The sequence below is a fragment of the Dryobates pubescens genome, chromosome 12 (genome assembly GCF_014839835.1).
Source record: "Dryobates pubescens isolate bDryPub1 chromosome 12, bDryPub1.pri, whole genome shotgun sequence".
In the NCBI taxonomy this organism is placed as follows: domain Eukaryota; kingdom Metazoa; phylum Chordata; class Aves; order Piciformes; family Picidae; genus Dryobates; species Dryobates pubescens.
In genome coordinates this window covers 17,741,857-17,886,035 of record NC_071623.1, presented here as the reverse complement: position 1 = coordinate 17,886,035, position 144,179 = coordinate 17,741,857, and the positions used below count along the sequence as shown (strand labels likewise).

Sequence of the window (144,179 nt, the reverse complement as noted above, 5' to 3'; positions counted from 1 at the left end):
ACCTCCCACACCATAAAACATTTAAAAAAGGAAGTTCCTTATCAACAGCTAATGTTCTTTGTGGTTTGTATTTCACCTGTGCAGATATTTACATATTCCCTGTGTACTTGTGTTTTGTAAGGGCACATGTCATAAAGATCTTACCTCTGAAGCGTCTTCATTTCAGCAACTTCTGCCCCCATGCGCCTTATGTTACACACAAAGGGGCATACCCCACCCTCCACTCAGTCTAGTTGATGCACTGTGTGGGTGCCATTCACCTGCTGAAACCTGTTGATTGGAGAGACAGAGGGTGGAGAATGAGTAATAACTGTATGCATGGTTAATGTACCTCAGAGTACCCTAGTGATCTGTAGGCAACTACCCCTTTCTTGAGGAAGCATTTATGATTCGTTCATGATGTGGGTACAAGACTCCCTCTTTAATCCATCTGGAGAGAAGGAACACATCTCAAAGTCTTTAGTGAATGGCACTTGTGAGAACTTGCTATCAGATATTAAGTCATGTTGACATGGCTCTGAAATGGTGCACTACTGGGTAAAGTGAACTAAAAGTCTAAGCATCTGCGCCACACTTGCACATAGTTGCAAGCTTCTGCAAGGAGGCCACCAAAGTATCCTGACCTGCAATGCTGTTTATTAATCCATTTCAGTGCTTTGAAGTGAACTCTGTCGTCGAGTTTCATTGTCTGAATATAGAAAATAGTATCAGCATAGATGCAAACAGCCGTGAAGATCCTCAAGTGAGTTTCTGTTGAGTGACCAAGGGACAGAGTTCTTCTAACATCCAAAGCCTGCAGGGATGGCCCAGCTTTGGATGCCCAAAATGGTGAACTGTTTGGTTTGAATCTTGAAGAGGGTCTCATGGAAACCTTGTTTTGAAAGATGATTGTTAGAGGGATCTGCCATCAATATTTGGATTTTCCCAACTTTCCTCACTGGGGAAATGAATTCCAGAAATGCTGATTCATTAAGAGAAAAATATATTTTGAGAGTGGCTAAGAGCTCTCTGAAAGCTAGGATCAATCATATTTGAACCCACTTTGCCACCACCTTTGTGGAGACTGCTGAGAATGAACTTGATGTCAGACACTTCCATGATCAGTCTTCCTGCACAGAAGCAGAGCTCACAGACTGCCAGCTTTATTATGGTATCAGACATTGTGATCTGATAATGGGACTCTAATGGCTTGTCTCTATCCAGATCTGATCAGTTAGAAATTGGGGGGTCTTAAATGAAGTTTGTATGTCAGGCAACACCCTGCAAAGAATTCCTCTGTCCACTCTTAGTGTCTACAGGTTGCCTTTAGCATCATACCAGGACTAAAAGCCTCATCTTGTATAAAATCCTTGAGAGAGACAGATTCTAGGACATGCTGTAACACGATTTGTGTGTTGTCGGTCACTGAATGAAAGGTCCAGAAGTTGAATGCATTCAGTGGAATGGCAGGTTTCACACCATGGCTCTAGTACATACATCATAAGGAGCCAGTGCAGATATTTATTTTTTTTTCTCAAAACCAAACAGGATTTTCTTAATACAGGAACACAGGGTGACTCCTAAAGCTTCTCCAGTTCTGGTCACCTGACACATAGTAAGACTTTCTACCTACAGCTCTCCCCAAATTGCATTCCTATTGTAGAAGCAAATAAGCAGGATATATATATCCTCACATTGTTTAATCACTTAAATTTATTTGGCTTTTCTGGTTCCCTGAAGAAAGCTTAAGTGTTTCCAAGTGTTTGAAATTTCAACATACCAGATCTTCCCCCCTCATCGTACCAATTGCTCTCCTGCACTTGTTCACTTGAATGCTATCCTTGGAGAGATTTCTAGCCTCTAAGTAGTGGTATTCATAGTCTTCAGGAACTCTTGTGTAAGCACTTGTGGAGTCAGATATCTAACTACTTCTTTGTTCATAAAATCGGGTAAATGAAGCTTACAGAAACCCCCAAGGCAGGTGGATTATGAGATGTAGCCAAATTGTGTTTGTACAACATTCTGCACATCTCAAAGGGCAAGTGTTACAGAGATGAAACTTTTAAGGTCATGTTTCACAATCCTTAGGCATTGGAATCAAATGACTTTGCCAATGTCAGCACTTGGAGGACTTGGAGTATGCTCTGCTGATTGTTAATAGTTTAAACTATTTTAGTGTGATTTTATTTGCTAGTGTTCTTCAACACTCTTGTTATCCTTTGCATTCTGCACTTGAAATGTTTTTCTCACTTGACTCTGTATTGTCAAATCGTAATCCAGCAGCACCTGCTTGGTTGAAAACATGTGCTTATGGCCTTTCCACTGCACTTAAACACTCCAGCACCTTGCAGGGCTATGATTCCTCACCATCAGCAATGTGTTGCCATGTAGATTATCTAGATCCTTGAAGTGTCTAGGCTGTTATCAGTAAACTGGTACAGCTTTTCAAAGTCATAGCAGTAATAGCCAGCACTGGGCATTCAGTATTTCTGCTAGGCTAGCAGTGTTTCAAAAAGCCATGGAATGCTTAAATACCTGAGGGATTCAAGAGGAGGATTGTAGCCATGGCTAGATTCAAATGAACAATCAGAAGAAATGTTTCAGATATGGTGTCTGATGTTTGGTTTGCACTTTCTGAAGCTTATTTCCTTTGCAGGCCTCATATAAGAATTTGAAGATTTTTTTAATCATGATTTTTTGAAAGAATTGATGCCTTAGAGAAGGATCTTCAGCTAAATTTGCTTAGAATAAGTCCTCTTTGTTTTGGGGAATGTTCTTGCTAAATAAAGATGCCACTTCTTAGAGGTGTATTTTGAAAGATAAGAACAGAATCACAGAAACATCACAGAACTATCGAGGCTGGAATAGACCTCTGAGATAATCAAGTCCAGCCTATGACCTAACACCACCACATTGGCTAGGCCATGTCTAGCCACTTCCAATATTTCCTTAAACACCTCCAGGGATGGCTACTCTACCACCTCCAGATAAGGCTGGTGGAAGAGCAGGTCTCCAAAGTCAGAAGGTAGGCTAGAAATTTATTAAATTGTTTAAATTGTTATCCCTCTGGAGGAACTTAAAGGGAAGAAAGAAAAGAACATTGTGAAGACTGAGACACAAAAAAAGTAACAACAGGGGACAAATCTTAGTCATTGAACTCCTGCTGTAGGCTACAGAGGAAGATAATAATGAGGAGACAAAATCTTCCACTATATTCAATCCTGAAACTGAACAAAACAAGAATATAGGTCACATTGTCCTCCCATTATTTCTGGCAGTCCCCAGAAAAGTAATTTGCATTCCAACAAACCCCTTGCTTTTGCCATATGTGACTTGGAAAACGTCTCCTCACAAATAATATTGGAACCAGTATCAATAGCTGAAGCCTAGCTGTCCTTGCCTGGCAGTTACATTAACCTGGGAAGGAGTTTCACAGCTTTGAGTTGCCCCAGAACAACATCACAGGCAAATCAAAAGTCATTCCTTATGCTAAGTCATCCTGCACAAACTTATGCAGAGCACTGCAAAATTGGCTGTCCTTGCTGGGGTGGTAGCAAGCCAAGGTTCTTTAAGGTATGTGCGTCCTGTTCACAAATCTGACCAGCTTCTTGTTCCCACACCTGTATTGCACAGGGTCATTTTTTTGTGTATCTCTGGAGTACAAAAGGGGACTGTACTGCCATGCCAGCTATATTAAGGAGTCATTACAGGTAATTAATTTGTTTTTCAAAGTCCACAAAGCTTCGGATTATTTTTTCATAGGGAGTAGAAAAGCAGCTGGAAGCATTCAATAATCCACATGCTCATGGAATGAATGTAATTGACACTGACATTGCTTTGTGGTGTTGAGGTTAGGCACAGTGGTGAGAGATTCACATTGCATGTTTGTACAGATGCTGTGCACACTTTCAGGTGTGTGTTCTAATGCATATAATATTTATACATGCATAATTACGTGAATCACTTATCTCATTTTTGTGCATGATCAGTCCTTTGAGGATGTTAATTTTGTTGTTGTTTACCCAAACTCTGCCTTCATTTGCTTGCTATATATAGGGAGGAAAGAGCACAGATTTTCCTTGGAAAGATTCTAAGTAAAAGCTTTCTGCCTAGGAAAAAAAGGCTGTAGCTGTCTTGTTTCTAGTGGGGAAAAGTAATAAGTCTTTGTGAAAGAAAAATTAAATCAGTGAAAAAAGCTTAAACTAACAGCCTGTATGCTCCTCTGCTGACCAGAGAAAGACAGTGTCTCTATCACTGAATGTTTAGCAGGTAGCAGTTCTGCTGCCCTTGTGCTGTTTATGTAGGGTGATCCAACCCTGGCTCTAAGAACTCTGCTGAATTCCAAGGGTGTTTAAACAGGGAACACTTAGTTGCTACACACCACTGGTTAAGCCAAAGGTATAGTATGAACTCTTGGAAAGAAATACCTTATTTAACACAACAACTAGTTGCAGTTCACAATTTAGTCATTAATCAAAAGAGATCCCCACATACCCTTAGCATATGCTTTATTCATGATGGTCTCATCTTCTGATTCTGGTTCTGAGACCTTCTAGGTCTTGCACACGTTAGTGAGACAATGGAAAAGGCATGATGGGAACCTTGTCCCACAAAGATCAGAGAAAAGCTTCCACAAATGTCTTCTCTGAACAAAAAGAGATAACACGTTCCCACCCATGACATCTGTGCTTCTAAATAGAAGTGGGCCAGGGAAAGACTTGAGTCACTAAGCCTTTTATCTTTCACAGTAGTTGACTCTTACTTCACTGCCTTGTTCTCTCCAAAACAAACCTTTTTAGAGAATGAGCTAATTTGGGATTTCTAATTTTGAACCAGTTGCTATCTCTGGCTTTGGGACCCAAGTGCAGTCCATAGCTTCTACTTAGCAATATTTGTGTAGATGGTGATCTTTTAGGATAGAATTAACCAGGTTGGAAAAGACCTCTGAGATCATCAAGTCCAGCCTGTCAACCAACACCATGTAATCAACTAAACCTTTTGGCACCTCCTTTCCTTTTTCACTTCCCAAATCTAGAAAGACAGATTCCTTGTCTCAAAATATTCACCTTGTGCCCTTTGTGCACCCACATGAAGTCTTTAGGAAAAAGGCAGTGGAAGGCTGAAATCCTGTGCTGCTGTAGTATTCTCTGCATTGTTTTGTAGTTAATAGTAGTTAATAGTTTCTACTGTAGCTAATAGTTTCTACTGAAAAGTGTGTTGGTATGAAAAAGGGTAACCTAAGATGGAGCAAGGCTTTCTTCCATACATTGTGCTGCCATCCAATGAGATCTGGGCAGGCTAGAGAACTGGGCAAAGGGGAACCTCATGAATTTCTTTAAGGACAAGAAGAGTCCTGCGTCTGGGGAATAATAACACCAGGCATGAGTACAATCTAGGGGTTGTCCTGCTGGAAAGCAGCTCTCCTCCCCCTCTACTCTGCCCTGGTGAGACCACACCTGGAGTACTATGTACAGTTTTCGTTCAACAGGAACAGGAACCTGCTGGAGAGAGTCCAATGGAGAGCTATGAGGATGATTAAGGGACTTGGACATCTCTCCTATGAAGAAAAAACAAGAGACCTGGAGCTGTTTAGTCTTGGGCTGATTCGGGGAGAGGTTTTGGATGATGTTGGCCTAGTGAGGTCTTAGTAAAGCCCAGGTTGGAGGGAACTGGGCTGAGGCTGAATAGGAATTTGTGCATTTTTTATGATTTTGTACTGTTGTATATAGTTGTGATTAGTACTTCCATTTAAATTTCCAGTTCTTTCCAATCCTGTGTGGAGCAGGTTTATTTTACTCCCTTGGGGAGAGGTAAAAGAGCTTCTGTCCACTCAAACCTGTGATGGTTCTAAAGCCACCTTGGCTGGGGCTATCTCAGGGTTCTCTTTGTGGAGTGCTGCTGGGTGAGGCAGACGTTATCTGATGATTGTGTCATTTTGGTTTTGTGTCATGACCCAATGCAGAAGATAACTCACCTCTCCAAGAAACCATACCTCCTCTTCTGCACAGTAAGCTTCTTTCTATGTCCTGCTATTCTTATCTCCAAAATAGAGTGTTTTGACTAATCCCTAAGATGCCTGTTTGGAAGCTCCAGAGTTTCCAAGTCAGACTGTGAATGCTGGGTATTGCCTTGTTTCAGCTATATCTCTGACTCCTTATGTGTGCTGTTTGCTATTGTCATGGGATTTTTTACTTGATTTCTCTTCCATTTGCTCTTTCCAAGATAATATCACACAAGTCTGAGATGGAAAATTCCTCTGGTCTGATAACTAGCATAAAGTTAGTTAAATAAATTAACTCTCTTTTTGGCTTCCTCACTCTAGCAGATACTAGCTGGTAGCTTTTGCTTGGCTATTGCTGACCTTGGTGGCATTCTTCTTGTGGCTAAGTACAAACAAGCTACTCTCTGCTTTTCTCCTCTTTCTTTTTCTCTTGTCCAGGAGAGAGAGAGGGGGAAGCTGTTGGTAACCCCCTGGTTTCATCCAGGAGGGTTCTTATGTTGTTTATAACTTGCAAATACATGTAAATGTTGTATATTTTGTACATACTCATTGTATTTCATATTTCTAGATTGTAGTTTTGCTTGCAAACACAGCTTCATTTGCTTTCCAACTGAGCTGGTCTGGCAGCTCTATTTTGGGGGCAATTTCAACCCGCCACAAAAGTGAACTCATCTCTGCAGCTCTCTACTCAGCACCACAGCACATCAGCCATCCACAGAAGGAACTATGCTTTGCTAGCTTTAACCAGGAGTGGTTCTAGGAAACACATTTTCTTTCATCACAAGCCTGACACACCCTGTTTGATGTAATTTTTTTGTGTAAAGCCTCAAGCTCACGTAGAGACATAGGTCTTCATCATTCTTAGTGCTTCTGTCCTAAATTTTCAATTATAATGCAGCAAAAAGCAACTCAGCATGAGCTTCAAAGCTCTCCAAATCTAGGAGGCAAATAGAAGTACCTGAAGAGCCTCTTGCTCTTGTTTCCTTTTTCTTTTTTTCATTACTGTTTTCAAGACAAGCTACAATTTTTCTTAGCATTGGATAGTTAGGTGTGGAGAGATGGAAGTCAAAAGAATTCAAGGCTCCTGTGAACTGTTTCTCTGAATTAGGCAATATTTTTTTTGGGGGGTGATTCTAAGGTCAGAGAGCCCCAAAGGTGTTTTAGCCACCTGGGAGTGTCCTTCCCCTTCCCTCCCTCCATGTTGCACTGAGACCCAAATAGCCCAGATGTATTTTTTCAATGGGTCATTGCCTTCACAAAGCATAGCTCAGAACTGTCTCACCATTTATACAATATACAAATGGGCTGTGCAGAAAGCCCACTGTGATTCATTGTCAAAGAGCATTACCAGATCATTTCAGAAATGGCAGTATGGTTTATGGCCTAAGGGCTATTAAATTACTTCATTTTCTGGAGTTCCTCTACGCACTATCAGGCACAGGCATGTCTTTAGTGAAGTATAGGTAAGCCTTAGTGAATTCCTATTGTAAAGGTATCTGGAAGTCCGGTGTAGCACAAGGGATAAATTTCCTTCTTTCTTCTCAACTGGATTGTCTTGAGGGCCTGCCAGTTAGAACGTTTTTGTCATAGTCATTCTGTGATTAAATAAATGTCCCCAGCCCTCAGTTTATCTATATATAAGAGAGATCTCACAACCCATAATTCACATGGCATGCTACAAAGCAAATAGCTTCTCAGAGCTATCTGTGTACCTGAGTACCTATGTGCGTATCTATAGTGGGGGAGCTACATGAAATGTCCCCTGTACCCCAATTTCCTATTGGGGTGAGGGACAATAATATTCCTGTGCTTCCCTCAGATTGCTTTCTCATCAAATGCAAAAAGGCAAGGAGAAAATCCATCTTGTTTCAACCAAGTCTTCAGTTTGGATGATAGAGTAGGGAACCTGTTTGAGAGTGGTATGCTGTCTAGGTTCCTGGCCAAGATAGTATGTACTCTTTGAACACATAGTGCTAATACCACCTGATTTCTTTATACCAAACTAAATTTCAGTGCTGCTCAATGTTACTAGTTTTTCCCTCTGGAACTCCTTAAAATCTCACAACCAATAGGTTCTTAGTGCACAATTTAAACCCACACACTTTGAATGTGTTTGGACTTTGGCAACCAGTAGAAAATACACAGCATCTCTGTGCTGTTTGGGGTCACACCAAATTAGAAATGCATGAATCGGTTGCAAATAGGGGAGCCAACGAAAGAAAAAACACCCATGGTTGTGGGGTTAAATTTGCCTCCCCCAATAGTTGGAGATTCACCCCCAGGATAGACAGTTACCTCCAGTATAAATCACCAGACTAGCTCAGAAAGATTTGGAAGCAAAATGAAGTTATATTTACAGAAAGTGAATGAAATATAAAAATGTAAAAGACAATAAACATATAGTGGATATATTCACATATATTCACAATTCAACAACCATCAGACTTATACTCCCTTATCCAAATCCAGCTCTTTTCCCCTCCTCTCTCCCTGCAAAAGGAAGCTGTACCAAAGCCAGCTTGCTCTCCCTGGTACCTTCATAGACACAATATGAGTCAGTTGAGCCAGTAGAAGGTCAGAAGGGAGATAAGGGAGCAAAAAGCAAAGCAAAAGCCACAGAGAGAAAAAGGGGTGGTGGTGGAAGAAAATGTCTGTGAAACAAAGTATAAGCTATACCATACCAATGGAATGATATAAACTTATCAGTTATTATTATTCTGTGTCTGATGCCCAACTTCATTTACCTTTTACTCAAAGTCTCTGGAAAATTCTTACTCTAATTTTGCAATTAGGAACTGGGCTAAAGTACCAGCTCCAAACAACCCCACCCCACATCCTCTCTGACACTGGAATTCCACAATGAGAAGGTAGTTTTTTGGAAAGCACTTTTGAATAAGGAAGAAACTCATTTCTGTTCATGATTAATGAGAAAGCAAACATGAAATAAAAACTTAAGAGCCATTGCTGAGTTAATATCCAACAGGCTGATGCTGAAACAAACCTAGTGATTTCCACTGAATGATGCATTGTTCAGGCGGGATGAATTCTCTGAAATGAAGTTCACAAATTAAATAATTGAAGGGAAAATCCTGTGACAGGGCACTTCTTTCACAGGTGTAGCTGTAAATGACACAGAATGTCAGTGGTAAATGTCAGTGACCCACAGCTAGCAAGAAAAAAAACCCAATATTCACTCCCTCCAGCAAAAACCTCTGGAGTGACTATACAAAACAGGAGGGTTTGAATGTGTGAGATCCATTTTATGGCTGTACTTTGTGACAGTGCAGCTACATCCTGCTTCTAACTAAGGCTGTTTCATTTGCAGGTGTGATTGTATGGGAACAGGTTGATTAGAGTCTGCTTTTTGTGATACTCTAAGAAGTTGGTGGAACAGATTTTGATTTTTAACAGTCACAGTGTTGTGGCCGCACAGACATTCTTAAACATGTAGAAAGTGCAGTTCTACCTAAACCCCCCTTTTTGTTTCACTTCCAACATCCATGAAGCAATACACATCCTCACTGACAGTACTGACTTGGTTTTGGAGGTTCTTGGATACGTTAGTTTGGTGCTGCAACATGATTAAAGACGTCAAAAAAAGAACATTCTCCTCTTGCCCTGAATTCCCCAACAAATTCCATCTCTGACTAATAAATGGGCAAAGGAGAGTCTGGAAGTCTTTGATGATAGCTGGCAGAAGGCTGCATTAGAAAACCAAATACCTCAAAATGTTTGTCTTTCAGCTACGAAGTAACTAGCATTTCTCCTCAAAGAGCTTGTGATCCAAGTTGACTGAGATGCTTAGATGTCCACAAGAGTTTTGTTTTTCTCCCAGTTATATCCTCTGACTTCATAAAAGATACTGCCTTTGACAATTCATCTGTTCTCTGTTATTTCCTTGTGTATCTTCACCTCCCACCTCTTACTGTAATCTGAGCTTCCTTGCAAGCTTTAAAAAAATATATGTAAGAAGTAGGTAGTCAGCCAAGTCTGGAATTTATAAGATGCTGAGATGAGCCAAAAGGCATTTAAAAAATTTGAGAAGAGTCATCTATTTCATACTGAGAACTCTAATACTTGAAGGTATGTGATAAAACTTGTTCTGCTTTTGCCAGAAAACAACTGCTATTGTAAAATATATGGCAAACTGAATTAGAAGGTAGTTTGCTTTCGGGGCATAAATTGCAACAGGTATAAAAAGAGAAACTGGAATTGAGAGTGCTTGAGAAGCTCACCTGGACTTCATCTCTGACAACAGGCTGTCATGACACAACCAGTCACAGTGCTGTATCTTTTCCCTTGAAAAAGAGAGAAGTCATCTGCTGTATGTTAATAAAAATAGGCTTTATACTACTAAATCTGAGCTTGGGCTGTTCTTTTGGTTCATAAAGAATTTCTCCTTTTGTACAAGTGTCATTTCTCCTTTTGTACAAGTGTCATTATACACTAAAAAACCAATGATGCTTTTCCTAAGGTTAGTTGCAAACTGGACTTCACCAGATTTGCAGCTATTTTTCTATTTCTGTCATTTCATAGAAGATGATCCTGGTTATGAAAGGTAGAGGGTGGCATATTCTGATCTTATCTTGATAGGAGCAGAAGCTCTAGTTTGTAAGAGTGTTGATGCTTTTGCATTGTTCACAGATGAGTAAGAACTGCTGACATCATGGGACTGGATTATAACCAAATACTACCCTCCTGTGTAGAATGGTACCACCAAAAGTGCCCAAGTTGAGCATGTATTAAAGACTGACATAAGACTAATGGGAGTCCAAGAGGACATTGGCCTCCTAAGTATAAGGAAATAGCTCATACGCATTCTTTAAACATTTCAGTTACAGCTGTAAGCAAATGATTGCTCAGAAAACATCTGACTGTGTCAGGAGTATCTACATCAAAAAAGGCACATCCCAGCAGAGAACAACAATACATTTTCCTAGGTTAATTTCAAGGGCTGTGTACCTTCATCTTTATTCTCTGTCAAAGTAAAACTGAAATGAAACCAGTTTTAGAGAACATAGCTGCTGGAGACAAAATCTAGAATTTAGGTAGTTAGAGGTATGCCAGGCCATGGTGTATCCATTAAAAACCTGAAGAAACTTCAGATAAAATAATGGTCCTCCTTCTTCAGGCCTCATTTTGATCTGCTTCACCCAACTCCACCTCACTCCACTCCAGGATTGCAGGAAATTTAGGCACATTCACTGCTTGTGCTGTGCCAGCACTGATAACTTCCCTCAGAGGGGCAAGTATCAACTCCTGATGTGCTGAAGAGTAAGAGAGAGCCCCTTCCCTTTGCAAACAACTGCAAGTCCTCTGTTTAGCAGCATACCTCTACACACAGTGTGGCTGAAAAAAAAAAAATCTCATTGAAAATGATATAATGAAGGCTTTCATCAGCATAAACCTGACACAGGAAATGGTATGAGAGATAAGATATAATGTAAATGTTCGGTTCGTTGATGGGCCCACAGGCACTTGGAGACCTGGGGCTTCTGTGATGCTTTGTCACTGAAGGAAGGCAGCTATGGTGTCTTTAGGGCAACGTTGTGACTCAAAGCAGGCAACCAGCAGTGACTCTTAGTATCAACTGCCTACAGTCAGGAGGATCTTGTTAAAAAAAAAAAAGGGGGGATAAACTCAGCTAAGAATGAGGGGCCTGGTTATCCAGTAGTTTCCACCTAGTTCAAAGAGGTGAAGTAGCAGAGATTTACAACCCCTCCAGTCCTTTATTGTAGTGGAGAACCAAAAGCTGATGTCTGTTTGGTGCATTGGCAGCAGTTTGCCATTCTAACACAAAGAAAACAGAAGATAGAATTGAATAGTTAAACATTTACTCCTAAATAATTAAAAATACAGGAAAATGTGAAGGAAAAAACTTGGACCTCTTATACAGAGCAATATTATTAGACTCAGGGTTCCTCAGCTCTGTATCTCAGTCATGCATTGCTCAGGCCCTAATGTCAAAATATTCTGAATAAAATAAGAGAATAATATTCTTAACATTGTTAACAACAAAATAAGAGAATATATCCAAGAATAGTATTCCTGAGGGGCAGGGGGAGGAGGAATAGATATTCAGGTGTGATACACTGGTCACTGAATTCTGCCTATCTTTTGACTCACTAGCCTTTGGGCCACATTCAGACTTTTCTTCATTAAAGAAAAGCAAACATACTTCAACAAAACCTTTGGATTTTATTACAGTACTAGCCAGGTGTGAGAATTTCATTACCTTGGCTGTGATCCCACTTGTGTGAGGGATTGGCTGAGGCAAAGACGTAATGACACAGTCCCACCCCTGTTTAAATGACTGGAGTCTTCACTTCTAAATGCCAGTTTCACAAATGGAAAGAGTACTGCAAGGAGGTGAAAACTCAACATGGGGACTTGGAATTACCTTTGGCATTACATTTTCTTGGTTTATCTCTGTAAGTTAAAATCTATTTGATTATTTACCATCAACATATATTTAGAGGATGTCCCTGAGTTAAGTTTGAAAGAATAACTGTGGGGGTGGAGGGGCTGGAAGGCTACAAATCAGCATAAAATTCAATAGCATGCAATTTTTGGAGTTGATTATTTAATTTTTATTTCTCTTGAAAGCATAGCATTTCAGCAAATACTTTAGTAGGGATGTAAAGCTGTGAGTAGATAAAAGAATGTGAGCAAGGCATTGGGAAAAATCTCATCTAAAAGATGAAATACGCAGTGTCTGATGAGGTTTTATTGCTTTTTTAGCCTCAAGCTTAGTTATGAGACCAATGAGTGATCTGTTTTGCCAGCTTTTCTCCCATGATTGATCTTTTAGGAAAAGACTGGTAAGAAAGCATGGACTAGATTGTGTTTTGCTGTATTCTCATTGTACTGCACAAGTTTTTTTGAAGAAAGATCTAGAAAGTCAGAGGGCCTGCATTATTTCATTCTTATTGCCAAGTTTCATGTAATTCAATGCAGATGAGTGGAAGTTTCTTGAGCTGCTGTTAATAATCCAAGGGATACACGCACAGGGGTCTTACATTCAGGCTGTGTTGGGATGAAGGAAATATATCAGTCTGTTGGAGGAATTCTGCAATGCAAAAGTATGTTTATATTGTAAATGTTTATGTATGCACCGAAAGATATGAAAATACTACTTTAGTGTTACAGGTGAGCAGAGTCAAAAGAAGTGACTGAGTGTGGTTCTTAAGAATTTGATAGAACTATTCCAGTATATCCTCTCTGACCTAAAATCAAAAACACAGACTAATAATGAAGTGTTGCTAAGGACTAGTATTAACATCCTGGGCTGCATCAAAAGAAGTGTGACCAGCAAATTGAGGGAGGTGATTCTGTCCCTCTACTCCACTCTTGTGAGACCCCAGCTGGAATACTGTGTCTAGTTCTCGAGCCCCTAACTTAAGAAATGCATGGACCTCCTCAAGTGGGTCCTGAGGAGGGCCATGGATAATCAGGGGATGGAGTACATGCCCTGTGAGGACAGGCTAAGAGAATTGGGTTTGTTCATGCTGGAGAAGAGGAGGCTTTGGAGAGACCTTATAGCGGACTTCGAGTACTTAAAGAGGGCCTGCAGGAAAGCTGAGGAAGGATTCTTTGTCATGGAGTATAGTGATTGAGCAAGGGACAATGATTTAGATTTAGATTAGATGTAAGGATAAAATTATTTACTGTGAGAGTGGTGAGACACTGGAACAGGCTGCACAGAGAGGGTGTAGGTGCTCTTCCCTGGTTGTGTTTAAAGCATGGTTGGATGGGGCTTTGAGCAACCTGGTCTAGTGGAAAGACCAGGAAAGTGGTTGTGCCCCTGTACTCAGCACTGGTAAGGTCACACCTCAAATACTGTGTTCAGTTTTAGCCTTCTCACTACAAGAAAGACCTTGAGGTGATGCAGTGTGTCCAGAAACCAACAAAGCTGGTGAAGGGTCTAGAGAACAGGTGTTCTGAGAAGCAGCTGGGGGTACTAGAGGTGTATAACCTGGAGAACATGAGGCTGAGGAGAGACCTTATTGCTCTACTACAACCTGAAAGGAGGCTGTAGAAAGGTGAAGGTTGGTCTGTTCTCCTATGTAAAAAGGGATAGGACAGGAAGAAGTTACTTCTAATAATTTCAGGGAGGGTTTAAATTAGCTGTTAGGAAATATTTCTTCACTAAAAGGTTTGTCAAACATTGGATCAGGCTGTCAGGGAAGTGGTTCAGTCACCTTCTCTGGAGGCATTTAAAAGATGTGTAGATGAGGTGCTTAGTGACATGGTTTAGTGGTGACTTCGCTGGGCTAGGATAATGGTTGGACAGAATGGTCTTTTCAAACCTAAATTATTCTACCAGTCTATGTTTATTATGATTTAAGATGATATCCTAAAGGAAAACTTTCTTTTCTGTCTGACAGCCAGTAAATAAGAAAGACATAATTGCTCTGCAAAATAAAGAAATGGAAATATTAAAATATACACAAACAGCTGAAGAGATTAGGCTGAAAAAAATTAATCATTAATTCATTAGACATTTTAGTTTACACACAGAATCACCAAGGTCGGAAGAGACCTCAAAGATCAAGTCCAACCTGTCACCACAGACCTCATGACTAAACCATGGCACCAAGAGCCATGTCCAATCCCCTCTTGAACACCTCCAGGGATGGTGACTCCACCACCTCCCTGGGCAGCCCATTCCAATGGCTAATGGCTCTCTCAGTGAAGAGCTTTATCCTCACCTCAAGCCTAAACTTCCCCTGGCACAGCTTGAGACTGTGTCCTCTTGTTCTGGTGTTGATTGCCTGGGATAAAAGACCAACCCCTTCCTGGCTACAACCACCTTTCAGGTAGTTGTAGACAGCAATAAGGTCTCCCCTGAGCCTCCTCTTCACCAGGCTAAACAACCCCAGCTCCCTCAGCCTCTCCTCATAGGGCTTGTGCTTGAGGCCTCTTCCCAGCCTTGCTGCCCTTCTCTGGGCACGTTCAAGTGTCTCAATGTCCTTCTTAAACTGAGGGTTTAGAGACGTAATAGAATCATGTAGATTGGAAAAGACCTTGGAGATCATTGGGTTCAACTGTAAACATAACACTGCTAATTGCACCAATGATCCATGTCCCTAAGTGTAAAAGAAACCATATTTAGAGGGAGAAAAATATAATAAAAATTGAAGACTATGTGAATGAGTAACAGCAAAGCAGATAATAAGGTGATATAATCTCTAAAATAACACAGAAGAAAATTATTATCAAGAAAAGAGTACAGTTGGGAGCTCCTTAATTCTACACAACTGCAAAAGGAAACAGCACAGAAATATTGAGGTAATACAGCAAAGAAAGTATGTAACTGAATATGAGGAAGATAAGGGGGAAAAATGAATGGAAAAAATGAACTGAAAACTTCATACATGAGCAAAATTATACTTAGTAGAGCATTAAAGAACTTCACATAATTATGGGGCAAATATTCACAACCCACATTTCTAAAATGCTAACAGGTGCAGAGGCTACAACAACACTAGGAGAAGGAACAAGCGAAACACCTACCACTGCTCGAACCATTACAAAAGGTCCTAACAGCACAGCGTCAGACAGCAGCAGCGGCACCACGGAGGCAAGCTCAGATGCCACATCCCACTCATTTGTGTCACATTCCTGGACTCCTGGCATTACAAGCATTGGGTCAGGTGCCATGGAAGCACAGACCATGACATCCAGCCCTGCTCCCACCATCACCAGCCCCAAGCCATGGAAATCTGCTGCTAGCACATCCCCTGACTCAGATACCACATCCAACCCAGCTCCCACCATCACCAGCCCCAAGCCATGGAATTCTGCTGCTAGCACGTCCCCTGACTCAGATACCACATCCAACCCAGCTCCCACCATCACCAGCCCCAAGCCATGGAATTCTGCTGCTAGCATGTCCCCTGACTCAGATACCACATCCAACCCAGCTCCCACCATCACCAGCCCCAAGCCATGGAATTCTGCTGCCACCACATCCCCTGACTCAGATACCACATCCAACCCAGCTCCCACCATCACCAGCCCCAAGCCATGGAATTCTGCTGCCAGCATGTCCCCTGACTCAGATACCACATCCAGCCCTGCTCCCACCATCACCAGCCCCAAGCCATGGAATTCTGCTGCTAGCACATCCGCTGACTCAGATACCACATCCAGCCCTGCTCCCACCATCACCAGCCCCAAGCCATGGAATTCTGCTGCTAGCATGTCCCCTGACTCAGACACCACATCCAACCCAGCTCCCACCATCACCAGCCCCAAGCCATGGAATTCTGCTGCTAGCACATCCCCTGACTCAGATACCACATCCAGCCCTGCTCCCACCATCACCAGCCCCAAGCCATGGAATTCTGCTGCTAGCACATCCCCTGACTCAGATACCACATCCAGCCCTGCTCCCACCATCACCAGCCCCAAGCCATGGAATTCTGCTGCTAGCATGTCCCCTGACTCAGACACCACATCCAACCCAGCTCCCACCATCACCAGCCCCAAGCCATGGAATTCTGCTGCTAGCATGTCCCCTGACTCAGATACCACATCCAACCCAGCTCCCACCATCACCAGCCCCAAGCCATGGAATTCTGCTGCCAGCATGTCCCCTGACTCAGATACCACACAGACCAGCCTTGTGTCCACGATGGTTGTGAGTGTGACAACTCCAGCACTGCTACTCACCTCCAGACCGCTCACACAGGGACAGACCACAGGGGAGGTGGCAGCCACTTCATCTTCCACAGGCAATCCCTTGACTGCTGCATCCATGGCCTCTTCAGCAAGCCATGCCACAACTCCTTCAACTGATGACAAAAGTCCCATCACAAACCAGGGGACTGGCATGACAACTGAGCCCAATGCAAAGACATCCCTTTCCACCCCTGACACATCATTGATTCCCTCCACAACGAGGACAGCAGATGGACAAGGAAGGACAGAGACCATGGCCACAACACCAGCTCTGGAACACAGCTCACTTGGGGTGTCAGCCAGGAGTGAGGCAACAAGCCTCACCTTGTCACCGACAAGGTTCAACACCACTGCCACAGCAAGTGGCAGTGCTGCCTCTGTGTCTCTCAGTACTGGCTTGCCAGTGACTACTCATGCCTCCTCAACTCCAGCAGGATCCTCGTTTGCCACTCACAGCTCACAGGGCAGTACCAGTGACATCACTGAAGCAGGCTTGGACGCCACATCCCACACATCCACATCAGTTGCTTCCTCTACTACTTCTTTGACTCCTGGCATTACAAGCATTGGGTCAGGTGCTGTGACAGCAGAGATGTTCAGCCCAGCTCCCAGTTCACACAGCATAAAGCCATCAGTCAGCACTACAGAGACACAGCCAGCGCTGCTCACCTCCAGACCCTTTACACAGGGGCAGGTCACAGTGGAGGCAGGGAACATTTCATCTTCCACAGGGATCCCCTTGCCTGCTGTGTCCACAGCCTCTGCAGCAAGCCATGCAACAACTCATCCTGATGAAGGCAAAAGTGCCATCACAGACCAGGGAAGCAGCACAGCTGCAGAGCCCAAGGCCAGTACTTCCCTTTCCTTGGCTGCCACATCACTGGTGACTGAATTTATGACAAATTTTACGGAATCAACATCTGCTAATCCTTCTTTAACTTGTTGTGAGCATTTTGATACATGATACTAAGTGTTTTGGTTTTTTTTTTACAGTTGGAAAAATGCAGTATAATTTGCTTCTATTCCTGTTATTTTCAGTTGGAATTTTAGCTTTTTAGAGTGTATATTTTAAGGAGGCAAATTAATCCCCATGTGTGAATCAGTGCACAACATAAATTCCTCAAAATCTGCAAATGTATTTGAAATGGCAAACTGTGTGGTTATACAAAGAGGTAAAATGCTCTCCACTTACATTGTATAGGCAAACTTACATTAGTCAGTGCCATGGTTTGAACTCCGCTGGCAGCCAAATTCCACACAGACACTCACACTCCCCCTGCTCTGGGCAGGTGGAGGGGAGTGAACCAGAGAGGCAGAGGAAGGAGACTCATAGGTTGCAATAACACCAGTTTAAGAATTGAAATAAAAATTTTAAAATCATGATAATAGTAATAACAATAGAATATACAAATGAGTGATGCACAGAGCAATTGCTTACTATCTCCTGAACAATGCCCAGCCCTTCCCTGGCTAACAATCCTGGAGCAGAGAAAATCCTAAAACCACACTCCCAGAAGGGTCCAGGTTCCTGGCCCTCCTCATCTCTGCTCTGATTATGTTCCCTCCCAGCTTCTTGCATGCCTACACACTAGCAACACATGGTACCTTGGTTTTAGAGCAGACAGAAGCTATTTTAACCCCTTCCCAAAGGAGTAAAATAAAACCACTCCACACAGGATTGGAATAAATTGGAAATTTAAACTGAAGTACTATTCACAACTATATATAACAGTGCAAAGACATACGAAATGCACAAATTCATATTCAGCCTTGGCCCAACCTGGGCTTTACCAACACCTCACTAGGCTATCATCATAGTATCATAGTATCATAGTGTCAGTCAGGGTTGGAAGGGACCACAAGGATCATCTAATACCTCCCCCCCATCCAGGCCAAATACCCAGGCCTCAATGCCCCTTCTCCCTCCCCCCATACCTCCCAACTCAGGCCCAAATGACGCAGTAAAAATTAGCCAGGCTGCTCAAGGCCAAAAGCCTCAACTCCCCCAAGAAAGATGCCAGAGTGATAACAGCTCAGTGCACTGGGCAAAGAGAGAGAGGAAAAGGGCAGAATAGCCTGTGATGCCCATTTATAGGGTAGATGCAGAAATGATGGGAGGAAATAACAAGATTACACTTTCCAGTGTCCACCTCCCTGGATTATCTGGTCCTTGGAGGACTTCCAACTCCCTGATTAGGACATCGTTTTTAAACCCACAATACATGGGAATTTAAAATGTCCTTGAATTCCAAGCCACAGCTAAAAACATCAGTATATTATCAACATTCTTTTCATCCAAATTGCCATACTTTATCCAAAACACAGGATTATTCCAACTACTAAGAAGATAAATTAGATGTATCCCAGGCTAAACCAGAACAATGGGAACTTCAGTTGTTGCTATTATTTATGTGATGTGATTCTTTTATGAAATATTAGAGGTAGTTCCTCCCTTGGGAGAATTCCATCGATTTTATTTGTGCTATCTTTGTTCTTTTTTGTCTCAGTTGTAATTCTCTCCTAGTGCATTTATATTTTTTTTTTGCCAAGTGGCCATCTGCTGACTTCAAAGAATATGCAATGATGAATCTTTCATCATTTTTTGATGGATAAAAAAAGTAAAGACAGAAGAGAGTGCAGCCTTTTTCTATTGTGCACCCAAAAAAAGCTCAAGCAACCCCAAAATCTGGGCATATGATTTCAATTTTTAGAACACAATAGTTTTCTTCTAGTTTGAATGTAAATCTTAGAGGTTAATCCTACCCTGATTTGGAGTCCTAGTGCTCTCATGGAATTCAATAGGGCATATGCTCATGCATGAGAAGGTATAACTTGGTCTTTCACAATGGCCCAGTGTCCAATGGAGACCAGTGACAAGTGGTATTCCTAAGGAGCCAATAGTGGGACTGGCACTATTTAACATCCTTGCCAGTGACATGGATGGTGGAATCAAGTGCACCCTCAGCAAGTTTGCCAAGAGTGCCAAGCTGTGTGGTGTGTTCAACAAGCTGGAGGGAAGGGATGCCATCCAGGATGACCTTGACAGGCTGGAGAGGAGGGCCTGTGCAAACCTCATGAAGTTCAACATGTCCAAGTACAAGGTCCTGCACATGAGTCGGGGCAATCAGCTGTGCAGTAATATCTCTGGGTATAATTTCAGAAAGGGTAGCTTGAAAAAAATAGTGAAAATATTTAATTGCACAAATATTAATCTAGGCAGTTTCTGTGTTAAAGCCCTCCTGGACCCAGTATGGTTCTAATAGGTAACTGCCTCCAGTGATAAACCACTGTGATAGGTTATTTTTTTCTTAATGTTATGGTGGAGCATATTTATTAAATTCCTACCTAATGTTCTGAACTTAGGGTTTCCTGGTGGCATTTTAGTAATCCACCCTCATGATGATATCAGCATGAGTCAAATAGCAGTACACTTCAGAAAGCTCATCAGAGCAGCTGCCTTTTCTGCTATGAGAAAGACTAGAAGCAAGCAGAAGGTCATTCATTTGTGCTCATCAGAGCAGCTGCCTTTTCTGCTATGAGAAAGACTAGAAGCAAGCAGAAGGTCATTCATTTGTGCTCATCAGAGCAGCTGCCTTTTCTGCTATGAGAAAGACCAGAAGCAAGCAAAAGGTCCTTCATATTTGGAGCCGTGAATTAAAAGTACAGTAATCTATGAGTTACATCTACAGAGGAAAAAGTTTAGTTCTGATGTTGTCAGGGAATGAGGTAGAAGGCTGAAATCACCCTAAGAAAACTCACAGGAAAATATATATTGTTTTCCTTTGCATTTTGTTGTTTCAATGTTACATGTGTAGTATTGCTGAAGTAAAACGAACTGCCTTCAACTGTACCAAACTTTTTTTGCTTTGCAGTGCCAGTGTCTATCGAAGTCCAGAATGTGACTGGCGAAGCTATACAACTGAGCTGGACTGGTGGTGGGAGAGACAGCCTCTACACCATCTCCCTCATGTATGGAAACCAGAAGATAAATGTAACACCAACACACGAGACAAAAATGATGTTTGAAAACTTACTTCCCGGTCGTGTATACAAAATATCAGTGGCAGCATCCTCTTGCGCTGAGAGTGCAGTTAGTGTCCGCACAGGTATTTCCTCAACCATCCTCTAGGTTCTTTTTAATGAATGTGCTGTCAGAATACCTTTTCACAATATGACCTGGGTTTGATTTCATAGAATATTATTCCTGTAATTTCTTTTAATGAATTTCTTTTTAATGAATGTACTCCCAGAATACCTTTTTACAATGTGATTTGGATTTGATTTCATGGAGTATTAATCCTATACGTCATCTTTATTTATTTTGACTCCTATCCCTTTACTTGGAGTACTTGGATTGAACAGCTTGCAAGAGTAAGTGCTTAATCTGTAAAATTCCTGATTGTGCTGTACTGTTGAACAAGATAATTCTGTACAAAAGTCAGGATATTTTGGTTGCAAATTCAACAGGAACTATTCTGGTAATGCAAAGTTTAGGCTGCACATGCCTTGTGTGAATGCAGACAGTCCTCAGCTGTCATTGTTACCTTTTAAATTTCATCCTAGGATACAGACACTAAAACAGACTGTTTAATTGTATCATTGTAAGCATAAAAAGCAGAACATATGCTATTTTAATTTTTTTTTCTCAGAATTCCAGATACATCTGGAAAATATCTTTTGGGAAGTAGGTAATCCTGGATGCCTCCTTCCTTTCTCTCACACAAATGCTTTTAACTAAAATTTTTACTACCATGTACAGGGCCTCCTCCCCCTTACCCCTTTCTTCTTCATAGAAAGAGTTACTGGACATTGGAATGGACCACCAAGGGAGGTGGTGGAGTCACTATCACTGGAGGTGTTTGGGAAGAGACTGGATGGGGTGCCTGGGGCCATGGTTTAGCTGATTAGTGTTGGATGATAGGTTGGACTTGATGATCTCAAAGGTCTTTTCCAACCTGGTTAATTCTGTTCTGTTCTATTCTATTCTATTCTATTCTATTCTATTCTATTCTATTCTATTCTATTCTATTCTATTCTCTTTTCCTTTCAAGCCATTTGGGGACTGTACATGTAACTTAGATGAAACATTTTAGCACCCAGAGCACACAGCAGGACCTTCTTAGTTGAAATGTCTGTGTGTGGATGGTCATCATGGCATGTGTACCTCTGCAATGTATGTTGCAGGCAGACAGAAACTTGATTTTCTTGCAAAAAAAAATTAAATCCTTTGCCCACACAAAAGCTGTGTAAAGCTTTTAAAGCAGTGATGAGCCTGAGATTCATACCTGCCTCTTAACAAGGTTTACAACAAGTGGTCTGTTAAGTATAGCTGTGTAGATATAAGGTAAAAACTATAGAGGGTTTTCATCAAGTCATTTATAAACCATCATGGGAGGCTTTAGCCATTTTCCCTCCACTATTCTAAATGAAAAGCAGTTCCAACATTGCACTGCTTGGATGTTCTGAAAGCAGTTATCAACTTGCCAGCCTAAAAGTATCCACAGCAAATAAATATTCATTTGCTTTTGTGCTACCACTGCCCTCCAGGTTAAACACTCTCTGTTCTCCCTTTTCTCATACAGTGCTCTCCCTCAGTAACAGAGTTCTAAAGTTTTCTACAGACAGTGCTCTCACCCATTGTTTGCTGGATTACACAACCCATTGTTTCCCAGTTTCCTTGCCTAAGATGAATTCTCTGCCTTGGAGATCTCCAACACTCTTCATTTCTTTGAAACAGAAGTCACCCTTCTTGAACGTGGGTAACTGTCAGTACAGAGAGTCCTCCAGTCAAGGCAGTACCAGTGTGCTTACTGTGTCATTAGTCTTCCCACTTCTGCCGGGAATGTATTAAATGATTCACCATAGGACAACACATGCTTGTTTTCATAGCTGCATCACAGCTGTGATCAGCTCAGGCTCAGTGTTTGTGCCACTAGGTTAGAGAAGATATTTTTAGTATTAAGCCCCAAACACACAACTTTCAGAGACTGTCATGTCAGTGACCTGACAGTGATTCTGCTTAATCCCTATTCTTAATCCAGTTCTTCCTGGAAGATATCACAAATTCTTCCCTGTGTTGATGGCACCTATGGGCTTTGTTTCATCAAAAAATTTTGTTATTGAACTCCTTCATTTCATGGCAAGACCTATACAGGAAATGCTGAACAAGTTCTACAGCCAGACTGGCTCTCAAGGAACACCACACGTAATATCCCTCTAAAGCAAAATTTCTTCTGTTAAAGATTATGCCTGGTTCTGTAAAGAGAACTAGGAACCATACCCTATGAACTACCCATACCAAGACTGCAGCACCACCCTTCACTGCTGTTTTGACCCATTAGAAACAATTCAGATCAGGCAGTCCAGGCAAGTATCCTGAGGTTCTGAGACTCCATGGGGCATATTGTTTCCAAATGAAATGGCAGGTGACTTACTTCTGAAAACTATCTAGCTTATGTGAGTTGTACAAGCATAGGACAACCTTTATCCTTAACTCTCACAAGAAGTTAGAGTTCTCAATGTTATTTCAGGAAAGTTCTCAAATGCCACCTACCCACCTACCACCTGCCTCGCTTTAGATTTGCTCCATTTTTATAACCTGCAGTTCTAAGTTCTCCCTGGGCAAAAGGTGCTCCCTGCTGCTTAGATGATTCCTTGGCCATGATTAAATGCTTTCATCTGTTTCATCATTTTCTTGGTAGCAACAGTCATGCATGCACAGAGCCAATTATCTTGATTTCAAAATTTATTTAACAGATTCAGCTTCCTGTTCCAGCAGAAATGAGATTTGCTCACCACAAAATACTGGCTGTGATGACTTAAAATCTCTTGTATGCTCAGGTAAGTTTAGTAGAATTTCAAAACTTGATTATTCATAGTTATGGGATATTATTCCACAACATAGTATCTTTCAGGAGTATTTTGCCATCTGCTCTATTATGTCAACTCACATAGCATCTGAAGTTCACACTTCTTTGGTAAGGAAGCTTCCTTCATCAAAGTTCAGTGTTAGCTTCCAGCTCTATTTTTAGTCTGGACTTTTCTATGTAAAGAATACTTATTTTGGCTTAGGGCTCATCCACCTACACAGGAAGATTTAAACATACTTAGTGCCTTGCAAAATCTATTAGACTGAGCTTGCTTCTGCTGAAATTAACGGGAGAATGGCTTTTGAATTAGGAAGTAGGAAGCATTCTGAATAATATAGGAATGACTAACAAGTTGTGAGGATTGTGATGACTGACAAATTTGAAGAGGAAGAGATTCAGCTCTGAAGGTTTAAAAAGCCAGTGCACGAGACACTTTCTTATTATTTGATATTATTTGTTTCTGGTTTTATCAATTACTATTATAAATACAGGACGTAACAGAGTTCAAAACTCAATTGTGTGGTCACCCCCTGGGATTCACCTAATTGTTTCACTTTCTTTTTTTTTTTCCTTTCCAGATTACCAAGCATTTGCCTGCAGTGTTGTGTTTAAAAACCAGACGTTTAATCATGCACTTTATAACTCTGAGAGCGACGATTTCAAAGCAATGTGTGAAATGATAAAAAAAGAAGTAAGTTGCTGCAATCTCCTTGGTTTAGATTCATTGTTAAATCGAGATTGTGTCAGGACAAAACAGTGTTCTTGGATAAAACAGGATATGAAATACAAGAACTGTCTTGAATGGAGGACAGAAAGCATCTTGTCCAAGGAAGAGGGTTATGTTCCCTAATTCATCTTCAAATGTAAGATATTTAGTGAAAGGCACCTCAAAATGTTCTTTTTATAAGCACAAATGAACATACAATTCCACAAAAATAAAATTCTATATATTTTTTTCTCCTACCTTACTAAACAAAAGCCTGGGGTGGTAGGAAAAAAAAAATAAGCAAAATTAACACATTTTTAACACATACTAAGAAAAATAGGACCTTCAGAAGTATGTAAATATATGACCTTTACTGCTAGGCCAGATCATTTTAAATTTGCTTTACAGTAGCAGTTAGTTGCAGAAGTCTCCCTATGAGGAGAGACTGAGGGAGCTGGGGTTGCTTAGCCTGGAGAGGAGGAGACTCAGGGGTGACCTTATTGCTCTCTACAACTACCTTAAGGGAGGTTATATACAGGCAGAGGTTGGTCTCTTCTCCCAGGCAACCAGTACCAGAACAAGAGGACACAGTCTCAAGCTGCACCAGGGGAGGTTTAGGCTGGAGGTTAGGAAGAAGTTCTACAGAGAGAGAGTGATTGCCCATTGGAATGGGCTGCCCAAGGAGGTGGTGGAGTCATCGTCATTGAAGGCGTTCAGGAGGAGACTTGCTAGGGTGCTTGGTTGCATGGTTTAGTTGATTAGGTGGTGTTGGATACGATGATCTTGAAGGTCTCTTCCAACCTGGGTTATGTTAGTCTATTCTATTCTATTCTATTCTATTCTATTCTATTCTATTCTATTCTATTCTATTCTATTCTATTCTATTCTATTCTATTCTAACTAGAGAAAGCATCAAGGGGTCCATATTAGGGAGAAGCTGAGTAGAGAAAGTGGAAGCTTAGAGACAGTGGTTGCAGAAGGAGCACTCTGCTGCTCAGCCATCTTCAGCACAATGTTAAAGGACTAAGAATTTCCACACCCCTCAGGAATCCTAATACGTATAAGCCTGTTGGAAAGGCAAAACTACTTTAAGATTTGGATAGAGCACTTGTAACTAACTAACATAAGAAATTATTTTTAGTGTAATTGTCATATCTTTTAGCTAATAATCTCCACAGATTTCATAGGTAGTAATTAATTTGTTCTCACAACGCCAACTCAGAGTTAACCTTGTTCTATGGCTGTTAGCATCTCTATCTCATGGACAGAAAATTTACTGTAGTGAATTTAAAAGGCTTCCTCCAACCTGACTTGAATGCAACAGGAGTCTCTTTACTGTCTTTTACAAAGATTTCACTCAGGCCTTATGCAACACAACAGGATGACTGTTACTATACTTGCCTTTAAAAAATAGCAAGGTGAAAGAGGTGCAGTAGTAACATGACTGAAAAGGTAACCAATTTCCATGCTGGATTTTTGTTTCTTTATTTTTATTTTTTAGCAATTTGAATATTGAACTATTTCTTTTAAATGCCACGGTACTGCCACAGTGTAGTCGGTGTTTTGAAATCGTACACTTGTGCCTGCATAGGCCAGGTTTCCTATCAAGACCGCTCATTGTGGTGAGCAAAACAAAAGCACTTTTGGAATCTCTGGCCAGAGAACTTGCTGCAAAGTTATTACTCTCTACAACTACCTGAAGGGAGGCTGTGGACAGATGGATGTTGGTCTCTTTTCCCAGGCAAGCAGTACCAGAACAAGAGGACACAGTCTCAGGCTGCACCAGGGGAGGTTCAGGCTGGATGTTAGAAAAAAGTTCTATACAGAAAGAGTGATTGCCCATTGGAACGGGCTGCCTGGAGAGGTGGTGGAGTCGCCATCACTGGAGGTTTTCAGGAGGAGACTTGATGGGATGCTTGGTGCCGTGGGTTAGTTGTTTGGGCGGTGTTGGATTGGTTGATGGGTTGGACGCAATGATCTTGAAGGTCTCTTCCAACCTGGTTTATTCTATGTATTCTATGTATTCTATGTAGTTTGGGGTGGGAGCTTATCTCACAGAGGAATACAGGTGTAGAGAGCTGAGTGGTGATTCAGAACAAGGCCTATTATCATCTATGAAAAACAGTAACCTTTCCATCTTTTGGGGTAAAAACATCATATTTATCCACAGCAAGAAGATGCCTTTTTCTTAGTGGGTTGAATCAAACACCTAATTTTCTGCAGGTATTAGCACTGACAGAAAAGTTTCAACCAATCTTACTTAGAGGGGAGGACTGCTTATTCTTGCCCTATATCTACACAAAAGCACTGGACAAGACTGCACTTCTGGAGACATCAGCGTAAAACTGAAATCGTTGCCATTAGCGTAATGGGTTTACACACAGTTTATGCCAGAATGATTGAGAGACAAACCAGACCCTTGCCTCTCTTTGCATAGCTATTCTGTAACATCTGATATGTAAATGATCTGATTTTGATAATCTGATGACAAAAACCCATTTAATCTGTTCTGAACCTCCAATGTCAAGCTCTGTGCTGGTGGTGTGTGCATGCCCATGCCTGAAATTTAGTTGCAAGTGTTAAAAAAGCCGAGGGACACTGAAGATAACTTTAGAAATGCTAGGTGCATTTTGTAGAGTCTAAATTTTGCACAGTTATGGACCCATATGGGTTTGTAGGCTGTGGAGGAGGACAACTAGTTTCAATGCATTATTCATTGATAGCTAGCTCAACAGATGATTGCTTTGGAAGTCAAACTTTGATTTCATATTTTCAAGCACAGATCATACAATTGTTTCAGAACCCTCCTTCGGTACAGTTTTTAGTGTCGTTAATAATTTATTTGTTATTCCAAAGCAATTACCCTGAAGGAGTAAAAGCAGAAGATAAATATTCTGGTGTGTGTACACTGATATGAGCATTCCCGCTCTGCCTCTGTTGGCTGCCACATGAAACAAGCATCAATTTCAATTCACAACAGGTTGTTGAGGAAATGCGCATGAAACTGCATGATGACCACTTTGATATCGTTGTGCTTGGATTCAAACCTGGGAGCGTGATTGCTGATTGTATTTCTGTGCTGCAAAACCAAGAGCTCGTGGATGTGAATGTTTTCCAAACACAATTAAATCAAGTGTTAAACAGCAAGTTTGGCGAGCAAGCTTATGTAACTGTACAATGTAAGTGATGCTGAGACGGCTTCTCTTGGGTGATGTGGGGATTAAAGGGTTGGTTCTTCAGCTCTTCACAAAAGCTGATAAATTAGCTTATTTCTTTTAAGAGATTCAAGTATTTCAGAAAACTTATTTAAACACAGAACACAGAGTCCGCATATCACATAGATTATGGATCTATTTTAAAGAGCCAGTACACCTACCTACTTTCAGACTCAAAGGATGATTTCTCTTTGCATAAAAGGAGGACTAGATGAGCTTCTTGCTACGGTGTTCATCCCCGTTGTATCTTCCCCACTGATCCTAAAAGATTGAATTTCAGTGGAGAAGAGGATGATCAGGTTGCTCAGAGCCACATCCAGCCTGGCCACAAAAAAATCTCCAGGGATGGGGATTCTACCACCTCTCTGGGCAACCTGCTCCAGTGTCTCACCACCCTCAGGGTGAAGAACTTCTTAACATCCAATCTGAATCAACCCATTTCTATTTTTTTCCATTCCAACATGACCTATCACTACCTGGCACCCTAAAAAGTTTCTCCCCAGCTTTTTTATAGGCCCCCTTCAGATACTGGAAGGCCACAAGAAGGTCCCCTCAGAGCCTTCTCTTCTCCAGACTGAACAGCCCCAACTTTCTCAGTCTGTCTCCATAGGAGAGGGGCTCCAGCCCTCTGACCATCCTCGTGGCTCTTCTTTGGACAAGTTCCAAATCTTTACCACAGCAACATATTAAATATTCTTCAAAAGTTCCAGTGCAGCCAAACAGTAAAATGCAGCTGTTGCTTAGGGCTCCAATATTTCTTTCAGCTACTTTTTACTGTTTCTAGCTAATATTTCTAAAATGTGTTTTAAATTTCCAGCTTTCTCTACTCAGTCACCAACTGAAACAAGTTCCTCCTGGAAAGTGGCAGTGATTGTCCTTGGAGTTTTACTTGGAGTTGCATTAGTATTGCTTCTTCTAGAAACATCTGTTTGCATCTATATGAAGAAGAGATCGGGTAAATATGTGGTTGACCACAAAGGGCTCCTAGGGAATTTTGCCTACAAGCACTTGTAATATGAGCCACCCATTGCGTTTGCATATTTTGGGTGAGGGCAAAATTTGATATAGTTCTCTTGAAAGTCTATGTTACTTTTTTTATGTTAAGATAACTCTTCCTAACTCGTCCATCACCAAATTCCTGAGCTCCTCACAACCCCTAATGAGTCATCCTGTTAATGCTGCTCTCAGTATAGGGTGGGGGAAATTTCCCTATTGTACATGTGGTAGGCTGTTCAAACTATCCACAACAGCGAATCATAGAATCATAGAATCAATAAGGTTGGAAAAGACCTCAAGGATCATCAAGTCCAACCTGTCACCCAACACCTCATGACTACTAAACCATGGCACCAAGTGCCACGTCCAATCCCCTCTTGAACACCTGCAGGGATGGGGACTCCACCACCTTCCTGGGCAGCACATTCTAATGGCCAACAACTCTCTCTGGGAAGAGCTTTCTCCTCACCTCCAGCCTAAACTTCCCCTGGCACAGCTCGAGACTGTGTCCTCCTGTTCTGGTGCCGGTTGCAATGGTTCCTAACCACTGACTATAAAGATAGACAGGATCCAAACTGCTCAATATTTGTTGCTGTTTAGATGACACAGCAATGGGAGTGACTGCTCTTATTACCTATGGCAAGTCAAAAATCATCCTGTAGGGCTTCATGCACTTGGCCAAGGGTGATTCAACTCACCTGATATTTTTAACACCACATGAAGATGACTCTTTCACTCCAGTGACTGTAGAATGAGCCTGGAGAAATTAAGTGTTATTAGCATATGCAGGTTGGTTAGGAGTCTGGTTGGTTAGGATAGAGCTGGGCTATATGGGCTTGATTGTAGCAGCCTCTGGTTGAGCAGGAGTTTGATCTGGAGGCTTCTGAATTCAAGGTTAGTTTCTTTCATTACTGGGATATTAAGAATCAGCTGCCAAAATGTATAGCATGTTACATACAGGTATGGTTTAATAGGAAATCACTAATTGCATAGCCTTGATATGTGACTAGATGGGGGAAGGGAGACATAAAGTTAATTTGGGCCAAAGTATTTTACTCTATTTTTGCCTGTCAAAAATGGTTGGTTGAGCAAGAACATGTCATTTAGTGTCATTCTATCTTGCTCTTCATAATCCCAAAAATAGAGTCTGCTAAAAGCAACCTGAAGGATTCTGTGGCTCTAGGACAGACCTTGTGCTCTAGAGTAACAAAAAGAAATAGTCCTTAACTGGTTTTGTCTGCTCTTAGCTGCAGCTCCAGTGAAGTAACAGTCTGTTTCTCCTGGGGTGTATTTTTTCTGCTTGGAACATGTTGTTGAACAAATGATAAAAGGCAATATATTGCTATACATATTTTCTGTAGGATTTATGTATTTCATCTCAAACCTGTTCTCCCTGTGTCTGTGTATTTTGTCTGTATGCCTATGCTTAGCATTCATGTTGATATATTGAATATCCTGGCTAATGCCCCTCAAACAGTTTAGGCCCTTTGTCTTGCAAATTATGTTATGGTCAGTTGGCACAGGTTACAGTAAGGGTGTCCAGATCTGTAACAAGTCGTGGGACATCAGCAGACAAAGGAACTCAGTAGAGTGGCAGTGCACAAGAAACTTTTTGTTTTCAATACCATCCTTCCTGTGCTACAATATGGCTCCTGGAAGAACCTTGCTGAGGACCCTGATTAAGCAGAAGGATAAAACCATCTTATGCCCTGGCCTTACTGCAGAAAGGCTGAATTGGTTCAGGCTGTATCCTTACCCTAACAACAGAAGCCACGTCCTGCCTTGCTCCTTTGTCCTTGGTTTAGCAGCAGTGTCACTGTGTGAGGCCAATGAGCTGTGCTGCGTGAGCAGGGAAGGTTGCATGATGAGTACCCCGAGTATCTTTGCACACAAGGTTGTATTCCTGTCTGGAATATTTATTTATTTTTGTTAGGCACCTGTGAAAGAGGGGTCTTGCATGATTTGCTGTCCTTTTCCTTCCATGCAGCATCAGCTTGGCTGTCCTGCTCAGGTGTGGGTTATGGAGTCACAGCCCGCCTCACTGGTGGAAAGTCAATGTGATTCATGTTTGCTAAACTTATTTTATGTGCATTTTAAACACAAATAGCTCTGGTGCTACATTCATTGACTAGTCACTTGACAAGGTATTCTGTCAGTAAATACAAGTTCTCCAGGAAGCTCTTTGAAAACACAAATGAGTACTCTTGTTTACATTGATACTGCTGTGAATAGAAAACTTGCATTGTTAGTAAACCTTTCTGATGTCCTTGCAAACAATGGTGAAACAAAGACTAAGTACAGCAGGCTTGTACTACGGGACCTTGAGACTTGTTCAAGCAAAATATATTTAAACTCTCTGACAAAAAGTGGTATTTTAAATTATTTTCTCAAAAATGCTTTACCAATAAAATCTCTATTTTTACAATTCTGCATTCTGAAGGCATCTGCTGTTCTTATTTTTCATGTCATTTGGAGTCTCTTCTACCTGCAAGAGGGGAGGGTAGCCAGTACTGTCAACAACAGAGCTGATCTTGGTCCAGTATACAATTACACAGAGGCACAATCTCTTTGAGCTAGATTGCACAAGAGACATTAGATCTGATCGATCTAGTCTTATTTGTTTTCCCCTCCAAGAAAAACTCCCTCTACCATCATACTGAGACTCTGAGAACTCTGAAAATGAGAGCAGGAGTAGCCAGATCTCCCCTTTCCAAAGGGGATCACTCCCTCCTTCCCAAAGCAGCACCTGTCAGGCTGCTGCATGTTGCCTACCCAGACTGATGCAGGCCCAGCAGATGGGACAGGAAAATAAATGGTTGATGGTAAGGTACTCAAAGTATCTAGGTAGCCGGTTCCTGTAGATATCAGCGGGATTTCAGTGGTCATGACATCTTTGTGGGTCAGGGTCTATATGACTAAGGAAAGGCACTTTGCCTGTTTCAGACTCATTTTTTTTTTCCCCTGGAACTGACTGACATTATTACCCAGAAGAACCTGAGCTGCTCTGGTTTCAAGAAATAGGGATGGGCTTGTGTCTGAACAGCAGAATTACACAAGCCCAGTTTTCTAGGGCCTAGCTTCCTGCATGCTCTATACTACTGGACTAGAAGATCTTTTGAGGTCCCTTCCAGCCTCTGCAATTCTGTGATTCTGTGAAGCACACTACAGTCTAGAAATATGGAACTCAGTGAATATGCACAAAATATTTACAATTTATAAACAACACAAGAATGCCCCTGGACAAAACCACAGGGTTACCGACAGCTTCTCCCTCCCTGCTCTCTTCCCCCACCCTATACAAAGTAAGAGATATAAAGAGAAGAGAAAAGAGCAGCTTGTTAGTACGTAGCCACAACAGAGAAACACAGCCAAGGTCAGCAAGCAACCAGGTAGCATCTGTAAGAGCAAAGAAGCTGAAAAGAGAAAGAGTTCGCTTATACAGCTAACTTTTTGTTAGATATTAGACCAATGGGATTATTTAGACCTTATCATTATTTTCCCTTTTACTTCCAATGGTAATTTATTTACATTCTACCACTTTTCTAATCAAACTGTGGAAAATTTTCCTAGCCACAGCCTAAAACTGCCACAGCCCTATTCTAAGCTCACTGTGATCCAGTGCTGGCATTAACATTACTGAAGGTTAAGCAGGATTATAAAAAATTCAGGATGCTTTTAGGAAGACACAGACCTGCTAAGGGTTCATGGTACTGTCTACATGACTACTCATGTCACTGAAGGCAAGTTCATCCTACTTTTCTGCAGTTCTGTGCCCCTTCACTTTGGTTCAAGTTGTTCCAGTGAAACAGTGCAGCTGTATGATCCCACAGCAATGTGCACAGTTAAGCAAAAAAACCCCAAACCAAACCCATGAGTTTAATTAGAAAACAGGGTGGGGGTGGACTTTAGTACTTAGCCACGATAGAGAAACACAGCCAAGGTCAGCAAGCAGGTAGCATCTGCTAGAGCAAAGAAGCCAGAAAGAGAAAGAGTTCTTTAGTGGAAATTATTCCCTCTCCTAAAGAAAGGCGTGGGGTTCTTTTTTAATCATTTTGAGACTGAATGACTATAACATTACACCTGAGCTTCCAAAATTTTTTTTAATGTCTTGATTAGTCGCGGTCAGAAAATCCATTCACGAAGATACGAGAGCAAGAAACTGCTGCACTGCGCAGTAGTGGCCACCAGAGGGTGCTCCCAGTACCTGCAGCAGCTGCTCGGGGATCTGTTTGCAGGAAAATCTTTACTAGTTCCTGAATTTTTGTCTCGGTCAGCGGCACAGGGCAACCTGGAAACTCATTTCACCTTCAGCGGCCTCTGCAATGTTTAAGTGCACTTCAGTCCTGTCTTAAAGCCATCCGATTGTCTTCTTTTCCAGCACATGGGATGTCCTAAGAGTTGAGAAATGGACAAATTCAAAGTGTCACGGAGCGAAGAGATTCTGGACAGGCAACAGGAGCACCTGTTGCCCTGCAGGTCTCCGTGGCTGTGCCCTGGCAGCACATTCTTCAGCCACGCTGTCTCAGGCACAAAAAGCCTTGCAGCTCCAGAAACACATGCAATTAAGCTTATGGGAGTATTACAGTCAAAAAGGGAAGGGATAAAGGTGTCTGTAGGAATAATCTCAGTGTGATCCTACCTGTCACTTTGGGCTCTTAATTACTAGCTCGAAGTATAGACCTGAACTCTGTGAAAACACCCAAGTAAAAATGTTTTGATTTGTTTCCTCCGCCCATTCCACTTTTGCTTATTTTTATTATGTTCTGGGTTGGTGCTAGACAAAGGGAGAACCGAGAGTGGCACATCAGCAATGCATGAAGCCAGCTCAGAGGTCAGGGAGAGCATGAAGCAGTCCCTTGCAGACTGAGTCAAGGGACTGATGTGTTTGTTGGACTTTGTCACTGCTCCTGTGGCAATGCAAATTACTCTCTCGTTACTGTGGCCCAGTAGGGACAGAGCTCCTAAATTTCATTCATCTCATTACAACAATAAAGATTCTATTCTTATGAACAAAAGGTTAATTGTACATCAAGTACATGCAAAATCTTAGTTTGCTTTCTCTTCTCACACCAAGAAGGCTTATGCAGCGTATAGACTCTAAATCTTTTCAGCTGTTCCTTGTGAAGATTTTTCACCTTGGATTCACTGAATCAGCAACATAAGTAAATTAACACTTAAAATAACTTGAGTAAATTAATATTAAAGAATATTCTTACCTTGGATTCACCGAATCAGCAACTTAAGTAAATTAATGTTAAAAACAGAGACATAATTCTACAAGCATGGCCAGATTACTTGTGAGAAACACTCTATGAATCAAGAATGTAATTAGCTCTCAGCTGATTAAAAAATGTGATATTCCAAATGCCATTTTCCTTAGCTATCTCTAAGGTCATTTCAGATGTCTAATCACTCCTCCTGTCTAAGGAAATAGAGAGATGCACAGTGCCAGCTATCAGTGAACTTGCTTGCTCTTGTTTGCTTGCTTGTTTGGTCTCTCATACAAGAGCCTGAATACTGCTCCATTAGTTTTTAACTCCTAATTAGTGTTTAAGGAAAAGATGCTTTTCTATCACTTCTCTTTGCTCCAAGTATAAATGAGATGGAGGTCTCACTAACAGGACTTTGACCTTGGAGGAAGACATGTGGGATAGGACATACATCCTGCGTATCCTTCCACCCCATATCCCTCTCACCATGCCTGTCAGAATGTATATTGACTCCAGCATGCTGCAGCAGCAGCAGTGCAATATTGCATGCGTCCTTGTCTCCATCACTGTGCTGCTGCCTTCCACCCTATGCAGCCTGCATGCACAGCTGCAGCCAAATCATATGTATCAGCAATGATTGATGTAGGAGGAGTGAGAAAGAAAGGGGGAAAAAATCAAACAAAAAACCCAAGGGTAAGTTGAAAATTCCTTAAATGCTAACTTGCCAGTGCATCCTGGTAGATCTAAGGAAACTAGTCAAGGAGAGTTGTGATTGCTTCACTCCATGACAGAGCGCCACCCAACCTTGCAAACTCATTGTGCCTACTGCATGGGGCCCTCAGAGCAGCAAGGAAGCAGGGATGTGTTGTTACTGTGCAAGCCAGGAAGGAGATGCCTGCTCTGATTCTTGCTGCTAGCAACCTGCACTCCTCAGACAGGAAAGCTAGCAGCAGCAGATTTCTCATCTGATAGCCTGATGGAAACCAGGTAAATCCCTCCGCCCCTTCTTTTATGTTCTGTGTGAGCCTTGTAGTTGGCCTGTCATCGAGTGTGCTCACACTGCTCTGTGAACAGCTCTGTGAACTGATGTGTACAAAAAGTGCTGAAAAACTTAGATGAGAGTTCATGCCATGCTTGAAAATTTCCTCTTCCTTGTGCTGTTCATTCTCCTGCTAGTGCCTGGTCCCTGCTTCCCTATAACATTTCTGAACTTGCTGGGTTGTCCTTAATGCCTTTTGCAGCAGGATGGTGCAAATGTGTACCAGGTATATTTGCAGTTCACTTACAGGAAAATATGGCCTAGGCCATCACTGCCAAAAAACAGTTTCTAGCAAAGGAAACTCTCGGGTCACTGTCAAAGGTGATCTGATTTAATTCTACTTGTGCAATGTCAGAAGTGATTGATATATTAAATATGAGGAAATGGAGTTTCCTGCTTTGTCCTACAGCTTGTATTGCAGTTGTCTCTGTCTTGTTCTCTTTTATAAAACAATCTCTCCATGGGTAGCTGGGAACAGTCTCCTTTCTCATTCTCTACATTGTGCAATGTAGTTTGCAATTATTTCATGATTAATGTAATTATTCTTTCATTAAGGTTACAAGCATCACATTTAGTGATTTGTTTGATTTTTCAGCCGACTACTCAGCTCTTAAGAGAGTTCAGTTTGTTGAGAGGCTTAAAAGAGAGTGAAATGGCTGCTCTGTTTTGGAATTACCTGGCATGGGCTCGGAATACACAACTAGCTGTCATTTTTTTTCAGAACAAAAGCATTACACAGGAAAACTGTCAAAGTGAAATGGCTTTGCAGGATCCTGCTTGTTTTGCTGTCAGCTTGCTCGGTCTCTGGCTGTGGAGGCTGCAGATGCTGACCTCCAATCCACCATGCCAAGTAGGCTGCCAGGGAGCTGAGCCTGAAGACTCCTTCTTTCTCTAACCCTCTTCTCCCCTTCCCCTTCCCTTCTCAACAAAGAGCTAGTAGGCTGCTACAAAACTGGAAGTATGTCTTGAATAAAATGATAGACATTTCCGCCCACTGTGGGGTTACATTGCCATGTCCTTCCAGTCTGAGCAGAGTTTGAGGAATTGCTGTGTTAGTTTTGGATGCCCAGCTGTGTGATCTCGCCCTTAACAACACAGCTTGCTGCATCCCTTATGCTATTAGCATATGCACGCACAATTGCAAGGAGCTTCTCACCAAGGGTGCTTGACATCTGGAGTTTCCAGATGTCCACACTATATGCACAGATGTCATGGAAAGTAGATCTGAATGGTTCAAAACAGAAAAAAAGGATCAGAGGGAAAATTCGCTGTCCACACACTACATAGATTCCATCTTGGTGGAAATAAAAGTAGAAAGATTTTAACATGGGAGATGTGCTGTGTTCTGCAGCTGTCAGTAGGGAAGCAATGCTGGAATTTTGGAAAGTACCAATCTGGCAGCACTTTGAAGCACTGTGTCCAACACAGGATAAGTAGGTGCTTTCTGTCTCACAAGACTGTAGGCCAGCGGTTGCTGAGGGACCACTTTTGTCAGTCTATCTGTTCGTAAGCAAGGCAACAAGAGCAGAGTTCCAGTGCTCTGTATATGGGACAGGCCCACTATGAACCTGACAGGACTCATAGCGCTGCAGAAAACAGCAGATTAATTTGACAAAATGTGTAAAAGAAGCTTCGTGGCATGAGTAAAATGTTGAAGGCAAATAAATGCTTTTCATGCTGTTAGGATTGAAACTTATGCTACAGGGCACTTGATGGCACTAAACTTGCAAAACTTTGTTCTTGAGAGTTTACAGTTGTGATTTCCAAACCATCCCTACCTTGAACACATCAAATAAAATGTGGAGTCCTGAGGAAGGGTCAATATTCCTAAAAAGGATGCACCAGAATTCAGAAAAGGCTGCAGCAATGACTGGATTGGATTAAACTGGAGTCTGTGACACCAGCCCAAGGCACAACAGAATAGCTTTAATGATAAATTATCATATCAAAGAGATGAATAATTGCATGCACTGAGAAGATTGTCCTTTCCTGAGTCTGCCCTAGTCAGGTCAGCCCTTTTCTATGGGTAGGTACAAGCCCAATTTAAGAAAATAAATGCATGTGCACATGTGATATAGTTACATTCTTGTGAGGTTTGACTTCATGTTCCATGGCAATCTGTCCAGTATCATACAACATCATAAAATAAACAGTTTAGCAACTGGTAAACTACCATACCTCAAGGCAGGTATCACTGTGGGGAAGCTTCTAATGGGCACATTATGATTAAGATTGCACTGAAGATAGTGTTAGGCCTGAAGTGATTAAGCATTTGCATGGGTGATTCAGAGGTAAATATAACTCCTCTGCTGATTAAAGTGTGTGCCTTATGCAGAATGGTACACAAAGAGGCTACAACTGTTGCATGCAACCATCTTGACTTCTTGATATTCTTGACCCACTCAAGTGAAATGTATTTAAGCACTGACTACAGAGATACACTTTCAGGAGCAAGGAAGGAAGGTCATGGCTATAAAATAGGATGCTGTATCCCATCAGGAATGGACTCAGAAAAGGATCTCACAGTTGAAGGATGTGCAAACCAGCATGGGCTCTCATGGTTATGCTGTGGCCAAAAAAGGTTGATGGGATGCCTGGATTGACAGTGCGTAAGCAGGGCAGAGTAAGATAACATTAACTCTGAACAAGGCATTAGTGGGATCCACACTGGAATGTAACATCAAGTTTTGGCATCAACTACTGTAAAGAGAGATTGAAAAGAGCCACAAATGATTAGATGACAGGAGGAACTGCCTTACAGAGAGCCCCAGACTGTTCAGAGAATTTAGGTTACCTAACAGATGATTGGATGCAACTGGACTATTGTGTCTAAGGGTCTGCCTTCTCGGGACCAGAGAAGGGAAAAGTGCCAAACTGTAAAGGGCTTGTCAACCTGGTTAATGATACAGGTAAACAGTTGGAAACTGGAGCAGATAGATAAATACTGTACAAATTATTTTACAGCAAATGACAAACTGGTGCAATAAACTGTAAAAGTTAACCTTGCCCTTCTTTCGTTTGGCACCTTCAAACAAAACCAGGATATCTGTCCAGAACAGAGCTATTACTGACTCCCAAACTGAGCATGACTGAAGGATTGGTGATGTACAAGGGACCAGACTAGCAGATATGGTTCTTACTCTGACATGTATCACTCTATTAAAGGCCAAATATGTATGAATTAGAAAAGGCTCATGGTGAAAGGCTTTAACATCAGGCCTATGGGCTGACTGAAGAAGGCAGGCACTACTGAATGCTATGGCTGTGAGGTTTGTGATGGCGCCAAATGATCTGCAGTGGCACAGGTGTGCAACTCTCACGCCTCTATTAGCTGTACTAGGAACCCCAGGGTGGTCACCTTTGCAAAATGACTGCCACTCTGATAACTATGACAAATTTGAGTGTGGTTCAGGGCCTGCAGTTTGGCTCCCTCATAGGTAATGACAGCTTTGTTTCCTTGGGGCACTTCTTGGTGACCAGAACCTTTTGCAGGGTGCATTATGCTAATTTCTTGTTTCTAGATGTAATATTGGACAAAAGCATTTCCAAGTAAACAAGCATGTATGAAGCTTAGCAGCTCCTCTATGTTTCTTTCTTCATGTAACCCTAGTAGCTGGCTGATACAAGTGTGTTGGTGCTTTGTTCCCCTGTCAGTCTCACGTGGAACAACTTTTCCAGTGCCTTGTTGGTAACTACACAGTTTTGACGGGTTTTGTACTTTCTTCCCCTGAGCTAAAAATCAGACAATGTAACTTCTCTCTGAGACAGAGACTCCAACAGACTGGTTTTGTTACCTGGGAATCATGGTCATTATCTCCCAGAGATTTCAGAGCTGCAGGAAATAAATGTATACAGCTGCAGGAAGCACCAAGGGAGGACCACATAGCTCATAACATTATCTTTGAGATGTGCTAGAATGCATGGCCATGCTGCATCTCGCATCTCCCAGAAAGAGTCTAAAATCCCAAATCTTCTGCTCTTCTGCTACAGGTAATGTACAAAACTACCTGAGGAGGGCTGGGAAAAGGACTGGATTTTCTTTTGATGTGGATGGTTAGAGCGCTTCTCTGGCAGGCAGCGTAACAGCTCTGCCTAACTTGGAGCAGGAGGTTTTATTCACAGTATTCTGTCATGTGCAGGAGCGCTGTATATCCTGGGGAAAATCCCTGAACTTCACAAAGTTGTTCCACTTCACACAGAAACAAAGGGGAGGGTGGCATTTATATCCCTTCCCCAACTGGTGTTCAGTTGCATTTTCAAAGGAAAACAACTGCAAGGGGCAGGGCACATAATGCTTTACCCACATAATCACTTAATTTCAGTGACTCAGACCCTGTCCTGCTCAAATAGGTCTGTTCAAAACCTTTCTTGAAACTGAACAGAGAGTGTATTTGGCATTTGCTTTACAGCACCAGGATGAATGCTCAGTGGTAGGCTACTGGATGCAATGGGAGAGGTACCATTTGCAGCTTTCTGGGAGAAAAACGTGAGCTGGTGTCATGGCTGAGAATCCCCTCTAGAAATAGCTTTCAGAGGGCTACTTAGGTACAGACACATGGACTACCATCTCTTGCAGAGCTGAGACAGTCCATTGAACCTCCTATTACTTTTCTTCAGTGTTACCTCCCTCCGTTTGCTTGACCCAAAACACTCAGACAAATAACCTCCTTCCATCAAAGTCAGGGCTACACCCTGCTGATTCCCACGAGTACAATAGAGAGTAGCCATAGAAATGAATTGTAGCTAAAAGTGGTCAGAAATAGGTTGATGTTCTGCCCTTGAATTTCTTACCTTTGGATCTCAGAAGAGGGATATTTGAGTACTGAGACACAAAACCACTGATAAAATCTCATGTGAAATAAACACATGAAACCTCTCGTGTTATTCCTGGAAACGATTGCTGAAGGCAAAGCAGTGTAAGAGCACAGTTTAAGTAGTACCCACCTCCATAACCCTCGCCATAGTTATTCCAAATTAGGTGTCTGGAGCCCTCCCCAGCTGATACAGAAGCCAAGATGGATCCAGAATCTGTCCCAAAGCAAGCTAAATATTTAAGAAGCGAAGAGTGAATTTTCTTTTGGGGATGCCCATTTCTCTCCACTGACTGAAAGAGAATCTGCATGACTAGCTGAGATACCAATTTTCTAGGCAGCTAAAATTAGAGATGAATCCTACCCATTATACATATTATACCCAACCTGAAAGGAAAGATTATGTTCTTCAATATTAAATAGATCTAAAGGCAGATCTCTTTAAACTGACTGATCACATTCTTCTCAAATAGCATTATATGAATATTTCCAGCATAGACAAGGAAGTATTAATGTCAGGTACAAAAAGACATGAAAAAATTGAGAGGGGTTTTAACTGTTGTGCCAATAAATAGGCAAGGGCAACAGCAGGAAGGGAGAAGGAAAATGTGCTCTAAGTCAGGAATTTATTGTGTTTTAGTAAGATGTTTCTTCAAATTATCAGGCCACTGCCAAAAATCACTGGAATAGATTTTTAGCTGGAGACTGGGTGCAAAAGATGCTTAGAGCTTCCTAATAGTTTGGTATGTTTGATATGTCACTGGTGGCTTGTTTGATGTATCATCTGGAAATATGCACAATGATGTCTTCCAAGTCCAAATATATGGAACATTAAACAGAGAACACCATCCCTTCAGTTAAAATAATAATCTTCCAGTAAGATACTGATTTTTCCCCAATATGCTTTATTTTCCTCTGTCCTTTGTTGTTGTTGGTTTGCTTTATTTTGTTTGTGGTTTTGTGTTGGGGTTTTTGGTTGTTGTTTGTTTGTTTATTAAAGCACAATGCAGACTCATGGCTACTAGCTGCCAAAAATCCAGGCTCTCATGATCAGGCAGTAAGCTTTTTTTCTAAACTTCATCTTTATGCTGTTCAAACTTACTGATATTCTTCCCACCCTTACATCATTAAACTTATGGAAATAATTGGGGCAGGGAATAAGAAGCAGCATACTTCAGAAACCATCCAAAACAGTGTGCATTTTCAAATGACAAAGTGACACTCTGCCTGGGATAAACTGCTGTTGTGTGTTTATTTAGGTCAATCATTGAGTGAGCATTTCACAGTGGAATATGTTTCTTTGTGCTCTTCATTCCTTTCACTTCTTAGGTAGATTTAAAAACACAAATCTGAAATGAAAACCCCAAATGTTTTTCTTTGATTTATTTTTTAATGCCATTTTTTTCTCAAAAGCTCTTTAAATATTTCCTATAGAATGCCTTAAACTTTGCCCAGACCAGCTTAAATTAACAGCCAGTTGAAAATAGTTAAAGCTGGGTCATTTTAAAAATGAAAACTCCATCTAAAATCTTTTGCCTTTTATAGTTAAGACTTTGTTTTTCTCATCTGCCTCTTCCACACTTCTTGGGTGAACTTTTTCTAAATGTATCTTAGCAGTTTAGTCCATTTCCCCAGGCTATACAGCTTCTATACGTGAACTAGTTCTTGTACAGAAACACCAGAGCTATCAGCACTGCATTAAACTGCCTCCCCTGGTTGTGCTGTAAATCTGCTCTCTCCTGCTGCTGGTGCATTTCCACTTTGCCCTGCCCTTCCCAGTGCACTTCTGATGTGTGATGTCCTTTTTTCCTTCCTGTGGGTTGCACCAGTCTACTGTCTACAATGCTTACCCTGCTGTAAAGCCTGGAAGCTACTACTATTTCCTCATCTATTTTAGGAGTCAGTTTTGTCCCTGTGTGCTCGTCCTCACCTTCATTTGTAGCTTCCCTTTGGGTTGTTGGGGTTTTTTTTGTCCTGGATTTTTTTCATGGTTTCATCTCTATTTCCACCCTCCCCCCTTATTTTTCTTTTTTCCCACAGAGTTGTGTTCTTGATCTGTTTTTTTTTGTCTGCAGGGACCAGGGGATCACCTGTAAAGTTAATGGAAGAGTTAATGAGGGAAAGTAGGAATGCAGGAGACTGCTATTTTTAGCATACTTCATCTTATGTAATCATTTTTTTCATGTGTGGTATCAAAATAGATACTAAATAGAAAGAACTTGGTTTCTGAGAAACCTGTTTTATGTCTCAGTGCTTTACAAGAAGCTCCCTCAGATACTGATACTGTAGCCACCATTAAAAAACAAAAGAAAGAAAAGAAAAAGAAAAAAAAATAAGATAAAAGAAGTTCAAAAGAAAAGAAGTCCTCAGGATCTGATGTACTTTTGCTCAGGAAAAACTCTGATGGAAACTGATGGCAGGGGTGCCTGAAGCTGCAGGGTCAAGCCATCATTTACCTTCATATCATGCCTAATGTGTGTACATTTGTGCCACTTCATACAGCAAAGGGTAGTTTTCATGCACACCATTAAAAGCAGTATGGCAAACATGCAGTTGAGCCCACACTGCTTCAGTCATGAGTCTGTGAGAGAAGCTATCACTTTATTGATCAGGGGCATTTAATGTTGCATGAATTTGGTTGAGTGCTCCTCCTTGCATGCTGCTGGCCTGTGAATGAGGGGCAGTAACACAACCTAGCTGGTGACATGGGTGAGCCCAGGTGGCAGCATGAGCAGTCCTGCAGCCAAACGGCAGCATACAACTTCCTGCAAAGGTCTGGTTCATGCAGTTCAGCCCTTAGTACTATAAGCTGCTTATAGAGGGAGATAAAACTTGTTTGTGCAGCATATTTCAGCACTGCACATTTAAACTTCATTACCTTCATTATTCCTGAGCCTTTAAGAAGTTACAACGGGAGATAGTAAACATCATGCTGGGGCTGTATCTTGTTCCATCTTACAGTTAAAACACATAATGTCTTAAGCAGTTTAGTTTAGCCTGTAAAGGTTTTAAACACATACAGCAGTGTTTCACAGCTTCTTTCAGTCCTGCAGGGAAATAATGAAGCTTTTTCAATGTTTTGAAGGGAAAATAAAGGAGGCAAGCAATGTCAGGTGCTCTAGACATATGTTCCATATCAACATAATTAAAATCCTCCCTGGAAGACTGCATCATAGTTTCTCTTTATTTCTAATAAAAGGAGATAATTGTATTTCAGATTTCTTCCCAAACATAGTTCAAGCTTTTGGTGAAGACTTCTGGATGGGCCCGTCCACGCTTGACCTGGTATTCCCCAGCAGGTAGGCATTTCTTACTCAATACTTGAGTTGTAAGTAAACCATTTTCCGCAATATCTATAGACTGAATCCAGTCTAGACTGAATCCAGGTCAAGCTCAGTGAGTCTCCACATTCTATTCCTTGGCAATAGAATGAAGAGGGTAGTAAAAGTTCATATGTTTCCAAGGGTAAGTCCCTCATGTAAGAGTTATTAGGGTTATTAGCACATTTAGGAGCAACAACTACATCTGGAAATCCTTGATCAAAAACCGCTGTAGGCTGAGGGAGAATCAGGGAAACATCTGATAGAAGCCAGCACTGTGCTTAAGCTCCTCTTCGAGCATCCACCTCCCAGCCACTGCCTGGAGGGAAGGGTACTGTGGGAGATGGGCCCCTGCCTACCTGGCATAGATATTTTGTGCACCAGTTTCCTCTGCACAGTGCTGTGCTACCTGTGGTAAACACCTCCACAGCTTATCAAGGATAAAACACTTACCTGCCTTCAAGGGGCTTTGTGAAGATTAGCTCCATATCTGTACAATGCTTCATAAGCACCAAATGTTATGGTACACTCCCTTCCTCACAGACTGTGAAGGTGTGATCGTAACTTTTGGTAGAAGCTTTGAATCCCTGAATCTTTTGAATCCCTTTGAATCTCAGAACCTGCCATAATTCATCCCCTCTTCCTGTTTCTTCTAGAGGCATAGGCTGGGAATTACCACCAAAACCAAGGATCAGTGGGTATGTAACTTGTGAGACACTTCAGAAAGTCGGTGGGTCTTACAGTATCTGGCTTCGTAGTGAACTGCTTGGGCAGAGCCTTTTACCACTGGGTAGCATGACTAAGGAATCTAACTCAACATCTAGTCACAGACCTAGACTCAAGTCAGCAATGTCAACACAACCCTAATGACTTATGAACACAACCCATTGCACTTCACGGGCAAGTGTGTGGCTCAGGCCCTGTCCTTGTAGGACCAGGAGGCCAGACACAAGTGGTGTTCTCCAGGGCTGTTTTGGGGCCAATTCCGTTTAATATCTTTATTGATGATTTGGAAAAGGGAGTGTTCTCTCAGTAAGTTTGTAGATGACACCAAACAGGGCAGTAGTGTTGATCTGCTCAAAGGTAGGAAGGCTCTGCAGAGGGACCTGGATGGGTTTGATTGATGCGTTTGATTGAAGTCAATTGTATGAGGATCAGCATGGCCAAGAGCCAGACGCCATACTTGGGTTGCAACAACCCTATGTAATGCTATGGGCTCGGGGAAGAGTAGCTAAAAAGCTGTCCAGCAGGGAAGGACCTGCGGGTGGTGGCTGACAGCTGGCTGAACATGAGCCAAGAAGGCCAAAAGTGTCCTGGCCTGGATCAGAAGTAGCATGGCCAGCAGGAAGTGATCATGCCTCTGTACTTGGCAGTGGTGAGGCCACACCACAAATACTGTGTTCAGTTTTGGGCCCCCCACTACAAGAAGGACATTGAGGTGCTAGAGCTTGTCCAGAGAAGGGTAATGAAACTGGAGAAGGGTCTGGAGAATAAACCTTATGAGGAATGGCTGGGGAAACTGGGATTGTTTAGTCTGGAGGAGGCAGAGGGGAGATTGCTCTCTGCAACCGCCTGAAAGGACCTTCTAGTAAAGTGGGGGGCAGCCTCTTCTCTCTAATATCAGGTGACACGATGAGAGGAAACAGCCTGAAATTGTACCAGGGTAGGTTTAGATTGGATATTGGGAAAAATTTCTTCACTGAAATAGGGGTCAAGCCCTGGAACTGGTTGCCCAGGGAAAGGGTGGAGTCACCATTCCTGGAGGTGTTCGAGAAACACGAAGACATGGCCCTTTGGGACATGGTTTAATGGCCATGGTGGTGTTGGGTTGATGGTTGGACTTGATGATATTAGTGATCTTTTCCAACACTAAGGATTCTATGAGTCTATGATTTGTGGTGTGGCTCACTTGGTAGCACATAAGACCTTTAATGGGGAAGGTTGTGAGTTCAAGCCTGCTAGTGGGCACTAGTGACCTCCCTACTCTAGTCATGAGGTCTGTGGTGACAGGTTGGACTCGATGATCTTTGAGGTCTCTTCCAACCTTAGTAATACTGAATATAAAATGAAGATTTTCAATTTGAGGAAAAAAATTACTTAAGATGGAAATGCTGTAGCAACTTTCCTTTCTCCATTTCTAAAGCAAGATGGATTACTCAGATTATTAATCAATGGCTTGTGAGCCCCAGGGCCCGTCTTCTCCTCATGGTGGTGGGATGGCACATGGAGCCATCAGATATTGCTTCGATTCCCCGTTTCCTCGGAGAATGGCATCGCGTATCCCCGCCGGGAGCTCATTAAGAAGCTATGCCGGGAGCTGTGCCGGTTTAGTTATGCAGGCAATGCTTGGCAGCCCTCCTCAGGGATGTCCCGGAGAGTGGTCTTCGCCCCCTGTCTCCTGGAAGAGTGCCTGCCGCATGTTTCAGCACGGCCACCCGCGGGACTCGCTGCTACCTGCAGCAAGCTCTCACTACCCACATCTCCTGCCGGCGGACGGGCGAGCCTGGGGTCCCCGGCGCCCCGATCCCGCCCCGCCGGCTATCCCCAGCCCCGTGCCGGGGGCCGCGGGGGCGGGCAGAGGCTGTCCCTGTCGCGGCGGGCCGGGGCGGAGGCGGCCCCAGCGCGGCGGGAGGCCGCTCCCTCCCTGCCCGCCTGCCTCCCGCAGCCACTCTGGGCTGAGAGGCGGCACTCGAGGGCTCCGCGCGGCGCCGGCGGAGCGGGAGCCGCCGCCAGCAGCCGGGCGGGCAGCGGGGCACATGGCATGTCTGATGGCGGCTTTCTCCTTGGGCACCGCTTTGGTAAGGCTTGCCCTGCCCTCCCTGCCTGCTTCCGCGGGGTGAAGGGGGATGCGCGGCTAGAGCGGGCGAGGTGCGAGGCTAGGGGGGACGGAGTGACAGCTCCGCAGGGCACCTTCCCACTCTCCCTGAGGGGAAAATCAGGGCTGCTCGGTGCGGGGACAAGTACGCTGTGGGGTGCCAGGTACGGTGTGCGGGGCGGCCCGGGATCGGCGGTAAGGTGCGTGAAGGGACGGCGACGCATGGCGAGGTTTGACCGCTAGTTACCTCTGGGGTGTAGCTGAAGCCGGGGGATTAGTGGCTGCTTCGAGCATGCTCCCTGCGCCGCTGCGCCCCGTCGTTTTCAAAACAGATTTGCGGAGGGACCGTAACCTTTGCATAACACCCGGGGCCAGCGGCGCACGGGCGGGAGCGGGGCGCGGGGAGCCGGGGAAGGAGCGGGCAGTGCCCGTGGGACTATCCTGCCGCGGTGAACAGGCGGGCGTTTGCTGCCGGGCCCGCTGGGCGCTGGCAAGCAGTCCGGCTCCTTAGGGGCGAAGTAAAGCTAGGTGAGGAAAAAAAAACTGTATGAAAGTAACAAAGATGTAGGCGCCCCCTTTGAGGAGATGCGCTTTTCATGTCTGGTGCGCAGAAGGGTTGAAATGGACACCGGTTTGAAATGCGCGGCTGTGCGTACATAGCGGTGTGTCAGTGGAGGGAGGAAGGGTTCGCTGGTGCCAGCGGTTACACGGAGGGAGTACAGGGGTGTTGGAGCAGTAGTTAAGCAGGGCTCGGCCAACTCTGTCTGCCGTCACCAAGGGAGCTGGCCACCTCTTTGCAAGCGAAGAGCCATTTCAGCCACCCCGGGTTCAGGGGAGGATGCTCGCCCGTGGCGGGTGGTCCTGGAGGAGGCAGGCGTGTGACTAGTGGATTTTGTCACTCTGCTGAAAACAGGCATTGCGGTCCACTGGGTTCTTGAAAGGGTTTGTTTAATGTCCCGAGAACAAAAGTCTCTGGCTTCATACTCCCAGATGATTAAGTAGGAAGACAGAAGGACCTTGTCCAAAGGATGTTTCTTTTTGAATTGATGTAAACTGGAGAAGCTGTGCTCAGCTACTGAATACTCAAGGTGACCTGCTCACTGAGTCTTAGTTTTTTGGATATTCCCTCTGATGTCTGAAGGTGCTCAGTGGTTTCTCTGAACCAAACAGCTTATGAGTGCCAAAGTAAGCCTTGAAAACATTGAGGAAAGAATACTGTTAACTCATCTCCTATTTTTCAGGGAAGAAGGAGGTTCCCCTACTTTAGTTGTTCAGTTCTAAGATGTTTCACATTACATTCAAATTGCATACCATTGCAGTCAACTACTTAAGAAATTGCGAGTAAGTGTTACTGGATACTTGACCTCTGAGTAAGTTGAGAGCATGATTAAAAATCTCTTTCTTGAGAAAATGTGGTAAGCAGAGCTGATTTTTATATCCAGAACCTGGGACTTGTTCATGGAATCATGGAATTGTTTTGGTTGGGAAGGATCTCTAAGATCATCAAGTCCAACCATCAACCTAACACCATTAAACCACATCACAAAGTGTCATGTCCACACATTTCTGAACACCTTCAGGGACACTGCGACCACGCTGGGCACCCTATTCCAATGCTTACCCCCTATTTCAGTAAAGAAGCTTTTCCTGATACCCAATCTAAACCTCCCCTGGTACAATTTCATGCTATTTCCTCTCATTGTGTCTCCTGATACTAGATAGAAGTGACAGACCCTCACCTCACAAAGTTGTGGAAAGCAATGAGGTCTCCCTTCAGCCTCCCCAGACTAAGCAATTCCAGTTCTCTTAGCTGCTCCTCATAAGATTTATTCTCCAGACCCTTCTCCAGATTCATTACACAATATTTGAGGTGTGGTCTCACCAGTGCCAAGTACAGAGGCATGATGGCTTCCTGCTGGCCACACTATTTCTGATCCAGGCCAGGATGCTGTTGGCCTTTTTAGCCACCTGTGCACACTGCTGGCTCATGTTCAGTCTGCTGTCAACCACCACCCAAAGTTTCTTTTCCACCAGGCAACTCTCCAGCTACTCTTCCCCAGGACTGTAGCATTGTTCACGAAGAACATGAAGATGCTAGCTATGTAGTGGTTATGTAGGACTGCTTTTTTAAATGTTTTTTAATCAGTGGTTATATAGTACTGGTTTTTTTAAATGCTTTTTATCAGTATTCATGACAAGTGACTGATCTGAGCAGCACTTTTACAACATGAATGGGAAGACCTGTAACCATGGCAGAGAAGGTGAAAATGGCTTCATGCAAAGGCAGCAGTATGATGTAGTGGCACTGGGGGACGACTAGGGGCTGCCATGGCATGAAGAGGTGGTCAGTGCTGGTGTGTTGAAAGGTGGTGCAGCACATACACTTTCCATGAGATACCTTTGGAGACATGCAGATTCTTGGGCAGATGTGACGGCATGGAAAGCCTAGCACATGAGCCATCTACAGAACTCTCCAGTACAGATCTGCGTGAAACATACTGAATTTTCTAATAGATAACTGTGCACGTGTTGGACCCTGCTTATGATGTACTCAAAACAACAGATGACAACAAACAGCCTCTGAACTGTTCAGAATTCTGTTTAGATGAAGAAAATCCATGATAGGTGTTTTTTTGACCTTATACACATCCTGTAGATACTGGTGCAAGGTGGCCATGCAGGTAAAAGGAATGAAAAAGATTTTGTGTAGTATAATAGAAGAGAAGAGGCTATTGTCATGGTCAGGATAGGACAGTCCAAAAAATGCCAAGTGGAACTGCACTGAGTAGTACTGTGCCATGGTTTAGTTGATTAAATGGTGTTGGATGATGGGTTGGACACGATGATCTCGAAGGTCTCTTCCAACCAGGTCTGGTCTGGTCTATTCTATTCTATTCTATTCGGTATGCCTGTAAGCATAAAGCATTGACCTCACAGTCTCAACAGTGTGAGTACTGGAGCAGGTTTTAATACGCTTAACTACCTGACAAGTTTTCCATTAGGGATTGCTGTCAAGCAAAGGAAAGCGTGCATGGATTTTTGGGTGCTTTCCTAACAGACCTCTAGGAAAGAAGTTACACGGTCCCAGGTTGCAGAGTCTCCAGAATGATCTGTGTAAGAACAAATAAGGAACAAAACAGTGCATTTTAAAAGGTGCAGAAGTACAGCTTGTGCGTTTTCACATTTATGGAAGTATATGCTGATCCAAAGGAGCGAGGGCTCTTTGATTTTTTGAGTGGCTGTCTTTTGAAATGTCTGCACAAATAATTGGCCAGCTCCCTTGCCCCTTCACCTTTGGCCCGATACAAGCCCTGGAATCAGTAATAAGTACCAAATTCTTCAAGTGCATGAGAAACCAAATACAGTAGGGAACTTATAAATGTATTAATCTAGTGCAAGAGGTAGTCTGTCCTGAAGATATTAATGTGCTGTGTATATACCCTTTGAGGTGAAACTGGTGCAGAAGGAATTGCCCTTTGTGTGCTGCAAGTGCAAGAGCTCCTTTGCCTCTTCTGTCAACACACTAGCAGAACAAACAAAAGACTTGTGTTTTTCACCCCTTTCACCTTTCAGGGCATTACTGTGCTGCATTGTTGTGTTAGTTAAATTACTCCTGTAAAGCAGAAAGTTTTGAAATGTATTCCTAAACGAAAGTCTGTGATCTTTGTCCATTCTCCCAACTTTTTCCCTCTAGAACGGCAGCAATTCTGCTTGCACCATGGCTGAGCCAAAGTCAGTGTGTGTTTCAGTGGATGAGGTGGTCTCAAATGGGACAGATAACCAAGACATCCGGCTGATGAATGGACATTTAAGAAAAGTGGACAATACTCTGACAGAGGCTCATCGTTTCTCCTACCTGCCCCGCAGACCGGCTGTGAATATTGAGTTTAAAGAACTGTCATACTCTATCCAAGAAGGGCCATGGTGGCGGAAGAAAGGTGAGGAAAACTTAATGTTTTGGCTGACATACAGGTGTTATTGCCCCTGTGGGTGATCATGATAGTTGGAATGAGTCTGTTGTGGACAGAGAAGCAAAGTGAGTAAAGGGACTGTTTTCACAGCTGGTTTTTTTTGACTGGTTTTCTTGATATAGCTGCTGTCCCTGGCTGGCAATAGGAAACTTTCACAGAGCCTGCTGTGGGGTGTACAGCCCTTTGCACTCCCAAGAATCTGTAGATGCAGTAGTTCATAAAACTGCTTATTTTTGCCTCCCAATTCTAAAGCATCTGAAGTAAATATAGTGTTGCTGTGCTGCCAAAGAGCCGTGATCTTGCATGTCACCAGTTTATTGTTGAGGGTGGGTAGAGTATGCAGTAGTTTAAAGATGGGGGTGAGGGGAAAGAGGGTGCTTTTTTCACTTTTGAGATTGGCTGTTTTGTGAAGTGGTTATTTTTTCAGTAATCTTTCAGAACAGCAAGCATCTCATAATTTCAGAAGGCATTTGAAAGCGGGATAAAAATTACTCTCTTACAATGCTGTGTTTGGAAAGAAATACTGTGAACGATAGGAATGTCAGCCCATCCATCTCAGGCCCATCCATGCCAGCCCAGATGTAGAACATCTCTCAGCGTCCTACAGTGGGTCTCTCTAAGCTTAGCATTTCTTTTAAATGATGAAATCACAGACTATTGCTAGGACTGAATCCTGAGCTTTAGTCAAGGATGCTCTTTTGCTACCTACTTTGCTGGGAATACACAGCAAAGGGTTCATAGCCTACAACACAGGTATATAGGTATTGGGTTCTTCTCAAGGAAGTGAAGTGTTACCACTTCTCTCTCACAATCCGGTTTTACTTACAGGTATCTCTGACACAATTTTCTGATGCTGATTTACTAATGGGAAAAAGGAGAGCATATTCAGCTCTCTTTATATCTTCTTGGTCTATTCTAGGTCTGAAAGGTGGATATAAGGTGTCTCTGTCCTTTTGTCATCTGCGTTTGTTCCTTTTATACTTTCGTTTGCTTTGTGTAGCCATGTGTTTCCTAGAGAGTTTTTGTTTTTCTGTGTATGTGACAACTAGGAAAACCAGGTCATGCAGTAAATTCTTGCTAGTGAGAAGAAGTAAGCCCAAGAGAAAATACTGAAATCTTCAGGAGAATTTTGTGTACTAAATGACATAATTGCTCTTCCTGGAGGAATTCTCTCTTAGTAAGGTAAATTGGTATGGTTGTGTGCTTTAGTTCTTTTTAAGAGATAAGCCTTTGCCAATGAACAGCTCACCTGAGCCATACTTGGTACTTGCACTTGCCCTGATTTTTTAAATCTGCTGGCTTAAAGGTTCCACTTGAAATTGTTTCCCACAGTACATTACTGCTGTCTGGAAATTGTGTCATGATCACAACACAAAGGCTTTAATAGTCTAAAAATATGTGGTATGAAAAACACTGGAGCTATGACTATGGAAGTACTACTGTGTGTGGACAGCCTATGCATACAATTAATTAATTTGTTGAAAGGTTTGCTGACTTAAGGCTTTGATGGGTTTTTCAGCGTTAAAACTGCATGTACACACACCTGCCTTCTTTTAGTTTATTAAAATAGCATGTAGCTGTACTGTCCATAGGAGAAAACTTGGTTTGGCAGCAACTTCTGCACATGCAGAATTACTTGTCTTATCAGAACAAACTCAAGTGTTGAGGATAGTGTTATGTGGTGGTTTGTTTTTCTCCCAAGAAATGGAATTATGCCAAAATGTCTCAATGTATGATTTAAAAACTTGAGGTTTCTAACTCAGTCTCTTCCTCATTGTTCAGAAATGATAGAGGGGTTCTGTACCAAAACCCTCTATCTACATTTGCTGACATGCCTGAGTGACTTGGCTTGAATGAAATGGAACATCCTGGCAAAATGTCCTGCTACTGAAAAGGATCTGTTGAGTTACTTAGCTCTAGGGCATAGCTATGACTGTGTCACTACACTTAGATTTGAAAGAGGTGATTAAACTTTTCTGGCTATCTGTTAGCAGGAGTTCATATTTTCCCCTCTTCATCTGGTCTTGCACCATATGTCTTTTCTTGGTCCACTAAGGAGACAAGCTCTGAATGTTTGAGAGGCATGCTGTCTGCCAGCAGGTCTTGGCACTCTTCTGCTAGCCAGGGATCTAAAACAGACCTGGGAGGTGTACAGTCCATGCCAAGCTGACTGAGCCAAGGTGTACTCTCACTGCAAGTAAGGTAAACCACATAATGTACTATCTTAAGAGGACATGGCCAGATGAAGCCAAGTTGTTTGTTATCCTTCTCAACTGAAATACTCTAACCAGTTTTGGTCTCTCCAGATCAGCAGAGATATTGGGAAGCTGGAAAGGGTTTTTCAGAGGGCTAAAAATATTGGTGAGTCTGAGAAAAGCTGAGCTAGTTCAGCTTAGTGAAGGGGAAACTGGGGAGTGATCTCATTCTGGTGCACAACTACCTAGAAAGCATCTGTCAGTAGTGCCAGATGATCTATTACAAGAGCCAATGACCACATATTGCAGTTTGGGTGGCTTTTGCTTGACATTGGGAGATGTCAATTCACCAGGAGGTTGGTGCAGCACTGGAACAGGTCACTGACAGATGATGCGCTTTCTCCATTCCAGGGGGGCTTAGGAGGCCTGGCTGGGCAGAGCCACAGCTGACCAGATCTAGTGTTGGTGATTGCCTTGCTTTGAGTAGAAAGCTGGACTAGGCAACCTCCAGAAGTCCCTTCCTTATATGTTACTGTGAATTGCTAGTCAGATTATAGAAACCTTCTAGACAAAAACTTTCTTCCCACCCACATTCCCTACTCCAGGGACTGACCCAATGTACTTATTTTAATAGAAAAGATTTTCCATTGGGTAAGTTGAAAACTGAATTGCCTAAATAGCCACAAATGAAGAACCAACTGTCAGATTTCTTGAATTAATTTAGTGGTTCTGCAAGGAGAATTTTTTGTGAGTAATTTGGGGTATCTCTGTTAAAAACAGATGGGCTTGTAGTTGAATGCATTACATGTAAAACTACTTTGAATGGTGCTTTCTTGTTTGTCCTCCAATGGAAAACTTGGATTTTTGCAGTGGATTTCAATGTCTCTGCTCAACAGAAGGGCAATATTGTGCCTCCAGACACTGGTGGTTGTTGCCCAGAGGTTGCCCAGAGCCCTGTCGAGCCTCATCTTGAATACCTTCAGGGATGGGGCTGCAACTACCTCCCTGAGCAACCTGTTCTACTGTTCCACCATCCTCATAGTGCAGAGCTGGTTCCTAACATCCAATCTAAATCTACTTTTCTGTAGTTTGAAACCGTTGCCCCTCATCCTATCACTACAGGCCTTTGTAAACAGTCTCTCTCCATCCTTGTAGGTCCCCTTCAGGTACTGGAAGGCTGCTATTAGGTCTCCCCAGAGCCTTCTCTTCTCCAGGCTGAACAACCCCAGCTCCCTCAACCTGTCTTAAGTAGGAACTCCAACCTCCTGATTCATCTTTTAATGAGAAGAGAAGCAAAAGATACCCTCTTTAAAGTCCAAAGTCTTAGTGTAGGAAGTCCAAATGATTTTTAAAAACCAGTGAACTTGTATGCAGAAGCTGAAAAAAAAAGAAGGAAATGTCTCTCCATTCACATTGTTCTTGGGTGATGGTTGTGGCAATACGCGATAAAGGATGCTGCTATGAAAATGTGCCTTTGAAATTAATGGTGTTTCTGTCCTGAAATGGAGCCTGGGGAAAATGCTGCCATGTCTGCATCATTCTCTTATGAATTAGTGAAATCCTTTCCTGAGTGTTGGATCACAAAGGGAGAAGCACAGCTTCTTCGCAAAGACAGTTTGTGCCAACATGAAGGAGAAGAATTCAGCGAAAGAACAACAACAAATAAATGTTACTGCTTTCAGTAAAGGCAATATTACAAAGTAATACAAGGTTAGGCTCTAAATTAACAAAAGGAGGAAGAATTAGTAGTGCTGTCATTGTGTTCTTCACTCAGCTCTATTGTTCAGACAATGAAACTCATGTAACACCATTTACTTTTGAACAAAAGCACAAAGAAATGTGAACTTGCATTGCTTGTCCACAGAAAAGAATCCAAATAAGCCACAGAAGACTTAAAATTAGACATTTTCATTGATTTGTGTTCCCACCTTAAAATGCTAGTTTATTTATTAAATCCCATTTTCTCTATGAAAATAAGGCAGGACATTTCCATTCTCAGATTTATATGACAAATACCACTCATTTTAATGACATTTTATCAAATTCATAGCAAAATTTGGCAATGACTCTGGACCTGATTCATTCATGGTATAAATACTCTTGAAGTCAGTGGTGTTAACATGGAAAGAATCTGGCAGATGAGTTCCTGGTGAAAGCAGCTGTATCTGACCCATTCTGTTCAGCAGAGTTCTTACCAATATGGACATTTGGAAAAGGTTATAGAGGTAAAAGTTTCAAAAGGTCTCAGATGATTTTGGCTTTTTCCCTATGAAGCTTTTAGGGAATTAGTTGAATGGTGGAATCAACTGTTTCTTCAGTTTTGAAGGAAACAGATTCATAAGAGACTTGTTCCAGATCTTGTGAGGTTAAGGATCTTCCAGAACCAAAAATGTATCTCAGTCTTTGAATCCATCCTACTTTCAGGCATGGCTCAGAGGCCTCCTGTGGATCTGCAAGGTTCATGAATTTACTTAAGAAAGCTGCAGAGCTCCTTGAGCAGAGACACTGTTGTAAAGTTACAAGAAACCAGTAAATCCAGGAAAAAGGAAACTTCTACGCACAAATAACAGGGTGGCTTAGTCCAAGACTTCCTTCTCCTTTCTTCTAGGATGAGGGAGCTGACTGGCTTGGAGGGGAAGAGAGGAGTCTTGATGTTAAATCCAGTGTGGACTCCTTAAATGTGGAAAAGCAAGAATTGCAGAACTTCAGAACAGACTGGGGCCAAAGTTTTCACTGTCTTGTCACCAAGCCATTTATAAATCTGGGGGTTGAGAAAGGGATCTGAAAGTGGATCTTAACATTGTTTTCTGAACTGCTGGTTTAAACTGCAGTTTGAAATCGTAATTACAAAAACATATATTCACTTTGTATCAGTTTATAGAAAAACTATACATGTGTAGGTTTTAATACCAGGACTGCCTGAAAATTGCTTGCAAGAAGATTTTGGAGGAAAGTTTCTGCCTTAGGTTTCTGCCATTTTTTGTTAAACTCACCATAAAGTAGTCTCAATAGAATGAGTGATTTGGGAATGAAATTGTGGATACTCCCAGATACAAAGAGGGCTTGAAAGTACTTTGGACCTTTCTGTCTTGGTCAAATTCATTCAGCTTTACTTTGAAAAGATACAATACATTTACAATGCAATACAATACATTTAGAGGACACAGTCTCAAGCTGCGCCAGGGGAGGTTTAGACTGGATGTTAGGAAGAAATTCTTCATAGAGAGAGTGGTTGCCCATTGGAATGGAGTGCCCAGGGAGGTGGTGGAGCCGCCATCATTGGAGGTGTTTAGGAGGAGACTTGATGGGGTGCTTGGTGCCATGGTTTAGTTGATTAGATGGTGTTGAATGATGGGTTGGATGCAATGATCTTGAAAGGTCTCTTCCAACCTGGTCTATTCTATTCTATTCTATTCTATTCTATTCTATTAATTCTATATATCCACCAAAGGGCATTTCTTCTGTTGTTTCTTGGTGGTTAAATTATAAGGTAGGATGGAAGTGGAAATACTGTTCCTGCATAACTTGAGCGAATCCAGGAAGAAAGTAGTAATGGTTTTCAAAACTCCACAACAGCTCAGGAATTACTATTTTTCCCCCTTCTTCATACTTGTCAGTATTCATGGTTAATTAGGCAACATTTTAATTGGAAATTTCTCCGTTGTTATTTTTAGGACCTTAATGACTCATTTGTGCTGCGTTCGAGCGTAAGTTCTGGTAGGATTTGGTCTTCAGTAACCTCTAAGGGAACGTGCTCCAGCCAGTCAGAATGCAGACGGGTATTTTTATGGAGAGGATTAGTAGCAATACAGAAATTTCATGCTCAGCAGAAAATAACGGCATTTCTGTTATTTTGAGATTGTTCTAATGGCTCAGACCCTGTAGAAACAATCAGCTGGAGAGGTGCTGTCTGTTCTCACAAGGTTGTTGCTTCACAGCTTTGAGACTCAGGGACATTAAGTGGAAGGAGAGGAATGAAGGACTGTGCTTATTCTGGATGGCTCCGTGGTGTCTGATGGGGATACACAGAGTCTTTGGCAGGTTGCTTGGTATTTATGAAATGCAAAAAGTGGCTGTCACAGTCCAAGATAGTGTCATCATAACAGCTAGATACCTACATTTCAGCTAGGACATCTGTGTATTATGTTAATACCCATCTCTGCTTAAGTTGGAAACTTAACCCACTGTCAAATCATCAGCAGAGATTTAAACAGGCTGGGTTTTACTGATTTGCTTTGGTGCTCTGTAGTGAATTAGTTCTGGTACGGGCGCTTGGACAGACCTGTTTCCTCTTCAGTTAGTTTTTTTGTTGTTGTTGTTTTGTTTTGCTACATACTTTCTCTGACTTCATTTAAAAGGTTTTACCCTCCCCCCAGAGATAGCCAGAGACCCAGATGAAAAAGTGGGGGGGGAGGGGGGAGGGAGGGGAGGATTTGCCCTAAATTATTTGCTAATCCTTGCTGGAGGAGTCGGAAAAAGCCAGTCCTCATCCCCAGCAGGTGCACTGCGGTAGAGGTGCCGCATGCACGGCCTGGGTCTGCCCGGCGCGGTTACTAGCGGGCAATGCACGGCAGTAACCCGGCAGCGAGATGCTCTCACTCACCGCCTGGGCCCTGGTTGGCTGCTCCAGGCGCTGTTGCTAAGACGGGAGGAAAAGATACAGAACAGTGAAGAGCAAAACCCACTTTGCGAGAGAGGGTTTGGGGTTTTGGTTTTTTATGCTGCCTTTCTCTGACAGATGGGTTGTATTGTTTTCATCCAATTTTTGCCTGCTTTGTCTGAGAGTGTGTTTTCTTCTTGGAGAGCAGGGTGTATGCAAATGAAGATCCATATGTTAGAAAGAATAAACAAGTTAAGCTTGTTGAAGTGAACTGCCGTGCTAGTAAAAAGCTCTATGCAAATATTTTGGGGACTCTTTTTTCAGTGACTTGAAATATTAGCAAAATTAATGAAAATGAAACGTGATTTTTAGCAGAGGATTTCTAAGTGCTTGTTTCAACCTTGATAAAATCCAGGCAGTTTTAATGCTTAAACTCTCCCAATATGAGAAAAATACACAGAGTAGTCACTGTTACAAGAACAGTTCACAGCATTTTATTGATGTTCTATAACGCTTCCTAGTGTCCTTTTCCATGGCTTGTATACAATAGAGGTTACTGGGGACAAGCCTTGATCAGCTCCTTTGATCCTCCTTCTGTTTCCTGGTATGATCTTACTTCAGCATTACTTTTCTCGATACAGAACAGATTGTTATTGTTTGGGGTTTGTGTTGAGGTGTCATTCTGTTTTCGTTTGGTTTTTGATACTTGATACTTTATGGCAATGTGTCTGAGTTGGGTTTTGGTTGCTGAGTGCAAACAGAACAGGGTTTTCTTCTTGCTCTTGCTGTATTGTTTATTAAATTAAAACTTTACAATGACCTGACTCTTTTTTCATACTAGCTAATGTTTTCATACAATAAATTTTTATTAGTTGCTGTTGCAAAAACTTTGTGGCTGAGGAAGGAAGTTTTAGAGAGATACCAGTCAAATTGTTTCAGAATTTCTATGCCAGGGAAGTGGTGACGCCACTGGTGATGATGAGTTGTTGGGAGTTTGAGCTGTGCTGTTTCCACCTCACAGTAAGCATGTGTTAGGGACTGGCTGTAACTCACCCTGACAACCCTCCACTACAATTTTCTTTACACTGAGTGGGATTTGATGGAGTGCTTTGATGTCTTCTGCCTATACTCAGTCTTGTCTTCCTTGAGGTGTTGAGGAGGTAGAAACAGCATGTGCCAGCATACGTGTGTAGTTTTTTCACATTTCAAAGTAGAATTTGGTTCATGGGCTGAAGATAAGTCTGAAGGACGATGAAGTAAGAGTCAGTTTGCCGTTGAAGGCTTCAGTCATCAGATGGTTGATCAGAATTCTTCATAGCCTCAGTGAAAGGAAGGAGAAATTGTGGAAGCAATCAAGAATAGAAGCTAGCTCAAAGGTGAAAATGCTATTAGAGCCCATTTTCACTTGTATCTTAATATGCCATTTTGGAGAGTGCCTTATGGAAGATCATGTGGTCTAAACTTACCTGCTTACCCTAGCAGATCTTTTGTTCTCAGGTGATTTAATATCTCAGAGTTCAGCTCTGTATTCTTTAAGAATTTAATCACTTCACACTTCCCTGTAGCATTGCTGTAGCATTGTTCTTGTAGGTAAACTGACTGGCTTTGGGAAGAGTTTGGGGAAAATGGTACTCCTCAAAATATGTCACACCCTCACAAGGAATATTCAACTGCAATATAATTCACAGCTGTACCCATTAAGCTGATGACTCTCTCTTCTGTGAGAAAAGTGTGTTTGGTTTTACTATTAAAAACAACATCTGAAGACTTGGATTTAAAATGAAAACATTGCAAACTGAAGGTTGGGTTTTCAGTCTCAAGATGAATGTCCTTGACGCAAAACCTGGAAAGGCTGTGCCTTGTCTCCACAACCTCTGCAGCTTGCACAGCCTTGAGGTGTGTAAAGATACATGCCTAACATAAGATTGAGGTTTTGACAAGAATAAGCTGGGAGTTTAGGTCACCTTGCCATTATATGAAGTCAGAGAAGGTCCACCTGGCCTGGTGCCCCTTTTCTGACAGCAGGTAGAGCCGAATGCTTAGGGTCCAGGTGCAGGCAGGTGTGCAGCAATGTTTACCTGGGTTCTTGCAGCTCAGAGGTTTCCTGAACTAGGTGTTAGTATCTTTGTGTTTACTAGCTCTGGATGGATTTTTCTTCTGTAAAACCATTCACTTGCTCTCTGAATCTAAGGGGGCTTTTGGTGTTCATGCAGTCACCTTGTTATTTGCCTCCTTTTTCAAACCATTCAGGAGTAAGGTGAACAGCACATAGCCTGACAAATATTCCCTGAGACTCAGGTAAGGTTTCTTCATTGTTTTCTTGTTTATTTGAGAACAGGCCATCTACCTTCTTTTCAGATTCATTTACTTAAGAACTCCAATAAAAAAAAACTTGTTGAAACATGACATCCATGTGAGATAACAAAATTATCCCCCCATTTTTTAGGAATTCTTTCCAAAAGACATCCCATGTAATTTATATTACCAAATCTTTTATCAGAGACTTCTGCTCAAGATCGCTCTTTTTTTCTCTGTCAAAAGAGGTAGGACAGTGACAAGTTAAGATATTAGTGGTTCAGATTGCCTGCATACTGTGCCAGTTTTGAATCTAGAACCTAGTAATTTTTGATTTAACACCATTGGTACAGAGGACAGCAAAGCCACTAGCCCTTACTTAGACTATACCATGTGGAAAATTTAGTGTGAAGGTGATTAACAAGCACAGCTTTAATGTGTAGAACTCAGAGTCCTCCTCAAGCCCAGGACTAAGCTATAACAGGCATCTTCTTAATATCAAAGCCTATGTTAATTAGGAAATGGAAAGAGTGAGGATCCCCAAATCTGTCCAAATGTTTCTGGTTTTCACCAATTTCCAGATCCATGAAGAAAAGTTTCATAAAGGTTTCATAAAATAGGTATGAAATATTTACTGCCTTTTTCAACCAATCCTTCAACTTGTGTTCATCCCCAAAATAACATGTTAACTATGATGGAATAGGATCACAGGATATAACACAGAAGTCAAGCAGTTTGGGTTTTGTTTTGTGTTTTTTTTTAGTAACTATTTGAATCTTAGTATTCATGTATTTCATTTGTTCCTGAAATAATTATCAGGAGACCTGTTGAAGTATCCCGCTGGTGATGATTTGGATATTTAAAAAGGGCCCCTGGTGAATTATGTGCTTTTGTGCAGACGTTTGAGTTTAATTTGGCCTTTGGATACTTTGTCTCTTGGAAAAGAAGATTTTTAGAATGAATATCTGATACAGAATCTAAGTGGTAGTATAAAATATTCAAGGACTAGTGCTGTATAAATGTCTCTGGAATGAGGATAAAATAATTCCATCTAGGAAATTATGTGGCTGGAGACACATGCTGCAATATGTCTTGATTCATGCTGCGGGATCCTGTGTAACTGCAATACTTGATTGTACTTTCACATAGCTCTTCAGCTTGTATTCTCATTTACAGTTCATTTAGACCTTGTTGATTTAAGGGGAGAAACAGATACACTCTGAGGACTTAATTCCCTTTAGAGAGGATAAAGAAGAAGCCGTCCAAATTCTTACCAGAGAGGAGTGCATGGAATTACGTAATAGTGAAACTGAGTTAACTGTGTGCTTGTTCGTTTTGGTTTGGTTTGTTGGTGTTTTTTATATTATGTATCTGTTCCAGAGAAAAATAAATGGCAGAGACATTGATTTTACAAGATAATTTGCCATCTGTCTCTCGTGTAGTATCTGCAGCCTACATCCTTTGTGTAAGAATCATACTTCTTCCCGCTTTGCATGTTTAGAATAATAACAAATGTTGTTTCTAATTGCAGTACATCTGCTGTAGGAGACAGGAGAAAATGAAACACACAGTGGTCAGGTTTCTGGATAAATGAGAATGAGACCTCTGCTCTGTCTCTGGCTGATCTTCAGAGAGTAGACTTTAATGTCAAGGAGTAAAGGAATTTTACATCATAGAATCATAGAACTGTTTTGGTTGAAAAAGACCTCTAAGATCACTGAGTGCAACTGTTGATTTGACACAACCATGTTGAACTATGTGCCAGTGTGCCATGTCTGAAGAGTTTTTGAACACCTTCAAGCATGGTGATTCCACCATGTCCCTGGGCAGCCTATTGTAGTCCCTGACCACTTTTTGCTTAAAGAAATCATTCCTAACATCCAATCTAAACCTCCCTTGATGCAATTTGAGACCATGTCCTCTCATTCTATCACTTGATGCCAGGGAAAACAGACTGACCCCCACCTCACTAGAACCTCCTTTCAGGTAGCTGTAGTGAGCAATGAGGTCTCCCCTAACCCTCCTCTTCTCCAGAGTAAACAACCCCAGTTCCCTCAGCCATTCCTCAGAAGACGTGTGCAGGCCTTTCACTAGCTTCATTGACCTTCTCTGGACACTCTCCAGCAACTCAGTGTCCTTGAAGTGATGCACCTAGTTAATTAGGTAATTTGAAATAAAAGAAAGCCCCAAACCTGAAGGGTTTAATACTCTTGTTAAGCAACAAAGTTAAATTCTGCCCTGTAGCATCTGTTTTGTGCTTCTGGAAGCAGTCAAATGGATGTGGCTGCACTGATAGAGCATGGGTAGTATAATTACTATAGTCATGATACAGTTATTACCTCCGGTGCTTCAGAAATTAAACACTGTAATAGCACCAGCATGACAGGGCTAGAACTGGTAAATGAATACACAGCTAAAGTGAAGGGAATTGAGGGTAAATGTTTGGTATTAGAAGAAAAATAGGGTGGGGTTTTTTTTTTCTGGCTCAAAAAGCCATGAATTTCAGCCAGCCTATTGAACATGACTACTGAGACCTGACTGTGTAAAATAACCATTCAAGGCTCATAAAGCTGAAGCCTGTGGGTGGCTGTTTGGGACTAAATTTCACTTACTTCTGCACTTGAAGAAGTGAAGGTCATATGCTGCCACCAGAGAGGTGTGAGAGTCAGAAAGAGAAGGAAAAATTTGAAGGGGGTACATCTGTACACAGATAGCCATGGAAAGTTACTCTCTTGGGTTTTGGTTTTGACCCTGAGTCTTGGAGAATTACATGAGAATTTGCATCAGAGGAGTAAATGGGCAGTAAATAACTACTGAGCATGCAGATGGTGGATCAGAGACCTTCCTGAAAACAGTTTGGTCAGATCTGTTCTGTAATCAAAACTTGCAAGCTCTTCACAAGAGGTTTGCAAGAGTTTCTAATTGTGGCAATTGTAAAACAAGACTTCTGTCAATAGCTGAATCTGGCAGTGCTTCAGGACCTGAGGAGATTGATTTCTCCTGCCCCAGCCGAATTGGTCCGTGGCAGCCTCAGTTCTGTATTTACAAGTCCAGTTTGTAATGAGGCAGGGCATGTATTCCCAGTTGGCATATGCACATGTCCATACATGCATTACAGTCATCCATACAGACCGGCACAACAACACAAGTGCCTTCACAGCACCCACCTAAATACAGATGTCACTTGTGTAAACTTCATCAGTACTGATGGTACACTGCTGTGCCCCCTGGTTAGCTGCTTCTGGGTTGCACATGCACACAAGGCAGGTCTCTCTGCTCTTGGCTTTTGGACACTGGTACTCTGATCACTGGCCCTGTCTTCTCCAGCCATCAGGTTTGCAACTGCTCACTCTAGCAATTGATACCTTTAATCCCCTTTTCTGTCTGTTTTCTTAAGTGTGTTCTTCCTCAGTTCTTGATCCATCCCTTTACCTTGCCTTTGTGGATTCCCCTAAACATCCTATGGTAAATGTTTTTCACTCTCCATAATTCCTGTAGCCATCCCATGACTGGTTTTATACCATCTCAAACTCCTCTTCCCCTGGCATAACATGTGAAGTCCTTTTCCCCAGCAGGCCATTGCACTCTGTTTGTATGGCATTCCAGGGAGGGACTGCCCCTGTTGATCCATCTTGGTCACCTTTCTTCCAGGACCAGTGGAGGTGAACTTTCCTCCAGCACTCACACCAGCACATTTTTGCCCTCGTGTGTAAGTTTCAGGAAAGTTGTGAGTAACTGCAAACAGGAAATAAAGTTGCTGCCACTTATGATTATAATAAATCAGGTTCTGCTGTCCTAAAAGCTGAGTTATTACTGTTTGTATGAGCTACTATATCAAAACCAGTCAGAGGAGTATGACAGACATTTATGAATAATTTCTTTTCCTGAAGAATTTGATTTCTTGTCTAGGAGAAGGCCGATGTAAAACTCAAGGAGAGATACATTTCCTGAAGTAGGCACAGTCCGTGAACCCTGGGATCACTGTAAGACTAGGTATTCATAGAGAATTATTGTGCCATGCCCAGTAATGATGTGATGCCTGGGGACAGCAAAAAAAAAAAAGATGAAACTTCAGAATATGTATAATGACTGTGTTGTCATCACAGAGATGTGGTGGGATGACTCACATGACTGGAGCACTGCAGTTGATGGCTACAGGCTCTTCAGGAGAGACAGGCCAGGGAGAAGGGGTGGAGGGGTGGCCCTGGACATCAGGAAGGCACTAGATGCCATGGAACTAGAGTTCAAGGATGACTGGGTTGAGTGCCTGTGGGTGAAAATTAGTGGGAAGACCAACAAGGCAGACATTCTGGTTGGAGTCTGTTATAGTCCACCCAACCAGGATGAAGAAGTTGATGAATTATTCTACAGGCAGCTAGAGGCTGTCTCAAGATTGCCAGACCTTGTTCTTATGGGCGATTTAAACTGCTGGATATCTTCTGGGAGCTTAGCACAGCAGAGAGGAGGCAGTCTAGGAGGTTTTTAGAGTGTATGGACGATAGCATCTTATCCCCGGTGCTGTGTGAGCCTACCAGGGGTAAGGCTATGCTTGACCTTCTTTTTACCAATAGAGAAGGGCTGGTGGGAGATGTGGTGGTTGGAGGCTGTCTAGGGTCCAGTGACCATGAAATAATTGAGTTTTCAATACACAGTCAAGCTAAGAGGGGCAGCAACAAAACCTCCACTCTGGACTTCTGGAGGGCGGACTTCAGGTTACTAAAGGAGCTAACTCAGAAGGTACCTTGGGAAACAGCCCTTAAAAACAAGAGGTCCAGGAGGGCTGGACCTACTTCAAGAAAGAGCTCTTGAAGGCACAGAAACAGGCTGTGCCAATGTGCCGGACGATGAGCCACTGGGACAGATGGCCAGCCTGGATGGGCAATGAACTTCTGGGCAAATTAAGGGAAAAAAAGAGGTTGTGTCATCTTTGGAAGAAAGGTGAGGTAACCCATGAAATGTTTAAGGATGTTGCTAGGTCACGCAGGAAAAAAATTAGAGAGGCAAAAGCACATTTAGAGCTCAGACTGGTCGCTGCTGTGAAGGACACAGTCTCAAGCTGGGCCAGGGGAGATTTAGGTTGGATGTTAGGAAGAAGTTCTTCATAGAAAGAGTGACTGGCCATTGGAATGGGCTGCCCAGGGAGGTGGTGGAGTCACCATCACTGGAGGTGTTTAGGAAGAGACTGGATGGGGTGCTTGGTGCCATGGTTTAGTTGATTAGAAGGTGTTGGGTGATAGGTTGGAGTTGATGATCTCAAAGGTCTTTTCCAATCTAGTTAATTCTATTCTATTCTAAACATATTTACTCTTTAGCTTCCAAACGCAGGTACCAGCAGCAGGCACCTGATTCACATATGCTCTGAGTATGCCATGTACACATTATAAACCCAAACAAATAAATAAAACTAAATCAGGGCCTGGCTGTGGAATTTTAACAGCATTTGATTCTTATTGACAGATAGTTAAAATAAACTTCCCAAGCAAAGTGAGTTGGAGCGAAAAGTGGCACACATTCTGGAATAAATAAAACTTAGAAGCCAACCTACAACTCACCTCAGATGCTCACACTATACCACTTTAAAAGTGCAGAACCAAATGAACCTTGAAATCACCACAATGACATAATGGATAGAATTTGCCCAAAGGACAGGTAATGGCTTTCTGAAAGGAGTATTGTTGTACAGTAGAACATTTTGGACCAAATTATCTCTGGTGTAAATTAAATGAATGAAGCTTGATGAAGGAAGGGTATGGGGTCATACCTAGAAGATGCATTCTCACTCATTAGTATGGTTTACTGCTAAAACTGTATTCTTAAAAGCATGTAAGTTAATTCATTTCCTGTGAAATGTCAGTGTTAAATGCCAACCAACACGCTGGTTGGGCCAAAGCAGACTCCTAACTACCAGGGTAATAAAGCAAAGGCCATCTCACTCACTTCTGTCAAACACAGTTTTAACATCAGAAAATTTCTCCTGATTTGAATTCCGACTCCTGTCCAGTTACTCAGTGTTACAAATGAGAGAATGAAAGGCATGTTTAAATGGTGGTGGTAATGGATCAACAGGCATCACTCAATATAGGCATGTCTGAAAGAGTCAGAGACCCTCCTTTCAGGGTGCAAAAATTATTATATTGCCCTTTAGCATGATTTATAAATTTTCTTTCTAGTAATGTGCAACTATATTGTATGTGCCTTGTCTTTAGAGCTTGTGTTGGAAACACAGTGGCCAGCAGGTGATACTGTGATCTCCTTGTACTCAGCATTGGTGAGGGCACACCTCAAGTACTGTGTTCAGTTCTGGGCCCCTCACTACAAGAGGGGCATTGAGGTGTGGGAATATGTTCAGAGAAGGCCAGTAAGGCTGGTGAAGGGCCTGGAGTACATGGCCTATGAGTACTGTCTGAGGGAGCTGGGGTTGTTCAGTCCAGAGGAGGCTGAGGGGGCACCTTATTGCTCTCTGCAACTACCCGAAGGGAGGTTGGAGTGAGGAGGGGGCAGCCTCTTCTCCTTGGTTTCAAGTGATAGGACTAGAGGAAATGATTACAAGCTGCACCAGGGGAGATTCAGGCTGAATATTAGGAAATATTTCTTCACAGGGAGGGTTCTCAAACATTGGAATGGTCTGCACAGGGCAATGGTGGAGTCACCATCCCTGGAGGTGTTTTAAGCAGTGTGTGGACCTGGTACTTAGGAACATGGTTTAGTGTTGACCCTTCAGTGGGTTGAGGGTTGGCCTGGATGATCTCTGAGGTCTCTTTGAACAGGGTGTTTTCTGTGATTCTGTGATAGATATGTCCAGTATGATGTATAAACAGAAGTGCATCTATTACAGAGATATATGTAAATGTGAGATACACAGATACTCACATATACATTCTTATTATCTCTATTTTCCTATATATGTGTGTGTGTATATGCACATATGCCCATGCACTTGGTTATGTTTATGTACAAAAACTGGCTGTGTATCACTATAACAAAAATTATGAAGACAGCATTTTTATAGAGGTGTATATTCCTCCTCCTTTGTAGTGACAAGATGATGAAACTGTAGAAAAGCAGTAACAACCTGATTTTTTTTTAAATGAAAAGATAGAAAGTGTTGGTTGCTTAGTAGTGGTTCAGGTCTGTAGCTACTGGATTAACAGCATAACAAGCTAAAATAGCAGGGGAAACAACTGTAAAATGGAAGTTGTTTTATCCCCCTGTATGCCAGGGGTGTAAAGAATGGCAGGAAAAAAATAACAGCATCTTGCTGATGCTTTTCAATAGGGACTTACTGCATTTCGCAAGTTGAGTAATTTTCTGCTTTCAGTCATTCCTATTGTAATCAGAGTGCTTGTACTTTGTTCTTGCTTGCTTTAGAACTTGTAAGAAAAGGAATGGGTTGCAGCTCTCTTGTTTGTCAACGGTGGGTCCAATTCATACGTTTGGGCAATTTTCCCTGCCAACCTCATTGTTGCATTTCCTTCTTCAGTTTAGCTGAGCATTACTGCAACTCACTTCCCTGCTGGGTGTAAAGGAGAGTATGCTTACATGCCAGATAAACGTGTGCTGCTTCTGTTTGTTTGAATAGTGCTTTGCTTGTGACGGAAAAATGGAAAGAGTGTGTATCTTGTGTGCAGAACAAGAATACTGAGGTTTTATGTTAAGTTAGTGGGAACCTGTGCCTTGATTTGCAAAAGCCACTGAGAGTGGTGCAAAGCCCAGGAATGTGGTAAAGATAGTCTTCTGACTGATTTTCTTAGGGTCTGGAGGAGAAAGCAGATATCAGCACCTGAGATCCACAATTGGAGGGCACTGCTCAGAAACAGCTCTGAATACTTTGTGGATGTTTACATTCCCCTGTGGATTCATTTGCCTTCCCTGAGCACCTCTGATGTGGGGAAGGGAAAGGGCTGGTGAGGATTTTGTCTTGTGGTCAGCCTTGAGAGGATCTATGTTGTGTACTTACACCTGACACATCTCAGAGGTGTGAGCAAGTGTGCTCCGTGGTGTCTTTTCCACAAGAATGAGGAGAGCAGAATAAGGGTAGCAAGAGCTGCATTGTTGTCGCTGTCTTTTTTGCTCAGCACGCTGACAGTAATACAGCTCATGATTTGTGTGAATTGCCCGATGCATTTTGAGAGGTTGTCTCCCCTATCTTCTCCAGCTCCCTTAATTATCCACACTTGCAGCCATTCTGTGCAAGCGCTGACACTAAAACATACAGGAAGAAGTAGCTCCAAGTGCTTCCAAGGTGTTTACAACTGCACACAAGGAAAGAAGATTGAACACAGAGTCAAGATTAACCTCTCCTTTTGTATTGCAGTATCATTATCTAATTAGATCAGAAGCAAAGCCCTGCAGCTTAGTCAGTATTAGAGCGTAGGCACCCATTTCAGGAGGAAGCCTTTGAGAAGAGCAATCTTCAGCCGTCCACCTACACCATTTTCTTTGTGGCTTTGCAAGATGAAAAAATGACAGATGTAAACCTCCCCAAAGGCAGTTGCATCTTCTTATATACATTGCCTTTGAAGAGAATTCTGTCCCCCTAAACTCCCTAAACTCGGGATGATCCTCACAGGTAACCCTTAGCTTGGCTGTCCCTGTGTTGCCAGAACAGGGAGAGAACAGCTCCACTGAAATTCAGTGAGGTGGATCCTGGGGAAAGAGTGCTGCTTTTGAACTACCCATGCTATTTTATTACAGCCATAAGTAGCCTTTATCAGGGAATTTGAATCACAGGGAACTGGGGTTGTTAAGCCTGGAGAAGAAGAGGCTCCAGGGAGACCTAATAGCAGCCTTCCAGTACCCGAAAGGGACCTGCAAGAAGGATGGAGAGAGTCTGTTTACAAAGGCCTGCAGTGACAGGACGAGGGGCAATGGCTTTAAGCTGGAGAAGAGCAGATTTAGATTGGATATTGGGAACATGTTCTTTACTATGAGGGTAGTGGAACACTGGAACAGGTTGCCCAGGGAGGTGACTGAGGCCCCTTCCCTGAAGATATTCAAGGTGAGGCTCAATGAGGCCTAGGGCAGCCTGATCTAATTGGAGATGTCCCTGCTGAATGCCAGGAGGTCGGATGACCTTTGGAGGTCTCTTCCAGCCTGGACCATTCTATGATTCTGTGATTCAGATAACCTGGGTATGAAGGGAATGGGAGGGAGTTCTTCCCAGTTGCCAGAAGAGGTCGTTTACCTGAACAAGGGCTGTTGTCACCCAGTAGTTGCTCTGCCTTATTGCAGAAAATGGCTAAACTATATGGAGATACTGCAGCTGGGTCTGCTCCTACAATTCATAGGTCCCATTCTTGGAGTTTATATACATTGGGAGTCATGCCTGATTTTTTGATTTTGGTTCTACATCAGTTCTGAAATGACTTAACCAGTTTAGGTTCAACAAGCATCTCTCTAGAAGAGAATGTCTTGTTCAGTTTCTCCAAGCATTTTTCTAATGCACCAGATGGTGGGATTTTTGTGGGCAAAGCCAAACTCTGGGTTTGATTAAGTTTTGTGTGACATTAATCCCAATGTGACCTTTGCTTAACTGAAATCTAAGGGTCTTAAAGCAGTGCTTTGTGTATCTGTAGGAAAACACAGTACAGCAAACCTATAAATGTATTGGGACAATTTATCATGTGCAAAGAAATGGAGAGTATGGGAGAGAAGAAGAGAGTAGGAAGATTCTGTCCTTATTCTACTATCTTGATCTTGGTATTTGGTGTCAGTTGACTAAGAGCATGGGACCACGAGCCTTACGAGGGCATGTGGAGGCTACTGTGCTAACAGTAATACCAACTGTGAAATACATGGAAGCTCTTAAAATATTGCAGTACAGAATTGGAAGCTCATCAGAGTTTAAAAGCAGTTTGTTGGGTTTCACTGGGGTCTGCATTGGAAGCGGAGCGGTGGTGACGCAGTTTTAGCATGCACATACAGACATTTTAAGAAATAGCGTTTGGAAAGTGTTGTGATCTGATGACAGAGCAACATTCTGTACCTGTGCCATTACCTGGTTTGTTAGAGCCTCTGCCAGCATAATGTAAGCTCACCTGTTGGCACAAAACCAATAAAGACACAGGTGGTGGCGCATGCAGCACTTGCACATAACTATCCGAAGCGTTTCTTTATCGCTGGAATGAAAACTAACAACATTACAGAGGTGCTTATTTTCCCATTTGCACACAGGCTGCAGCTGTCATAACTTTCTCTTGCTCTGTCACAGACATTTAGAAAAAGTGGCATGAAAACTTTTGAACTTGTGCATCTTCCATGCTCTGCTGCCTGTAGAGCTATCTGTAGCCTGGCAGACTGCAAGTGCTTTAGCACAGTGTGTAATGAAGCTGCTCATCTCACAATGAGATTTTAAATTATACTTAGGTCAGTCAGATATTTGTGAAAACATGAATTGCACGAGCAGTTATACCTAATAGATAGTAGACCACATATCATATTTGTAGACTATATATATATATATCACATCACACATCATATATCATAGAATGGTTTGGATTGGAGGTTTCTACTCTTCAGAGAGGTTGTGTCCAAGTTAGACAACAACTTAGGCTCACTTTATAGACAAAAGGTTTCACTCACGGTCAGTGGAGTGTAGCTTGCTAGTAATTTCATCCAAAATGAGCGAAACAAGTGACTCCTCACAATTGCTAGGAGAAACAGCTGTGATGGGGTGTCCCCAGGCAGCAGCTGAGCACCCACACTCCCTCAGTACACCCCACCAGAATTTTGAGAGGGAGGCAGAAGAGCAGAAGCTGCAAACTTGCAGATCAAGGTCAGGGCAGTGAAGCAAAGCTGTTTGCACAAGCAAAGTGAAATGATTATTTCATTCACTGCTGCTACCCATCATCGGGCAGATGTGCAGCCACTTTCTGAAGTGCAGGACATCAGCACATGGAAGGGTCACTTGGGAAGAGAGATGCTGTGACTTCAAATTGTCCCCCTTTCTGCTTTCCTCCCCACTTTTATTGTTGAGCATAGTGACATATGTTATGAGATACCCTTTGGCGAGCTGTCCCAGCTGTGTCCCTCTCAGTTTCTCCTGCACTGCAGCGCCCTCTGGAAAGAGAAAGCCTCGACTTCCTGCCAGCACCACCCAGCAATAGCCAAAACACAGTGTTACCGATACTGCTGTAGTCACAAATCCAAAACAGCACCACAGGAGCTGCTCTGAAGAAGATTTAAGTCCATTTCAGCCAGACCCTATAGAATAGCTGCCATGCAAATGTTTACATTGTTGTTTGCAGCTGGTTAAAAGAAATCCCATCTTGAGATTTTGAATTCCTGACATACCAGTATTCCTCTGTGGAAGGTTTCCACCTTTCAATGTTTGAATCTTTCAGTATTGCTATGTAGTGTTTGTCATGAATCTCTGTTTTTGATCCCTTAGCCTGCATCAGACACAAACTAGCCTAAGCTAGTATTGATTTTAGTGGTGCCGTGTTTTACAGGACATGAGTCTGGAGAGCAAACATGAGTCTGGATCCAAACATGAGTCTGAACCAAAGCATGTGTTTTGAATTGACTCAAATATTGTTCTGTCTCCATTATTTCCTTTAAAGTGACAGTATTTGTGAGGAAAACCGTAAACAGCCTGGACTCTTACATCTTCTTTTTTTTCCTGTGTGTACTGGTGTATTAATAGGTAGCATGGATAAATGTCTTATGGAAGTATGGTAAGCATACATCATTCATAGGATTGGTAGACCAATCATGTAGAAGTCATAGGGTAGGAGAATAAACAAATCTTGAGAGACAAGTCAAATGTAATTTTCTGGTAATGTATCCAACCAGCATGTATTAATACTTTTTAAAATGTCATTGTCAGTTTAGTTGTGGTCAGTGAAAAAGGAGAACATGCTGTCTTGGCTTTGGAAAACCAATGTGTTTTGCAATATAGTTTACAGGGACATGTAATTACTCTTTATGTGAGTCTCTCTTGATACTGATCTACATGAGTCTTCAGGTCATAAGCATAGCATATTTCTTCTTATGGACTTACAGTTTGTAGAGGAGGTAGCTGCTTTCACTACCAATTTTTTCTCAGCAGACCAATTGGATCAGCCAACATCAAGCTTAAGTTCTTGCCTTACTCCTTGCTTAAGTCCTATCTTACTCCTTGCCTTTTCATTGCACAGTTGGATAACCTAATTGTAAAAAAGGACAAAAAGTGTCAAAGGAAGTTGCAAGTGTTACTGGGAAGTGAACCAATCCAGAGATAAAGGTATAAGTGAAAGGGCTGTTAACACAGAGGGTCTCCTGATGATCCTATAAGGAAAATTCCTCTGGAAGTTTTCAGTATCCTCCTTCTGCAGGAAAATAGTAGCACATCAGAGTAGAAACATCTTGTTTAATCACTACATTTTTATGAGTGTATTTTCATGGAGATTTGTTAGGTCAAGGACTTTCTAATTAGACAGCTGATGACCAGGGCACTTAAAAATATAAGACCCAAGTTGGAGAACTTGCTTGATCTGACATAATGACTGAGACTTGGTTCACCCTCATCTGAGCATGTTCCACTGACCTCTGAAATGACTGGTTTGCAAGAAAAACAACCAAACAAAAAACTCACCACTAAAAGTCAAAGCTGAATTTTCTCTTTGCTTCAGAATAAGAACAAAATGGAAGCTTGAGGTGGAAACCATGCTTCTGTAAAATGAATTATTGCTTCCCATCTTGCTTTACTAATAATTTTTTAGGTAATTTAGAAGAGTGAGGATTTCCAAAACGCTGAATGATTCTGATGCCTTATTTTAATGTCCTGAAATTGAGAATTACAGTTCATTAGCTGCTTTTTTTTTTAAATGCAAATAATTTTACTATGTACATTTGAATTTTTTTTAAGTATGTGAAATAAAACTTAATATATTTAATGGTACTTATACTGCAGTCTAAGTGCATCTGGCAAATGATTGTTTCTATTTCATGTGTGAAGCATCAAAGAGCTTCCCTCTTGAAAACTCTCATCTTTACATGGGACATATTATTGACAGAACAGTTAATTGCTTAGGGTGTGTGGTTAGCAGCAAGAGTCAAGCTTTGTTCATGCTCCTCTAAGCTTCAGCTAATCCAGAATACTAAATATAGGTCAGCTGGAGCTTTTGAAAACAGATGGAATTTTTGTAGTTCATGGTAGTTCAATGGATGTATGTCCCTACAAGGCTGCCAACTTCTCCAGTTCCTAATTATTAAGGAAAGTAGAAATCAGGCTGCTGAAAGACACTTACTCTAACTCATTTTCATTCCAGAAGCAGCAATGCCCTGTGCAGTGGGTTTTGTTTGCAATATATTCAGCAATGACATGAAACAGAAGATGGTAATTAGTTCAATGGTGTTTAGAGGATTTTATATTTAGTTTGCTGACAACGAAAAGTGTTTTAATTTGGGCAACTTCATTAGTGTAAATATTCAAGAAGAGAGATAAAAACAGAGTTGTTCTAAGTGAAACGTGTTAACTGGAGGTGATTCTGTAATCCAGGATTTATTTACACACACACACTTCAGGTTTTCCTTTATATTTTGCATTCAGGAACATAGGTGTTATGTCTAGTACTAGATAAGTGCTAAAATAAAGTTTAATGTATTCTCCTGTGTTTCTATTTTCATGAAAGCCTTGGGAGTTGGGGAGAAATGGACAGAATTAGTATGGCCATTTCTGAAAATAAAAGTTTCCCAAGACACATGCTCCAGCTGTCCATATGGCTGGCCACAGGCATATCCTGCTGCTGTAGGAACTTCTTCAGCCTCAGCAGTTCTTTTAAGTGTGACTCCTCATTTACTGAATTCTTCCCATTATGAAGTCCAGTTGCTGAAGTTTCTGTCCATGTCTCTGCTCCTGAGAGTGGAGAGTTGAATTAAAGACTCAATGTATGAGTTTAAAATTTGTTTTTTAAAATTGCCTCTGATACTTGCTTCTGAGTCTTTTACAAAGGGCCCTCCTGGCTCCAAGCATTCCTCAGCCTGCTTGTGGAAGAGAATGGGATGGGAGCAGTGGCAATGTGAAGAGGTGGATGTGCTTCTTGAGATTTGCAGTGCAGAATTGTTTTGAGAGGGTGGAAAGAGGTGGGAGAAGGTTCGCAGGAGTAGTTCAGGAGGTCAGATGTCCAGGGTACTCACGAGTTGCCTGTTCTTCAGAGAAATTTGACTAAGACTACTCAGACCAACATAAAACTTCTATTTGTTTGATGTTGGATATAATATTTAGAGTTATTAAAGCTAATTTCTGAAGTGTTATTTTTGTAAAGGTCAAACACTGTGGCAGCTCTTAAATTGCAGTGACCAGGTTGAAAACATTTTTCAAAGTCTAAAGATGTGGCTCCTTGTCTGTGTGAGGGCTGTGGACAAAACGTTGTCTTAGGAGCGTGTAAGTCATGGCAGAAGTATGTGTTTTAAACAATGGTGCTTGTTTCTAATTGTCTGGGAAAAGCTGTGGGGTTTTCCTATGCAGTTTGCAGGGGCCAGTTCATCATATTCTGGTTTGTCCTAGAGATTGTGGTAAAGATGTATGCAGAGATATCAGGGAAAGCTTTTCTTTACACTTGAAGTTCTTCAAATTAGGTATTGCTGTCAGCCCAGCTTGAAGGAAAGAGGTGCCTCATATCTTGAGCTCCTTTTGCTGTAACTGTAGAAAGCCCCAAAGCCTTCCTCTCTAGACCTCAAACAAGTAGGTAGGAGAGAAGAGCCAGAGTTTTAGTTTTGCTTCTTTTCTCTTCCTACTTTCTTGCTCTGTTTAGAATAGAATACAATAGAATAGAATAGAATAGAATAGAATAGAATAGAATAGAATAGAATAGAATAGAATAGAATAGAATAGAATAGAATAATATAGACTAGACCAGACCAGGTTGGAAGAGACCTTCAAGATCATCGCATCCAACCTATCATCCAACCCACCTAATCAACTAAACCATGCAACCAAGCACCCTATCAAGTCTCCTCCTAAACACCTCCAGTGATGGTGACTCCACCACCTCCCTGGGCAGCACATTCCAATGGACAATCACTCTCTCTGTGTAGAATTTCTTCCTAACCTCCAGCCTAAACCTCCCCTGGCACAGCTTGAGACTGTGTCCTCTTGTTCTGGTGCTGGTTGCCTGGGAGAAGAGACCAACCAATTTGTTGATGTAAGTGGGGAAGGCTTGAAGGAAGAAAGGAGACACTAACAGTAATAAAATGTGGTGACTGAACAGCAAAGAGGAGATCCAACGTAGTATTCTGTAAAGGAGAAAGTGTTTCTTTTTCCCTAATTGCAGAGTGACCCAACTGAATCTGCACTTGGAAATAAAAGCAGATGGGGCAGTTCAGTTCGTAACAGCTGCTGGGCTATTTTGGAATATCTCCTACTTGAAGAATTTATTTTTTTTTCAAAAGGGAGGGGATATTGGGAAAGGTTCTGGTTTTATGTTTGTAAGACTGTGAATAATGCTGTTTGTACTTTGAGGTATAAAGGTTATGAGAAATTATGAGAAATTGCTTTATGCCTGACTGGCATACGTAAACAGCTTTCATCTCTAAATGTATGTATCAGGCTCGTGACTTCAGTTTGTCATTCAAGGCAATGCGTCAGCCTTTCATTTCAAATTGTGTTGGCTCTTCTTTTGTCAGGAAAGACCTTTCTTGTGTGCTTAAGTAACAGAAACAAAGGCAATTAAAAAAAAAGGCAGCAAAAAAGCAATTATCAAACAAAGATTAGGCTATGCATATCACTTTGAAAAGACGTTTCCACTAGATTCAGAAGAAAGATGAAGCAGTTTGTCATTCATACTTTTTTTGGTGTGTGTCCCCTTTCATGTTTCCTAGGGGTTGAAGATAAAATAGGGTAGCTATTTTCTGTGCAGGCAAAGTACAAGCTATGCCCCAGATCTCCAAATGCTTCAACATGTAAATACTGCTTCTGAAGCCATCAGGTCTTGCTGCAAGTACAGATTTATTTGCATTCACGTTGGAAGGTTACTTTCGTTCATTGACCCATTTAATTGTCATTCTCTATCCTCACTTGCAGGCATATGGCTTCATGTGCATGTTTATGGAAGATGAATAGCTTTAACTCTCAGGCAAAAACATTCAACAGAGAAACCAATAGAAATGAATCTTGCTGTGGACACAGCTAATTGAAGTAAATAGATGGGACCTATACATATATAATCAGAATAATTCTGTAACCTGCATAGAAGTCTGTTACCTTGCTCTAGGAACATATAAAGGGAACTATACAGAAGAAGTTGAGTACAAGGAAAGGCTCAGAGCAGCTGTCCAGTGGGACTCATATCACCCAATATATATCTTTAACAAGCAAGTTGTCTAGCAGTTATCTGGACCTGTTACTGGCTCAGGCTGCATTAATGGGTTACTTACACACTTCAGCTCTGCCTGATCATGGCTGTAAAGAATGTAGACTTAAAGGGGGCTTGCGCAGAACCCATTCATCTTGCAGCATGGTGGGGAGCTGCAATCAGTAATTGCAGGAGCAAGGAGGTGTGCCAGCATGCTGTTGACTCCTGTTCTTCTGTACTAGTGGAAGAATGCATATTTCAAGAAAGTTTGTAAATTCTGTGTCCACCCTCAAGCACTTTCGTGTCCTGTTACTTGGTGGTATGGACTCTGTGTATATAAACTCTTGTCTTCTTCATAGAGAAACATTGCCTGGCCAGCAGATGTAATATAGACAGAGAAGGTGAGTGAGGTCATACAGTCTATGAAACTTTCAAACTCAAATTGCAGGGTTGCAGAGCTTGCAGTCTAACAGGCTTTCATATCTAATTAGTTATTCTGAAGAAAAGCAGTATTCAGATGCTAAAATAATCTGATGAGCAGCCTGCATAATAGAGAAGGAGCATGGTGCACACACTTAGTTTGAAGTTTCAAAGACATAAAGTCATAGTCAGGGCTTTTTTTCTGTTTGACTGCACAACGTGGACTGTCAGTTCCAATTTTTGCATAAGTTAAATAGCTAGTCCAGGGATCTGAGACACCAGTGAAATTAAAGGGACTTTTCAAATTCTTCATAATCTACAGTTTAGTTTCAGATTCTCCCTCTGCTAGAACTGAGTTTCTCTTCTGGATTGCTGCAAGAGCTCGAGCCCACCCAGCCAGCAGTGAAGCACCAGCCTTTTGTTCACTTCTACCCCTATCCAGTGGGATGAGGAGAAGAAAATAACAACAGAAGACTTGAAGGTCAAGAAAAAGGCCAGGGAGGGCTCACTCAGCAGTTATGGTCATGGGCAAAAGACAGACTCGACTTGGGGAAACAAAATCAATTTAATTTAAACAAAATCAACACCAGTTGAGTCAGAGTAGGACAGTGATGAATATATCCAGATCTTTAATAAATATACCTTCCCCCCACCTCTCCCTTCTCCCTGGCCCAGCTCTGCTACCTTCTACCCCACAGCAGCACAGGGGGACAGAGAATGGGAGTTGTCAGTCCTAGTCCATTCCATGTTGTTTCTGCTGCTGCTTCTTCCTCAAGGGGAAAACTCCTCACAGTCCTTCCCTGCAGCAACATACTGTCCCTCCCACAGGACAGTCCTCCGTGGGTTTATCCAGCTAGCATGGGTCTCTTCTACTGGCTGTAATCCTCCCAGCAACAGATTGCTGCAATGTAAGCCTCTCAGAGTCATGGCCTTCCTTGGGATCAGTACCCCACTGTGGTGTGGGATCCTCCTTGGGCTGCAGGTAGGATTCTTTTCCACCACTGATCTCTGAGAGCTTCAAGGACTCAGTCTGACAGCCATCTCACCACAGGCCAAAGGGGAATGGCTGCTCTGGCATGCCTCCCTTGCACCTTCCTTACTGAACTTGGTACTCGTATAGGGTTTCTACCATGTAGCATTCCTTTCCAACTCTGAAGATTTTCAGTACTCAAGAGGGAGGCACTCAAGAAGGTTTTCTCTTCTTAAATATGTGATTGCCGAGGCGCTGGCTGGCTCAGCCTTGGCCAGAAGTAGGTCTGACTTGGGGTCAGTGGAGTTTCTTGAAGCATCTTACAGAAGCCATGCCATAGCCCTCACCTCCAATACCACCAACCCTCCCCCCCAGATACAAACCCAACACAACTGTCATCTTCTCATCAATGCATTCTTTTATTATGCAATATGGCCTACAGTGACTAGCATAAATCTTGGTGTGGAGGCTCATGATCTCTCTAGGCTCCAACCGATTGTGTATTTTACTGATTTGCCACCGAAGGAAGTTAGCTGATAAGTTTAGCACAAAGGAGGTATGCTGACAGAAGTCAAATCTTGGGCACCCACAAAAACAAAATTCCAAAACTGCTTTAAAGTTTGTTCTTAAGCATTTAGTTTTTGACTAACATCTAGTCTTCCAAAACATACTTGGACTTTTGAGACTTTGAGCTGTTCATTCTGGTTAAGTTTGAACCAAGTGCTACCACTGTGATGCTGTGTTCATGAGCTAGTAGATAGCTTGAAGCAAAAACTCAGGGAGCTTTGAAGGGTTCTCAGTTACCAGAGTGTGAAGCTAGTGCTGTATAGTAATGATAAGTAAAAGAACCAGTGCCTGATACATTTGTACATCCTGGCCATGGACAGGATGCTGGTTTTGATGTGTTCATAGGCTGTGGAGCCTCCTATGGAGACTTTCAAGACCCATCTGGATGCTTTCCTGTGTGACCTGTGCTAGATTCTATAGTCCTGCTCTGGCAGGGGGGTTGGACTTAATGATTGTCAGAGGTCTCTTACAACTCTTAACATCCTGTGATCCTGTGATCTTGTACATCTGGAATGCCAATCCAACTGAAGATTTCCAGAGTTCCATTTGTATGCTTAATTCTTGCAATCATGCAAGCAAAGGAGGGACCATGATCAAACTGACTGTGTTGATACTCATTTTATTTGTGACTGATACTGAAATCAGACATGATTTTGCTGGCAAAAAATGAGGTTTGTCACAATGTCTAAAGGTTTGGTTTCCAGTCTAAGTTAATTGTCCCAAACTCCCACTATAGTTTAGGGAAAGTGCACTTCCAGAGGATTATTTATTGCTTCCCAGAATAGGAATGTAAAACAGATAGAATTAATTACCTGTTGGGTGTGCCTGTTTCTATTGGTAATTTATGGCTCCTAAACAATGAATTTAGGTTAAGTATCAGAGTTTTAGACATACAAAATTAGCAGATTGCAAGCTACATGGCTCACTGTGAGCATGGGCTAAGCTCTCCATCTGAGTTAGGAATAATCCATCCCATGATCACTAAGTGGGAAATCTCCCATAGATCAAGAGCAATATGTTTAAGAAGACCTGGATGTGGTCTATATTAAGAAATGCACTTTAGTCCACCACAAAGGAAGAGCTTTGCTCTCAAGGAGGATTTCTTTTTCCTCTTCTCTTCTCTTCTCTTCTCTTCTCTTCTCTTCTCTTCTCTTCTCTTCTCTTCTCTTCTCTTCTCTTCTCTTCTCTTCTCTTCTCGTCTCGTCTCGTCTCGTCTCGTCTCGTCTCTTCTCTTCTCGTCTCTCTTCTCCTTTTCTCATATTTTTTCTCCCTTTTCTTCTCCCTCCTCCCCTCCCCGCTCCTCTTTGTTGTTATATTTGCCTTTTCCTTTTCTTTTCCTTTTCTTTGCTTTTCTCCTTTTCTTTTTTATTTCCTCTTTGCTTTTTGCTCTTTTTTTTCATCTTCCTTTCTTTTCCTTTTCTTTTTTCTTCTCTTTCTGTACAGCATGAAAAGTTCTACTTTTTTATGTTGAAAGGAATGGATTTCTCATTTCTGAATTGAAAAGCACTTTGAGGCAAGGAATTTGAATTTGTTACTTCAAGTACTCACTTAGCTTTTCTGCACTCTCTGTCCTTATGTTTTAGTGCCTGGCCTGCTGTTTTAGAGACATTTACATAAGGAAGGTCATTTCTCTGAGGCAAGGTACAAGAATACATTACAATTGTAAATTCTCTTAATTGTCCTAAAGCAGGGCTCAGAGTTTAGACAATGGAAAATCCTACTGGGGCCTGTGAGTAGCACAGAAATAGTTGTATGTGTGGATTCTAAATCTGAAGTGAAAAATGATTCAAAAAAAGGTTTCAACTTGTGTTACACAATTGCTGGTGGAAGCCATGAAACAATGATCTGTGAGTTTTCATATAGGTTTTATTTGGTAGACACTTAGCTTAAACTTGTTTGTTATTTCTTGTGTGACTTTGCACCCCCAGGCTTTATAGAGGTACAGTTCAGGCCAATATACAATGAGTCAAGTTCCTATTACTAAAAGCAATATAATTTTTCACTGTGTTTGCCAGGAAAGCTGTTTCTGTCCCATGGGTTTTCTGGAAGTTAAAAGATGCCTTTTTTGCATCTAGTCCACCCCCCCTGCCAGAGCAGGATCACCTTGAGTAAGTCACACAGGAACGCATCCAGACAGGTTTTGAATGTCTCTAAAGAAGGAGACTCCACAACCTCTCTGGGCAGCTTGTTCCAATGTTTTCATACTCTCGGTGAAAAAGCTTATCCCTATGTTCATATGGAACCTCCTGTGCTCCAGCTTGCACCCATTGCCCCTTGTCCTATCATTGGACATCACTAGGAGCCTGGCTGTGTTCTCCTGACACTCACCCTTCACTTACTTATAACATTAATGAGGTCAATCCCTCAGTCTCCTCCAAGCTAAGGAGACCCAGGTCCCTCAGCCTTTCCTTTTAAAGTAGATGTTCCACTCCCTTAATCGTCTTTGTGGCTCTGCACTGGACTCTTTCAAGCAGTTCCTTGTCCTTCTTGAATTAAGGGACACAGTATTCCAGATGTGGCCTCACAAGGGCAGAGTAGAGGGGAAAAAGAACCTCTCTTGAGCTACTAGTCACACCCCTTCTAATACGCCCCAGGATGCCATTGGCCTTCTTGGCCACAAGGGCATATTGCTGGCTCATGGTCATCCTTCTATCTACAAGGACCCCCAGGTCCCTCTGAGGACAGTCCTGGTTCATGGAGTTGCTCTTTCCCGGATGCAAGACACTGCACTCACCCTTGTTGTATTTTGTTCAATTTCTTCCCTGTAATTCGCGTAAGTTGAAGCCTATTTGAGCTCATGCTGTTGGGAAAAAAATGTCCATTTAAGTAATCCCCATCAAGAATTTATTTTTTAAATTCAAATTATTTAAATAATTGTCAATTGATACAGATAGTCTCTCTCATCAGAAAATATTCCAGCTCTTACTTAGCAAACCCTAACTGTAACACTGAGAGGAAAAGGAACTGCACTGACACAGTGAGTAGGGAACACAGTAACCTGTCTGGTTGATAGAAGAATTTGACATATATGGAAAACATCTCTCTAACAATATGTCAAATTAGAAAAACACCTTGGCTTTAAACTAACTTTGATTTAGGTGAAAAGCTCCAAGTATCTTCATCTTATCACTGGGAAGTGATTTCATTTTTGTTTTATACAAAAATAAAGCCAAACAAGCAGTCCAGTTGGAATGGCCCAGCATGAGTTGTGCATAATGAATCATTTCATTTAACTGTAAGTCCTATTTGTGTTTCAGAAAGGGAAAGGAAAAGTATCTCAAGAGATGGATTCCTGGGTGGCACAAACCACTGGAAGGGCTGTTGTGTCTCCCCCCCTGCAGCTTGTGAAACACATTGTCTTCTCCTGGCCTCGATGATCCAGCAGCCCATGCAGCTGCAAACAAGCCCTCTTTGTTCGTAGTTTTCCAGGAGCCGTTTCCAGGTGGTCAGGCTTGCTGTCCTCACTGCTTTTGTAGGTGCACTTGAAAGCCAGCTCAGGGAAAGTGATGAGAAGGTGGCCCAGGGAGAGAGGGCAGAATGACACTGCCCACTTCAGTAACATCATCTTCCATGGCTGTAAGCTGCTTCTGAAACTATGCTTTGAATAGCCCAGACCCACAAACTGGGCCATGATCTTGCAGTGTCTGATAGCCACCCTGCACATCTAGCATATGTAGGGCCGTCATATTTGCATGCTGTCTGACTGTTGAGTTGTAAAATGGAACTGCAGATCATCAAGGACTTGTCTACATGCACAATTATGTTAATGATGCACAAAGAAGAGGAACCTGCACCTCTAGTCACGTGCAGATAGACTGTGTGGTTATGACTGTGTGCTCAGAAATTATCAAAGTAAATACAAGATATTTACTGTCATTGCCTTCACAGCTCTGCAGCACCAGCCTGTTGGTCTTCTGTTAGTGCATATCTGCTTCTGGGGTTTAGAAAGGTGCTGACTCAGTGCAGGAGGGGACAGAAGAAGTAAAGCATGAGGGTACTAAGACAGACTCCATGGGACAGCTATATGGGGTAGCTTCCTTCAGGAACTTCACATAATCTCTGTGCTGCCATTCCTTGCTTAGCCCTGCCTGATGGGGTTTAAAACTCTGTTAGATGAAGCAGATTGATGTAGTCCTTGTAAACGTAGATGTTGTGCTATGACAGTGGCTTCTTCTCGGGAGTGAGAACAAGGGCTGAGGTGTAGAAAGTGCCTGATATGTTGTGGGCATATTTACATCTAGATGTAGGGACTTTTAACTGTTGTAAAAAGGAGAGCAAAACATGCTTCCTACCTAATGTTTGATTACGTCTACAAATGTTTCTAGTGTAAATCCGGCCTTGGGCTGTTACCTCTGTGTGTGTGTGTTTCTTAACTTGTTCTTCTCTGTAGAGTTTCTGCTAGCATGCCCCAGTGTTCTGATACAAATCTAGAGTCTACAAATAAAATGACTGCCAGATATCATGAGGATGTTTACTCTCTTCTGCAAGCTCTTCCTCTAATCCATAAATCACCAGCTTTCCCTTTAATATGCTATATGACCAGGTTAGTCTGGTTTTCCCTTATTTGTGTTGATGCACAGTAGGTAATCCAGGGAGAAGAGTCTTTGACCATCAGGGCATGATGGATCTCAGGGTTTGCTAGGAGCATTTTTCCGTAGCGGAAGGACTCCCTGCTCCTGCCTCAAAGGGAGAAGGATGAATGTGATGTCTTGATTCCACTTGCCCTTATTCAGGTTTTGTGTTGGAAAAGTCCCTTGGCTTTGGCATAACTCTTTTCATTGCAACAAGAGGAAATGAGAGTTAAGCCCATAAATTTTAAGAATAGGAAAATGTGAGGGAGTTTCTTTAATGGAACAGGGTCACAATACAGTGCCAAGAAACTGTTGTGGTTTCTTTTTGTGATTTAACAAACAATTTGGCTTATGGTTCTGTAAAAGAACAAATTTGTGTATTGAAACTTATATTGCTTTTTAAAAAGCACACTGATTGTTGGAGGTATTACAGTAAGGCAGGTATGGTAACATGGTACTTGCCTGAGGTGTCTTCTGTACTTTCAGATGGATGTTTCTGAGAAGAAATATAGCACATCACATCTGAAAACACACCACAAAAAGACATAGAAATATTGTCCTTGCATTGTGGGTTGTTGGGGTTTTTTTGGTTGGTTGTTTTTGGTGTTTTGTTTGTGGGTTTGTTTGTTTAATAAAGAAATGGTACACTTATACCTGGTTGCAGATAGGGAGTGTGGAAAGAGCAGGTTATGATGTCTTTGGTTTTAGCATTTAAGTGTCAAACACCGCTTATTTTGTGGCTTGGTTTTCAGTAATTTATAGCTTTGCCAAACTTGAGCTGCTTGAGTTGAAATGTCCTCTGTTACCTCTTTGCTATAGTGAATTTTCTGAGAAACCAATGAGCAATTCCAGGCCAGTAGTACTTGCTGGATACCAACAGCTATTTCCTACCTTCAGAAGAGCCTGTAATGAAAGAGAAACAGTTCAGATATGTTGGGAAGAGCAAATCCTGCTGTAGTTGCAGTAAGTAGGGAAAGCCTTCTGTGTTCACCCAGGACCCAAGACAAGACAGGCTCGTGATGCCTACTGGTGGATGCAGAATTAGGCTACAACACATAGAAACTTGTGTGGTAGACATTTCTCTGAGTAACAAACAAATATGTTACTGGCAATGAACTGGAAATGAACAAAGCATTTTAGTCCAAAACTTAGAGGTGGTATTTACTTGAGGGAATTTGCTGTAAGGGTAGGAGTGCAGTTTGGTTTCCTTTTTTCTTTGGTACTGATTCAGGCACTAAAGGCATGTGCTTTGAAGCATGTGCTTCTACTCTACATATGAGGAGAGGGTAGGTTGCTTCTTTTCAGATTAGTCATACATTTTGTTAGAGTGGTAAAGCCAACTATCCTCAGAAATCATGTAACATCCACAAGGAAGCAGACAAACCCATCAACCTGTTTCTCCCTTGCTGAGTCCTATAGTAAAAGTTTTGGTGGCTTGAGCAATGAGAGTTCCCTTATCATCTGGAGAGTGACTGGAGGTCACTCTATCAGTTCATTAAACAAGGAACTGCTTTGGTCTTTGTGCTGCAGCCAGGCAGTGAGGGAAATCCACCTCTTGAATGGGGGTCTGTTCAGGCCAGTCATGCGTTTCTGGCTGTGAATCTGGTTTAATATCTCCGTGCCTGGAGTTTGCTTTCTGTGGTAAATCCTAACATGGGAAAATGAAGCATGTTTTGCTTCTTCAGAGAATCAACTGAACTCTGGAATGTCATGTGAGGTGAAATTAAGACCCAAAAAATTTGCATCACTTGCATTTTCTGTTTCAGTTTTGTTTTCTTACTTCTTTCATTCATTTTTTTCAGTGGGTTGGATTGAGAAAGTTCCCAAGTGCTTTTTCTGGTTGCTGATGGTGTATTAATATTCTGTTGACAACTCTGTTTTAACTAGTTCTTGAAAACTGGTATTTGGATTCCCATAGACATCAGCCCTTGAGCGTATTTTTAAGGGTGAGATTGAAGTAACTCCAGGAGAGCACATGGAAAACTGAAAGGCTCCAAGATGTTTGCAATTGAAAATCAAGTTTTAAGACAAATAACTGAAAGTCATGATGCTACACTTGGTCTTGATGTAGACTAGACTAGACCAGACCAGGTTGGAAGAGACCTTCAAGATCATTGCATCCAACCCATCACCCAACACCATCTAATCAACTAAACCATGGCACCAAAGCACCCCATCAAGTCTCCTCCTAAACACTTCCAGTGATGGTGACTCCACCACCTCCCCAGGCAGCCCATTCCAATGGGCAATGAAAGTCCAGTCCGGTCACCGACATGGTGCTCAAACTAATATGCATCTTGGAGTCAGTTCACTTCTGAGATGAACCCTTTCATTAAACTCTGGGGTACCAAAACTTCTTGCTGCATCTGATGAGCCAGTGGCCTAAGGAAAATGAAGTAAGACAGGTAAATGGGGAGTGAAGGTCATCAAAAATTCCTGATACATGGCAGAGGGATCTGAAACTGTCCCTGTACTGTAAGAATGCAGTCCCCTCCAAATGCATAATCTGTTTCTCGTGAAAGACATGTGGCCCAATATAGAAGTTTTAGGTCAACTGATTCAGTTAAAGATTAGCCTCAATATTCTGAAAGGGGAGACTGTAGTTACTTATGGACTTTTAATTCCTTCTAAAGGATTATACTGGGCACCACACTACTGCTACAGTGGCAAATCTTTTTTGTGAGTTTGCTAAATTAACCTTTGTAATAGAAAGGCTTCTTAAGTGCTTGCAGTCAAAAGAAGAGATAGTTTTGAGTCTGGAGGAACTTTAAATGCCAGTGATTGGGATCCTTATCTAATGGGTTTTTTTCCTCTGTTTTTTCTTAAATCATGTTCTTACTGTTTTGCAAATGAGTTGCAGCAATGTGGCTTGCTCTGGTTTAACATTGTGTGCTGGGCACTTTTAATGGAAATCTCCATCAGAGGGGCAGAAATAAGTGCAGGTGAGGGGGAAGATACTGCAATTAGAGGTAAACTCATTATAGTTTGGAAAAGTGACTTTAATGGATGTGATGTAAATCTTACAACTATACATAGTGTGAGGAAAGGCTTCAGTTTTAGGTAACAGTAAAATGTTTTCATGTAGTAAGTGTGTGTTTTAGGCTGTATTCACAGCTGCACACATTCTTCAGTGAGGGGCAAGAAATGGTCTGTAACTGAAGCACAAAAGCAGAGACTTGTCAAATGATGACAGCAGACTCAAGGGGCCTCCAGGTAAAAATAGTGTAATGAGCATAATATCATATGATTAAACAGCTCCTGCTCCTGCTCCACCACCACCATTTGTGCACCCATCCCAGAGCCAGGAGCAAGACCCTCAGCAGCCAAGATACCACACAGAGGAGCTCAGCCCCAGTAAAGAGGCCCAGCCAGCTACTGTGGATGATACTGGAGGAGTCCTCAATCATTGCCCTACCTAGCCGGGGGGCCACCAGGCCCCCCGGCCTTTGTTGTCACCACCACCATCACCCAGTGTGCACCATAGGCACTCACCAGAGATGAGAGGAGGATCCTCAGCCCAGATGGGCTCAGCTTAGGGCTCCTGCCCTTCCTGGTGGCGATTAAATAGGGGAGTGGGAAGGAAGGGCAAAGTGGACACACCTGGGGTGGGAGGAGACTCCAATAGAGCCCAGGTGATCTGAGGTTTGAGTGGAAAAAGGGGGTAAATGGGGCAGGTGAGGGACTTTAAGGGTGTCAGGTAATGATAGGACTAGGGGGAATGGAAAAAAAAATTAGAACTGGGTAGATTCAGAATGGATGTTAGGAAGAAATTCTTCACCATGAGGGTGGCGAGACACTGGAATGGTTTGCCCAGGGAGGTGGAAGAAGGTAGGAGTTTTTAGGGACAGGCTGGATGTGGCTCTGGGCCACCTGATCTAGTGTGAGATGTCCCTGTTCTTGGCAGGGGGGTTGGAACTGGATGATTCTTGAGGTCCCCTCCAACCCCAACAATCCTAGGATTCTATGATTCTAAAACAATTTTGCAGTTTAGGCTGGATGTTAGGGAGAAATTCTTCACAGAAAGAGTAATTTGCCATTGGAATGTGCTGCCCAGGGAGGTGGTGGAGTCACCATCCCTGGAAGTGTTTAAAATAAGACTGGATGAAGCACTTAGTGCCATGGTTTAGTTGATTAGGTGGTGTTGGGTGATAGGTTGGACTTGATGATCTCGAAGGTCTTTTCCAACCTGGTTGATTCTGTGATTCATGCTCCCCTATAACTGTGAGCAATATTTAGTGCCCTGATCTTGAAACTCATGAGGAGCTGACAATTACAAAACTCTCACAAGAATAATTTACCCCAGAAATCTGGGTAAGAGCAAGCATATATAACAGAAATATAATGGAGTTATATGTCATGTTCTGTCATGTTGATCAGAGCAGACTGGAAATGGAGACACACCACATGTTGGACCTGGTGAAAGAAATTCTGTCCCAACTTGGCCAGCTTCTGATCAGTATGAGAAACAGTTCTTAGCTGTGTATAACCTCTGTGTGTGGTAGGTGCAAATAATTGGTGGTAAAACAATAATAGTGGCAAAATAAATGGTGGTTAAAAAACAAAACAACTCTAATGTTTGAAACCCATAGAAATTGAAAAGGCTTGCAAGGTGTGACTGGTTATGATTTTATTTAAGGGACAGTATGAAGGACTTTGTAGATCTCATTTAGTAAATATTGTCATATTTAAAGGTTCTGCTTTCTTTGTTGCACATTTCCTTTAAATGATGATTCAGATGGTGACGTTGGCATGAGGGGCAAGCTTGTGGACTCTCCGAGGTGCCACAGGTTTCTATCTTTGAAATAGCTGTTCCTTTTGATAGATTTCCTCTGCTCTCATTCTTAGGATTTGTGCTGTACAAGGGAAATGTGATGTATTGGTTTAAGCTGACTGGCCCCACTAGAAGGGAAGAGGGACTGGGGACAGGGGACGTGGCTATCCCCACTCTGCAATGGTGGTGCAAACTACATTGTTATTCTACACCATGCTCATTGCATGACAGGAAGGGGTTGGCCAGGGCTTGTGGGACTTGAAATATGTTCTATAGCTTGTAAAGTTTCATGTTCCAGGTTTTTTGTGGGTTTTGCCATGGCTTCCATGCAGAGGTGCTTCCCTTTTGATGGTCCTTTGGTTTTGCAGGTGCAAGCAAAAAACAAAAGGGAAGTTCATTCTGAAAATCCAGTCAGTGCTCTCTCCACCCTCCCCACCCAGTCCTTGTGCCTTAAAATGGGAATCACACAGGACAGGATGCATGCAACTGAGTCTGAACCTGGAATTCTTGTTGGGGTTCAGTTTGCTTACACCTAGAGTAACATGGAATTTGAGGTTTAAATTAAGATTTATTAACAAAGTTACTTAAGAATGAGATCATTGAGGTTGTTTCTGTGGTTATTCTAGAGCAGCTTTGACTGAGGGCATTATTATCTGAAGTGGATTAATCTAAATGAGAAAAAAAAAAAACCACCCTATGTGTTCCTAATCAGGAAAAAGTATTTCTCTAGGAATTCCTGTTCAGAGAGTATTGTGGTCAGTCAGCCTGCCTGGACAAGCCTTTAGATTTCTTACGATAAAAGGGTCTTTGTGGTAAGAGAATTAAGTCTTTTCCTGTGTGTCTGTATTTCTTTGTCATACCTCTTTCAGCAGGGAATGAACAAATGCACATGTCTTCACCCTTGAGGTCATGGCTGTTACTCTCCAGGAAGTTTTGGTGAGAGGGCAGGATTTTGGCATGGAAGCTGCTGTGATTGGAGGACAGTCAACAGAGTTATGTTAGCTGTGGAGTATTAGATATTTTAATGGACATGCCAGGATCCTAATAAAATACTCTGAGAAAACACTTAGAAGATGGCAGCAAGGCTTCTTAACCCTGTTGGAGTGAATCAAAAGGGTGTGATCCAGTAATCTTACCAAACTACTTGTTTTGCTGGAGGAGGCTGCTGCCCCCACTCAGAATTTGGCTTTTGATAGTTCCTGTAGTGTATTCAACTTACTATTATCCTCTCAGTAGGTACCTGCTAATTTGTCATCATTGTTTAATGGAGATATATTTTCATTGCCTCCCAGTATATGATTATGAAGGGTGCAGTGAACTTTTCATTCTTCTTTCAGGTTATAAGACCCTTTTGAAAGGAATTTCGGGGAAGTTCAGCAGTGGAGAACTTGTAGCCATTATGGGTCCTTCAGGAGCTGGGAAGTCAACGCTCATGAACATTCTGGCAGGTTACAGGTCAGTAAAAATAAAATTCCCAACTAAGACAAGATTGCTTAGCCTCATGGCTCCTTGCTGACAACAGCAGAAGAAATCTCACCCCAGTGTCTGGAGAAACCAAATATTTCACAAGTTTTGAGTTAGATTCTTACTGCTTATATTTTTTCTGTCTGTCCCTCTCTTTTCACTTGGGATTCTCCTCACAGCCAAGCTTAAGAACCGGCTGAAGGACAGAGCTCAGAGGGTTGTGGTCAGCGGGGAAGAGTCTAGTTAGAGTGCTGTGGCTAGTAGTGTTCCCCAGAGGTCAGTACTGCATCCAGTTGTATTCAACATACTCAGTAACGATCTGGATGAAGGAAGAGAGTGTGCACTCACCGAATTTGCTGATGATACTGGGAAGAGTGGCTCATGTGCCAGAATGCTGTGCTGACATTCAGGAAGACCTGGAGAGTTGCATGGAGAGTAACCTTATGAAATTCAGCAAGGACAAGTAAAGTGTCCTGCACCTGGGGAGGAATAACACCATGTACCAGTTCAGGTTGGGGACTGACCTGCTGGAGGGAAAGACCTGGAAGTCCTAGGGGACAGCAGGCTGACCACAAGCCAGCAATGTGCCCTCGTGGCCAAGAAGGCCAGTGGCATTCTGGGGTGCATCAAGAAGAGTGTGGCAAGCAGTTAAGGGAGGTTCTCGCCCTCCTCTCCTCACTCTGGTGAGGTCTTCTCTGGAGCACTGTGTTCAGTTGTGGGCTCCCAAGTTCAAGATGGAGAGAATTCAGTGCAGAGCCACTAAGATGATTAGAGGTAGGGAACACCTGCCTCATGAAGAAAGGCTGAGAAGCTGGGGTTGTTCAGCCTGGAGAAGAGGGGGGATCTCATTAGTATTTATAAATACCTGAAGGGTGAATGTCAGGAGGATGGAGCCAGACTCTTCATAGTGGTGTCCAGTGATAGGACAAGGGACAGTGGACACAAACTGAAACATGGGAGATTCCACATAAACATAAGGAAAAAACATCTAAAAGGCTTCACTTTGAGGGTGGCAGAGTGCACTGGAACAGGCTGCCCAGAGAGGTTGTGGAGGCATTGAAAACCTGCATAGACATGTTAAAATCCTGCCTGGATGTGTTCCTGTTTGAATTCTGCTTTAGCATGGGGGTTGGACTAGATGATCTTTGGAGGTCCTTCCAACCCCTACCATTCTGTGATATATCTGCTAACAAGTCTCATCCAAAAATAGGAAGCAATTTAAAGTCCAAAACACACACACAAAAAATCTCCTTTATAGTTGTGTAACAAATCTGACTCAGTGTCTTGTGTTTGTGATATTTTTTAAATCACATTTTGTAAACACCTGAGAAAAAAATGATCTTTTTTAGTCATCACTTCAGTAACGTCAATATCTTCTTGACCCAGCATCAATGTTTGAGATGACTGTGGTTCGCCTTCCTGAATCCCCTGCTGTATAAAGTATCTCTGTGATACTGTCATTAGGGCACAAGGAAGAGGATAGAGATTTTTTTTCAGACCTTCACATCAGACAGCACACATTTTGTATTAACTTTGGGTAATATTTTCAGCAGCCTTGCATGAAGCCTCTTAGGAAAGACAGTGTAATCGTGAAATTAATTTCTATCCAGTGCATCAGTTCTTTTCCACAGCAAGTGCTAACTACCTAAGATTTCCACACACTCAGGCCTGTGGCAGCACGAGAGAAGGCAGGATTCACTTCTGGTTGTTTTCTTGCTTTATTTCAGAGAGACGGGAATGAAAGGAGAAATCCTCATCAATGGACAGCCTCGTGACCTGCGCTCCTTTCGCAAAGTCTCCTGCTACATCATGCAAGATGACATGCTCCTTCCTCATCTAACTGTCCAGGAAGCTATGATGGTGAGCTTTGTTTCTTACCCTAATTTATCTGGGTGGGAGAAAATGGAAAAACCTCTGTGTGTTGTGCCCATGTTCTTACTCCTGGTAATGCCATAAGCTATTATCTCGATTAGATTCCCTTCAGTAAGAGTGCTTGGCCTTTGATAATGCCTTGAATTCCATTTCAGGTTGTCTGAGCTTCCTTAGCTTACCACTTTCAATTTGTGACTAGCATTATGACTTGGAAGAAAATCTAAGGCTCTACTCCTTAGACCTCCTAGAAAATGGAACCTGAAATTCTGCACAGAATGAACCTTTGTAGTGGCCATCTTTTTTCTTGGGTAATGGATGAGTAACCTGGCCTCTCTTTCTCCCCATCTTCTATGTTCTGACTGCAAAGTGTTATTTTGATTCGAGAATCTCTCTCTGTTACTTATACTCTTTTGTGCCTTGTCTTTAATAAAGGTACCATATAAAATCTCTTCCAGTTCTTCACAGGAAAACAACAAGAACAGAACAGAATAATCCCAAGTCTTACAAGCAATGTAAACACTTCCTTACTGTTTTTCATAGCTTCAAGAATTTTACTAATTGCCAGTTTAACTAGTCAGTCTAGAAGTGTCTGTTGCTCCATTTGAGAAACAAACAAGTTTTTCTCAGAGGATGTTGCCAAAATAAGGTTAAGGTTGCTCATGCTATATGTCATTATTTAAGGACAAGTTTTAAGGCCAGAAGAAATCACCCTAGTTTTTATGTGGCTAATTTCCTGCAAAGGCTCTTACTTGAACATCATAGTAGAATCCCATAGGAGTACTTGTGTAGAATTGGGCCCAGATGATGCTTACTGTCTAAATTAATCAATCATGGCTCTGGCAAAAATAATTACTTAATGGTTTAATTGCTTCTAATAAGGGTTAATCATCATGTTGTGTGAATCTGCCTTTTAGGACAGCAGATGACATCTTTCACAAGACTGTTTATTTCTGTACTCATTTGTTCACATCCTGGAGAACAGTAGAGTTTGGTTATCCTTGTGATGTGCACAAAGCACAAATAAACTAATGCTGGCATTTCCTGAGAAGTTGGTGACATGACTCTCCCATCTTCCTCTCAAGGTTTTAGACTTGCAGAATGGCCTTTCTAATATGCTTTTTGCCAGATGCTGGAGTGATCACTTAAGTCAGATATTCTGTCACCTACTACACAGGCATATGTGATGCCTGTAATTTGAACATTACAGTTCAGCTGAATCTTTTCCTGAGTGGGTTGAAAAAAGATTAAATGGTACATTAGGATGTTGGGCCTGAGCCATCCACTGTAACTGGTTGCTGTGCTTCAGACAAGTTCAAAATCAAATTCCATTGTATTGTATTCCAGGTATCTGCACATCTGAAACTTCAAGAGAAAGATGAAGGGAGGAGAGAAATGGTATGTATACTTCCCATTGAACTGAGAGGTTTTGGGGATGCCAAAGAGGTTGATGAAGTGAGCTCTGTAAAGCAGACATTTTTATCTATCATTTAATTTCATTGGACTGGTATCATTATGAAGGTATGCTTACTACACTGTCTGTGAAGTTTGCCTTCAGTTTGAGACTGAGTAGATAACTGGAAAAGATCTGAAATAAATTCAGAGGTTGGACAGGATTCTTTTTAATGTAACATGGCACCTTAGATTCTCTTACATGCGTGTTTGAGGGCTCTGACATCTTGTATGTGGTGAGATAAATCAGTCCTGTCTGGCAATGGTCAGTCTAGGCCTTAATTTTTCCAAGGACTATTGAGAAATTCAGCAATTCTTCTATTTTGGTGCACTGAGTAGACCCTCTGTGGGCAAATTAGAAAATCATGTAGCTGACTGGAGGAAGCCACCTTGCAGGACTCAGCTGAAACCAAGTTGTGCAGCAAGAAGGAGGAGATGAGGGGACAGAGGAGTGAGAGTGGAGCATGGACATGAGAAAGTTGTGATCTGCTGTTTCAGGAATATGAGAGACTTTCTCCTCTTCCACAGATGCCAGTTGAATTAATTTTTTTTCATAGAATGGCTTAGGTTGCAAGGGACCTTAGAGATCATCTACTCCAACCTCCCCACCATGAACAGGGACCCCTCTCAACCAGACTTGTCAAGGCCTCATCTAACTTGGCCATAAACACCACCAAGGAGGAGGCATCCACAACATCCCTGGGCAGCCTATTCCAGAGTCCCACCATCCTCATACAGAAGAACCTCTTCCTAAGATCCCCTTCTTCTTAAGACCTACTCTCCCTCAGCTTAAAACCATTCCCTCATGTCCCAGTGGCTAGACACCCTTATGAAAAGTCCCCCACCAGGCTTCCTGTAGGATCCCTTCAGGTACTGGAAGGCAGCTATAAGCTCCCCCTGGAGTCTTCTCTAGGCTGAACAACCCCAGCTCCCTCAGCCTGTGTTCATAGCAGAGATGTTCCAGACCTTGTGGCCTTCCTCTTTTTTGTCTGATTACCACTCAATTATTATTATAGAATACATAGAATAAACCAGGTTGGAAGAGACCTTCAAGATCATTGCGTCCAACCCATCAACCAATCCAACACCACCTAAACAACTAACCCATGGCACCAAGCACCCCATCAAGTCTTCTCCTGAAAACCTCCAATGATGGCGACTCCACCACCTCCCCAGGCAGCCCATTCCAATGGGCAATCACTCTTTCTGTATAGAACTTTTTCCTAACATTTAGCCTGAACCTCCCCTGGCACAGCCTGAGACTGTGCAGAGACTTTTTGGTAGCCCAAACTTAACTCATTGGACTTAATCATTTGAGAGGCGTCTCTTACTCTAGTGAAAGATACCTCTGACAGTAGTTGACATGATTCTTGAGCAGAGGTTTGTAATGGAGAAGGTGAAACTGCTTCTGACTCACCTGGTAGGAAATATGCCCTTTGCCTGAAATGTGCAAATTATGGCAGCTTCAAAGGTAGGGCAACCATTTTTGTGGCTGTCTTTTATCTGTCTTTGTTTCCAAATTGGAACATTTGGCATTTCTGCAATCTCAGATAATCCTTGAAAATCAGAGAACTCTAGAGAGGGAAACTTAGAGAAATCAACATACATTCAATATAACTTAAGATTGCTTTCATTCTCAAGTACTGTTTTTAAATAAGCTAAACAGCTTTGTGAGGTTTTTTTTAATTGAAAATTACATATTTTTTTTTAGCAACAGCTGTTAAATTTTGTTTGTACTTAGAAAGTCTTAATTCATTTACACTTTAGGAAGTTAGGCCAATCAAGTCAATTCACTTGTTCACACTTCCACTGTAATTACAGACAGCTCTTTGAGGAAAAACCTGAGCTGTCTGCACTTATTCAGCACATGCTAGAAGGAAAGGAGTTTTCTGGTTAGTGTTAACAGCCTGTGCTGGACTAGATTATTAATGTGACTGTTGTGAATTGTGAGGTGCTTATCATAGATACATCTTACTAATTTATGCACTCGTGTTCACAAGAATACAGGTGCTTGTTTAAAACGGGCACAGGTGAAAAATCCTCCAGTGAAACACAATTTATCTTTCTAGCTGACCTAGCTTGTGCTGCCCATGTCCTTAGCATCCCTCCAACAAGTAAATGGAAAGGGAGTAGTTGGGCTCTTCTCTTTGAGAAGGAGGGTTAGTGGGTTTTGTTCTTGTTTTATTCCCTTTCACTGAGAGAGGGGAACCAAAATCAAGGTAAGTGAAGATTCAGGCTCTGATTGGTCTAACCAATTGTACTGGTTTAAATTGACTGGCCCCACTAGAAATGATGAGAGATGGAGGATGGCGCTGCCCCACCCCTGCAGTGGCACAGTGCAAGCTGGGGCCTATATTCTACACTATGCTAATACCATGCTCTCTGCATGGCAAGAAGGGTGTTGTCTGGGGCTTTTGGGACTTGAAGTATATTCTAGAGCTTGTAAAGCTTCCTGTTCCAGATTTTTTGTGGTTTCTCCTCCCCCACCCCCTGGATTCTGGGCAGGGGTGTGCCTCTTTCTTCTGCTTGCTTTTTTTTTTGGTTAGTTTTGGGTTTGATTTGGTTTGGTTTTTAGTTGCAGCAGTTTGTGTTTTGTTGGTTCCCCTGCTGCTGTGTACACCAGAATTTCCTGTTTTCTTTTGTGCAATCTGGTATCACTGCAATAGAGTAGTGAATTGTCCTTATCTTAACTAAGATCTCTACCTCTTGGGTCACTTTTCCCTCCTGTCTTGGTTGGGGGTCTTGTGAGAGCAGGTTGTGTTAACCAATTTTTACTATGTCTGGACTTCCATTTCTGCCTTTTAAGAGGTGGATCTTTTTTATTGTAGGAGCAACATAGCTTGGATTCACCCATTTTTATGTCCCTGTTTGTACTGATGCCAAAGAGCTTTTTTCCTCATGGCTACCAGGCCAGATCTATAATCACTGAAACAGAAAATTAATTTTGGGATTGTTCTCCTTCTGTTGCGAAGACCCTGGGACAAGCTGTGCCCTTCCTGAGGCTGTGCCTTGAGAAAATCCTGAACATTTCAGAGTAGGTGTGACAACTGAACTGACTCTGAGGAGAATAAAAACATCTGAAATCAGTGTCCACACTTTGAAGAGTGGACTGTGAGGAACAGATGAGATAAGAGCAGGTCATTGCTCTGTAGAAAGCACTGATTTTTGTTTCACAATTCACCAGTTCCTTGTCAAGACGGCCTAGAAATTCTGTTGAAAGAAGCTTTTTGGTTTCATAGTGTAGTAACTCTGTAAAACTCTTAATATCCAGGGAGTGTTGCAGAAGAGCTGGTTTTCCCTCCACACTCACAGTCAAGGCTTCCTTCCTGAGACAGATCATGTAAGACAAAGAAGTCAAATTTGGGTCAAAATAGTAAATCATGGCCTGTTGAGCCCCACTGAATGTAATAAATGCTATATAGAAAGACTTTGGTGTGTGGATGGTGAAACAGTCATGAGCTATTTCACATTCTCTGTGAAAATCAGTAAAGAGGTTTTTCTTTTGTGCTAAAAAATTAAATGATGCATTGTTGTGTTTCCTTCTAGGTAAAGGAAATATTGACAGCCCTAGGTTTGCTGACCTGTGCCAATACTAGGACTGGGAGTCTTTCTGGAGGCCAGAGAAAGCGTCTTGCCATTGCTTTGGAGCTGGTGAACAATCCCCCTGTGATGTTTTTCGATGAACCAACCAGGTACTTCAAGGTCAAAAAAGAAAGATGGACACATACTGCTTTAGATAGTAGAAGAGTGCTGCAGAAGGGTTATTCACCATTAAATCCTTGGGATAGGCTCATTTCGTGTTGCCTCTAAGTACTGAATAAGGCCAAAAGAAACAATTTGATTTGGGTACTTGGGTCACTGATGGAACTGCCAGACCATGGGATTGTAAATGATTTTTAAGGGAGAAGCAAACTGATCAGGAAGGAAGAGGAAAATATTTTCATATTGTGGTGTGAAGTTTGTTTTGGTTTTTTTTTTCCAATCAAAGTTAGCTTCAATATTAGCATTTTAAAGTGTGACTTTTAATAATGAAAGTGGCATAGTTAGAATCAAATTCTGTGATCAGTCTAGGAGAGGAGGCTGATAGAGCTATGAATATGGATCTGTTCATTAAAGTTGGGAGGATTTAAGTCTGCAGTCCTAAAATGTAGAAGTCCCTTAAGGGAGCTTTGAGAATACTCTGTTTTTCATTCTCAGGCATGCTTCCAACTTAATTAAAAGACTGATGGAGAAATGCAAGCATAAGGTTGACATATGATGAAATGAAACTCCTCAGCTTTTATAAAAGGATAATAGTGAATGACAAAAGTAGCAAATACTTGTGCTAGTTTTGAGGGATGCCTATGAGCCTGTGGATAACAGACTTCTTCCTTTTTATTTAGTGGCTTGGATAGTGCATCGTGTTTTCAGGTTGTCTCTCTGATGAAGGCTTTAGCCCAGGGTGGCAGGTCCATCATCTGCACGATTCACCAGCCCAGCGCTAAACTGTTCGAGTTGTTTGATCAGGTATTATTCTCAAGCTCTTTCTTTTCATCTGTGATATAGGTAGGTTATGTTTTCAAGACTACATTCTTTTAAGTAAAACCAGGAATAATTCTAGTTTATGGTTCCAAACCAACCAAATAAATAAATAAGAGCAAAATGCACTTTTTCCCCAGTGTCAGCAGTGTTGCTGGTACACATTTTTATCCTAGCTCTGTGGATTTAAATTCAGATTATATTCATGTGAAATAAAATAAATAATTGAAAGGAATTGTCAGTTGAAGATCTTTTCACCAACCTAACAGCAGAATGCATGTTTAGGTTAGATTTAAATTTACTTTAATCTCGTTAGGAGGTTTGAATTAAACCTGCGAGAGCTAAGAGAAAACTTACTACTATACCATAGGTGAGCAAGCTCTTGCAGACTGCCAGGCAAGGAGATTTATTTGAAGTCAATAGTGTAGCTAAAAGTAAGAATAACCAAACTGCTAACCATTACTGTGCTGTTACACCTCTCCTTCCGTTTCTGCATTCACCAGTGGCATCTCCCAGCCCAAAATATACATAGCTTGTGGACACTGGATGGCTTGGCTCTACACTTTCTTGCCTATTTTCAGCAAGGAAAATGGAATTAGTCTGTTTCTTTCTTAATGTACTTTGAGTCCTGGAGAGAATGTTTGCAGAAGTCAAACTTCAAGCATTTAGTTTTCCATCAGATGTAATTCCATGCAAAGGTCTTTCCCAGTTGTTATCACAGTATCACAGTAACTAAGGTTGGAAGAGACCCCAAGGATCATCAAGTCCAACCTGTTCCAACAGACCTCACAACTAGACCATGGCACCAAGTGCCACGTCCAATCTCCCCTTGAACACCTCCAGGGATGGCGACTCCACCACCTCCCTGGGCAGCACATTCCAATGACGAATGACTCGCTCAGTGAAGAACTTTTTCCTCACCTCGAGTCTAAACCTCCCCTGGCACAGCTTGAGACTGTGTCCCCTTGTTCTGGTGCTGGTTGCCTGGGAGAAGAGACCAACCCCCTCCTGTCTACAACCACCTTTCAGGTAGTTGTAGAGGGCAATGAGGTCACCTCTGATCCTTCTCTTCTCCAGGCTAAACAATCCCAGCTCCCTCAGCCTCTCCTCATAGGGCTTGTGCTCAAGGCCTCTCACCAGCCTTGTTGCCCTTCTCTGGACACGTTCAAGTGTCTCGATGTCCTTCCTAAACTGAGGGGCCCAGAACTGGACACAGGACTCAAGGTGTGGCCTAACCAATGCAGAGTACAGGGGCACAATGACCTCCCTGCTCCTGCTGGCCACACTATTCCTAATACAGGCCAGGATGCCATTGGCCCTCTTGGCCACCTGGGCACACTGCTGGCTCATGTTTAGGCGGGTGTCAATCAGCACCCCCAGGTCCCTCTCTGTTTGGCAGCTCTCCAGCCACTCTGACCCCAGCCTGTAGCTCTGCATGGGGTTGCCGTGGCCAAAGTGCAGCACCTGGCACTTGGACTTATTAAATGCCGTCCCATTGGACTCTGCCCATCTGTCCAGTCGGTCAAGGTCCCTCTGCAAGTCTTTCCAAAGTGTCTGTCCTGAAGGGACAAGAAGAGGTCATTAGGTTCATGTATGGCTGCTGTTCAGATAGCAGCTTCAAATATTTTGATGCTATTAAACCTTTTTTTAATGTGGGTATTATTATTATTATTATTATTATTATTATTATTATTATTATTATTATTATTATTATTATTATTATTATTACATTATATTGATTTTTTTCTTTCCCTTGCCTTGTTTTCCAGCTCTATGTTTTAAGTCAAGGTCAATGCATTTACCGTGGAAAGGTACTAAACTTAGTCCCTTACTTGAGAGACTTGGGTTTGAATTGCCCAACCTATCACAATCCAGCAGATTTTGGTAAGGACAACTTGCATAGTTTATTTATTTTGTATTTGATTAGCACCTTCAGGTTAATGGGGACCATGTAGTGTTTTATACTTCTGTTCATACATGCATAATATGTGCATGTCTACATGCATGTCCCAGAATTCTAAATAAAAATTCTTCTGATTTTCTTCTGAGTAATTTGAATGCCATCTAGTGGTAAATTTAGTGACTATTTCTCTCCAGTGGAAGGTCAGGTCCAAGAAATTAAAGGTATTCTTCAGTGTTTGATAGTAAGGAATCTTAGTGGCTCTTTGAAGAGCTTCACTATTCTTTTTTTTGGTCTTGAACAATACCACTATGATATCATACACAAATAGCATTGAAAGTCTTTTCACTGTTGGTTGTTAATTCCAAAGAAGTGAGACCACAGAAGTAGACTCTTGTAATTTTTTTTATTACCATGGCTGTCCATACTCACTGCCATTTCACTAAGATGGTTCATTTAACCTCCTGGATTAAGAGAACTCTCTGAAGGTTTAGAGTAAGCTGCATTCAATTATGCGTGTATACACATGCATTTCCACGTGGCATTTCAGAGCCTGTTCTAGACAAAGTTCTGTGTCTGTCAATGCTACAGAATCCAGATAGTCTAATAATAAGGCTTGTGACTAGTCAGTAGTGTAAACCAGTAACTTACCTTCTGGTTTTTGTAGTTATGGAAGTAGCATCTGGTGAATATGGAGACCAGAATGGCCGTCTGGTAAGGGCAGTACGGGAGAGGATATGTGACACTGACTACAAGAGAGATGTTGGTGGTGAGAATGAGTTGAATCCCTTCCTCTGGCACCGGCCTTCTGAAGAGGTATTTTGTACATCACAACTAGTATGCATGGCTTGAGGAGGGGGAGGAAGGGAATTTAAATCCTCAGTCAATGGAGGCACATTCAGCTGATGAGAATGGGGTTTTGTAAATGAAAACTAAGCAAGATACAGCAAAGAAAGAAGTTTATTCTTTTATGTGTTTTTGCAGGATTCTTCCTCCACAGAAGGCTGCCACAGCTTCTCTGCCAGCTGCCTAACCCAGTTCTGTATCCTCTTCAAAAGAACTTTTCTCACCATCATGAGAGATTCGGTAAGACTGCCTGTATAATAACTTCTGTAGGCAAAAGATCTATTCAGTTGGTTATGAGGTACTGTAATAGCCCTTCAAAGTCCTGTCCAGCAGCCCGTGCATGAAGGTCATGACAGAATTTCAAAGGAGACTGATCTTTCAGTATTGCAGTTAAATGTATTTGTCTTCATGGTGAACAACAGTTTTCTTCAGAGGCACTCAGAAGGAGCTGGCCTAAAAATCTAAAGCTTTAATCCCCTCTGTGCTGGAAGGCCCCTTCTACAGTTATATATGCTACTGAAAAGAAAGAAGTTGTACTGATATGTCATAGAATTCATTTTGCCAGAAAATCAAGGGAGAGAATAATTGCAGAGAGAATAATTTCTCTGTGATGTAAGGTTAATATTTAAAGTCTTTATTTTTGAAACAGGATATAGGTAACTAAAAATGTTTGCTTCTCTGAAAAGGGAACATTCCTGTTTTCATGCATTTAATCTCAAGATGAATTAAGTATCAAATTAAACTTCTTCATTCCCAAGGGAAAAACTTTATCTTTGACCTTTTTGCTTAAAAATTAGACGACCCCTTCAAAATCCCATTACATTTCTTGGGTGTATAGTTTGCATTAACAAAATGCAATGACCCTGGGTTTTTTCATACTCAGGAAAGTTTTTCTTATCTCTAGTTGTTTGTGAATTTAAGAGATAAGACTACTTAAAATCTCTGATGCTTTGAAATGTCCTCTGGATAGGATTTACCCTTCATTAACAAGCATGAGTTAAGCAGATGAGATTCCTCAGCCAGACTTTACATGCACATCTGTCCAAGGATCCCACCCCCTTGCAAAATAATTGGTAGTGGTTGGCCAAGTGCTTTTCTCTGTGGTAAATATGCAATTGCATAAATCTAAGGGGAGTTTGTTTGTTTGCTGCTTTTTCTGCATGTTGGAAGATTGTCTGTGTTTTACATAGATATATATTCATGATACAACTGTCCTTAGAAAAGGGGAAAGACAGGCAATGTATCTATACTAGTGGGCTCCTGGTGGATTCAAATGAGGTAGTTTGGAAACCAAAAGCAGTTAAACCACAGGCTGAGAGAGCTGGGGTTGTTCACCATAGAGAATAGAAGGGTCTGGGGAGACCCTATAGCAGCCTTCCAGTACCTCAAGAAAGCTGAGGAGAGACTATTTATAGTGATAGAGCGAGGAGCAGTGGTTTTAAATGAGAGAAGAGTAGGTGTAGATTGGACATCAGAATTTCTTTACTGTGAGAGTGGTGGAACCCTGGAACACATTGCCCAGGGAGGTGATAGAGATCCCTGGAGATGGGATCATCCAAGGTCAGGCTTGATGGGGCTCTGAACAACCTGATCTAGTTGGGGATGCCTTTGTATATTGCAGAGGTGTTGGAGTAAATGACCTTTAGAGGTCACTTCCAACCCAGTGCAGTCTATGTTTCTATGTGGAGCTCAGCATGAGTTATCCTTGTGACAGAGTAAGCTGAGCCTCAGATGCTGCAGCTATGCTGCTTTTCCCTGAACTCAGCAGTTATCTCTTTAGGATTTCCAATGTAGACATGTCTACACAGAGCTACAGGCCTGGAGAAAACCTACTGGACCATTGTGTCCAGGCCTCTGCTGTCAGGTAATCACAGAGTTCCTTCTGAAAGGGCAACAAACTATGCTGAGTGCCATAGTAAAAGCAATCAGCTCTTTTCCCCACTTCTGTGGTTGGGAAGATATGGCAGAACCATGCAATTGTAGTGGTTATGAAACATCAACTCATTTCCAGACCATGTATATTACACCCATTTGTTGTTTTGCCAGAACATTTCTTTGCCATAACTTCTTCTCCCTTGCTCTTATACATTGTAGAGCATTTGTCACTCAAGGATGAATTAAGTTGTTGAATTTTGCCTTCCTGCAATCTGGAATAGTTTTCACATCTGGTCTAGTACCAAATATTTGGTCAAAAATAAATTGACATGTTCATGTGGGAGGGCTTTTGTAATCTAAAGTGTACATACAGCTTCACGTTCTCCATGTTGCACAGCTGGGCAATCAGAATGTCTCTGGTACAGTTGGAGAGCCTTTCTCAGAGGTGTGTGAGTGCTAGCCATGGATCAGATGGTCTTCCCATATTTGCCTAGGGGAAACTAACTTATTTTGTGATTCACAGGCTGAAGAACAGTGTTGTTTCTTCCTGTAAAGGCATGCAGTTGTTCCTAATGTTATTTCTTTTGTTCTTCCATACCCTTTGTAGTAATGCTGTGTTGCAGAGAAGGCACAGAAGGCTAATTTATGCCTGATTAAGTTAGTTTAGTCTTTACAAGCCTGAAATACCTTTTCTGCCTCTCTTCTCTGGGAATTTTATCTTCTAGTGAGAAGGAAAGTCTCCTCTGGTGAATGAGGGCCAGTGGCTCCGTGACACTGTCAGTAAGATTTGAGGTTGCAGCATTTGCAGTTTCTGCCTGTGTTTACAGGAAAAAAATGTTCTGTACTGTACAACAGCTGACTGACAGTGGGAAGCTCATTACAAGAAGTTTTCCTTAGCTGAAGCCCAGTTTGCCAGTAGAAAATGAACATTTCTGAGTTCTTCTGGACAAAAATCCTGCTTTTCTGCAATCTGAATATCTAATTTCAGTCACATTGCCATTGTTTTCAAATCAGAAAGACGACTCTGTCCTTGCTTGTAGGTCCTGACGCACTTGCGTATCACCTCACACATTGGCGTTGGGCTGCTCATCGGCTTGCTCTACTTAGGCATTGGCAATGAAGCTAAGAAAGTCCTCAGCAACTCTGGGTTCCTCTTTTTTTCCATGTTGTTCCTTATGTTTGCTGCTCTCATGCCAACTGTCCTTACATGTGAGTACCAGTCATAATGTTGCATCAATGGATAAGGAGATTGCAGTAAACTGGGAGGGTGTTGTGTGGTGCCTTGGCCCTGGCTGGCAGCCAGATGCCCACCAAAGCCACTCTCTCACTCCCATTCTTAGATCAACAGGGGAGAGGGAAAATATAACCAAAGGCCTGTGAGTCAAGACAGAAGCAATTTAATAAAATGCAAAGCCAAAGCAAAGGGTGTGTGTGGAAGCAAGAGCAAACAAAGATGTTATTCCCTACTTCCCATCAGCAGACGATGTTTGGCCACTGCCCAGGAAGCAGGGCTCCAATATGTGTAGTGGTTTCGCCGGAGGACAGATGTCATCAATGAATGTCCCCACACTTCCTTCTTTCACTTCACTTGTGTGTCTGAGCTGACATTATATGGTATGGAATACCCCTTTAATCAGTTTGGGTCAGCTGGCCTGGCTGTGCCCCTTCCCAGGATCTTGCCCACCCTTCAGTGTACTCTTGGGTTGGGGGAGTGTTGGAAAAGCACAGCCAGGGTGCATGGCCTGGCAGTAGCCAAGACACTGCTGTGTTATCAACACCCAGCTACAGCACTGCAAAACACAGCACTAGAAAGGTGCCCTGGGGAGACTTCTAAGACACGTGTGGGGGTGAATCTTGCACTCACTAAGCTGCCATGTAGAGGCACTTGTCCAGTGGCATGTCTCTCTCCTCAGTTTTGCCAGTGTTTCTTAACCCACATAGTTCACTGTTTCCATCCTGGACTGGAATTTCCCGTTGTGCCAGTGTCATGAGCTTGTGGTAGGTCTTAGCGGTGATGTAATAATTTCTCTAGCACTTTAAAGTCATGACTTCTGCATAAGATCAGTGGTGATCAGATATGTGCTGTCAGAAGCAAACATCTGCAGTATGGACTGTTCCATGCTTCTTCTGTGAGTGCTGTTACTTTGTATTCCCTGTTGGACCAAAAGGAATAACCAGGTTCTTCATGTTTTGACAACTTTCTGAATTAAAAGCCTCTTTAAGGGAGCTACCTAGCCTAAACACTGAGCAACTCCTAGAGCTGAGCTCTTACATTTCTTTGCAAGTCATTGAAACTGTTGCTGGTCTGACAGAGGCCTCAGAGTCACAGCCCAGCTATGGGACTGCAGCCGTGTGTAGCATTAGACGTGGATAAACAAAGTCACTATGTGCAACACTATTGTGCGCTGATAACTTGCTAATTTGTGTTCTCTGTAGTTCCTCTTGAGATGGGAGTATTTCTTAGAGAGCATCTGAACTACTGGTACAGCCTGAAAGCCTACTATCTTGCCAAAACCATGGCTGATGTTCCTTTTCAGGTATATGCTCTACTCTTCAATAAAATAAGAACTAGTGAAGTTTGTGGGGAGTCCACTTGCCAAGTACTGGCATTTTGTCTATTCAAATAGGGGAATATCTGTTCCTATGTGTGTGCTGAAGCTTCTGGTCAAAATCAGAAGCACCTTAAAAGTAAAGAGCAGGACTTCACAAAAGCTGAAACCTGACCCAGTTAGTGTTTTAAAAAAACAGATAGCCATCTTTGGGTTTTTTTGCAGAAGGGGAATTGCAAAGGGCTGTAAATGAGTGGGATCTGTTTTCTGTTGCTGAAGTAGTAAGACAGATAGCACAGCCTATGGCAGATGCATTTATTCTCTTCATCCATGCCTGTCATGTAAAGGAAATGCTGAAAGCTGTGGATTAACTGGAACCCCCCATGCTTTGATTTTATTCAGAGCAACCGTCAATGGCTTTAATGGACTAACTCCATATGTGTCTCCTTGCAGATCATGTTTCCTGTGGCTTACTGCAGCATTGTGTACTGGATGACTTCTCAGCCGTCTGATGCACTCCGATTCGTCCTATTTGCAGCCTTGGGAACCATGACATCCCTGGTGGCTCAGTCACTGGGTCTTCTCATAGGTGCAGCCTCTACATCCCTCCAGGTATTGATGGCTCTGAAGTTCCTTCCCCATCTGAACGGGGCTCTTCCTGCCCCTGCTTGAGTGGGTTGTCGCTTGGTATTCATCCCAGGCTGAGCAGCCCATCCTAGAAACTGCAGGACTGATGCATTTCTGTACAAAGTGGAGGTAGACCATGAGGATCAGTAGCTTAGGAAAGGGATCTTCCATGCACATAAAAAAAGATTGCAGCAGGAAAGGTGGGAAAAGGCTTTCTCAGAAACTGAGCTTCTGCAGAGGGAGGTAGAGAAGCAGCTGTTCAGACTGTCAGACTGGAGGCTGACTGTGTAACTTCATGCTGCTTCCTGACAGGAGGTGTGCTGAGGTAGACATTCCACAGCAGACCTGTTTTGTGGTATTTTTAATAACAGGTAATATTAATGTTAATATGCATTTATGCTATCAAGATTCCTCCAGTAGAAGACTTGATTCGCTCTCTGTACCACCCTGTGGAGACCAGTGTAGTGCTGTTGTATAATCTCTGTGCTTCTGCTCTCTTCAGAGACAGCTGTATTGCCCTTGGCAGTATGTAGAGAGGACAGGCTAGAGCTGGGTCAAGATTTGTCTTCCCCATCAAAATCTCATAGCTAGAGATGTTCCTTATCCTCCACACCATGTTTTAGGACTGAATGCAGCTGCTGTTCATGTGGAGTTAGTGAGGAAGGAGCTCTATATGTTCTCAGTGGGGAGTGAGGAAAGATAGTATTTAGAAAGAGGAATCTCATGCCTACTGAAGCAAGGGAATCACAATTCCCATCTTGGCTCTATAAAATTCTTGATGGGTTCAAGTCCTTCAAAGGACAAATCCCAGCACAGCAATAGTGTCAAGCAGTAGCAGGGTTTAGGAAGAGGAGGAACCCCTTTTCTTCTACTGTCAGCATCTAACCTCCCCTTTGCAAGAAACCATGGAGGGAAAAAATCAGGGGGTTCCTAGTATTTGGAACTGTGGCAATGTTAGGGAGTAGGATTTAAATGACATCCCTTCCCAGTGCCTAAAGAGTAAGTCTGAATTGCTTATTTGGGTTTGGCATGGAACAGAGGATTTGCCATAAGAGAGCTCTACTCTTCTAAAGGCTGGGTTCCTCACTGAAGGTCAGGACATCAGATGAAAGTGCAAGTTAAGTTTTATTTTGCTCTGGCCATCTGACAAGAGGCTGTTTGTTCCTTCTCTTTACAGGTGGCCACTTTTGTGGGCCCAGTTACTGCCATCCCAGTGCTTCTCTTCTCTGGGTTTTTTGTCAGCTTTGATACCATCCCAACATACCTCCAGTGGATGTCCTACATTTCCTATGTCAGGTACTGCTGGAAATGCTGTTTTGTTTGCCTTTGCATGTTCAGTTGGTTATCTTGGGTGCCAAAGAGGCCATATTCACAGCACATTGTTTAGAGTATAAACATACATATGATGGGTACCACATTAGCTCACTGCATTTTGTGTTGTGTATAGTGTGAAATAAATAGGAACATGCAGTACAGATTGTTGCCCACAAATTTATGTCAGTCCCCTTGAATTCAGTGGGATTGCACAGCATGCAAATTTTCCTGGGCTTTGCATTAGTGGAGTTCTGAAATAATAGGGACAGTATGCCTCCTTATGGAAGAAAAGGGTTTATAAATCACTTCTGTATCCTGGGTAGACTTGTTGGATAAAAACCTGATTTTAAGCTTTGCAGCAGCACTGCCACAAGAAGCATGGGATTTGTGTCATCTCTAATCTAAAACAGTTTTTAAAGAACCTTCTTAGCTATGTTTGTCTTTCTCACTGTCTGAGATAGCTATCCTAAGATGGGATGGTTCCCATCAGGAAACCTCTGGAGGGTAGCATGGAGGGATACAGTAGACATTTAAATATTCATAACTGAAATTAGATGAGGTAAATTTTCCCATTCTCCTTTTCTCCACTCTGGCCAAGCTGCACTATTACTGAAAAAAAAACCCCAAGCTAAAATATGCTCTGATTTGGCAAATGAGGTCTTACAGAGAGACCTCTCAAAGATGAAGAGACAAACTCCTTGAATTAGTAGCTAGAATTCTTGATAAGGACTTATGCCATTATCTAGGCTGTGTGGGAACTCCTGTAGCTGGAGGGAGCTGTCATATGGATGGGATCTGTGATGGTGCATCTACATCTGCTGACAAAGTCTAATGCTAGAGTGTGCCCAGTGCCAGGGGAGATGTGGGAACTGTGTGGTGTCAGGGGAACCATAGTGCATGGAAGGAGAGACAAGAGGCATTCTAGACTGATGCACTGACAGGATTGATTTCTACTTCAAACCATAGCTGTGTCCCCCTTGCTCATTTTTCAAACCCTGAACTAACATCTCTTTTAAAAGAGGGATTTATGAATGTGAGCTTTTTATTTTTAACACTTTTCTTTGAAGGAATCGCACTGGTCACTATCTGGAAGCAGTCACAGGCAAAACTTTAGTCCTTGTTCAATCTTATTTAAAATACCAGTGACAGAACACTTGCTTGATCATAACAGGGATAGAACTTGCCCCAAGAAACTTGTCAGAATAATAGTGAACCCCTTGGTGTTTCAGCTAAGGTCTCACAGGAGTTCTGTTGTTGGTGGAGTACTTCTAAACAGACCATTGGGACTTTTCTGTCCTCCTTCTTTCCAGATACGGGTTTGAAGGCGTAATTCTCTCCATCTATGGACTGGATCGAGAGGATCTGCATTGTGACAAAGATGAGACTTGCCATTTTCAAAAATCAGAGGCCATCCTGAGAGAACTGGATGTAGAAAACGCCAAACTTTACCTGGACTTCATTGTTCTTGGAATTTTCTTCTTCTCTCTGCGCCTAATTGCCTATTTTGTTCTCAGATACAAAATCCGAGCAGAGAGGTAAAGGAAAAACAGCTAAAACAATGCAGTAGGAAGATCTTTAGACATGCAATAGAGGGCACTTGACATTGTCTCACTGTGGCAGGCCAGTCTCCAGTGCCCAGCTAGATGCTGTTATGACCTAGCCCATAGAGAACCACAGTGGGGTAGTGGACATATAGTGTTAAGCCAATCAGTCCAGTTGGGTTGGGTCATGTTTTCATTACACTTTCTAGCTTTAACTAGGAAGAAGAAATGGAAGGGAATTTTACACCACAGAATATCAGTACTGAGGCAGTATAACTGTAGTAAAATATCTGGCTGCAGGAGCTTTCCTTAATGAAAACTACTTTCATGATAAGTTCGCCAGGATACAAGTCCTTGTAGCCAGACTAGTGTAATGTCATAAAGTTGGCAAGATAATGAGATTGAAAGTGGGAAATGCAAAGAAAATAGGATTCTCTCATCTTTTTAAATTCAGAGTTTCATCTTTGCAGTTTTCTATGTATTATTTTGCAATTCTTTTCCACAGAATTACCCTCTCTGGCCAAAAGCCTGTAAATGTATTACTTAATAAGGTAAAGATATCTTTTTAATATGGATACTTTTTTAAAGCAAAGTGATTCAAGTCATTATTTTTGTTTCTGTCTAAATTTGGAATTCTGGTGCTTTACTTGTTGAGCTGGTCTCATATCTCAAAACTGTAATGGTACAAGGAAAAGTTGGATCCTGAGTCCGCACTGAACCTTTGGTCCGTATTTGAATGCATCCATAGATAGCACAGGCACTTAGACAAGTTCAAGCTGTTGCTGAATGATTGAAAAAAAACCATTCTGCAGTGTCTTTTAAATCCTCAATATTTGTGATATTTAAAATACTGACTCTGTTCATTATCTCTTTGATCTACCTCCTGTGAATTTAAAAATCAAAGCACTCCAAGGCTCATTTTTTCTTAAATTGTGAAAGCAGAATCTATCCCTAACACCTGAGTGGTTCTTAAAGCCTGATGGGAATTCAGGAGCTGTCTGTAGCTCAAAGCTTGGGACATTGTGTCAGCACACTTGCAGCTGCCTGATGTGGCAGTATTGGTTCATTGTATCTGCGAGATGGTAGGTGTAGAACTGTCCTCAAAATATACAAATGACCTTGTAATACTATAGGTCTAGTTATGCCAAGCAGTTTTGTTCTCATCCCAATGTCTATTTGTGTGACATGGGAACTAAGAGATAATCAACCCAAACACCCATCTAAAGGAAGCATGCATTTGTTTTGCCTATCTCATCTTTGTAAACTTGATGGGAAATTCTTGAGCCAAGTTGATGTGAATTTTGTCACTGATTTTCATGTGTTTTGTTTTTCAACTCAAAATGAAATTGTGGAGCCCCTTACGCATGTTGGATACCTTGGTGAACTTCTGTGCAAATTCCACTACTGTCTGCCATTATTGTGTGTTTACCTTCATGCCACAGACCTCTGAGTCAGACCTGCAAATTCTATAAATGCACTATTCCTCTCAGTATGGTGATGTCTTTGTAGATTGGAAGCAGCAAAATGTCAGCAAACCATTCAGGAGCTCAGCAGCTCATGGCTGTAGAGCCCAAGAAGAGAGACCTTGCTCATCTGCTAGCCACCAGCAGCCACAATTCACACACTTTTTCAAAGACTCCATGGCTCCATCTATACAAGTGAGCTTAATAGTGCTAGGGACAGCTCTGTCAGTCCTCAGGCAGCTAGGGCAAATGGGAAAGGTCCCTGTGCTGTACTAACTTCTAGACATAGCTCAAGCATTGTCTGGAAAAGCTCTGGCTATGCTGAGCTACAGCTCTGCCATTTAGCATCAAAGACAATTAATTGTTTCCCAGTTTCCCTGGCTCATGCCCAGGCTCTCTTGATTTACCAACACAGACTTAGACTATGTGTCTCTGTTAAACTCAGGACACTTGAATTAAGCCCAAGTTCTGGAAGACCTTAAGTCACATGTTTTAGAAAGGTTAGCTGAATGTTCCCTGAGAATACGATTGACCTATGAAAGCAAGGTCAGTCTTTACTGTAGAAGGGAAAAAAACCCAACAAACCCTTACACAATCTCTTTGCATACTTCTGTTGCTAATTTTTCCACACAAAAAAGCTTTCATGCAACTCTGCAGCTTTCCCAGGCATAATCACAAGCGGGTTTGGACCTAGAAGGCTGTCAGATGTCAGAAATTAAGAATCTTGGCTATTCTAAATATTACTCATAACTGTGACCAGTTTTTAAACAAACTGCAAGCTGAAATCCCTTGGCACAATGTGCCTTGGCTGTGTCAAGACTCAAAATATTTGTGAATCTATCGGGCAGTTCAAATGCTGTTTGCAAGCAAGCAAAAGACTAGGCCTGACAAATTATGCTTGTTAAATTGCACTTGCTGCACACTGCTGGGCTGGGCGGACATGAGAGAGTGTGACATCTATGTCATTAAATACCTTCAGGGTTCATGTTTTGTGTTTTCCCACACCATTTACCAAATACTACATTGAACATCCATTGCAGTGAACAAAACAAAGTAACTTTGCTGACATTTCAACACTCTTAACTTACACAATGACAATGCTGTCTTCTCCTATCCAGACCCATTTAGCAGTATGGGTTCCTTGGATGCTGTCTTGTTATTTGTGCTTATTCCTCTGTTTGTATTGTAGACTTTCTTATTTTACCTCCTTAGCCTGCAACTTGTCTTCCTGTATTGTAACTTTGTGTTGTATTATGGTAGCCAAAAGTCTGGTCTTCCATGCTCTGGAATAATTTTTGTGACTATGTCTTTTTTTTTGTCTTTTTTATTTTTGGTATAATATGCTTTTTTCCATCTGTCTGCTGGCAGTATTTAGCTGAAAGTTACTATTCTAAGAAACACTTTCAGACTCTACTATCCCAGTAAAGAAGTAAATTAATTATCTTGAAACTCAGTGCTACATATATATGAGATAATGATTCTTTCCCTCCTTAGCTCTAAAATTAACTAACAATACCTCTTCTCTCACTACTGTGGGACAGAAGCATTTAAAGTCCATCCTAGTTATGTTTTCATTTACTGCAAAGATTTTTAACATAGTCTCAGCTTGGCTTTTTCTCCATATTTGTGAAAATAAATTCTAACAGGCTGGTCTAAAATGCTCTCCTGGGTTAATGGACTGAGCATGTGTGCTGTAGTGTTAAGCAAAGCACAATGTGAAGCTCTGGAGGCTTCATGCAGAAGAATAGAGGCCAGCAAGATTCTAAAGACTTCAAGTCCTCGAGTTACTTAGCCATATTTAAATAGCCATAAACTGGTTGAAATCAATGCCATTAATACCATTCAAACCAGTCACAGTTAGACTAACAGTTGCATGAGAGGCTAGAGGTTGTTGAAGGTCTGTAGGAGACTGAATGTATGATTTCTGTTGGGATTGCTGGAAGACTCCAGTGTTCTGTTGGCCTCCTTGTTCTGTTTCAACTTGTTTTGAAATGTTGCTTTGGTTACTATGTGCAGCAGTTAAGACTTGTGCTTTAATTGTTTTTTGTTGTTGTTGTTTTGGGGTTTTTTGTTTTCTTGGAGGAAACTTGCTTACAATTGGAAAGTTGCTGAAAGTTTAAAACATTATTATTTGCAATTCAATAAAAGACTTGGAAAGCAGATTCTACTCGTATAAGAAATTGAGAACATTTCATTTTTACAGATCAAAGAGAGCAACAGAAGAATATCTGGTGCTGAAATTCTGGCCACTTCTTAGTATTTGGAGCCCAAGATATAGATTTTATTTCAATTAAAGGAGAGGAATGTATGTGCACATACCAGGGAGAGATGGTTATGCAAGTGGGAGACAATGAACACTTGAGTCTGAGTGCAGGATATATCAGGTGACTGGCATTTTGATCTGCTCCTCTGTGTCAAAGGCAATATTGTCAACAGAAAGGAATGTTTCATTAAACATTTAATTCTGGAAAGAAGTGTGGTACATACTGACCCCTACCACCCCAGTCATCTTCACACAGGAGGTCCTGCCTCTTCTGTTTTCTCAACTCTAGATGGATGGTTTTGAATCCAGTGCCATCCTTTGAAGCCCTGTTCCAACAGAGTGAGTAAGTATCTTAATAACTTCTCACATCTGCATTGCCTTTTGTGAATCAAAGAACAACAAATGTCTTCAAAATAAAGCCCAGGCTTAAGCACTTTGCTGGATGAGGGCTGGATTGCACAGGAAGTCTAAGATGTCTACTGTCTAAACAGACTTGGAGACTGCTGAAAAGCCCATGTGCTTTGGATTAGCCTCTAGGAGATTACACCTTCACAGTGATCCTGAATTAATCTTCTTGAAACACAAAATACTTCTTTTGAAGGGAAGAGGAGAATGAAAAGGAAACAGGAGAATAAGTGTCTATTTTTCTCTATATTTAGTGTTGCTTTGCATAATTGCTTTTGTTTTCTGCATGGTTTTGGTAAGGAAAATTGAACTTTTTTTCTTTCTGTGCCAGAAATGCCAGACCAGGACTGCTTTATTTTTGAATGACAACTTTTTATTTTGGCTTCCAAACTAAGCAGGAAGGTGTCTTAATTAATTAAGACTTGCTCATATTTATTAACATTAATTAATTGATCTTAGTTAATTGGGTTTTTTCAGTGTTAACTTTTATTGGAATATTATTATTTTGTCTTCTGCTCTATGTGGGTCATATTCAGAAATGATAAAGCACAGAGGGAGAGGCTTAAGGTGCAATTGTGGTGTTTTCAAACAGAGCTCCTCAGAAAATGTGTGTGAGGAGGGTGCTGGAAGTTCAAGCAACGCCTTGCTACAATGGAAACATGTTAATACTGGTCATGTGTTGTGGGTGCCATAGCCCACTTAACAAGTAGATGTGATGTTTGAAGTCACCTTGTTTGTGTAACATTACTGTAAGTTAGAAAAGGTCTGAACTTCACCCTGAGCTCCGAGTGTTAGGATGGTTGTTCCCTTTAACGTTCACACAGGGCAGCAAAAATCCCTACCACAAGCAGAAGTGTTAGAAAGCACTGAGGTTGGTTTTGGCAGCAGCTAGTCTAAAGCTCCTCCAGAGCAGGTTGACTGTGGTAGATAATGGGCCTGTACTTCTGCAGAGTGCTTCTCAGTGGCAGCTGCAGAGGTACTGTCCCATGTGTTGTTCTTTTTTTTCTTTAAGAAAATCATCTTCTTGTCTGCATCCATTTCTCTACCGGAATAGCCCAATAGGGTGCAATTGCTCAGGCATTTCTTTCCTTTAGTTCTGTATGGGAGCTATTTATAAAGTGTGATATTTTGAGAAGCTTTTGGGCACTAGAAGTAGGCAGAAAATGTCATGCCCTCTGTATCAGTTTGTCACAGGCTGATCGTTGCTGTGCCTGTGACGCTGCCACACAGCACTAGTGAGTGCATAAATTAAGTGCTCTGTGTCACTGAGGTTAATCATAAGCTCTGCTATTTGTGAACAGGGGCAGTAGCATTTTCAGGGATCAACTCCTACTGGCCTGTTCTTAAATACTGTTTTCATAATATATAAAGAAATTGCTGAGTGACTTTTATAACTCCAGATACATTCTGCATATTCCATGTCCTAAAGTTGCGGTTGAGCCTGCAAGCATAATAAGATTCCTTTTAATTCTGCTCATGTGTTAGTGCATTTCTGTTGCTGTTCACATTTCACATAGAATTTGTGAAGGGATAATGGTACTGTAGACCAAAAAATGTAGCTTTGGTGGTTTTATTACTTTAAAATCTTGTAGTGAACCATAACTCATGCAGTTGCCATCTATAGAACCTTTCTTTAGGAGATTTAGATTTCTGTGGAGACCTGTTGCCAGCAGAGTAAAACAAAGGACAACCAATCAAAATACTCATCTTTGGCACAAGAAATCCCTAACCCTCAGCCTGCCAGCCTGTATTCTCTGCATTGTTTATCTCTGCATTGCTCTGAGGTAAATCAAGATTTTGTTGACCCATTTGCTTTCTGGGGGCCTCCATACAGCTCAGTTCCTGCTTACCACTTGCTTGGGTCCTTACAGCTACTTATTTGTGGTTGCTGTTCACGTGGGGTGTAAAAACGAGGTGCTTGGGAACAGTGTGAGGTACTTGAAGGGAGAGGGACAACTTTCAGACTTCTTTGAGCTACCAAATACTTAATGTGCTGGATCTATAGGTGTGCTTTATTCTTTCAAGAAGAGAAAAACCTAAAATGTCTTTTTAAGCAGATTTCAAGGCATTGTGGAAGCCTTTGCTTTTAAGGTTGACTTATTTTACTTCAGTGGTATCTGTGACGTCTTCTTTTCTCTGACCCCATTGTGGTTTATTTTAGTAGCCCATTTAGGGTAATAATTATGCAAGCTCCTTTCTGTTACCAAAAAAAACCCACCCAAAACCAAGCAACCCCAAACAACCCCCCCCCAAAAAAACCCCAAACCCAGCTTTCCTGGCCTCAATGATGAATGCACCAACCTTTTCAAATCTGAATTAGTTGTTGATAAAATAAAAAACTCAAAACCCAACCAACAACAACCAAAAATAAAAAGGAAAAAATGCTCTTAAATGATGGTGAAAGTAAATGAAATGTAAGGAAAAGATTACACTTGCTAAATCTATAATGAATACAGAGTCCTGCAGTGCATCAGTACCCGTGCCAGTAAAGATTTGTGAAATCCCTTACCTGAGTCAGTTGACCTTATTGTGAGATTACTGCCCTTGGATCTGTTACTGAATTATTTAACATATGTTCTTCTGGGTTTTTTTTAAAGCAAGAGTCAATGCAAGGTATCATTTTAAAGCAGCGTGCTAAAGTGTGCATATTCTGTGTATCCAGTAAGTCATTGTTGTCTCCTGTTTCTGTAATGCATTTGCATTACTATGAATCAATTTTATTATGCTTCTCTAGAGACTATTGCTGCCTGCACGCTGTGATATATTTGCACTGTTGTAGATATATATATATATATATATAAACTTATATATAGTTATATTGTATAAACCATGTCTTTTTCAGGTTGCTTGTTACCTTTGTAGTTTATGCTTACTGGTGCAGTGAACCTGAGTAAGAATGTGGGGTGTGGGGCATTCTGATGATGTATTACAGTCACAGAGGAGTCTTTGTATATTTCTGTATACTAAATACCCACAAGAAGAGATTTGTATGTGCATTATTTTCCAAACTAGGGCTTTGTTTCCTGAGACTAGAGAACATTTATGATAATGTAACTAAAAAAAAAACCACCAAACAACAAACAACATAAAATCAAATAAAGTGTTATTATTTTCAGACAGATGCCTTTGTTCCTCTTCTCTCTAAAAGGGAGGTTGGCAGTGATATGTTTTCACTGCCTGCTCCTAGGTTCTGGCAGCCAGAGGGGACATCAAATTTCTTGTTTTGGATGTACACTGTGGTGGTCTCAGGTAACTCCCAATTCAGGTGGGTTACAGAAATATTGTCCTGGGTTAACACAGCCCACTGTGACAAGCAAGCGCCTCCTTCCCCACACACAGACAGGGAGGAAAGTATCACCAAAAACATACAGGGTTGAGATGAGTTTAATGACGTCATATGCTACACAATCACCTTAGCAAAAGCAGAAGCAGAGCACTACCAAGCACACAGCAGCCAGCACAGCAGAAAAGACCAATGCCTGGAAACCAGAACGGGAAGCTCATGTTAGAATTTGATCTTCAAGCCCCATGATGCTTTACTCCAGCCAGCACTTTTCATTTTGAAGCTGGCATGACAACAGCATGGTATTGAGTATCAACAGCAGATTCAACTCACCCCATGACATTATCTGCATCTCATCCCATACCTTCTAAGTCAGCACTCTGCGATGTGTAGATTTCATCCTTCCTTGTTCTCAGCTGAAGAATCAAAAACCATGTTTTAGTCTGCCAGTCACAACTGTTTATTGCCCATTTTTACAAAACACCGTTCTCCCTTGTTCAGCCACAGGATCCATCCTGCAGTCTTCATAGAGCTTTCTGTGCATTTCCCTCATCATGAAAGGTCTCTTCAGCTAGTTCAAAAAGAGTGTTTCTTTCCACTCATGTTTCTCCTATAGCTCTACATTGTCTCAGAAACATCATGGTTAACTGTTTCTGACATTCTGAACAGTCTCACAAAATGTGGTCCATGAGGCACTGGGACTGCTGTTTCCTATCGCACTGGCAAGGAAACGCTTGGGCAGAGAACTCCCATCTGCGTAAGGCCTCAAAACCAGCAGTGCCCTAAGAAGGTTTCAGTGCACATGTCCCTTATTTTATCATATGCTTTGGCTAGGTGCTATTAAGCTGTGTGTATACTGGAGTTAAGATCAAGACTAAACAACATTGCTGTCCTTGGCCACCCTGCCTTACCACCACAGCAACAAAATTAACTTCATCTGTCACCACAGTTCAAGGATAACAGCCATAATGTTTACAAGTTAGTTAGGTGTCCAGTCCTAGATAACATGACCAGTGATGCTTGGAGAATAAATTACCCTAAGGGTGCATCAGGATTGCATTTTCAAAGATAATGGCAAGGCAATTTTCTAAATGGTAACAGAGATCATACTTGATGTTAAACTTTATAGCCCTACAAATAATACTAGATTGAAGGAATTATGGTCCCAAACACTAGATGCCTCCCTATGCCAATTGTACATAGATCAGGAAGGGAAAAGGAAGAAGAGGAGTCCTTTGTAGCCTGAGTGGCAATGCAAATGACTTTAAAGTGTCTTATGTTACAGTTAATGCTATGAAATAAGCCAACCATAAACTTCTCATTAACAACGCTGCAAAAGTTAATATACTCCACATGCTATTACCATCCACTGTTTACTTGAAATGGATTCATGAAATAAAGAGCCTTTGAAAATAAAGGACACTTTATGTTGTATTTTCTAATAGCTAGCCATTTAAAACCCGCTTAGTAATGCAGGTTAAAAGGCATGGAAGCCAGGAGAGCTGCTGCATTAAGAATGAGTGCCTCTTCCAGCACGGGAGGATGGAAGGATCTGTGCAGTGCCAGGTGAGCAATTTGCAAATGTTGCTAGCACTGATACCTTCTCTTGGGAGAGCCTTAATAAAGGGCTCAGGGGAGAAGTATATATTGCAAGCTCTGTTTAGTGCAGAAACGCTGCCAAAGGCTGAATTTATCAAATTGGCACTAATTGCATCAATTCATTAGGAAAAAAAATTCAGAGCCTCATTTGTGTTCTTTTTATTATTTTTTTTTCCTGTGCCTTAAAGATTGTTTCCAGATCTATGAATTTTTAATACAATGTTAATTCTGTGCAATGGAATTTCATTTGCACAAAGTGATGTCACATCAGTGATATTTCAGTTTTGTGGCTGTGCCCACACACACATAGGAAAGCAGAGGAGAAAATCAGTACTTGAGTCCTGTGTCCAGGTCTGGGACCCTCAGTTTAAGAAAGATGTTGAGTTGCTGGAACATGTCCAGAGAAGGACAACAAAGGTGGTGAGGGCTCTGGAGCACAAGCCCTATGAGGAGAGGCTGAGGGAGCTGGGGTTGTTTAGCCTGGAGAAGAGGAGGCTCAGGGGAGACCTTAACTGCTGTCTACAACTACCTGAAGGGTGGTTGTAGCCAGGTGGGGGCTGGTCTCTTCTCCCAAGCAACCAGTGACATAACAGGAGGACACAGTCTCAAGCTGTGCAGGGGAAGTTTAGGCTTGATCTTAGAAAGAAGTTCTTCTCAGAAAGAGTGATAGCCCATTGGAATGGGCTGCCTGGGGAGGTAGTGGGGTCTGCATCCCTGGAGGTGTTTTTAAGAAGAGACTGGATGAGGCACCTGGTGCCATGGTCTAGTTGATTAGATAGGGTTGGGTAATCGATTGGACTTGATGGGGAATCTCTGCCAGCCTGGTTGATTCTGTGTGATTCTGTGTGTGATCTGTCCCACAGATGGAAAATACCGTAACATGAAGGTGGTAGAAGCCTCCATCCCTGGATGTTTTTAAGGCCAGGCTGGGTGTGGCTGTGAGCAACCTGATCTGCTGTGAGGTGTCCCTGCCCATGGCAGGGGGGTTGGAACTAGATTATCCTTGTGATTCTATGATTCTAGTACTGGGGACACTTTTGTGGTCTCATTCTCCCATTGTGTATCTGGTGGTTGGAGTGTACTGAGACAGAGACCATGAGTGCTGTCTCAGGTAGTCAGGCAGCTCACTGCTTTGTATGCTGGGAGACTTCATATGCTTTAGAAGGTTCAAACTGAGGAAAAAACACCTACAGAGTAATAATGGCTTTTCTGTCCAAAGAGGACTTCTGTTTCTTGAAGAGAGTTATGTGTGAAACTCTAGCCTGAGAGCTCCTGAAACTGTCACCTGAACCTTGCTCATAAAGAAGGCTCTGCAACCTGCACCAAAAGGGTTCCTCTTTTTGGACTCAGTCTGACAGTGACAGCAACCTCCTGGAAACTGAACCTAGGTCTTGAGATCATTGTTCTACCTGGTTTTAACACTGGGTATCAGATTTGACTCTTGTGTTTTACCTTCTGCTTTTCAAGCTGTTTAGGGCCATGATGGTCAAGTTTTCAAGGTTCAGTAAAACCAGTAGCATGTTAGAAACTTGTGACAGAGTCATGCAATTTAGCTGCTCTCAACAGAGAAAGACTTTGGTTTCTGTATTGTGTTTCACTTTGGTCTGGCACATTGTCTGAAAGCTTCCTTTTGAACAGGAGCTTTGCCAGAGGAGGTGTGTGATACTAGCTGTAGCAGGAAACATACCCTTTCCAGAGACATTTGGGAATAGGATCTGAAGAGAGCACATTAAAACGCACCTTTTTGGAGGTGCTTGCAGTCTAATCCCTTTTCCACATTGCTACAGGTTTATTCTTTGTTGCTATCCGAGCATCCATATGCTCTGAGCTACCTGTCTGTCCTAGTTTTCTCCCCTGTTAATTATCCACATCAGCCCAATACAGCTTTCCTGCATTACTTCAAAATGAATGATTTCTGAGACCTTTTCTTTGGCTACAATTACTTTAAAAAATGGTAGAATATCCTCACTCACAGAAGAACCATACAGGCAATCAATCCTTGATGTCAGACGTTTTCTATTCAGCCTTTATTAGAAGTTGAAGCATTCGTTGCACACAGCTGTCATGATTACAGTTGAGGGACTACTAGGCATTAGTGATTTAAAATGTCATTCACTATAACAGTGTAACAGCCTCATCAGCACAATTGCTTTGTGTCACAGAGAATTGATTCCCATTACAGTAGCACCTTTGCTGATGAAACTCATGTAGCTGACCCACATTCTGTTCCCCCCTAGAAATACTCAGAACTCTGTTTATTTATTTAGTGATCACTTTACAGCAATGTGGGTGGACAAACACAGCTGCAGAGATGCAAAGATTTAAGTCCTCATTTGGGCTTCTCACATTTGCTTCTTAAAACTGATTCACATTTGTGACAGTTCTGCATTTTGTTAGAAGAGAAGCCTCATTATATGCTTATCCTGCATGTAGACAGCCCTTTGGGTCACTGACAGGCAGAGGGATGGCTGAACATCTGAAACAACCCAGTGTGGCCACCCATCAGTCTCAAGGCACTGTGAGTGTACTTGGATTTCTTTCCATTATGCAGATTAATTGGATAAATTAGCCAGCCTGAAACACTAAAAACACTTTCAAAGTTTCTGTTGTAATTTCTCTTCATAGTGCTGGATAGAGCTACATACAAACAAAACAAAACAAAACAAAACAAACCCCAAACAAATAAGAAAGGACAGAAAAGAACAGACTTTACATCACCCAGTAATGTGAAGCTATTTGACTCATGTTAGCTAGTGAGCTCTGCAATCTGTTGGTGCAAAATTAATGAAGGAACTGCACATATCTACCTGTACCTATCTTCTGGCCAGACTGTGAGCTTCAAAATGCAATCAGTTGCCAGTAGCCAGCATGCCTCTGTTCCCTTTCAGTCAGAAATCTGTTCTAGTGCAGTGGTGTTCCCTATCTCTCTCACTCCTGTCCCTTGAGTTGCTCTCTTTATCCTCAAAAGGCACAAATGGTAAAACTCAACAAGGAGAGCAGATACAGAGAGCTTCTTGTCTAGAAACAGTTTTGGAGCTGAGCAATTAATTTGTGCTGCTGGGGACATCCCGACTAGCCAAATGATTGTGAGTCAAGACATGTCTTTTTCTCTCTAAGGGCTGTGAATGAGGCCACGGTGACTGGTTTGGGTGAGAGAAGGCTGCAAAGAGATTTGGAAGGTGAGGAGAAGAAGATAGCCATCCTCTCTGCAGGCCTGCACACTCCTGTTTAGAGATTTCACTTTCCTCTACCTTGAGTCTGCCTGCCATTTTCAGACCCTCAGTGGCTGTGGCTTTCATTTGGTTGAGTGTGGATGATAGTCTAGATAGAAAGACTCAAGCATTTACTTAATGTAAATTCACAGAAAAGCCATCATAGAATGGCTTGAGTTAGAAGGGACCTTATAGATCATCTAGTTCCAACATCCCTGCCATGGGCAGGGTCATCTCCTGCTAGACCACATTGCTCAAAGCCTCAATCAGCTTTGTCTTAAACAGTTCCAGGGATACAGTGCCCACAGCTTCTCTGGGCAACCTGTTCCAGTGTCTCACAACCCTCATAGTAAAGAACTTCTTCCTAAAGTCCAATCTAAATTATCCCTGCTCTAGTTTAAAACCATTGCCCCTTCTCCTGTCACTACAGTCCTTTATAAATAGGCCCTCTCCAGCTTTTCTGTAGACTTCCTTCAGGTACTGGAAGGCTGATATAAGGTCTGAGCCTTCTCCAGGCTGAACAGACTCACCTCACTCAGCCTGCCCTTGTAGGAGAGGTCATCCCTTAGGACTTAGTAATAATGACAGATCCTTAGGTCATAATTCTTTGTGCTATGAGCAACTAACTCTGATTTAAAACTGCAAATGTCTGGAGCAACTGCGTGACCCAGTACCTTGACAACATAATGTAGGAATGGTTTGCTGGTCATTATACAGCAGCTAATTGGTTTTGCAGGGGACATTGTCCCCAGACACTGCAAGTGAGCAAGTTTAACTCTTCACACTTCATCCCTTTGCAGCTAGGCTGCTGTCAGTGTGATTTTCCTGCACCTGTCTTTTTCTCCACACCAACATACAGACCATTTCATCAGAGGGTCTCAAAAAGTTTCAAGGAGTTTCATCTGCTGTGCCTTGCCAGGCTGTTTCTCAATTGGTTTTTGCAGAAGAGGACACTACAGTACCCAGAACATTCCCCCCACACACACACACCCTGTTTAGCTTAAATTTCTGTCCATTACTTTCCTTGCAAAGCGAAAAACAACCCTGGTATGCTGTGGCAGGGGAAGCTCAGCAGGACTTAGCAGCAAGAAGTGGTTGTGCAGGGCTGTGCTGCAGGGAGAGAGATAATGGTGGAGACCCATGGCTCCTTAAAGATTTCTCCAAGTACACTTTTGTGATGAGTGAGTTTATCCAAGGCAGTAAAAATAAGGCATTCACTGACCTGCACCTGCCTCACTGGCAGAACCCAAACAGAGCTGTGTTAGGATGAGATGAGAGTAGTACCCACGCTTAAACATTTGAACCAGTTCCTCTGAAATGCCTGCATGCCCCCTTACACTCTTGTGTTGCTCAAGTCAGCAAATGCCTCTGCAGAAGGCAAGCTCAGTATGTGTGTCTCAGTGAGAGCTCTGCACTGGAAGAGCACAGCCTAATTGCAGTCCCTGAAGGTGATTTCCCACAGCACTAATTAGGGTGGCCCTTTTCAGTTTGTCTGCATTTTCATTCTTTCCCCCAGTGAGGCTCCTGTGAAGGCTCTGTTACTAGTGAATGCACGTAGCTGTTGCACCAGATTTTGCAGTGCAGTGTTACTGTGAGCATGCTGTGCTTAGGCCTTCCAAATTCAGGTGGAGTACAGCGCCAAACATTCCTCAGCAAAGACTTTCAAAGACTTTCATTACACTTGTCAGGTTATTCCTCATGTTACAACCAGTATCCTACTGTATACAAATCATATTATTAAGTCTATTGCAAGCATAATATAATGAGGCTATGTGAATGACTAATTTTTACTGCCTTGGATAAACTTACTCACAACAAAAGTGTACTTGGAGAAAGGAGCCATGTGTCTCCACCATAATCTCTCCCCCTGCAGCACGACCCTGCACAACTGCTTTTCGCTGCTAAGTCCTGAGTTTGCTGCTGTGGCAGACTCGTGTTTCCCATTTTGTTCCCAACAGTGCTGTTAGAAGCTTTTTACTGTGCTGTCACTGAGCTGAAGCAGGGAACCATTCAAGCTACTGTGCCAAGCATTAAAGGTACCCAGGAGAAAGCAGCCACATTCACTGGCAACCAGGTGCTTCTCCCGTGTGTGGAAAAACACAGCAGGCTCTATTTTCAGCGCAAGTCAGGGCCAGGGGGACCTGTTTCTTGCTTTCAGTATTGCAGAGTTGTTTCCTGAGCACGACCCGTGAGATTTTCTTGTGGGGATGCTGGTTTACAATGAGAGTGCCCCGTGATTCAGCTGCATGTTGCATCAGCAGCTGGGGCCTGTGCTGGGTTGGGTATGGTACCAAGTGGGTACCTGCCTTCCTGAGCTGCTTCATGTCCTGTTGGTATCAAGAAGAAGGGATTGGCAGCACCAGAGACATGGGGATGCAGAGAGCAGGAGCTGTCTGAGTCAGACTAGCTCGATGGTCAGCTAACAAAAATGCCTTTCTCTGTGTCTCAACGGAAAAACCCAAACCAAAACAAAACAGAATCCCAAGCCCTATACAGCTACAGAAAACTGAATATTGTCAGTATTCAGAGGGGCAAGTGGGTAATGTGAAGCCAGACATCAGTTAACAATTGCAAGCAGTCACTTGCGAGTGTGAAGTGTAAATAACACAAAAAGCAGAGTGCTGTGTTCCTTCGGAAGTGTTAGTGACTGATCTCTCATCGGTGGGTTGCTAAGATGCAGAATTTCCTGGGAAACAGAGAAATCCACAGCTTTAAAGTAAAGAGAGCAGACAACTCATTAATTGTATCTTAGTTCTTTTATTACACTGAAACCCTGCACAGTACTAGCCTACTGAAAGAATAAAAGCAGCAAGTAACCTTTCATCAGAAATGAGTCAATTCAAGGCAAAAGTGACCTCAAAATCAGGTCATACAAATGTTGCAAACTATAAAGTCTGAGTTGAGACCTTCAGCTGTGGTTTCATGTTGGAGAGGGTCCAAAGATTGCAAGGTCCTTGATGGAAGTTTCTCCTTTAACAAGCTGGGAAGGTAGAGAGGATAAGCAGATTAAGGAACATGTTTTCTCCATGAATTACACAAGATGCTAGAAAGAATTTTGTCTAGATACAGGGCATTAAAAAGGCAATTCCTTGGCAATTGCTTTCACCCCACCCCAATCTGTGTGTGTGTGTTTCCTAACTAGAAGTAAGATCAGTAAAACCAAATTGTGGCAAATTGTTACTAGTATGAAAAGTGACAGTGGAGTGGATTGGAATTCCCCAAGACTATTGGTTATCTACATTAGATATGCTGAAAGGTCAATCATAACTGAAAAAAAAAAACAACCAAAAGTAAGAGATCAGAAATTTCTGTTTCCTTCCACTTTTCTGAAGCAAAACCTTTTCTCTCCTGTGATAAGTAGACAGTGCTCCTTGCCATTGCAGTAGCTGAGGGCTTGAGCTCATACCTGGACTCCAACTACCTTTGCAGCCACATTGCTCACCGATCCCTAACAACACCCACCCCTCTGGGCAAGAAGTTGGTCTTTTTAGGGTTTAGCCACCTTTTAGCCACCTGGATGAGGAAGCTCTGCACCCACATCAGGAAGACAGGAAGACCTCATTCTACCCAATTTCTCGAGTGTGGTCTCCCACCTCACTGGCACAGCACACCAATCCCAGGTATAGCATGGACTCCTTCAGGAGCCGTGGTTTGTTCAGGGGGGCAGGAATGATGTCTTGTGCAGGATGTTACCTTCCTCCACCACACGGTGGTAGAAGCACCAGGGGACCCCGGCGGGATGTGAGTTGAAGCAGCAACCCTTCCTCTCACACTCCTTAGCCGTGATGCCGGGGAAGCCGCAGTTCCTCCTGCCGCGAACATCAGTAGGACAGAATTTCCTAACTGCAGAAAGCAAACCGAGAGAAGGAAGGAGGCTCTGTTACTTTATGCTCCAGTTTCTTGCTGGCATAATACACAAACAAAACACAGACCATGAAGGTGAGCCCACTGAGCAGACCTGACAGCTGGGATGACCCTCTTCATACCCATTTCAAGTGGCAAGTTCACCCAAATCTTTGCCATGCCTTGTAAGGCAAAACTACTAGCTACTAACTACAACTGCTGCTGTGCCTCAGAGGCCAGAGGGGGAAAAGTTTGCTCCCAGAAGTGTCTGGTAGGCAGTGACCTGAGGCATGGACATGTTCCTGTGTGACCTGTCCTAGGTGAACCTGTTCTGGCATCAGGGGGTGGACCACATGATGTCCAGAGGGTCCTACCAACCCCTACCATTCTGTGATTCTCTGTCTCCTTTTATATTACCACAGCCACTGGGCTCAAACCAGGCTATGGCCCAATATTAGCCCCAGAGCAGCCTGGCTAATGCAGGGAGAAGAAACCCAGCCTCCTCTGCATGCCAACTGGAGTTATAGAAAGGAGGTAGGTCACTGAGGAGGAAATTGCAGCTCATCCTGGCAACTTAAACTCAAAACACATGTAAAGAGGTTATACCACCTGGCTTGAATCCTTTCCTGAAATAGTTCTGCTCAGAAAAGTCATGCTATGAAAATGACACCGTAAGGTCCTGCCACTTCATTTTCAAGATGCTCATGAAATGTTCAAAAGGAAAATATATTTTTTCCCTCCAACAATTTTGAGTCCTGTTGACCAATCTTGATTCACATCAGGTTTACTTATTGGGAAACACTGCCTCACTTCCTTTCATTTCACCTGTGTAACCGCTGAGGTTGCTCTGAAGTTCTCTTAAGAATGAGCCATGCAGCCAGCCCAGCAAATGTAGCTTATGTTCAGGGTTAGATACACTGCACATCCAGTCCATGAAGGACTGAGAGAACAGCTCTTGCCCTGTCTGACAAAACAAAGGCAAAAACTGGAAGCAGAAGTTTAGAAGCTTTAGAAGGAAGATTCTAATGGAGAGCGGAATTTCCCCTGGGATATTTTGAATACCTCATCGAACAGAAACTGTTAGCAAAAATGGGAGAGAAAATAAGAGTCACCAAGTGGAGTTATGCTGGGGAAGGAAGCAGCAAGTATCAAAACAGGCTGGAGAAAAGAACAAATATCCTAGAAAGTACAGCATGTCTGTTGCCTTTTGTACAGATGTCACACAACTACAGATGAGCTCACCCACTCAGGATTTTCTGGTTTCTTTGACATGCAGTGTGAAAAGTCATCCTGTGCTGCATGGAAAACCCATTTAAATTGCTGAGGATCCCTTGCTCTGCTGATGAGCACTGGCAGTGAAATGTTTTCTAAGTGATCAGAATGGGTTATTTGATAGCTAGAAGACTGAAGGAAGAGTAAATATCTTGTGTGACCAGGATGAGATAGAAGACTGATGGGTAAGCAATGTTTGGCGTTGCATTTAACTGCCAGAGATCTGTGCTTGCTTCGTTAGCATAAGAGGAAAAGCAGAGCTACTCTCTGTTACACACATTTTCCATAATCAAATAGTAGGTAAATCAGCAAAGATGTTACCTTTCTTGGGTTTAGGCTTAAAGCACCAGGGCATGTCAGGGACTGAGTTGTTGAAGCAGCACCCAATTCTCTTGCACTCCGCTGCTGAGATTCCTGGGTAACCACAGTTGATCCGCTCCAGGGCGGCTACCTTACACTGGCATCTTGCTGTTCAGGGAAGAAGTAGCAAGTTACTGGGTGTCAGTTTGTGCACTAATGCATTTATCAGATGTCCACTGGGAATGACAATCTTTTCCTAGGCTTTGCCCATCTTTACAAGTGTACTTTTTGTTGCTTGCTAAGACTTGGATGGTTTAAAAGCTGCTTTCAAATTCCCATAGATTTCAGTAAGGGTTGTATTCCATCTCTTGAGAATCTGTGCCCTCTCTCGTGGCCAAGACAGCCCAGCACGGTGGGGTCCATGGACTTCAAATAGACCATATCAAATGGTAAAACCCCCAGAACTTCAAATGTCATGCAAATACTAATTTGTTGTTTTGCCCACTTTGAGTGCAAAGAGTTAAGGGTCCAGTGAATATTTGAACAGGTGTAAAGACACAAAATGTTTTCATTCTTGTTAGGTGACTATAAGAACATAGGAGTATGTGCAAAAAATTGCAGCTATACTTTTAACATTTTAAGTCTACTGCACAGCCATCCACAGCCAAGAAGTTCTGGAGATGTTCATATGTTCATTGAGTTAGCTGCTAGAATCATGGACTCATTAGGGTTGGAAGGGACTTCAAGGATCATGTAGTTCCAACCCCTCTGCCATGGGCAGGGACACCTCATGCTAGATCAGGTTGCTCAGAGCCCCATCCAGCCTGGCCTTAAAATCCTCCAGGGATGAGGCTTCTACCACCTCCCTGGGCAATTTGTTAAATTGTCTAAATGACCTGTATTGTATTGAGGAGGTAGATTGATTCCTTTGTATTCAGGAGGCAAAATAGCACAACATAAATGTTAGAAGACTATTTAGACAAAGCTAACTCCTCTTCCAGTCCTAGTCCTATTCTAGCAACCTCCTGTACATGTCTGTTCCTCTGCCTTTGCAGCAAGTTCCAGATTACTCCACTAACACAAGACTTCACCTGCAGTCTTTTTTAATTTGCCATAGATTTTGCTGAAAAATCAAAAAGCAGAATCCAGCTTTGGTAATAATACCAGAGCAAGACACTGGCAGTATGATAAGTCACCTCGCTACGGTTGCAGTCAGCAGGATCAGGCAGGCCCACATACATACCTGTGAAGGCAACTGTAGATGGATGTACTTACATGGTGCAGCTACCCCCTCTGCCAGGGTACTGAGTGCTACGACGAGGATGACAGAGAGCACACAGATCACTTTGGGATCCATTGCTCTTGGAAGGCAGGTAGAGGAGAGGTGCCGCTTTCTCTTGGAGCAGGTTGCTTTATATGCTCCTCGTGTTTGCCTGGTGAGCTCTGATAACATTGTTCCATCCAAGGCTTCACCCAGAGGTTGGGTTTTCTTTTGTTTAATTAGAAAATGTCACCACACATATTTCAATATCCATGAGATAATTTCTGGGCTCACGAGAGGTATTGATCACGTATCTGTTACATACCTACAGGTACCTCTCTATTACGTGATCCAACAATCTATGAAATGAATGCCACTGGGTGCCTCTGGCAGCTCCAGCTGATTTCTTTGCCATTAGAATATTTCAGAGTCCTGGACAGCTTTAAATGGTTGCCACCAGTGACAAATATGTACATACATTTCCTAGCCAAGTGTATTATTTTTTTTTACATCAATTTTTCCTTGGCCTTAAGCCAGAAGTCTTATGCTTACTCTGAAACAGAGAAGGCAGAAGGGCTGGAGGTGTGATGCCTCCACACTTCAGGAGACCACAGGGCAAACTGTGCACCTAAAGAGATACGTGAGCAGAGAAGTGGAAGGTGTGACTGCAAAATACTGAGCCTGGCTGGGGATGCTGTTTGCTTGCACACAGAAGACAATTTGCACTTTTTTGGAATAGGAGAAGAAAGTAAGATCAGGGAAAACCAAAACCATAACAAATAACACAAAATATTATAAATCAATAAAGACAACAGCAGCAAGAGAGTCAGGACAGGAAAGGGGAGTTTAAATATGATCTCAGCCTGACCCACAAGCACTATACTCACCAGACCCAAGTACCCCAGATGATATTTTTTCACAAGGAGGAAGGTCAGACAGCTGGAGCAGACTTCCTCTCAACTGGTCCTGTGCCTGTGGGTCCTGTGCTATGCAGGGGATGCCTCATCCCTTCTGTGTGGTCCCAGGCATGGCATATTGCTTTGCAACCCATCCAGCACCATGGGCACATGACCTGACAAAGAAAATCTTCCCAAGCACCATGTTTGACTTGGTAATTTCCTAATTGCTTATGTCCTGGTTTCAAAGGTGGCCTCTAAGGCAGCCTCTGTGCTGTTTCAGGATGATGGGACTTGGACTGCCTTGTCAGGCTTCATTCTCTCTTTTAGATGCTTTTCTACCATTTACTGTAACATTTCTTCTAGCTATCTCCCAATACTTGGACACAGGCAGAGCAGTGGTTAAGGGTGGATGACAGGCATCAGGATGGTGAGGCCATCTGCACCCTCTCCAAAGCAGGTACCTGCAGAGTGGGCAGGGTGGGACACAGCCCCTGTGATGCTCTGCAGCACCCCTTTCTCCACTGGAAAACCACGAGGAATGCTTCCTGTTCATCACCAAATTGAGATTCAATGCATTTTTTTGATCTTTGAAAGAATTGTGTCTTCATGCCTTTGATGATCACATATTTGTTTGGTTTGTGTCTCTTTCCTTGACAATGTTCAAAGCAAAAAACTTTTAACTTCTATAGTTGTGCTTTGAAGGTAATTTTATTTGTTGAAAAGTATTTTTAGCCCTGTGGGAAGGATTTTGGTCTACAAGGGAAAAAAATAATAGAGCTTATTTCCCCCACTGTTTAGATTGTCTAATACTTTGTGGACTTTATGTCCATCCCTGTTTAATACATTGATGGCACATCTCATTGAAAGTCATGACTTGTAAGCCAGACACTTTGTGTATCCTTCATATCAGAAGAAACCCAGCTGCAGGAAGAAGAGGACAGTGTTCCAGCGCTCAGCAGTTTGTATCATACCTTGTACCTCCAACCCCAGGAGGAAACACCAGGCTTCAAACTTGAACACCCAATTTTTCTCCTTTGGGAGCAATGTCAACAGCGCTCCCAAAGGTTCATTGTGATGTCTGTTCCAGTGAAGTCATCCATAATTTTTCCAGCAGGTTTCTTCTCATGGTGCAGAGGCCGAGACTGACTGAAATGCTGCCCATACAGAAGAGCAAAGCAGTCATCCCAGCAAGGGAACTGTGTTGCTTCCTGACCTCCATGGAGTTCTCGGTAGATTATCAGCCCATCGCATGAGTCAAGCGAAACCGCTGATAACGTTTGTCCCTCCTGCTTCTTGCTGGACATTAATTAAGTCCTTATCTGTTGGCTGTCACCTCTTGGGCTCGATCCCAACAGCATGCACAAAGGCAAATCTACCACTGAGCTTTTGCTGCGGAAAGAACGTTTGATTGGCATCTTTAAAACAAACACTGAAAGAAATAAGCTTCTTGTTTTCTGCCAGCGGATTACTTTAAGGTCTTTAGTATGTTTATATAGCAAAGCCTTGAAAATTATCTGGGGCTTCCCTGTACATGTGTTTCCTTCCCTGAGGCCAGCTCCTACATAGACCTTTTGGTAACTTGTTGGAGGGTGCACAGGCTCTGTGAATGCCTGTGGCCAGAAGGGGCTCCGAGGGCTCCTTCCTCCTCTCTAGTCTCCATGTCCTCCCTCACCACTCTCATCTAGTCTCATGGAGCTTTTAGCTGAACCATGGGGCTCTCATGCTTCCCAGCAAGGAAATCAAGAAATCACCACAGCTGGTACAGATCTCCAACAGGCTGCAACTTTTTATTCTGATACTGCAGAACGTGTAAAGGATGTGGGTATTTTTTTCTTTTGACTTAAAACCAAAGAACTACCAACCAACAGTACAGCTCAGTTTTTGACCCTAAAGGAATTTTTCTTGTGTCCTAAAGGTAATTTCCTTTCGTGATAGATGTTAGTATGAGTGTTGCCCTGAGAAATCTGTCACTGGGCCAACTCAACCCCGAGTTTTGAGTGCTCCATAGCATAATCATAACCCATAAAAAAAAATGAAGAATAATCAGAGGCAGAGGAAGGAGGAGTCTTCAGCAGTTTTGCTCCTTCCACCTGTGTGAGTGGCCCACAAAAGGAAGGAGAGACTTAGCGGCAGGCACAGTCTGGCAACACCACTTAGGTGAACCTCACTCCATGCTGTTCATTCACTCTAGCACTGTTTTTCACAAGAGTGTTTCTGGAAACCATATCAACAAGTAGCAGTCTCATTCCTTATTAGGCTTACTGTTTGCCTTGCTTCATGACAGCTACTGGTGCCCAGCTTTATCTCTCCTCCTCTGTCACTTTTGGAGTTACATAAGAGTTGGTGTTGAGAACTAGATGCTCAGGTGCCTGCTCTCCCTCGGGTTATGGTCTGCAGTACTACAACATTCAAAGGGCATATTTTTCAGGGTGTGCTTCCCATGGGGCCCATAGGACCATGTTGTTGAGCTGTTCCACCATGAAAAATTATATGGGCAGTTTGTGTGTGGCACCAACACAAGTTGTCTGTGCATGTGCATATGCAGGACACCTGTACAGTGAGCAGCTGCTGCAACTGTGGGCAGGGTCTGGGCTTCTGACATGGGGATGCTCATCACAGCATAATCCTCTGGATGAGATGATGTGGCTGGAATTAGGGATGTGGGTCTCTTCCAGCTACTCTCCTACAGTTCCTTGTGTTTTCCATGTGCCATGTGCCACTCATCCTTGCAAGGCTCCTGTTAAAACCCAGAGAAAATGAAGTAAAGATAAATGAATTAGGGGGCTGGGTTTGGAGTTGTGGATTTCTGCATGCATCAGGGATCCTGGGCTGGTGGCAGAAATCATAGACTCATAGAATGGTATAGGTCGGAAGGGACCTCTAATGGTCATCCAACCCCCTCTGCAGTCAGCAGGGGCATCCTCAACTCCATCAGGTTGCCTGGAGCCTTGTCGAGTCTCACCTTGAGTATCTCCAGGGGTGGGGTCTCGACTACCTCCCTGGGCAAATCATTCCAATCCTCTCCAATCTCTGGTGTGAATTAAAGTTGCCTGGAGGATGAAAAACTTGTAATAGAGTCTCTAAACAATGCTGCAGTCAGTTCCTAATGTTTCCAGCTGTTCCAAACCTGCACTCCCTTATTTCTGTGCCAAACACATCTGGGGAAGGCAATTTCAAGAGACCAGGAAGGTTACGGGATTGTGCAGGTGTGTGCATTTCACCAAGGTTGGAAGAGACCTCAAAGGTCATCAAGTCCAACCTGTCATCACAGACCCCATGACTAGACCATGGCACCAAGTGCCACGTCCAATCCCCTCTTGAACACCTCCAGGGACAGTGACTCCACCACCTCCCTGGGCAGCACATTCCAATGACAAATGACTCCCTCTATGAAGAACTTTCTCCTCACCTTGAGCCTAAACTTCCCCTGGTGCAGCTTGAGAACCAAAGCAAAAAATACCAGGAAGATGTTCCCAGTATGATTTGCAGCTCGGTACCCATAACCAGCATCATGGTCTCAGGTTCATATTGGGCTTCCCTAGCAGAAGCTATTCTCTAACCCACACAGGCAATCCACTGTGTTTTAAGCTTACAGGGGATTCAAGGTCAATACTTTGAGTGTGTGTGAGAGGTGTCTAACCATCTTATTTTTACATATAGGTCTGTTGTAAAACATGCTCATAAACTTTGTTTACCACCAAGCAGGCAAAAGCTGTACTGCAGCTTGGAGTTGTCTGTGCAGAGCTATATGACCTGTGCCAGTCACTTGGGTCACCCTTGTTGAGTCAGACTGGGTCTGGCTTTCTGGTTTTCTTTCAGAATGGCCCTCATTTCTGAAGGAATCAGCTAAGCAGTGCTCCACAAGGAAGTTTAAAAGTACCACATCTGGGAAAACACAGCTGGACCTAACTATAGAACATGAGGCTCTCAATCCTGAAACTGTGCATGTTTTGCAGTGCTCCAGTTGCATTACTTTTGCAAGCCATGCTACAGAGAAACCTGTAAAATAGAAGCCTCAGCAATCAGAACAGGGACAGATATGTGTCACTTGGGAAAACAGGGGAGGGCACTGAGGCAGGAGAAATAGAATATAGACAAGCACTCTGTGACCCTCATGTACACACAAGCTTGAATTTAGGGTACTGCACCAGGAATTTCTTGTCTCCCCAATCTGTTAAACTCATCTTTGTTGGGACCAAAAACTGAACAGCTCTTGAGAAGTAACTACAGAAAGAAGCTCTGAACTATAAATGAATAAAACAAAACAAAACCCCAACAACAAACAAATGAAACCAACTAACAAAAAAAACCCAAACCAACCAACCAAAACCCCAAAAATCAAAACCACAACCCTGGCAGGTCTCTGACAACCTGTTGTATGAGATGTGTGGATCCATGCTTGCGAGCAGTGAGCCAGCTCTGTCATTTCTGGTGTAAATGAGAGAAAGAGCTGTTAGCCTCCCACATATTTTAACTAGATGAGTTAGCACACACACCCCCTCAGATCTGAATGTTATCTGCCTAACTACTAAATAACACTGTGGTTTCAAAAAATAAACAGAGAAAACCCTACATCTTCATTGTGGAAACAGAAGTTCAAAGTAGCTATTGAGATCAACTGCTTCAACAAACAAACCAACCTACCTGAGCTCTACAAATGTAGGTGTTAAAAACCAACTTTAACCAGCGAGTACAAACTCTTTCAGGGGAATTGTCTTTTCTAGAAACCACGGCTAGGAGGGAGGCTTTTGTCACATGTCTGTGGAAACACCCTTGCAGAAAGTGAAATAAAAAAGGTACCTGGAGTTATCAAATATATATATCAGAGCTGAGTCTGATCTAAAAGCTTGAGTGTCAACACCCAATACCCTGCAAAAACATTCAGTTGTGACTGGAAAGCTCAGTGCCAATTTAGAAGCGCATCCTATTACTTTTCCTAATTCTTCTGGCTTCTCCAAGCAGTCCATGGTAGCTGCACTGCCAGCATTTGGCTCCTTCTCCTTCTCCTTCTCCTTCTCCTTCTCCTTCTCCTTCTCCTTCTCCTTCTCCTTCTCCTTCTCCTTCTCCTTCTCCTTCTCCTTCTCCTTCTCCTTCTCCTTCTCCTTCTCCTTCTCCTTCTCCTTCTCCTTCTCCTTCTCCTTCTCCTTCTCCTTCTCCTTCTCCTTCTCCTTCTCCTTCTCCTTCTCCTTCTCCTTCTCCTTCTCCTTCTCCTTCTCCTTTCTTCTTCTCCTTCTCCTTTCTCCTTCTCCTTTTTCTTGTTTTCTTTTTATTTTTCTTTTTATTTTTCTTCTTTTTCTTTTTCTTTTTCTTTTTCTTTTTCTTTTTCTTTTTCTTTTTCTTTTTCTTTTTCTTTTTCTTTTTCTTTTTCTTTTTCTTTTTCTTTTTCTTTTTCTTTTTCTTTTTCTTTTTCCTTTTCTTTTTCTTTTTCTCTTTCTTTTTCTTTCTCTTTCCTTTTCTTTCTTGTGAATACCACAGCAACACCAGAAAATGCTTATCACTCATGGGGACAAGCCTGTGGAGAAAAAGACACACTGGTTGTAACCAGCAAGGCAGGGGAAGATTAATTTTCTTTCTTTTCCAGATCACATCAGTCTTTCCATGCTCTGGAAAGGGAAGAAATTCTTGAAATGGGCCTGAGAAACACAGGTCTGGCTCAAGACATGAAAAAGTCTCTTTATGAGATTGATTGTGAAGTGTTCCAGTTTACCATGCTGATCTATTGCCTTCTAAAAAGAGAAACACACAAACCAAGGGAACTTATTAAATGGAACTTGAAGGAAGAGTAAAATGGGTGAAATGTTCTCAAACAGCAGGGTGCTATTTAAAGACATAATATGAAAGACTTGGAGTAAATATTTACAATCAAAGAGAAAATATGAAAAGGATGTCCTCAGGCACACATATAGACCCAGAATGATTAAATGACAGAGTAAAGGAAGCTACTAGAAGTTACTAGAAGAGAAAAGACATTTTTTTCAAAACCAAAAAAAGAAAATGGGGGGGGGGGGGGGAAAACAAAACCCAGTAACCTGATTGCAGGAAAGTAAAATCATGAAGAGGTGAACAAATAACTTCTTCTGAGATAAGGGACAAAGGTCAGCAATGACAAGGCAGAGGAGAGGATCGCTGTTGTTCGATGTGCTCATAAACAATCAGGAAAGCTTGGTGAATAATGAGGCAATTAATATGCTGATGATTCAGAATTATTTTTCATATTTTCCAAAGGTGGAGGTAACTGAACAGCTGCAGAAATACATTACAAGACTGACTGGGTGATAACCAGCAAGTGAAAGGAAGAGTGGGTAAGTGCAAAGTAAAGGGCACAGAGGAAAAGTAACATAATTATATAAACACAAAGATGGGCTGCAAATTACCTATTGTCACTCACAGAGTTTTGCATCACTGTGGCTATGCCAACTGAACAAAGTGTCAAAAAGGAACACTGAGTTTTAGTAGTTAGTTGCTTGGGTGGTGTTGGATTGGTTGATGGGTTGGACGCGATGATCTTGAAGGTCTCTTCCAACCTGGTTTATTCTATGTATTCTATGTATTCTATTAGGAAAAGGACTGAGCACAAAGTGGCAAACACAATTTTGATACCACTGCCATCCCTGCTGCTTCCATATCTGCTTCACTTTGTGGTTGCCCCAAGTTAAAAAGAGGTGAAGAGGTGCTGAGAAAAGCCCTCTGGCTCAGGGGCACAATGAGCCACAGAAAAAGATTTTGAAAAGTGTAAAGAAATAAAGTTGGCACAGGGCAGATGGGGAAATTTTCTCCTGGACATAAAACAGCGTAACAAGCAGAGGGCAGGAGCCAGTGGATGGTTTTCCTTGTGGGAGAGGTCAGCAGGAGGTGACACTCACAGTGTTCTGCTGGGCCCTTTGCAGCTTTACAGGCTCAAAAGTCCCTTGGAAGAGGAAGCGAGAGGGTAAAATTTGTTTATGACACAATAATTCTGTGGTAGTAAAGATATGAGCCAGTTGCTCAGATGGCTTCAAGAAGGAATGGCTGCAGAGTTAAAATGGCAGCTGATGCTTAATGTCCATAAATATGAAGTGATGCACACCTGAAGTGAAGCAATCCTCCCTTCTCAGATAAAGTGATGGGTCCTGAGCTGATTATGATCTCTTGGGTATGCATGAGCACGATGGAAGTGTGGCACAAGCATATGGAGGATAACAGACAGTTTTATGAAAACATCAGTTCGGTGCTTAGCAACCAGCAGAAAAGCAAATAGCAGGTTAACAATTATGCAAGGGACAGAGAATCACACAGACTCACATTGTTATGGCATCTTGTAAAGCAGCAGTGCCTGCACTTTTTCATCATGTGTGCTCAACCTCCAGTCTGCCAAAGGTCCCACGGTGGGGACAGCAGTGTGGGACAGCATCCACATCAGAACTGACCACATACTCTAGGCCCAGTCTCTGAGCTCCATACAGGTTGCCAGAAGCAGGGCTCATTTTCTCATCTACTATAAAAGCCTGAGTCACAGGTTGGAAATATATGAAGGAAGATTGTTCTTCACCAAACATTTGGGTAAGATGCAGATCAGATGTGGATCTTCCTCCTGCAGGACCTGGTTGTAGATGCTGAAACTTCACAGAGGTCTTAAAAGCAATGGGATTAATTCACTGAAGAAAAATTGTTGGAGCTACTAAATCCCTGAACTGTACATCTATCTCAGGCAATGTCTAAGATCTCCACTGGGGGTTGGAAGAGTCATCTGAGGAAGCATCACTGCATGTGGCTGACTGGACTCATAATTTCTCAGAATACAGCCAACACAACACTTTCAATAAAACACAATTGCCTACAACATCCTTCTAAGTTGGAGGCACATGGATTTCATGGGTGAACAGTGGTGGATAATGATTTGGATGGACGGTCACCTGCAAAGGGTAGTGGTCAATGGCTTGATGTCCAGTTGGAGATCACAGAATCATAGAATGGTTTGGGCTGGAAGGGATCTTAAAGATCACCTAGTTCCAACCCCCTCTCTCTAGGCAGGGACACCTTCCACTAGATCAGGTTGCTCAAAGCCTTACTCAACCAGGCCTTGAACACATGCAGGGAGAGTACATCTACAACCCCCCTGCGCAACCTGTTACAACATCTTACCACCCTAACTGTAAAGACTTTCTTTTTAATATCCAGTCTAAATCTATCCTCCCCAGGCTTAAATCCATTCCCTCTCATCCTATTACTACAAGCTCTTGTAAAAAGTCCCTCCCTAACTTTCTTGTAGTCCCATTTTCAGATACTGCAGTGCTGCCACAAGGTCTCCCCTGAGCCTTCTCTTCTCCAGGCTGAACAGCTCCAACTCTCACATCCTGTCCCCATAAGAGAGGTGCTCCAGCCCTCTGATCATCTCTGTGGCCCTTCTCTGGACCTGTTTCGACAGTTCAATATTTTTCTTGTACTGAGGGCACCAGAACTGAATGCAATACTCCAGGTAGGGTCTCAAGAGAGTGCAGTAGAGAGGGAGAATCACTTCCCTTGTCCTACTGGTCACACTTCTCTTGATGCTGCCCAGGATGTGTTTGACCTCCTGGGCTGCAAGTGCACATTGCCAGCTCCGAAGCAGGGTCACAGAAATGTTCAGAGTTGGAACACCCCTTGTAGGAGGATAGGCTAAGAGGGTTGGTGTTGTTCAGCATGGAGAAGAGAAAGCTCCAGGAAGACCTTATAACAGCCTTCCAGTACTTAATGGAGGCCAATAAGAAAGCTGGGGACAAACATCTGAGTAGGGGTAACGGTTCTAATCTAAAGGAGGGAAGATCTACACTGATACAAGGAAGAATTTTTTTACAATAAGAGTAGTGAAACACCATCACAGGCTATCCAGAGGGGTGGTGGATGTCCCACCTCTGGAAATATTCAAGGCCAAGCTGGATGGGGCTCTGAGAAACCTGATTTAGTTAAAGATGTCCCTGCTCACTGCAGGGTGGGGTTGGACTAGAGAATCTTTAAAGATCCATTCCAACCCTGAGGATTCTGTGATTCTATGGACACGTTGAGCTGGGGGTTGTCAATTAGAAGATGACATATGACTGTATTCTCTCTACTCCTTCAAGTTTTTCTGTAACTGTAACTACCTGTAACTGGCTTATGCATGGCATGGGGCACTGGGTTAGGGGTAAATTAAGCTTATTCTGGCCAATCCTATGATTTAATCATTGCATCTTTTGGTTTTCATCCTTTTGGTTTTCAGAGTATCTTTTCAAACTCTCCTGAATTAGTGAGTTTAATAATTCAATAAATTTCATAAAGTTTAATAATCACAAGTAAAAAATCTGAGCTCAAACCCAAGATAATCTAGTTTGGTTTTAATACTGAACCTGGTAAAAATGTCTGTTTGGATGATGGCAGACACTGTGACAGGTGGAGTTTCACAGATACTTCTGAAACTCACCAAATCTCAAAGCAAACTCAGACCCATGGACTGGTTGTGATTACCAGAAGACTCAGATTTAGCTCTGCTTGTGAAGGATGAAGGGGGTTGGGGGTCAATTCCCTCCCATGATGACTGGTAAAAAATTCCACCATTCACATTTGCTGCTATAGGCATGGTGAGGTGATCAAAACTTTGAAAGCCAGGCAATGCAAAGGGCTGGAAGGTTGCTTCTGATACTGCTACAGAGATAAATACAAATGAGAAAATCCTGAAATAGGAGAAGCAGGTAACCTAGGAAATAAGTGAGCTTAAGGCATCATGTGGGAGAAAAGGGGCATTTCACAGAAGTTTTGCCCCTAGCCATTTCAAAAGCAAGTAGCAAAAAGCTACTGCCTAAAGTGCTGTCTCCGACCAATGGTGAGGACTGGGGAAGGCTCAGAGAGAGGTACAGTGTGGCAAGGTCTGTAAAAAAAGTGAGAGGGCAGGAAGTGACCTGGACTGACTATGCTGAGCTGCTAGCAAAAATTGCCTAGAGTGCTTGCAGAGTGGAGTCCAGACAATTGCTGCTGCCAGCAAATGTCAGTTATAGCTCTTTTTATTGATGACAGTGAGTGGAGGAAGTAGTGGTCAGGAAGTGTTTCTTCTGTGCCAATTAAATGTAGTTAAAAATAGAGGAAGAAATATTAAGCTCTAATGTTACCAAGAGTACTTGGGGATTAATGGGAGAGCTATTTCAGGTGAAAACTGTTAAATGCTTCAAAGGAGTTAACAAAATAATGAAAAAGAAAAGAAAGAAAGAAGAAGATAAGAAAGCAAAATGAAAAAAAAAAGGTAGAAACTTCTAAAGAAATAAGGTCAGCTACAACATTCCTTTGAAATCTTCCTTTTAAGGAGTTTAAAGAGAGTGAGTGCATGAAGTTAACTAGAAAGTTCTGGCAAGAATCAGAAAAGAAAAAAAAAAGGGGAGGGGGGGGGGAAAGAAATATCCTCCTGTCAAAACTATACATTCTAGATAAGAACATTTTTCTTTACCATGTTTTTTATGTTACTGCAGATGAGAGCATTGTGGAATCAACAAAGGTCCTTAGCTCAGGCTTAGGTAAGCGTGCTGGCAGTCTCCAGGTGGGATGAAGGATGCCAATGCAGATGAAACGGCACCTGAGGATGCCCTTGCTGCAGCCTGCTTGCCCAGTGTAACCTGCCAAACGATGAAGCAACACACCAGACTAGAGCTGAGGTGCAAGAATTAGATCAGATGTACACAGCAGGATTAAAACATGGCTTGTTTGAGTTGCCTGGGCTTTTTTTCAAGATGAAGATTTGTTCAGGATGAGTAGATTGAAATAGAAACTTGATGCCTGCAAGGTCTGCATTGGTAAAACACCACCGTGACAGCTCTTGATCTGAAGGTGTGTGGTGGGTTGAAATTACCCACCCACCCGCACCCCCAGCATAAAATGGCAGTCCAGCTCAGTTGGAAAGCAAAGGAAGCTGTATTTACAAGCAAAACTACAATCTAGGAAAGAAATGCAATGAATATGTACAAAATATACAATATTTACATGTATTGACAATTTATAAACAACACAAGAACCAGCCTGGACAAACCAGGGGGCTACTAATTGCTTCCCACCACCCCCCTGCTCCCTTCCCTCCTCCTGTACACTGGACAAGAGAAAGAGCAGAGAGTTGCTGTTAGTTACTTGACCACAACAAGAACACATCCAAGGCCAGCAAAGCCAGCAGAAGCATGAGTGAGTATCTGCCAGAGCAAGGAAGCCAAAAAGAGAGGAAGTTCATTTACAGCTCTAACTTGATGTTTGTTCTCTCTCCAATGGGATTATTTAGAACTTATCATTATTTTCCTTTTTACATCCAATAGCAGTTTATTTGCATTCTACTACTTTCTGTGCAAGATCTGTGGAAATTTTTCTAGGCACAGCCTGAAACTACCACAAGGTGCTTTGGGACAGGACAGATGACAAGAAAGAGATCTCTCTCTCAGCTCAATGACAAAGCCATTTGCAACCATTCCTGGAAGGGAAAATCCGTCTGGGCTTTAAAAAATCCAGAACTATCACACCTGGTTCATGATTTCCCTGAGTCTGGAATACCCAGCAGCTGGGAGAATACTAGCAGAAAATACTTGCCCTCTTGTTGTGACCATGAAGGCTGGTGTCTAGGGCTGGAGGCAGCACAGCTTTGCTCTCTCACACTTGCCTAGCAGGTGGTGCTAGCTCAACCTTTTCCTCTTTTATATAAGGCCCTATCTCAGATCTGTGTGGTAAAGTGAGAGCTAATACCAGAAATACCCTTCAATGGTGACAATACATGGGCATTTTGGTGCCAATAGGAGAGAAATCAAATGTTGATGATAAATGACATTGTCCACATTTTCTGTCTATGCCAAACAGACAATGTAGTACCCCAGGAGAGCTCTCACATTGGATTGCTGTATTAAATCTCTCATTTGTAGCACAATAAAGTACATTGTCCACAATAAAGTACTGTGGACACATTTCTGTCCACAGCAGCAAAACAACAAATGATTCATGCCCATAAATATAGGGATGATACTGTTAATGCTGCAGTAAATCAAGCAGCTTCCCTCTCTATCATATCTCTTGCTTTTCAGAAGTGAGACCTGAATTCTCGATGTCTTTCAGCTAATGGAAAGATTCTAAAGCCTAATTAAAAAGTCTCTATTCAATGGGCTGTGGAGAATTTATAGCAGTGAGACAGTCTGTGTCAGACAAATACTCTATTGATAGTCCTGTGGGAACTAATGATGAAGGGCCTACAAACAAGAATAGAGAGAGAAGAAGGAAAGAGGCAGCAGGCTGGGCACTGTTTCAGACAGCTGGATGCTGATGTGCAGAGAGGCTGAGGAAGAGAGAGGGCTAGGATTATGCTGGTGTCAGCACTAACAAATGTCACTCCAGAAGAGATTTGGCTAGAAGAATCAGCTATGTTCTGTGGGCTTTATAAAGAAAGAGGCTGCATCTACGGTCACGATTAACCAAAAGGACAGTAAAGTATCCCACTAGGCATCACTGTCCTGTAACATCACAGATCCCTCTCAAAGGGTGATGATAAATGCTGAGACACAGTACCAGACCATCCTCAACACTCTGGTGCCTCTGGTGACATTTGGCCACCCCAGCAATCAGAAAGCAGGTAGCTGTTTCCTGACAGCCCATGCTGCTGCCCCTGACTCAGGTGTAACTCCATAGAAGGCTTTTGGAGAGTTCAATCTCTACACCACAAGATATAGATGCTGGGGTTAACCCACACTCTGGGCTGAAGGAGAACATTGTAGGTGGTGTGAACAATGCTGCTAGAGTCAGCTGTACACAGAGCTCCAACCAGCTTTCTCTTGTTGGTCCCCAGGACCTGTAGTATCTGCATTACAGCTCTCAGCTATACCTTGCTTACAGGCGGGGCACATCAACCACATCCAGGCTAAACAAAACCAAGAAGTGCTGGTGAGATTCAGTGACTTCTGTAACAGGCTTCAAGGTTTCTGGATGGCCTTTTTCAGCAACTGAGTTGCTCTATCACTGTAGCACTTGGAGCTGTGGTTTAGTTGTCAAGTGGCGTTAGGTAATAGGTTGGATTTGATGATCTCTGAGGTCTTTTCCAACCTGGTTGAAGTACTTTATGCAAACCCAGTGGACTTCAGGATGACCCATGGAATTCCTCATTTCACCAGTCAGAGATCAAACACTGCTTTTCTCCCAAAGGGAAAACAATTCTCTCACAGCAGGAACAGGCTCTTGCCCAGCCATTTTACAGGCATGTTCATGCCAGGCAGGTAATGGAAAGCAAACCAGCACTTTCACCAGTCCCTCCCCACCAAAAACACTTCCTTAGTGGCAGATGTCCTCTTCCCACATCCACAGAGACCATTCTGTGCCAGTCACTTGCGCAGAGCACAGGTGCATAGCACTTTGCAGCTGAGAGCTTTGCGATGGCAACACCCATTGTTGATGGGATTACGTATAAACAGGAAGATGAGTTTCTGGTTGCTGGAACCCACTGTTGCTCTGTTCTACAAACAATGGCTGGACTTTGTTTGAAGTGGTTCAAAACCTTTTTATTCATCTCCTTGATAACAAAGGAGAGCTTTAGAAATGTGGAGGACATGAGGCCCCTATCAGAAAGGGCTTGATTTCTGCACAAGCCAAGCGCCCTTACCTTCTTGCCAAATATCCCTCTCATTAGGCAAGAGGTTCAGCCACTTTCACCTAATGCACATTTAGTTGTTTGCATAAAGGAGGGCCACCTGCAAGGGGAGAAACTGAGAGGGGAATTATATGAGTCAGAACTAAGCCTCAGAAGTTGGGAATCCTGGCCAGGTGTCCTTGCCTGAAGGTTTTGGGGGAAGATTTTTTTTTCCCCCTCATTCTCTCCTCTGCCCTGGAGTGGAGGTTAATCCCCTTGCCCTTCTAAAATACTTTTACTTAGTGAGATTTCATTAGCAGTAAGAAAAAGTTCTGCTAATAAATTAATTCAGATTATATGTTGCCACCTATAGAGCTGCTGATGTTTGTGTTGGGATCTGTTCAGAACAACTGGTGTTTAGTAAATGTTGTGTTTGCCATAAAGTGTAGCTTTATGCAAACCTTGATGAGATCATTCCCTGCCCAGTTATGGGAGCTGAAATGCTGGCCAGAGATTTTTCAGTCAGAGTGGGTGTTTTTTTTCCCATGCTGTAGCTAAACTTGACTACTGTAACTGTGTGATATAACAAAATGATTGCAACTCTAAGAGCTAATTTGGTGAATATTTTGGTATTACATTAGTTTGGGAGATTTTTTTCTTTCTGTGTTAAAGACAAACAATCCTTATTGTTGGCCCCTGGGCAACATAGATCTGGAGATGGTGCAAATCAGTGATGCCAATAAGATACCCTCAGCTAAAATCCTCTTCCCCCAAAAAAACCCAAACAACAACTTCCAGACTTCAAGTGAGAGATGCTATCAGGACAGCTGAGAGGGTCTGCAGAGAATGAACTTGCTTCCTTTCTGAAAAAGCCTCTCTGACCATGGAGGGAGCTGGGAAGATGAGCTTTGCTGGCTTTAGATGGCTCGAGGGTCGGGGGTTCATCTTGGCACAAACATTGAGTTCCTATTCACATTAGGTAGGTCATCTCAAGAGCCAACAAAATGCCTAGTGCCCCTTCCACAGCCTCTGGGTAGGGTTAGTTATTCAGAGCTGAAATCACGGGAGCAAATGCCCTCTGAAATGCGAGGTCTTTCCAGGAGGTGGGGAGACATGCGAGTGCAGTGTTTGCATTTGACGGATTTAACCCTGTGCCCAGCGCACAGCTCTGCCCCCGCTGCCTTTGCCGGCACCACCACCTTGCTGCCTGCAGGACGGCACAGCTGGCACCACCACCTTGCACCTACGGCTGACCATTTTGCTCCTGGTCCTGTCTGAGCATTTCCTCCCAATTCCCACGGAAGCACGATTGACCATGAGTAATAGGACACAAGTTCAGCTTTAACTGAGCCACGAGAAGGGCAGAAACTGCAGCAGCCATGGCTGAATCCCTTCCTGCCTGTGTCTGCATACTCGCAGCCCCGGCCCCGGGGTTGTCCCTCACCCGGGAGAGCTGCTGCCTCTCCCGAGAGCCGCTGCCGCCCTGTCCGGATTGCGTGGGGATTACTGCAAAGCCCGTATTTTCCTCCTGCTTTTTATTCTTCAATACTGGGACAGGAAACACTAATGTTCTGATTACCGGAGACAGAGGTCTTTATTTTCTTCTTTCTAAATCGAGCACGTCTGAACCCATGAAGCACTGAGCCTCCAACAGCGCTGTGCCCGGCCTGGAGAAGACTTTGCGCTCCCTCTTCTGGCACACTCACTGGCTGTGCAGGAGGAGGAAGAGGAGGAACAGCCGTGGTGGTTCCCTGAAGAAGGGTTGCTAGCCGCTTGCAGGTGAAATAATTTGCCTCCCTTTAGACAATAACTTCCTGTCCCAGATGCCTGAGTGCAGACCCCAGTGGGAGCTTAAGCACCCCACTGGTGTCCTTAAGCAAACTCTTAGGCACAGAATCATCAAACGGCTGAGGTTAGAAGAGACCTTTGAGAACATCATGTCCAACTGCTTGCCTAGAGATCACCATCCCATGATTACTGCTACAATAGTACCACTAAGCCACATCTTTTAGCATCACCTCCACATCTCCAGGGATGGTGATCTCACCACCTCACAGGGCAGCCTGTTCCAATGCCTGAAAATCACAGTATCACCAAGGTTGGAAGAGACCTCAAAGATCATCAAGTCCAACCTGTCACCCAAGACCTCATGCCTACTAGATCATGGCACCGAGTGCCATGTACAATCCCTTCATGAACACCTCCAGGGATGGTGACTCCACCACCTCCCTGGGCAGCACATTCCTATGGCGAACAACTCTCTCAGTGAAGAACTTTCTCCTCACCTCCAGCCTAAACTGCCCCTGGCGCAGCTTGAGACTGTGTCCTCCTGTTCTGGTGCTGGTTGCTTGAGAGAGGAGACCAACTCCCTCTTGGCTACGACCACCCTTCAGGTAGTTGTAGACAGCAATAAGGTCTCCCATGAGCCTTCTCTTCTCCAGGCTAAGCAACCTCAGCTCCCTCAGCCTCTCTTCACAGGGCTGTGCTCAAGGCCTCTCCTCAGCCTTGTTGCCCTTCTCTGGACACGTTCAAGAGTCTCAATGACCTTCTTAAATGGAGGGGCCCAGAACTGGACACAGTACTCAAGGTGTGGCCTAACCAGTGCTGAGTACAGGGGCACAATGACCTCCCTGCTCCTGCTGGCCACACTATTCTTGATATAGGCCAGAATGCCATTGGCCTTCTTGGCCACCTGGGCACACTGCTGGCTCGTCTTTAGGTGGCTGTCAGTCAGCACCCCCAGGTCCCTTTCTGTTTGGCAGCTCTCCAGCCACTCCAACCCCAGCCTGTAGCACTGCATGGGGTTGCTGTGGCCAAAGTGCAGCACCCAGCACTTGGATTTGTTGAATGCCATCCTGTTGGACTCTGCCCATCTGTCCAGTCGGTCAAGGTCCCTCTGCAGAGCCCTTCCACCCTCTAACAGACCAACATCTGCTCCCACCTTGGTGTCATCTGCAAACTTGCTGATGACTGACTCAATCCCCTTGTCCAGATCATCAATGAAGATATTAAAGAGGATGGGGCCCAGCCTCACACTAGATCAGGTTGCTCAAAGCCACATCCCGCCTGGCCTCAAAAACTTCCAGAGATGGAAAATAAACAAAGAAACAAACAAGAAAAAGCTGCAGTAATTCCTGAACAGATTCCCAAAAATGTTGATTCTGAGCTGCTCAAAAAGCAGTGCTGCTAGAACAGCAGATCTGCATGTGACCATGCTACCACAGCTAAGCAAAACATAAGGCATTGGTGTCCCAATGGTGTCCTTCTTCCTTCTGACAGGAATGACTGAGTACTCAAAATGTCTTCTTTTGCCATGTCCATCATGTCTTTCATGATCCATTCAGAAAGGCTTGGACAGGCTGGAGAGCTGGGCAGGGAGAAATTTGATGAAGTTCAACAAGGGCAATTGTAGAGTCTTGCACCTGGGAAGGAACAACTCCATGCACCAGTACAGGTTGGGGACTGACCTGCTGGAGAGCAGGGAAGGACCTGGTGGGTCCTGGTGGGTGGAAGGATGACCGTGAGCCAGCAATGTGCTCCTGTGCCCAGGAAGGTGGATTAGAAGGGGTGTGACCAGTAGGTTGAGAGAAGTTCTCCCCCTCTACTCTGCACTGGTGATGCTGCATCTGGAATATTGTGTCCAGTTCTGGACCTCTCAGTTCAAGAAAGACAGGGAGCTGCTTGAAAGAGCACAAAGCCACAAAGATGATTAAGGGAGTGGAACACCTTCCGTACGAGGAGAGACTGAGGGAGCTGAGGGCTCTTTAGCTTAGAGAAGAGGAGACTGAGAGGTGACCTCATCAATGTTTATAAATATGTAAAAGGTGAGTGCCAAGAGGATGGAGCCAGGCTCTTCTCAGTGGTGCCCAATGACAGCACAAGGGGCAATGGGTGGAAGTTGAGGCATAGGAAGTTTCACGTAAATATGAGGAAAAAAATTTTTCACTGTGAGAGTGACAGAGCTCTGGAACAGGCTGCCCAGGGGGGTTGTGGAGTCTTCCTCTCTGGAGATATTCAAAACTCACCTGGATGTGGCCCTGTGTGATCTGGTATAGGTGATTCTGCACTGGCAGGGGGATGGATGGACTGGATGATCTTTCGTGGTCCTTCCAGCCGCTGAAATTCTGTGATTCTGTGATCCAGTACTGAATTACATTTCATCTCTGCACATAGTTTTACACCTGTGAGCATAATATCCACTTAATGTTTAGTATTTCTTGAAAATTGAGCAAACTCCCTATGAAAAATGTTATTTAGCAGCACAGGATAGTTTCAGATGGCTTGGTTTTACACCCAGCACAGCTGCTGGATGCTGATATACAAACTCTTATGTTTACTCTCTGGGATGCTGCTGAGACCCACAACCAACAATGTTGTGAGGAGCCAGAACAATGTCTCTACATGGCTGTCTTCCACCTGCAGACTTTAGACAGCATGTGTGCCCACGGAAAATAGCCACTTTTGAGGCCTTTCTTTTGTATTGGTTGTGTTTGTCCAAAACCTCTGATTTACATTTGCCTCAGGAGGAGCTTTGGGGATGTTTTAGTTCTTTTAGTCACTCTTGATTGTGTTGTGTGTTGAC

General features: G+C 42.6%; 2 protein-coding genes across 2 annotated transcripts; one reads left to right on the top strand and one right to left on the bottom strand.

Moving 5' to 3' along the window:
* The first annotated feature begins 45,482 nt into the window (after positions 1 to 45,482).
* ABCG1 (ATP binding cassette subfamily G member 1) lies at positions 45,483 to 109,866 on the top strand. Its single transcript, XM_054165844.1, has 15 exons — positions 45,483 to 45,630; positions 49,342 to 49,585; positions 87,619 to 87,736; positions 89,473 to 89,605; positions 90,962 to 91,012; positions 94,613 to 94,758; positions 95,449 to 95,572; positions 97,354 to 97,468; positions 98,152 to 98,300; positions 98,469 to 98,570; positions 101,246 to 101,414; positions 102,642 to 102,742; positions 103,208 to 103,366; positions 104,559 to 104,677; positions 106,006 to 109,866. The coding sequence occupies exons 1-15, from the start codon at positions 45,589 to 45,591 to the stop codon at positions 106,232 to 106,234; spliced, it is 2,001 nt and encodes a 666-aa protein (XP_054021819.1). The 5' UTR covers positions 45,483 to 45,588; the 3' UTR covers positions 106,235 to 109,866.
* An 11,830-nt stretch (positions 109,867 to 121,696) lies between these two features.
* On the bottom strand, positions 121,697 to 125,233 carry LOC104305039 (trefoil factor 1). Its single transcript, XM_009905854.2, has 4 exons — positions 125,152 to 125,233; positions 123,898 to 124,044; positions 122,155 to 122,304; positions 121,697 to 121,728 (listed from the first exon to the last, which is right to left on the bottom strand). Exons 1-4 carry the CDS (start codon positions 125,231 to 125,233, stop codon positions 121,697 to 121,699), a joined length of 411 nt encoding a protein of 136 aa, XP_009904156.1.
* Positions 125,234 to 144,179: the final 18,946 nt, after the last annotated feature.

Bases quoted from the DNA above. Each gene is read 5' to 3' on its own strand.
- ABCG1 (XM_054165844.1), top strand. From the start codon at position 45,589: ATGGCATGTCTGATGGCGGCTTTCTCCTTGGGCACCGCTTTG. The intron at 45,631-49,341 runs GTAAGGCTTGCC...TTTTCCCTCTAG, and splicing joins TCTCCTTGGGCACCGCTTTG to AACGGCAGCAATTCTGCTTG. The intron at 101,415-102,641 runs GTGAGTACCAGT...TGTTCTCTGTAG, and splicing joins CATGCCAACTGTCCTTACAT to TTCCTCTTGAGATGGGAGTA.
- LOC104305039 (XM_009905854.2), bottom strand. From the start codon at position 125,233: ATGGATCCCAAAGTGATCTGTGTGCTCTCTGTCATCCTCGTCGTAGCA. The intron at 124,045-125,151 runs GTAAGTACATCC...TTCCCTGAACAG, and splicing joins AGAGGGGGTAGCTGCACCAT to CAAGATGCCAGTGTAAGGTA. The intron at 122,305-123,897 runs GTAACATCTTTG...TGCTTTCTGCAG, and splicing joins TAAGCCTAAACCCAAGAAAG to TTAGGAAATTCTGTCCTACT.